The sequence below is a fragment of the Gorilla gorilla genome, chromosome 7, assembly GCF_029281585.2.
Source record: "Gorilla gorilla gorilla isolate KB3781 chromosome 7, NHGRI_mGorGor1-v2.1_pri, whole genome shotgun sequence".
Lineage (NCBI taxonomy): Eukaryota > Metazoa > Chordata > Mammalia > Primates > Hominidae > Gorilla > Gorilla gorilla.
This window is the reverse complement of record NC_073231.2, coordinates 58,380,426-58,524,604: the sequence shown is the minus strand read 5'-3', so window position 1 is coordinate 58,524,604 and position 144,179 is coordinate 58,380,426. Positions and strand designations below refer to the sequence as shown.

General features: G+C 37.2%; 1 long non-coding RNA gene across 1 annotated transcript; it reads left to right on the top strand.

The window, feature by feature from the left end:
• Positions 1–64,620: 64,620 nt before the first annotated feature.
• Positions 64,621–138,139, top strand: LOC134756402 (uncharacterized). The gene is made up of 7 exons (XR_008667785.2): positions 64,621–64,973; positions 68,382–68,440; positions 96,330–96,463; positions 96,598–96,670; positions 114,064–114,152; positions 135,744–135,894; positions 137,813–138,139. It is a non-coding gene; the product is annotated as an uncharacterized lncRNA (long non-coding RNA).
• Positions 138,140–144,179: the final 6,040 nt, after the last annotated feature.

Here is a 144,179-nt window from a genome sequence, read left to right as displayed (position 1 = left end):
AGAGATCTTGTCTGTCTTTTTCATTGCTGTGTCCCACTACCTAGAACAACCTAGGTGCTAAATCAAAATGTGGTCAGTGAATGAATGAAATTATAAATCTGTAGTTTCATAAAACAATAGCTTATTCATACACTAAAATAACTTTATTTTGTGGTTACTAATAACTTCGATAAATAAGATTCTCTAATTATCTGTGAGCTAGTGTTCTTATATTTAGAGTTTACTATATAATTATACAGGAAATAGTATGCAAATTCAAAGCCATTAATTCTATAAATATAAAACTCAATTTATCTGTAGGAAGGTATAGCAGTCTTCAAGATTATTTTACAATGTGGCATTTTAAAGGTTTTATACTGATTTTGAAGTTCAGGAGATTGGACAACTCACTAATTATCTTTTAATGCTTCCTATTGCCTGATAAATTTTAAGAGGTTAATTACTCATATGTTCCATTACTATTCTTAAGGATAAGACATGATGGACAGAAATTTCCATGCAATTATTCCATTCTGGTGAGATTAGAAGGTGCTAAGCAGATAAAGAAATCATCTTATCAAGAAGGAAAAGTACCATTTACTGAAGAAGTTCTGCTAAACTTTTATCATGACTGAAAATATAAAAGACACTTTAAATGGATAAATGCAGCTATTGCACACAATTGACATGGCTGTAGAGATGACAGAGTGAAGAGGTGTTTGATCAGTCATTTGTTATAAAAGCTCAGGGAAAACAAAAATTTCTACCTAAAAATTTTTCTTTATTGCTTTCTCATTTTCTTTGACTTCCTAAATTCACAGTTAAATCACATCCATATGTTCTCAGTTTTAACTGCTACCATATTTCTAACATCACCCTTTTCTCGGCTAGAAAAATGACTCCATGTCACTTCCAATGCCTCCTTTTATGTTCGTGTTTGACAGAGAGTGCACACATTTAGGGTCTGTGCAGTGGGGAAAGCTTAAAATGGCAAGGCACGTTTCACAGTTACTTTCCATTGGCAGATGGTAAAAGACGGAGCTATCAAACTCTAATCTCAGACAGACCTGAGCTTGATTTCTTACTGAGACAACACTAATTGTGTTCACTTAAACAATTTATTTAGACTCTGGTCTATAAATTAGGGGGTAACAATAGTACCAGTTTCATATGGCTGTAGTAGGGAGGATAGAAGACAACGCATAGAGGTGTAACACATGTGCTACGAAGTGTGCCAAGCATTCAGAATGTATTATCCCACTTACTGTTCACACCAGCCCTAGAAGGTCAGTACCATTACTACCACACAACTCAGAGGAAGATACTGAGGCACCGACTGAGACACAGTCAAATCTTGGTATACAAGGAGGATTTATATGTATTACTTGACTAAAAATATACTAATAATCAATTAGCATTACAATGACCCTGGAATTAGGTTGAACACATTACATGGGTTTCTAAATTAATCTTCACCTCATCCTTGTCGCTCCCAGTTTGTAAATCAGAAAATTGAGATTTAAAGGGATTAAGCTACATATCTGAAGTACTAGAGCTAGAAAGCACAAAAATCCAATCTACAAACCCAGGAGGTCTGATTTCAAGGACTGTGAAAGTAACCTGTAGTACTGTATACTAATTCTGGCCCCTTACTTTATATCCAAATGACTAAATTAGTAAAAGGGGATAGATTTGACAGAGAAGTAGGTAGTGGAATAAGAAAGCAAAGAGCATCCAGAGTGACTTTAACTCAACTGAATACACATATATTAATCTTCAAATAACACCACGCCATGCATTTAAGAAACACAAAGTAGTATTACATGTCGTCGACCAGGACACCTTCACTTTGTAACCTGGATGATTATTTTATTTACAACTAAGAAAGAGAGTACTTCATATAGGGGATGTGGCAGGAAACCCCACATTAAGCTGAGGCAACTACTACATACTTGGTGTAAGGGCAAACAAGAAATAAACCTGACAAGCAGAAAAGGACAAGAGAAGTCACCTGTCTCAATCTCAGCACTGGATGAGGGAGGGAAAATAAACCTCATCTAAAAATTTAAAGCTAGTACTAGCTTTACACTGTTACACTGTAAGTGTAACAGAACTTACAGTGTATGTTCTGAGTATACACTGTAAGTTTAAAGTGGTTTCAAATTGATAGTTTCTGACAGAAGCAACTCGTCTACTCTCTACAAGAACTCACTGCAATTTGAGCCTATAATAATTGTATACTGCCATTTACTGTAAAATGCATTCTGATTTCAGATTTGTTAAAATATGAAAAAAACACACAACAGAAGGGATGAAAGATGATATGAGATGCACTGCCTGCCCTAAAAGAGCTTAGAAGCATCTGAGGTCATGTGGTTGACAAGATAAAACACAAACAACACAAGTTATTATACAAAAGTGTAAAATTAGTTTTGAGATGTGTAGGAAAATGAGAATTCAAAATTGGTAAACTTCTGGGAAGAACAGTGAAGTGGGAAGTCTTCATGGGAAGGTGAGACTTGATCTGGGCCTTGATACCTGGATTGGGTTGCAACGGGGGAGGGAAAGAGGGGATACCTATACCATGTAAGGTGTGGAGTCTGATTTAATGACAATATTTTTAGATTGGAGAAAGTGAGGAGACCATTCCAGCTGAAACAAAGAGCTTGTATTGGGTAGCAATGGCAGGTAAATTTAGAAAATCCTACTGAGAAGACATAATAAAAGGCCCTTAAGGAAATGCCAAGCTAAGGAGTTAGGAATGGAAATGATGTTCATTCAATCATTCAGTTAGCTACCTGACCAATCAGCAGCCAACCACCAAACATTAAGCAGCTGTATATGCCAGATGTTGTGCTAAGAATTAAGTATAAGATGGTGAATAACACAGCATTTTGTCCTCTAAGTTACAGCATTTTAGTTGAATAGACAAAAAATTGGGACAATACCACGGTAAGATCTATTAATTTAGCTGCAATTTATTGAGCAGCTATTATTTTTCCAGGTACTATATAGGTAATTTATGTTATATATTACATTTCAAAACCAAAGCATATCTATTTTAGAGATGAGGAATCTGAGGATCAGAGGCACAGAGATTTTTCTGCACTTCTTAGTATCTCAGTAAAGATGGATTCTATCACTTACAATAGAGCCTTGATTACTCAAATTATGTGATGTCACAATTATAAAATATTCAAAATCCTGGAAAAAGACTTTGCAACTTTTTGAAAATAACCAAGAAACTTGTTGTATTTTGATATTAAGACAAATACATTGAATGATGAAGTTTTAAGTCAATTAATATCCTCAACTCTACGTAATCTCTGAGATAGAGTTTGCGCAGTTATTTTGGAAACTTAGCTGAGGCATGGCAAAGCATTGATGTAACATATTATCTGCAGCAAATCATTAGTATGTATCACCAGTGTCATTAATTTACAGCCACATAATTATAGATGGGGAGACAAATTTTACATTAATTTAGTGAAACTGTGGTGTGGATTCAAATTCCTCCCAGTACCATTCAAGGCAGAAATGTTCTTTCCCTCACTGCTGATGGCACAAGGACTAGCAGCTCTCAGATGCATCCCTCTCTCTGGGGCTGTCATCCAATGAAAAGAGCGGCCTTACCCAAGATTATGTCATTTTCCCAGGAGCAGCCCACACCTGGGACTAGTCCATGAGGGCTAAGAAGACCTGTTACCCTGGTCCCAATTCAGGATGGCTCTGAAGGGTCATCTTCTCTGCAGGATAACTGAATTTACTTCCAATTCTCTGTGGTAGGCAGAATGATGGCCACCTAAAGATATTCATGTCCTAACCTCTTGAATCTGTGAATATATGAAGTTAAATGGAAAAGGGGAGTTAAAGTTGCACATAGAATTAGGGCTGCTAATCAGCTGACTTCAAGATAGGGATATTATCCTAGATTATCTGTATAAACCCAATGTAATCTTAAAAGTGAGTTCTTAAAAGTGAAAGGGAATCAGAAGAGGAGATAAAATGATAAAACCTGAGAGAGACTCAACATGTCATCCCTGGATTTGAAGATGGAGGAAAGGCAGAGGAACCAAGGTGGGAAATCTCTAGAAGCTGGAAAATGCAAAGAAAGGGATTCTCCCCTAGTTTTCAGAAGGAAACTGATCCTGGAAGACATCTTGATTTCACTTCAGTTGAGACTCATGTTGGACTTCTAAACTACAGGTAAGGTTAGAAATGAGTGTTGTTTTAAGCTACAAAGTTTGTGGTAATCTGTTATGGCAGCAACAGAAAATTAAGATATTTTATGACTAATTTGGCTTCCTTCTTTCTCTTAGGAGCGTTGATTCTGAATGTATTTCCTAATCAACTTAGTGCAGTAAATCTCTGTCTCAAAGTCTTGTTCATGTGGTACATAACGTATAACAGAAATACATATTAAGCTCATATTTTTCTACTTAAATTATAGAGCTCATGTTAACCTAATAATTGATAACACTGCTCAGACAAAGGCACAGTTTAGTTGCAAATTTGCAGTCTGATCCCTCAGGCTATGAGATATCATAGTCAAGAATGTGACTGGCATATACTGCAAGTCAGGTGAATCAGAGTCTGCTATGGTTTGAATGTTTGTGTCTTCTTCAAAATGCACATTGAAGCTCAAGCCCCAATGTGATACTATTAAGAGGAGTGGCTTAAGGAGATGATTAAGTCACGAGGGTGGAGCCTTCATGAATGGGATTGGTGACTTATAAATGGGTTGGGAGGCACTGGCCAGGCCCCTTGTGCCCTTCTGTCTCTTCTGCCATGTGCCGGCATTCAAGGCACCATCTTGGAAGCAGAGACTGGTTCCTCATCAGACACCAAACCTGCTGACGCTTTGACCTTGGACTTCCCAGCCTCCAGGACTGTAAGAAATAAATTTCTTATATTCATATATTGGCTGGTCTAAGATATTTTGTTATAAGAGCACAGAAAGACTAAGACATTGACCTAGGTCAGCTATGTCAAGGAGGCACAGGCCAGCACCATAGGCCATGTCAGCTAGGGGTCATTTTGGGGAAAATCTCTAAGGCATATCTTAGGTCCCAGTTCAGGAGACTGTAAACAGAGGATTAAGAACCAAAGGACCTGGTCAGTATATTTCCTGTGTGAAGATACTGAAACTGGTGTATAAGAGGCAATTAGTAAATGTTAGCTCCCTATTTTTCCCCTCATGCAGATATCAGAGAGACTTCTCTACTGCTTGGGATGCTTGTTCAGAGTATAATTTCCGTAGCAGCAAGAAAAGAAATTTTTGTTTGTGGGTACTTTAAAGTAAATGAAGCTACTATAGAAGGCAAAAGAAAAAAATGTCAAACAATTTCTCTTTTCATTTAAAAACAAAAACAGAATAACAAGCCCCAGATGTATGTTTGAATGTAACTACCCAACAAATGTACTCAGCATTACACCTGCCAATGCAATGTATGGTGTGCAGTGGAAGTGGGGGATAAAAGCTCCCATTAGTGTCACTGAGTCTGCACCCTGGGACCTGTGAGATGTAGGAAATGCATTAGGCACAAAATGTGTTCTTTTGAGCATTTTTCTTGAAATGTCTTGAGGCTTTTTCACATTAGTCAGTGTACAAAGCACACAACCTTCTACAGTATCTTGAACAGAATCATCCCAATACCAAATGGACTATGGTGATGACCTAATGAACTTAATCCATGTTGTGAATTGATCTTATGTTCAAATTATCCCAGCCCCTGAGAGTGGGATAGTGGCTGTGACATTTGCTCAAAGAGGTTCAGAGAAAGTGATTTCTGATGCACACTGGGCTTTCCTTCTCTGTGCTCCCTAATTACAACATTTTTAACTCTTTGTTGTGTATTGTATTTGTGATGTATATATCCATTACCTAATAGACTTAAAGCACCTTACCATGAGGGTCTGACTCTGATGATTTTTCAACAAAGCAATTTCCTATGTCATCTTGCACAGCAAATGCCTATTGAGTGAAGAGGAAGAGCAATTTGGGTTGAAAATGGTCTAAGTAAAAAGCACAATTCTGATTGTGGTCTATAAATGATGCTAGGTATATTTGATGAAGCTGAGATGATATGATCACCTGCTCCCATGGGGAACTTCCTACAGGTCACCATCACCTCCTGTATCACCATTGCCTAGTGGTCCTGAAAGTGTACCTCACAGCTTTTTATGAGTGAGGGAGGGGAAACAATAGCTGTTGGCTCAGGTTCACATCTGTTCTAGCCCAGCAACCTTTCAGGATCTCTGACTTCAGTGTTTACCCACAGAGATGTTGTAGGCATCTGATCCACTACTGGTGGAAATGTTGTAAGCCTGGCTGCCTGCAGTTGATTTTTCCTAGTGCCTACCCAAACCAAGCTATAATGCTTTGGGAATTTTAAAAATAATTTGACTTTAGTATGATATAAAAAGTGATCACTAGAATAAAGGAGTCAACAAACATGTCAGAGTTATGGTGTACAATAAAATTTGACTTTATAGTCATTAATATCTGTATTAGTCGCTCAAGGTACTGTAACAAAACACTATAGATTACATGGTTTAAACGACAGAAATTTATTTTCTCACAATTCTGGAGGCTGGAAAGTCCAAGATCAATATTCTAGTAGGGTTCAGCTCTTCTTTCATGGGCACTTTTCTTTGCTTGAAGACTGCTTCCTGCCTGCTATATTCTCCCATGGCTGAAAGAAAGTGAGCTCCGAAGCAACTCTTTTTAGAAGGCCACTAATCCTGTGGAATAAGGGATGTCACTCTCATGACTCATTTAACCTTAATTACTTTCACAGAAGCCCTATCTCTAGCTACAGCAACAATGAGGGTTACAGTTTCAGCATATGCATTTTGAAGGGGCATAACATTCATTTCATAACAATATCCATTAGGTTAATTTGGAAATATTGATTTATTTATACATAAAAAGAATGTTGAATTGTGAAATATTTTATAATTTACAGAATTTCAGGAAGATTAGTAGTTATGACTAGTTGGCTATTGCTACAGATAGTTACAAAATCGTTTTACATTTTTACTGTGCTTTTCAGTTTACAACACTCTTCCTTATATATTGTTGAGTTTCATTTTTTTTATTTTCCTGTCTTAAGAATATGATATGTTTTGTTTTTCACTCTACACTATGTAACACAGAGACTTGCCCAATACAGACACAAAGGAAATATATACTATAATAAACTAACTTCTTTCAATAATAATCAACACAATTAAGAATTTTAGTTTTCTCCATCTATCAAGACTTTGGCACTGCAATAGTTTTAGAAATAATAGGAGAACAGAAAGCCCATCTTAATATGTTCTCCTAGTCAATACCTGTTGAAAAGGCATTGGTGTTGAATTCATAGCAATATGGTGTTGAATCCTATGTTTATTACTAATTAGATATTTGACCTTGAGCAAGTTGCATGACCTCTTTGAGCTTAAGTTTCCATTACTCTAACTTAAGAATCATACTATTTGCCTCACATATGTTTAAGTAAGATAATATAGGTCAAATGTCTGACACTTTGCCAGCTGTGGGCACTCAATCAATTAGTTATAAGTCTCTTAATGAATTAAGAAGAAAATGTTAGTAAGAAAGTCTGCTTACATGGTATATAAGAGAAAAAATGAGATTCTGCCCAACTAGTTTGGCTTTGATATATAATAGGCCAAAATATACAAATATATTTCAAATTGACAGAATTCCTGTGCCAAAGATTTGATTGAAGATATTTATTTAAAAAATGAGTTATTCAGAAAAGCAGAGATAGAGTCACTGTGGCACACTTGAGCAGTGCCTACCTGAACCTTGTTCTAGAAAGAAGGTGGCCAGACTTAGAAGATGCAGGAATTTTCCTCTGAAAGTTTGATGTCACTAAATATCTAAATCATAAAACTGATCATCCCATCCCAGTTCCACATGTACAAGGCAACATTTGGATAATAATTTTGCTGTGCTTATAGTTTGCTTATATGGGGAGAATGTGTTTAGAGGATGCAAGTATTTGGCCCTCTTGGCCAATAACCTTTCAATTTTTAAAAATCAATTGAATTTCTGAATAATACATTAATGTCATACCAACTCAGCATGAGTCAGCATTTCTTGCTTCATCCAATAGCTCTCGGGCACACAAGATCAAAGTTCTGTAAGGGAAAGAAACTAGAACAAGCAAGGTCAACTCCAGCTAATTTTGAAACATAATGCCTTAGTCTCAAGAGTATAACTCATTCTGCCTGACACTTTATGGCCATGAGTAGAGGATAAAAGATATTTATTTATAAATCAAGTTCTATAAAATGAAGTAGAGTTTAGAAGATATTCTACAAGTGTTATAATACTACTAAAAGAAGTGAAAAGAAAAGAAAAAAAGAATTTAAGAGAATATGTATTTTGGTTGAGCCCGCTACATATTTACCACACATATTCAACATTTCAAATTTTTGAAAATGAAGGCAGCATACTAAAACAGTTTATATAAAAATGAAAGTGTCAAAGAAAACATGATTATATTTCTTAGATGTTGCATGAACTCTTGTACTCTCTAACACCTGTCATACCACACTTTCGTTATTCACAAACTTAACTGTGAATATTCACTTTTTGAAGACTGGGCCGAATACACATTCCACTAGGATTTTGGTTACCACTTTTCCATAAGATTTAGAATCATGACTTAGTACCAGTTAGGGTTCTTTGCCACAAAAACCAGAAATGAACTCTGACTTGAGCAAGAGGGATTTGCTTGTGAGAAAGGATATTGGTATATGTTTGTAGGGGTGTGTGTGTGTGTGTGTGTGTGTGTGTGTGTGTGTGATCGCATATGTGGGGTCTCATAGAATTAACATGAAGTAACATACCAGGTTTGAATACAGGAAGAAGCCAATAGAGAAACAGAAGGAAACATACAAGCATATAACAGGAAACAGGAAACAGGAAGCACAATAACCGTCTCTAACCATTAACAGCCTGGGCAGGAATCCCCACTGTCTATGAGAATGATGAAATACCTTCAACCTCCCCCTCCCACCACCTAACTTGGTTAAGATGAAAATTCCCAGGAGGTAGGGATCATTTGGTCAAATAGTGGAAATGTGCAGGGAAAGAAAAGATCTGTTTTATTTGGCTTGTGCTTCTGCAGTGAAAAGCAGACACTTAGAGTTACTTTTCCCAAAGGAAATCAGGATAATATTAGAAAGAACCATGCGCTCTATCCAGACAAAATGGCACAACTGGCAACTACATTATCTGTAGTACAAGGATTCACAGTAATTTGTTGCTCTTCTTATAGACATATGTTGTTAAAGGAGTAAGCAACATGATTACTATCATTTTGTTTAAGCTGGTCAAAAGATTAAAATGTTTCTATAAATATACAACTGAAGTGTAAAATGCCACTACTCTTCTAGGCACAATTTTGGGAAAGAAATTTCTTAGAGATAATATTGATGATCATGCTGTGTAACTCTTTGGAATATAGTAGGAGGAAAAAGCTTGAGATTGCAAGCGTATGTGTCGTATTCTGCCACTCATACAGCCATCCTAAGAGCAAAAGATAGACTTCTTGAATCCACCCTTGACAAGATGGATGAAGTTAGTTTATTCATTAAAAATGCTTCTATTGGATATAGCACACTGAGAAAAAATGAGGCAGTGTATTTATTCCAAGTCTTCATAAGGCTAGTTTTCTAGTCAGCTATGGTGGTTTGTTCTTCCCATCTACAAAATATGGCATGATAAACTTGATTTCCAAGTGCCTTGCCTTTGCTATATTGATTGTTTGAAGTTAAGTGAAGAAAAAATATTTCATCCTTAGACTAAAAGCTCATGGACAAAAGCTTTGGGGTTTGCTTCAATGATAACTAAGAGGCACAAAAGAGATGATAGGTTGATAAAAGGGAAAATGCATCATTCTTTGACTATGAGTGCATATCCTTAACACCGCAAAGAATAGTCATAGAAGAGAGCAATCACACTTTTCTATAAAGCAGCCCTTTGTAAATATAATTCACTGGTGCAATATCTAAGTACTCAGTAGGTTCTGACAGTTTCATCCATCACAATACAGGCCTCACCATGTCACTGCCTCAGACTGATAAATGCAAAATGACAGTCATTCATCCGGTGGAATAGAATAAGCCACGGAAAATACAACGTGAAGTCACTTATGCCATTTGACATAGCTTTGCAATGCGTATCTTTTCTCTCCCCTATCTTTTGTTTTGTTTGTGTACATGCCAGCATGATTATACTCTTTGCAAAAATATATACAAGACAACACATTTCCCGAAAATAAAAAAGTATGAATTTAGAAAGATCATAGCTACATCGAAATGAATTCAGATTCTGCTATGACATAAATAGAATTAGTTAAAGATTAAGGTTAGAAAGTAAATGTCACTTCTTAACTTTTTCTCTTTCTTGCTATTGAGGAGCACAATCTAAAATTTGTAGGCAGATAGAGTATAAAAGTAATGTACAATTATGGCACTTATACTAATTTTTTCTTTTATACAACAATTCTACAAAAATAATGACTATATGTACACATTAAACGAAACTGTTTGTAGATTTACTGAAAAATAGGTATTAATAATATGGATATCAACAGCTGTGTACCTTTAATTTAAAAATTAAAAAAATAAAAATAACACAGTAAACTGAAAGTCTCCATTCTCTCATCTTCCTTTTCCTATGTTTATTTTTAAACAAATTATACTGCATATATCGATATCTATTAGGGTCATGTGTTGACTTAGCAATAAATTTAATTATTGGTTTAGATATCTTACAGATGTATGGAATCTCTAATATACACATTTTTGTTTAATATGTTACTGAGAAAGACAGCTCAAGTGATAGAAATAACACAGGACAGGAAGTAAGACAGTTCTCGTCTGAAGTTCTTCTCTGACAGCCCACAAACTAGTTAATATGTAAGTTTGAAAATATAATTTCTGTATTTTATTGCAAATTTCAAATAGATATTTATTTCCAGCTTTATTGAGGTATAATTGACAAATAAAATTATATAAATTTCAGTTGTACAACATGATGTTTTAGTATGTATATCATTGTGAAATGATTACAGAAATCAAAATAATAAATATATTCTTCAGCTCACATAGTTATAATTTCCTATTTGTGGTGAGAACATGTAAGATTTATTATATTAGCAAATTTCAAGAATGTAATACAATATTATTAACTATAGTCTTATTGATCTGGTAGATCAAGAACTTTGCACCTTTTAAGCCCCAGCTCCTGGTAATCACCATTTTAATGTCAACTTTTGTGAGTTTAACTTCTTAAGATGCCACATGTAAATGAGGTCATGAAGTTGAAGGAAATAAAAATATTTCATGCCAAAATATCCTTATTCAGCATTTTCTGAGATGGCTATTCAGAGGGCTTGCAAATGGAATTAGCCCTGAAATAAGTCTTTTGTGGGGCATACATTTTTTAGGAAGAAGTCCTCCCCTATGAAAATAAATTAAAAAATAGGGAAACTGACTATTACACCAGATGCACAGATATCAATGTATGGACACAGGAAGCATGAAAAACAAGAAAATATGACACCTCCAAAGGAATACAATAATTTTCCAGCAATAAATCTCAATCACAAAGAAATTTTCAAAATCCAAGATAAAGAATTCAAAATATTGATTTAAAAAAAGCTCAGTCAGGCATGGTGGCTCATTCCTGTAATCTCAGCACTTTGGGAGTCCGAGGTGGGCAGATCAGCTGAGGTCAGGAGCTTGAGACCAGCTGGGCCAACATGGTGAAACCCCGATTCTACTAATAATACAAAAAATAGCTGGGTGTTTGAGATTTTTTTAGCCATTATTTCTTTAAAAAAGATTTCTGCTCCTTTCTTGGAATTTCCAAATACATGCATTGGTTCATTTGATGGTATCCAACAAACCACATAGGGTTTTATTTCCACACTCTTCGATTTTTTTTTTTTTTCATCTGACTGGATGATTTCAAGTAACCTGTCTTTGAGTTCACAGATTTTTTCTTTTGCTTGATTGGGGAAAGAGCTACTATTGAGATGTTTGAAAGCTTCCTTTGAAGCTCTCTGCTCCATTTTGGATTCTATTCGTTGTAGTCGTCAGATCCAGAATTACTGTTCGTATCTTTTTTATTTGTATATATTAGTTGAATGTCTCATTTGTTCATGTATTGTTTTGGTGATAACATTGAGTTGTCTGTGTTCTCTTGGAGCTTGCTGAGCTTCGTTAAAGCCATTATTTTGAATTATTTGTCAGGTAATTTGTAGATGTATATTTCTTTGGGGTCAGTTATTAAAACATTATTGCATTTCTTTGGTGGTGTCATGTGAAATTTTGTTGTTGTTGTTTCTTGAAATCTTGAGTTGCCTTCTTTGCATTTCAAGAAACAATCACTTCATTCAGTTTTTACTGACTGGCTTTGAGAGTGAAAAATCTTCATCAGTCATCCCAGTTAGGCATTGTGGGGGTCTCTCAGATCTTTTCTGTGGATGCCCCACTCCATTTTTCTTTATCCCTTTTGGGGAGAAAGTATTGGTATCATATGCCTTATCTCCATTCTACAAAGCCATTTTTTTTTCCCCTAGGGAAGTGCCCTGAAGAGTTCAAAGTCAGATGCTTTTCCCGAATTTAGTAGAGTTTGATCTAGGTGTCTGTGTATTGTGTATGATTTTTGGAGACTCACATGTACTGTCTTCAGGGAGCACAGAAGGTGGTGCTTATGAAAAGAAGGGGCACGCAGACTGCTACGGACACGTGTGGACAACCTAGGGGTCTGCAGTTAACCTGCGTTATGAGGTTGGTGGTCTGGACTCTTGGTGGAGTTTGCGAAGTGGTTTGTAAAAATCACAACACTTTATTGAGTTCTGTGCTCCATTGCTCTGAGTGCCTATTCAGTTTTTCTTCTCCTAGCTGCCTGAAAACTATTGAGTAATCCCAATTCTCTCAGTTTTCTGGGTGGGATAAGACAGATGTTGGCCTCCTTGGTAGTGTCCCAAATGGGTAGGGAGACAGGGTGCTCATTACACTCTCACTTTCCCCTGTGAGATGAATTAAAGGCAAAGAGGGTCTCCTGGCACAGCACTGAGCTGTGCTGCTTTAGTGGAGGGGTGATGAGGATATAGTGAAACTGTTCTCTTACCCTCTTCAATGTGTCTATTCATAGATTAGAATAGACACCTATAGGGTGCTGGCATCTCTCTACTGGCCTCCTATTTTCCCTCAAAAGTACTCTCATCCTTGTATAGTTGTCGAAATTGATGTTTGTTGGGAAGATAAGAGCTGCAAACTTCTATTTTGCCATCTTGCCAGTTATTCCACTAGGTTTTTATTTTAGTAATTATTAAAATTTACACTATAAAGTACTTAAGGATATAATTTTGTTCATTCATTAATTATTTACTCAGGCTTGGCTGATTGCAAAATATTGGGAACATACCAAGGAAAAAGACAAACACCATGACCTCTGGAAGTTTAATTTCTAGTGAAGGAGACAAAACTGAACAAAAAAACGAGTGATATTATTTGTGATAGATACACTGTGATGAAAAAAAATAAAACAATGTAAGGGGAGGGAAACCCTTGTGTAATTCTTGTCAGGGGAGCCCTCCTTCAGGAAAGGAAATTTGCTAGAGAAAGACGGTAAGATAATGAGGGGGAAGAGTATTTCAGGCAAAGGGGAAAAATTCTGGAAGTCATTTCTATCTTGAAAGAACATAATAATTTAACATAACTCAGAAATGTCTGTGAACTACATAAATAAATGCCATTCAACCACAATAATTGTATCACCACCTCAACTTCCCCATAGACCAGCACCTTCTCTCATGCCATCGGCCATGAGAGGAAATGTGACTAAGAGGAAGTATGAATGCAATGAAACAGAGTTCTAAATCTAACATAGTTAAAATATTGGACTCTTAGAAATTTTACAAAAGCACATGGACCTTCCCGACACCTTGAAAAGGGCCTGTGCAGTGTGGCGACCTGAAGCTTAAGCTTCATTTATTTTATGGTGAATCCTCTTTTAATCAAAGGTCATAGTTTGTTCTTTTCACCTTTTTCCCAGGTAAGGAAAAAATCAGCATTTATGTAAATTAAAGGATTCTAATCCTAACAATGGGAATTCTGACCAAGAGTCTCCTAACACACCAAGAGAGGGCCAGTGGGAAAAAAATGACAAGTTCTATTTTGAACATGTTCATTTCCAGCTGTCTTATTAGATACCTAAATAAGGATGCCCAACTCTAGAGCTCAGGGAAGAGCTGAGCTTAGAGATGCATGCTTTGGAGTCAACAACCTATAGACAGCATTCAACACCAAATGCTGGATAAAATCACTTTTGGGCTTGAGTATAGTAAGAGAAGGGCACCCAGGACTGAATTCTGTGACACTCTGACATTAGTCGTTTATTTGTCTAAGATAGGAGCAACCGTGTTGCTTTTGTGTGCTCACAGAAATGCAATAAAAAGAAACAAAAAAAGATAATTTATGAAGACAGACCATGATCATAGAAGCAATGGGCTTGGACTCAGTAACAGAATGGAATACATTAGAAAAGTCAGGGAGCTGGCCTGAGACAAGGACAAAGGAAATTCATCCATTATAAAGGGAGGGAAAGTGGAGTGTGTAGGTATATAGTGTCTAATACAGTGTACATAGGGTATAGTGAAGTGAAGGGAAGTATCAAAATATCAGAAACTCATTCTATTTCTACTAATTGCAATTCCCTTTAGGCACATGCATGTTGCTCCACATAACTATTAAAATTGTGATACCTTTGTCTTTATCTATGGATCTATCAGTGTATCAGTCTATTTATTTCTGGTTTCCATAGTTGAATATAGAAATTCTTTGAAGGCAAGAGTTATCCATTACTGAGCATTCCTCCAAACATACAAACACATGTTTTTCAGTGCTTGGCACTTTTTACAGAAATGTAGGGGATAATAATTACCATTATTTGATCAATAAAAATAATGTTTTGTTATCTACTAGAAGACATGCTCTATGAAGGCAGGAGCTTTGAGTGCTCTGTTGACTGCTCTATCTCCAGCATGAAGAAGAGAGCCCAGCCCATTAAATATTAGCTGTGTGTGTATACTCTTCAATCAGAAGACTGGATATGTGGACTTTTAAGACTATTGTATACCAGGTCCACCTGAAGGGTAGAAGGAAACGATGACTCTTGTGAGGAAAGTAGTAAAGAAAAATAATTTTAAGGAGAAAGAGAATAAAAACAGTGGAAACAAGGATTATGTTACAACTAGTTTAGGAGTGGTTGGTATGTCTCAAAGAAATACTTATTTCAAAGAAATAGAGAAAAATGTTGTAAAAGTCAGCCGTGGCTAGGGAATGGGAAAGATGAAGTCTGCGAATGCTAAGAACATTGTGGGAAATTCTGAGAACCAAGGTACATTTTACCATCTCTCATTAGTTTTCTGGTAAGACTGAGGGCCAAGGTCATGATTTGCAGAAACCATAGTGAGTAAATATGGCAGCTCAGTATGTCTGGGCAAGGAGGGGACAGCGTAAGTGCTCTTCACCCAGTCTGGACTCTTGTGTAGCATAGAAAGGATCATCAGTTACTGCTTCCTGTGAGAGAAGGGATGGTTTAAGCACTGGGGAGCTTTTAGAGGGGCTCCTTTTGGCACAAGTACAGTGACCCTGAATAGAAGGTTTGATGGACAGGTCTCTTAAGGCTCACTCAATTACCTTGGTGGGGGAAATATAGTGATGAGAGTTGGAAAGAGGCCTACTCAGCCATGAAAGGTGCTGGCCTCCCAGGAACATGGCCTGGCTGAGCAAACACATCTGGAGCTACAAAAGCCAAGATCTGAGCAGGAGCACAGGCAGAATGCCTTAGTTAAGACTAGATAAACCAGGTTTTAGCATACATAGTCAGCAGACGGTAAGGATCAAAGACTTGATACAGAAGAGATGAGCCCAAGACCTCCTATGAGACCTAAGATCCCTTTCTTCATCCTGATATCAGGAGGGTCAGAAGCTTTTCCTACAGCTAACAGCCATCTGGGCAATCAAGAGGGTAGAAGTTGGGAGGAACAGGTCTGTTAGAGTGAGACTCCGCATCAGTAAACTATTTGAAATAACCTGGGAGACTGGTAAGTTTACGTCTCCCTCACCCTCTCGGTCTCAGCCTAGGGAAGTGGTGGCTGGTGAGGAGGAATTGCATCAGCTAGAGAAAATAGCTTTTGCTTTTGTGGGAGTTTTGATGTCTTCTGCATATCTGAAGAAGACATTGAATCTTTCAAATTCGTAAATGGGTTCTTTTGCTTGATAAGTTCTGCTCTTGATCCTCTCTATTGCATTTTAAAATTTCTGCAGTGGGATGAAATCTGAAGAATTCTATTTTAACATCTTGCTGATGTTTATCTGATCATCTTTTGTCATCAGATGTGCCTGTCACAGTCTCCACCAGGAGCTTTATCTTACTACAGAGTCCAGATGCATTAAGGCTGTGTTCGAGCCGTGATCTTCCTCTGAAGAAGAAATGAAGAAGAAATTTATATTATTTTTGGATATAGTGTTTTTAGTTGGCAGTTTAATTATTATTTTTACTTCATCACTTTGTATACATCATCACACTTTCTCCTGGCCTATAAGATCTCTTCTGAGAAATTTTACGTTCTACTTTACTGGAACTTCATTAAATATTATTTGCATCATTTTTCTCATTGCTTTCAGGATTTTCTGTTTGTCCTTGGTTTTTGATAGCTTGACTATAACATGTATTTGTATAGTCTTGTTTGGATTGAATTTGATTGGAGGACTTTGACCTTTCTATAACTGTACTATTTATATTCCTCTCCAAAATTTGGAAAGTTTTCTGCTCTTATTTCTTTAAAAAAGTTTTCTACATTGTCTTTCTTTTCTCTTTTACATATTCTTATTACTCTAACACTTGCTCTTTTGATGCTGTCCTATACATCCCATAAGCTTTCTTCACATTTTTTCATTCTTTTTTTTCTCCTCTAACTGTATATTTTCAATCAATCTTTCATGTTCCCAAATTCTTTCTTTTGCTTGATCAGTTGTGTTGTTGGTTCTCTCTATTGCATTTTAAAATTTCATTCATTGTATTTTTCAGCTTCAGAATTTCTGTATAATTTTTTAAAAAATAATTTCAATCTCTCTGTTAAATATCTTATTTTCATCATTTATTCTTTTTCTAATTTCAGTTAATTGTTTGATTTTTTTCAGGTTATTAAGCTTTCTTAAAACAATTATTTTTAGTTATCTATCAGGCCATTTGTTTATCTTCATTTCTTTTGGAGTCAATTATTGTGAGATTATTGTGTTCTTTTGGTGGTGTTATGTCTCCTTGGTTTTTCATATTTCTTGTTGCCTTATGTTGATGTCTGCACTTTTGGAAGAAGCAGGGACTTATTTCAGTGTTTGAAGAGTGGCTTTGTCTGGGAAAGCCCTTTACCAGTCAGCCTGTCCAGAGATTTTGAACAGGTTGTCTGGTATAGTCCAAAGGTGGGTTTACTGCTGGAGTCCTCAATCAGGCTGCCCTTGAGCCTGACTCAGCAGGTGGGTTGCCTGATGTCTGAGTCTGCAGAATTGAGGCTGAAGCCTGGATCCACTAAGGTGGACCTGTTAATTGAGTGTGTGGGGATGGCCTGGACCCTGGGTTCACAGGGAGTAAACTGGTGCAGGGATGGGCCTTAATTCTGAGTCTCCAGGGGCTGACCAAGATCTGGGATGGGCCTAGTGCCTGGGATCACTGGAATGGACCTGGGCCCTGAGTCCACATGTGCTGGCTTGGAGCCTGCTTTCACATGGGGTGGTCTTGGAGCCTCAGTCCATAGGGTCCAGCCTGGCACTGGATATATCGGGTGGGCTTGGGCCCTGGATCTCCTAGAGCAGGCCCGGCCTCTGAATCCTCTCAAGTCAGGGGCCAAAGGGACTGGCCTGGTGCTGGAGCTGGCATAGAATGTGGGTCCAAATGGGCTGGTCTCTAACCAAGGATTTTAGGTTCTTGTCTGGTGTCTGGAGTCACTGGGGTTGGCCTGTAGCATGGGGTTGTGGGAATTGACCTGGTGCTTGTGTCCATTAGTGCTGGCCTGGAGACCAGATCTGCAAATGCTGGCCTGCAGGCTAGGTCCTTAAGTGTTGGCCTGGGTCCTTGGGAACCAGTCTAGAACTTGGGTACACAGGGGCAGTCCTGCAGCCCGGGTCTGTGGCGATCAATCCAATCCTGGGGTCTGCTAAGACCATCCTGAACACTGGGTCTGCTGATGTGTGAGGCTGCAGGGGCCAATCTGGACAGTGGGGCTGTGAGGACTGGCCTGGCACTGGGCAGGCCTGGAAACTGTATCTGCAGGTGCCCACCTGGTATTAGAGGCCAGCAGTGTTGACTTGGTGCTAGTGTATGCCTGAATCCTGGTGGCACGGGGTCTGGTTTTGTGCTGAATGGGCCTATTTTCTGTTTCTGCAGGGTCTAGCCTGTTGGCTGGGTCCATAGGTGCCAGCCTGTTGACTAGGATTGTGGAGGCTGGGATCATGGGGACCAGCCCAGGGCTTGGAGTTTTCTGGAGCCCAGGGCTGCTGGGGCCAGCCTGGTATCACCTAGGCTGGGCCTAGAACCTTACTATGTGAGAGCTGGCCTAGGGTCAGCATTAAGGAGATGGAGACCGAGTCTGCTAGGCAGGCCTGAAGCTTGAGGCTGTGGGATCTGGCATAAGGCATAAGAGCAGGCTTGGATGCTCAGTCTATAGATACTGACCTAGAGCCTGGGGCTGTGGGCGCATGCCCAGTGCTGGGTTTTACTGGGGTGGATCCAGTGTTGTGGTCTGAAGCAAAGGTCAGTGCTAACTTCTCTCTCTTTCCTTCAAATATTGGGTATCTTTTGTCTCTTCTTTTTTTCATGCTATACCTAGGTGTGTAATCTCTCACCTCATTTCCCTAGATCTTGTGAAGGTATTTTTGTGCATGGATAGTGATTCAAACTGATGTTTCTGCAGTGGGATGAATTGTGGAGAATTCTATTCTAACATCTTGCTGATGTTTATCTGACCATCATTTGCCTTCAGATGTGCATGTTACAGTCTCCTCTAGGAGCTCATCTTATCTACAGAGTCCAGATGCATCAAGGCTGTGTTCAGGCCATGATCTTTATTTTCAATTTGTCAGCTCTACTAATATTACCAAGTAATTGGTCTTCATTTTCCTTAGAAAGATAAAAGTCTAATTTTTAATTGTATAATTCAGGTGTGGATACCTCTGCACTATTTATAGAGTTAATTATAGATTATAAAACTAATTATGCAGTCTGTGGTTTTTCCCTCTGAAGCTGCTCCAGATAGTCTACATTCACCTTCACTACATCTTTGTGATGTGGTCATCAGATCAATTATTTTTCTCTAATAAAAAGAAAAGGAGGGAAGTGGTTTGCCCAAGGTCACTGATCAAATTAGCACTGGAACTTGGCGGCTTGAAGCTCGAGTCCCATGATTCCTGCTCCTGTGCTCAACCCAGAAAGCCCTGCTGCCTCCCAGAGCATGATGCTGTCTCAGGAATGGCTCCATGTAAGCTAAACAGGGAGACCTCCCCCTTATGTTCAGCTACACAGAAAGGATGCAACCTACTGCATGGTCAAATCTGTTCTCACCCTTCAACAAAATAATAGCATATGCTAAAGAGATTACACAATGACCAAGAAGCAGCCCTCATCTTTATCCAGTGCAATGAACCCTGATGGAGCACCTCAGCCTTATAAACCCCTTGTTACAATGACAGAAAAAGCAGAGGTGTTATGTACCTGTCAGTCACATTAATCTTTTTTTTTTTTTAAAATATAAGAGAGTTTAATACATGGAAGGCCCTAAGGTATTTCTCATGGATTATCTCATTTAATCCTTATAAAATATAATGAGGTACATATAATCATGCTGACACAAAAGAGGTAAGTGCCAGAGCAAATATCTAAACCCAAGTCTGTGTAACTCCAGCCTCCCATTATTAGAACAGGAGGTGGCATGAAGGCAGAGCCTCACAAAACAGGTCACTGTCACTCATGGGGGTGGGAGAGACATTTAAGTAAATCAGTAGGGATGGAGAGGTTAAGTGGAATGAATGCCCCTCAAGGTTAACTCTTGGCTGTAGTACTAATTTAATTTTGTGATCTTGGCATAGTGAAGTCCATTGTCAAAGAGATTCCACACAGATCGAAATGATTTTTAAGCACAACAGATGTGAGGGGATGGAATAATGATGAATATCCTCACAGAGGAGGGAATACATGGAAATTTGTCTTTCAAATAGATTTGGATTCTGAATTTTTATCTGTCTATCAAGGCATTACTACTCTTTTTTTAAAGGCATTGAAGAACCACAGACAAGCTCCAGCAAAAATATGCAGTATATCCTGGCACTTAAAAATATGCCCATTGAAACTGGGGCAGGTTCAAATTAAAGTGTTGCCAGTAAGCATAAAGGAGAGGAGTGAGTGAGTAATGTGTTACTTTCTAAACTGTAGAATAAATGGTTCATAAGCCAATTGCTGTGTGGTGAGTTTATCAGTTAGCAATCAAGTAACAAATTACCACAAATCAGTCATGTATTTAGCTTATGGCCCACGAATCAGCAAATTGGTCTGGGCTCAGCTGGGTGGTTCTTTTGCTGGCTTTCTCTGAGATCTCTGATTTATGTATATATCTTCAGTAGCTGCCTGTCAGCTAGATGGTTCAGCTTCTAGGGCTTCCTGGGGCTGACGGTTCAGCTGGGGCAAAGGTGGTGATTGTACCACACATTTCTGATTAACCAGCAGTCTAGCTCAGATTTCTTCATACAGACTCAAAAGCAGCAAGAGAGGAATCCCCAATGCACATGCACTATTTCCATTATTTGCCTGCATAATATTTATTTCTATTCCATTAGCCAAAACAAGTTTCAAGACCAGACCAGACCCATGGAGGTAGAGGAAGATTCAACATTTGATGGCAGAGCTACAAAGCACTGTGGATATTTTTGCCATCTACCACAGTCTACTTTCTGGCCACAGTAACTTATATTACTCTCACTTGTAAGAAATGCTCCCTAATTTAGATCCCCCAAAAGTCCAGGGTCTCAGTATCCCCTCAGATATGCATCCTTTATATCCAGATACTAATGAATTAAGAGAAGGTATATGCTCCCTACCACACACACTCTCTGTATGCATATAGATACCCCATACAAATCACGCTGTGCCATACTCTACCATATAGTTATAACATTCCATAATAGACACTCTCAATCAAAACAGGCATTCACTGGTTCATAAGAATTTTGAAATCCTGCAAGATAAATATGCCAAATTCCTTGCTCTATTGGCAGCAGATGTTCCTTAATTAGAGCTTGGTTCTGCTCCCTGGGAATGGTCTTCCAATCTGTTGCTTCCTAATCTATTGCTAATTCAAGATTAATGGCTTCCTAATCTATTGCTAATTCATGGCTGTTGGCTCCATCTCTTGGGCTTATGGTACCTTTTGGGAAATGTCATTTTCTCCTTATTAAAAAAAAAGGCCCATTTTGCAGAAGAGCAGCTGTCTGAATCTGCTTTCTTCAAGTGGAATTTTGGGATCTCAGAGATCCTTTCTGAAATGTGAATAATTTCAGTCCCTTTAGGTCAAATGTAGTAGCTCTTTTGCTTCGATAAGTTTCTCAGAAGTCCTTTCATTTAGTTGAAAGGTATTTCTAGCACTACTCTAAATATTTTAGAGGTCTTACAATTGGCTTTTCAGTCACACTTTTATTTATATTTATTTATTTATTTGAGACAGAGTCTCACTCTGTCACCCAAGCTGGAGTGCAGTAGCATGATCTTGGCTCACTGCAACTTCCGCCTCATGAGTTCAAGTGATTCTTATACCTCAGCCTCCCGAGTGGCTGGGACTACAGGTGCCCGCCATCACACTCAGGTAATTTTTGTATTTTTGCCTGTAGTCCCAGCTACTCAGGAGGCTGAGGCAGGGGAATGGTGTGAACCTGGGAGGCGGAGCTTGCAGTGAGCCGAGATCGCACCACTGCACTCCAGCCTGGGAGACAAAGCGAGACTCTGTCTCAAAAAAAAAGAAGCCCTTTCACCAGGCTAGTCTTGAACTCCTGGCCTCAAGTAATCCGCCCCCATTGGCCTCCCAAAGTGCTGGGATTACAGTGAGCCACCACACCGGCCTGCAGACACACTTTTGATTTGATATTTACCATTAAGAATGTTTTACTAGCTGAAGAGGCAGAACATGAGATTTTATTTTCTAACCCAGTAAATGCTGAGCCTTCTATATTCTTTCTAAATTCTGCATATAAATGAAACAATTTTTTCTTTAACTCATCTCTTTCTTCCTGCCTCTTATCATAAGAGAATTGAAATAGCACTTTCAAGATTCTGGCTGGTGGTCTCCTTAGCAAATCTGAAAATGTATTGGGTGCTTGCACTTTTCAGAGTTGCTGCAGCTATAAGTTCTGCCAATTGTTTTGCTCCTGTAGAACTCCACTCACCATTTTCCAAACTTTAAAAATAACTTCTTCACTGCTTTTTCAGCTTCTGTCTGTTGCCTGGTCTCAAAGCCAGTGACATATATTTTAAGTTTTCTTTTGATAGCAGGCCACATTGGATTTCCAATTTTATTATCAGTTAGCTCTTCTAGCATAAAAGCTACTGCAAAACTTGGCTGCTTAAAACAACCATCACTATTACAATTTTGTGGGTCAGCAGTTTGAGCTGTGCTCAGCCAAGTGGTTTTTTGCTGGTCTTTTGTTGCATTCACTCGTGTGTCTGAGTGCATTTGAGCTAAAAACTTTGCTTTTGGAGTTAACTGGCTGGGCAGGTTAATTGGGGCCATCACTAGGCCATGTGTTTTTCATTACCTGGCAGTCAAGCTCAGACTTTTCTACACAGCGAGATGGCAGGGCTCTTATGAACAGTATGGAGGAAGCTCTAGCATGCAAACCCTTCAAAGCTTCCACTTGTGTTACTTTTGTCACCATTTCATTGTCCTAAGACAATCATAGCCAGTCCAGATTCAAGAGGGGTGGAGAAATATCTTCCTTTTGTTTTTTTTTTCTCTATATTCTGTTTTCTGTAGCCCATAAGTTTCTCCTTTTCTTTCCCTTTTCCATTTTACCTTTTTGTTGGACCACAGCCTTTTAAGAAATGGTGGGACTTTTGTTTATTTTTGTTTTTGTTTTACCACTCTCTTGCTTGAAAATGTCCTTATTCTGTTCTCATCTGATTCATAGTTTGCCTGGGTATGTAATCTGAGTAAGGGATATTTTGCCCGCCAAATTTTGAAAGTATCTTTCCACAACTATCTTTTACGTTAACTTTTGAAAAATCTGAAGATATTCTAAATTGTGATCCTTTGCATTTGACCTGAATTTCTTGTAATCAAACCGTGATTCAATTTTCATCTCTTAAAAAAAGGTACAATGGTCATCCCTCAATGTGCTAGGAAGAATAACATAAGAAAGTAATGTGTGTAAAGTGCTTAGTGGAGATGCAGCAAATAGGAATTGCTTCCCAAATGGTAGTGCCATTCTTCACATTCACTCACTTCTGTGGGTAACTCCACACAAGGAATAAGGGCTTGGCACACACTGAGCCACTGCTTATTCTTCCAAATAGCCCACATCTTTTAAATGTTCTCAGATATATTTTGCAAATAGATTGACCGAAAAGGAAAAAAGATGGTTTTAGAGCTTTATTTTTGTCCTAACATTTTTGGATGAGAAATTTTTCTTATCCTTTTAGAAAGCTTTTATCACACTTGGGCAGTAATGTTGGTTCTACATATGTCTGGCAGTGTCTTTGACAAAGTTACTGGATCAAAATTGAAAGGAGAGCTTTTGGATTACATGCTAGCCAAGCTAATGCTGACTTCTGTTCAGAGAAAATTTGGATATTTATTCTTAACACTGAAGATCCCAACTTCCATTACAAAGGTGATTCTATTTTAAAAAGAAAGAAAGAAAGAAAGGGATGAGATGACATTGTTGATCTAAGATGAAAATCTGAAAATTGTGATAAATACTCATTTCAAACCTTCAACAAGAAACACAGTTATGTGCCACTGCCAATTAGTGCTGAATATTAGAGGATTAGAGAAATTGATCCAATATGAGATTTTTAAAATCCTTTCTCTATATTATTCCTTATTCTCTTTCTTCAGCATTTCAGATGATGAACAGGTGTTTAAAAATGACATAGCATCTCTTTATCATGCAAATCTGAATATAAAATGTGAATAAAATTAAATCGTAAGCTGTAAGTTGAAGAAAAATAAAAACATTAAAGTTGCTCTAAAAACCCCACTTTCCCCCCAAGAAATTAACCTTGTAAATACATTTCCTTTTCCCTTCAGAAAAGAATTTATTTTTTTTGCAGGTGCAGATGGGAAATCAGAAAATATATTCAAAAGCATTTTAATTTTAAACATATGCACTTGATTGTTTACTATAGATATTCTCTGAGTTTGAAAAAGCATAAAGGCTCAGCCAAGATACTGCAAAAATACCAAGCAAAAAGGTACATGGTAAAGAAAAAATATTCACCAAAAGAATGTTTTAGTTATCACTGTTAGTTCTCATATCAATTCTATATCACATTATTATTGAATGTATTAAAAATATAGAAACAGGACTGATATTTTGGTCCATATTGACCAAGTCTGTAAATAATAAGTAAACCGATGCCATGTCTCAGACCACACTTCCAGTAGCTAACTTGGAAATCAATATCTACCTGCCATATGCCAGCATTTAAGGAAATCTCCACTTAATTGCCTTCTGGCCATATACATGAGTTGATGCTCATTGAATTATCCTGCAGCCTCCAAAAAATTTACTATGTTTTAAAGAAAACTGAGAAATAAATATAAAGACACAAATACCTATGCCATGATTTGAATGTATCCTCAAAAGTTCATGTGTGGAAAACTGATTAAGTTTTAATGCAATAGTGCAATGCAATAGTTTAATGCAAGGCAATACTGTTGAGAGTTGGGACCTTTAAAAGGTGCTTAGGTCATGAGGGCTCTGCCCTCTTCAATGGATTAATGCTGTTATCTTGGGATTGATTTTGTTATAGAGGGGTTTTGTTGTAAATGTGTTTGGCCCTTTCCTGCTTTTCCTCCCTCTCTTTGTGCCCTTCCACCATGGAATGTTGCAGCAAGAAAGCCCTTGCCAGATACTGGCCTCTCAACCTTGAACTCCTCAGCCCCCATAACTGTGAGCCAATAAATTTATGTTCATTATCAATTACTCAGTCTTAGGTATTCTCTTATAGCAGCACAAAATGATCTAAGATAGTCTACAAGTAATTGTAATAAAACACTGGGTATCATACATGCTATAACACAAGTAAAAACACTCTATAGGTATACGGTCAGTGCCTCTGCTTTAACAAGGCTCAGACATTTGATAAAATTATACAATTATTAGTCTACTAGTAATGTGTATAATGATGCATAAAAACAGATAGTGACTGGAGGCACTGGAGGCACAACGGCCAATTAGAACGTTGTTTCTTTATTCTAGGCCAGAGTTAATGAACACCTGAATCTGCGAATATGATTTGAATAGGAAAGAATGGGCAGATACAAGACATATTGTGAGGGGAATCTGAGGTTTGAGTAAAAGATTTCTTGCCATCCTAAAGGAAAAGAGTTGAGATGAAGGAATGAGTCATAAAATTAATATGAAGATTTTTACACCTACAGTCTTAAGAGTAATCGGATTTTGAAAATTTGACCAAAATATAAGCCTCTTCAGCCATCAGAAGGACACTGTCTTCTGTGGAAACTGTAGATCTAGCACCTTCTCTGGGCTGCTCCTTGCCTAGGTGGGTCAGGCATCTCAAATGAACCTTTCGTATTTAATAAAAGTTATCTATGCAACTGGTACAAAATTAGATACTTGAAAAAAACACAAATTTAGATCAAACCTATTCATTATGATTGAGTCCTTGCAACTTTTGAAAATTAATGGGCATCTGCTATGTTCTGGAGGTGCTTTGGCACCCAGGAAGAGGTAGCCCCAGCTGCCAGGTGAGATCCAGACCAAAAGGCTGAAAGGTAAGATGCAGTCTGTGCTGGTCATTTCTGCTTCTCTAATCATTGTCCTCCCCTCATAAGTAGATAAAACAACATTTTAAGGGTTGAAGAAAGAGGATAAAGCAGTAGTGAGAATCACCCCAACTTCTTTTTTTTTTTTTTTTTTGAGATGGAGTCTTGGTCTGTCATCCAGGCTGGAGTGCAGTGGTGCGATCTCAGCTCACTGCAACCTCTGCCTCCTGGGTTCAAGCAATTCTCCTGCCTCAGCCTCCCGAGTAACTGGGATTACAGGCACCCACCACCACGCCCGGGTAATGTTTGTATTTTTAGTAGAGACGGGGTTTCACCATGTTGGCCAGGCTGGTCTCGAGCTCCTGACCTCGTGATCTGCCACCTTTGGCCTCCCAAAGTGCTGGGATTACAGGTGTGAGCCACCTTGCCTGGCCAGAATCACCTCAACTTCTGCCAGTGCCACTCCACTGACACCATCCTCACTGAGGCCATGGCGTCTCTGTAAGTAAATCCAGTGGACACTTCTCTGCCTCTGTAGCAGTTGGGAGGAACAGAAATGGCAGAATAATATTAAAAAAAACCTCAAACTGGTGTAATCAAAGAAGGGACATTTATTTATTCATTGGTTTACAAAATTTGAAATTCCCAGACTTCCAGCTCTGTACCAGTTGTTCCAGCAAAATCCCTAGCATGGAGTCCCATTGGCCTCACTGACTCACAAGCCTGTACTGTGCTCAGTGTGTGTGGGGTGGCTGGGGGTTCACAGGTGGATTGCTTGTACCTGGGCCACCGTAAGACCCATTGGGTGGAGTTTGCTCAAACCAAACTGAATGAACTAAAAGTAGAGGAGCCATTATTCCCCCACAGGAAAGCTACATTCTCAGAAGCATGGGAATCTATACATATCTACTACAGTTTTTATTTTGTTTGACTTGACAGGAACAGTAGACATACTCTTTCATTGCTATCTGTGACATCATTTTGCTTTCTTCCACTTTTCTATCCTCCCAGTTTTCCTTACAGGATGTACTAGACCTGATTTCACTTTGCATTTTAAAAAATTCATTATGTAATTTTAGAAATTGATTCAGCCATTCACCTTGACTCCTAGCTAGAGAGGCCAGATGAAAGCTACATTATTTAATCATTTGCAAAACTCCAGGTCCTGTCACCAGGACTGCATCTCTCCCCACTGCCATCTCTCTCAGATTTCCCAGCATTTAAGTTTTGGAAAGCCTCAGCTGTGCCCACTGTGGAAGGAGTACTAGAAGTTCCTACCAAGATTAGTGCTAAATACTCCCACAGAAGCTTCTGCTTTCTTGATGGCTGCCTAGAAGGGCTGGTTAGCACAACCAAGAAATGCGGGAAAGCTAATGCACAGGGAGCTGGAGTGATCAGTGAAAGGCAGCAAATAAGAGAGAGCCAGAAGAGACACTGCACACTCTTCCTCTGCCCAAGAGACTATTTCCAAGGGCAGCGGTTACACAAAATCTCTTTGGAGATGTCTTGCATAACCAAAACACCACACTGTGTTTCTTTTGAGGCTGTGGCAAAGTATGTAGCACATCCCCATGTATTTGATTTCCTGCCTTTCCTATCTCACTTTTATTTTTCTCTTATTCTTACTGCCTGCTATGGCACACCCCTCAGCCCCACCACCACTCCGCATAGGAAATCTGGGCTTAGACACAGGACCATCTTTCTCTGATCATCACACATTTACAGTGCTCTGTAGGGTTATTCCAAGGTCAGCTATCTTCTCACAGCACACATTTTTCTTGGGAGCATCACTCATGCCTGAGATTTCAATCACCAGCCATAATCTGATGATGCCCACATCTTCATCTCCTTTGGGTTCTGCTCCTGAGCTCCAGATCCACAGATTCAGCTCTTTCCGGACATCAGTACTTAGAAGGCTCACAGGTATCTCCAATTCAACATGCACAAAGCTTATCCACATGCCAAACTCAAACTGCTCCTTCCTTGATGTTTTTTTTTCTTAGTGACCAGCACCACCATGCATCCAGCTGTCTAAATCAGACATCTGAGAATCGCCTTGATTCTTTACTCTTTCCTACTCCTCACTCTGCACAACCTGTCTCTCTTCAGGCCTTGACAATTCTACGTCTAAATCCACCCCAGGCTTATTAACTTCGTTCTATCTCCACCACCAAACCTCTGCAAGCCATCCACTTACCTCACCTGCATTCCTCCAGTCCATCATGCATATAGCAGTCTCTTTGAAATATCAATCCTAAAGGCTTTTTGTCCTCCTTAGGTGAATATTCTTTGATGTTATGTAGTCTGCTTTGTATGCTCCACCTGTAGTTTCCACCTATATATTTTCAGGTTCATTGCTTGCCTCTCAACAATCTAATGGGTGTAGGTTCCAGCCCTGTTGAACTTTGAGTTGTGGGGGCCAGGGGCCCTATGTTCTCTCTTACCTCTAAGTCTTCACATAAGCTATTTCCTCTGCTTGAAAGAGTCCTCCCTCTTCTCTTCGCCTTGTTAACTTACACTCATCTTTCAGGTATCAGCCTACATTCCCCTTCCTCCAGGAAGTCCTTCTGGATCCCAACCATTCCTCCAGTCCAGTTCAGGAGTTCTTGCCATGGTTCCCACTGCACCTGTATGTCTGCTGTCATTCATTACTTTACAGCACTTAATCAGAGGGGCCTTTCATTATCCTTTTCATTTCCGTATAAGGTCAGGCCTTTGCCTACTGTGTTCATGGTCACTTTTCTCAGAACCTGGCCTAGTGATTGGCTTAAAAATATATCTAATATATAAACACATTTATAAGTGTTCTTGTTTCTTGACATTTTGGCAAATCTAGAACATGCAGTTTTGTCTTGCAGGAAGTTCACAAATGCAGTATATGCTATCCTGCTTTTGCAGAGTCTTTTAACAGCTTTTCTTACAGAATTATATGAGATGGTATTATAATGACTTTTAAGACACTAAACTTTTAGCTAGGTGTCTTAAACTTCTAAGAAATATGAGCACAAGGATGTGAATGAAATCCCTATTACATATTTCAAAATCTGTTTCCTGCTTTGCATTCTACATTCTGGTTTTTCTGAAATATATGGCTTAAAACCTACAGTTTAAGAATCGATTTCACTGCAAGTGAGTTGACTAAACACTCATCTTTATTGCTTTCTGGGGACTATCACTTGTGCACAGGGAGCCTTGTATACACTTACAGTGCAGGCATTTTCAACCATGTCTCTCTTGGAGTTTATTTTATTTTTTTGTTTGTGTGATTAGCCTAATCTAATATAACTTTAAAGATTCATTCACGTAGCATTACATTTTTATCATGCTAAATAGTCTATGGTAGTTTAAATTTGTTGATTAAAAACAGCCAAAAGACACTTAAAACATTTCTAAAAAATACTTTTTCTCTTAAAATGAGCAAGTCTCCAGACTCTTTAAAAAATATTTGTGGTGCTATAAAATTACATATTAAAAAATTCCAACACGTAAACATTCACCATGTTGCATAACACACTGCTTAGCAGCAAGATAAATTTCTCTCTAAAAATGTATTAGGTTAATATAGACCATTAATTTGCAGGGTCTAGAAAAGTTATTTAAATTTTACTAACATAAACTGAATACCAGAGGTAAGAGAGTTGAAATACAGCATAATTCAACTCTAAAGCTGTTTTTAGATTTGGTTTCTCTAAGGAGAATTTGTAAAATTTCTTATACCAATCTGTGATAAATTTTTGTTTCAATTTTGATTTATAACTCTACTTTTAAAATCAATAGAGGCTATATTTTGCATAAATGAAACCACGACTTACCCTCTAGTTTCCTTAAGTGTATTTCTAAATACCTATATAAAGAAGTAGATAAATGAAGCAAATAAATTTTGGTTTTTAAAAGAAAAGGCAGGCAGGAGAAATCTCTATTTTTTAATGATTGTCTATCTAGAATCAGTTTAAAATGGTAGATTTTCAAGGTAGGACAAATGTTCTAAATTTTAGCAGGCATTTTTCTTAAGAGAGCTTTTTAGTTTCAATCTCACAGTGAAACCTAAAGTTCATTGTTAAAAAGTTGTCAGTAAGTTGGACAAATTCTAATCATACTAATATCACTAAAATTAATCTTGCGAAGGCAGTATTAAGAGTAGAAAATGGAAATTAATTATGAAGGCAGTAAAGGAGGACTGCAAACAAAAAGATTTAAGTTGTTAGAGAAATAGTCTAGTGAATCAGAAACCTAGATGAGGAAGAAAAGCTAGATCTATATTTTTACATTACCTATCTCTTTTGTTTGTTCTGAGCTGCAGCCAGCGATCACTGGTTGGTTCACAGGGATAAACAGGGTTAGTCTAAATTGCAGACAAAAACTCAAAAACAACTCACGAGACTAGAATCTAATAATAAATGTACCATAGTTTTTGAAACATAATTTTTCTCTCTCCAGTCCTCATTTTTATTAAAAACAAATAATGATGAGACTGATTTGTTTGCAAAATAAGCTTTAGTCTTATTTCCTCGGCCTGATTATTTGCATAAATAATCACACTGCACAACCTGTGACTGTGCAGCAAGAATAATTATTTGCCATATAGGCTCCTTTTTAAACTGGCATTGATAGAACTTTGTTCCATAAGGCATCTTAGATCAGACTTTCATAAAGCTTTAAAAAGAGGATAAATTCCTCTCCTCTTGGGGTCCCAAGATAATTTGGGGCTTCTGGGCCTGTCAGAAAGTGACATTCTTTACTTACCACAGGTCAAGGACCCTGTACAGGAACTGTGTAGACAAGGTATGAGGCTAGGTTTCCCAAGTGGCTTTTATTCACTCTGTAAGTCAAATTGGATTCCATAAAGGAAATCATACCATTCCAGTCAAAGCCTGGGTAAAATAACCAGTTTCTTGAATTGTGTCCTATTGCAAAAGGAAACAGATTGTTATTGCACTTATGCAAATAATTATATTGCCATAATTTAAGAATACTCACAAATAGTTTCCAAATTCTGGAGACATCAGGTAGAGAGAAACAAATATGCTTTAAATTTTGGGTATAGGAGTATACTTTACTGATTTGTTAAAAGCTGTAAATAGCTCAAAAGTGTTCTTGGCTCTGAAAAACACACAAAGGATCAGCAACATTTTAAACAAAAAGTCATACAATGATTATTTCAGTCTTTATTAGTTCAGTCCATGCCATTAACTCCTGTTCTGCTTGATATTCATGAGCATTTCAACTTTCCTCGAGAATCCAGAAAGTTTTTCTTCTATTCTAATGTCACAATCTCCAAAGTTATCAGAAACCTGAAGTTAACCCTATAGCTGATTATAAAATCACCTTTTAAAGAGGATTAAAACAAGACATTTGCATATGGATGACAAATATCTAAGGGCAGCCACAGTCAAAGACACAATTGACAAGGAAATGTTACCTCTCCAATACACAATAATTTAACATAACAATTGTAATTATTACTGATAATGTATACTGAGTCATATCAGAATTATAGAAGTTTTGCACAACTTTGGAACATATACCAATAATACATTTATACAAAAACAGTCTAAAGAAAGCCAGATTTGACCTTTGCATTAGTGTCCTATTGATGTCAAACTCAGTTCTTAATAAAACCTTATAGACAAATCTTCCAATCTTAATCAGTTTGACCATAAGGTAAGATTCTCTTAAGCCTTTTGTAACCCTTTACAATTTTCTGTTAAAGAGCAGACCAAGGCTAGGCATGGTGGCTCATGCCTTTGGGAGGCCAAGGTGGGAGGATCACTTGATTTCAGGAGTTCAAGACCAGCCTGGCCAACATGGCAAACTCCCGACTCTACTAAAAATACAAAAATTAGCCAGGCATGGTGGTGCATGCCTGTAATCCTAGCTACTCAGGAGGCTGAGGCAGGAGAATCACTTGAACCCAGTAGGCGGAGGTTGCAGTGAGCTGAGATCGTACCATTGCACTCCAGCCTGGGCAACAGAGCAAAACTCCATCTCCAAAAAAAAAAAACAAAAAACAAAAAAACCCAGCAGAACAGGGCTCTAAGAAAACGGTGCTGTGCTTTTATTCCAATGTTCAATTTATAGAAAAACTGAATAATACTCCTTTAACCTTAGCCAATATGTTTACATATGAATTTCTTTTACAAGATTAATCTTTTACAGACCTTCCACATCTTACTTAAATGTTCAGCTTTATCCTACCTAACTTAAAACAATCCTTTAAACCTGTAAACATGGCAAAAAATCCACATTCCCATGCTTTTTTAAAATCTTTTACCAAAGCACATTTTACTTACCTTACATGCATTGTATGTAAAACTGTTTTTCCAGTAGTCTCAAGTACATGTTGCACTGTTAACTCTTAGTGACTTTTACTTTTGATGAAAAACACGGTAAGTAAGCGACTCTATGTACTAGAAGTCGAGCTTAGGACACTAGACAAAAGTGCAGATGAGGTTTGACTCTGTCCAGCATAGCTCCATGAGATTTGGATTTTTCTTGTTTTCTTTATTAGGTTGCATAGGACAGTTAACTGATTCTTGAAAGTGATGAATTTTTTCATTGATAATATTAATTATTAGAAAACATCTGCATATTACAAAACAGGGGTTTGCTATGTTAGGAAAAGCAAAATCTTTTCTCAATCCCCAATCCTCTCCCCAAAGATAATAGAGAAAGAGAACAGTTTTATTATTGAGTAAGCATTAAACCAGAATTTGATGGGCATCACTGGCAATCCAGTAAGAGATTACAAAGACAGAAAGGAACCTCACTCTTTTACATAGCCTAAGAGATGCAACCCATAGCAGACAACTCTGTATGTCTCCAGGCCTTACCTATATAGGTAAGGATATAGGCCGGCCTCTATCCTTGTCTCCATGACCTTGTAGTGACTCTTGCTCAGAGCATTCTAGCAACAAAATGATTATCTCCTTTCTCAGATTCCCTTTTCCCACGTTCTTTCACTAGATGAGAAGCCTGTTTTTCAATTAGCTGTTGTAAGAGGGCTGAACTTCCCTCCATTTGAATAGGAGCTTGAAGGTCTTGATGCATATTGAGAAGGGCATGGAAGTGGTTAGGCAAATGGAGGATACAGGAGGAAGTGAGAGGAATACTCATGGAAAGCCTTCCTATGCTCACAAAAACAGCAGCCCTTGGATTCAAGAAGGCAATGTTTATTTGCCCTTTTCATCTAAAGTAGTAACCTCTAGAGGACTTAGAGCCTGGGTTAAGCACTCATAAATGGCAAAGGAAGAATTTTCCCTCCTCCCAAAGGGGTGGTAACTCAAAAAAAGCAAGTAGATAGGGTCCTTAAAGGGCCACAGAGTGAGGCCCTATTCAGGCAGACAATCTGCTTAAAAGCCACTGAAAAACTTAGCCCTGTGGCATATCAGGGACAAAAAGTGTATGGGAAGCCATTAGGAGCTGGCACAGCCAGGGGAAGCAGAGCCCCTGTGGCTGAGAGGAATCGATCCGAAGGCTGGTTAGTAAGCAGGAGAGCAGAAGTGGAGAAGGAAAACCACATACGGGGGTTGAACGCCTCCAGCCAAAGAAGGTGAGGCAGAGAAGTGTCTTACCCACTGTGGAATGTATCCAAATCATGTGGCACCAAAATATGTTAGCAACGGGACATACCTGAGTCACATGGTATCAAGGTATGTTAATGGTACCAAATCCATATCGGTCTGCCCCAACATCACTTTTTGCTTCCTCAGAAGAAAGAATTTGACTGAGACGCATAAGGCCGAATGAGAGACTGAAGCAAATTTAAAGCAGGAGTGAAAGTTCATTTAAAAGTTTTAGGGCAAGAATGAAAAGGAAGTACACATAGAAGAGGGTGAAGCAGGTAACGTGAGAGAGTCAAGTGCACGGTTTGACCTTTTGATTTGGGGTTTTATACGTGGGCACACTTCTGGGGTCTTGCGTTACTTCTCCCCTGATTTTTCCCTTGGGGTGGGCTGACCGCATGTGCAATGGCCTGCCAGCACTTGGGAGGGGCCGCATGCATAGTGTTTACAAAAATTGTGCACATGCTCACATGTTCCCTTACCTGTCGAGCGTACCTAGAGTAAGGTCATATACCAGTTAAATTCCGCCATTTTGCCTCTTAGTGCACATGCTTGAGCCTACTCACCCAACTCCTGAGATCTTACCGGAAAGCTGGTCACCAGTTTCAGGTTTTTCCATCTATTAGGAGACTGCCTTTCCCCGTGCCGCTATGACCAATTATTACTTTAGAGAGACAGTTCGCCTGACCATGAACTGATGATTATCTGACATTCTTGGTGTGTGGCGGGTGCCCTTTCCCGCCCTGCTCAGGTGGGCCTGACTACCTACTGCAACAATAGGCTCATGGAAATGAAAAATTATACTTAATTTATTATGAATAATACTCAATAAATATTACTCAAGTTGAAATAACCACTTGGGAAATTCAATGCTAAAGTCCAATTATCACATTTTAAAATATTAAATATATATATCACTAATTTACTTTGAATTTTATTACAGTATCTAGATGTCCTCAGTAACTCAAGGTATTTGACAGTAAATAATCAAACTCTGAGACAAAAACCTACTTTTTAATTTATGTACTTTTCACTAGAACATACAAGTCTATTGTTAATAGAAAATACAAGGCAGCAAAAGCCTTTTGTCTTGAGACCACACTAAAATTATGTATACAAGTGAGAAATATCTTCTATGTCCAAGAGATGATAAAAAAAAAATTACTATCAGGAAATTTGTTTTTTTGTGCTTCATGAGATTTGTAGCTTTTTTATTTGCTTTATTAGGTTGTATAGGAAAGTCAACTGATTCTTGAAAGTGATGAATTTTTTCATTGATAATATTAATTAGCAGAAAACGTGCATATTACAAAACAGGGTTTTGCTATGTGGGGGCAATATAACTAATTAAAAGAAAAATCTTTTCCCAATCCCCAAATCTTTTCCCTGATGGTAGTAGAGAAAGAAAACAGTTTTATTATTGAATAAGCATTAAATCAGAATGCGATGGGCATCACAGGCAATCTAGTAAGAGATTACAAAAACAGAAAGGAATCTCACTCTTTTATATAGCCTGTGAGATACAACCCATAACATACATATTTTCAAGATACACAATAACTAGTTCTCAAATAAGAGGACTTGACTAGCATTTATTAAATAGTTCATCATAAATTAACCTGGGAATTGGAGTAATCATCTGTGTTAGTTGGTTTTATACAAAGGAAAGTTCATTTTTCCTATCTTTATGAAAGGAGGTTGTTTTGCAACTGGGAGTGGGGTGCATACCTGATGTTAGGCTCCCATTCTTGCACAGAAACTGAGAAACAGAAATAAACATCTCCCTTGATGTTTACATTTTAAAGAGATGGCTGTTAGGTCCTTGAGAAAAACATTTCTGGGTCAAAAGCTGTTAAGAGGCTTATTTAGCTTCTTGAAAGATTTTCACACATTTCCAAGAAAAAGAAAAAATACTTAATATTACATGTTTTATAGGAAAAGAGAGAGTGAAGAAGTCTCTTCCTTTCTTATCAATAGATAAGCCTCTTAATTTTAATTTTAAATTGTTCTTACAGCTATCTCTGTTTAAATTTTTATCTAACAACTGTGGATATTTTTAGATGAAACTCATTTATATATTCTTTTAATGAATTAATATGTGTTTAGTGCTTTAAAACACCCTTCTTGCCCCAATGTGGAATTCCTAACTTTCAAGACATAGATTTTACTGATGCCCCTAGTATTAGTCATTCCAGAGTTAGTATTAACATACCAACTGAGAGCGTGGGGAAAAATGAGAAGTTAAATAATTTTGCCAAAATGAATGTTCCCTTACCCTTTAAGTAAAATTATCTCCAAAGTCTTTTACAGAGCTGGGTGCCTGCAGTCCTAGCTCCTTGGGAGGCTGAGATGGGAAAATCATTTGAGTCTGGGAGTTAGGAGTTAGAGGCTGTAGGGTCCTATGATCATGCTGCTGGCAGCAGAGCAAGACACCTTCTCTAAAAATAAAAAAATAAAAAACAAAAATATTTTACATTTAATACAGTGTGATCTTATACTGCATTGATTTGAAACATGCTTTACATCTTTGAAAAATTTCTAACCTAATGGTCAGTAATCCTCAATGTGGTTCAAGGATTCTTTGCATCAGAACTGCCCAGGGAAATGGCTCTCAAACCTTAGCAAGAATAAGCCTCACTTGGACTGCTTGTTAATACCCTGGTTTCGGCACCAGTCTCTAGAGCTTTTTTTAAGTCTGGCATGGAGTCTAAACAAATTAATCAGCCAGCAGTTATTACTGACCTATTCTGTACTTAGCAGTGTCCTAGGTGGTTTAAATGATGCAATATAAAGGCCTTCCAAATATACATTAATTGCTAAGTAACTATTTTGGGGAAAAACCATTAAATGTTATTTAAAATAAAAGGCAAATTGATATTTAAAAATGAATATGTAGCCATTATTTAGTATTCAGCCATAACCAAAAATATACACTCTATTGTTTTCCTTTTCACTGATTTTACTAGGTAAATATCTGATTTATTTAATGCTACAAAGAGTCCTAAATATCACAAACCTGACTCTTTAATAACTTTGGGGTATACATGGGTGATATTAGTTAGAAAGACAGATGAATAGTGATATATTCTTCTGGTTGTCTAAGAGTACCATTTTGAAGGATTTGGCTGTTTCAAATGCTTCCTTGAAAATAAAACAAACAAACAAACAAAAACCACGAAGAATAAACTAGCCCTACTCCTTAACCAGAATATAGTGATTTCAAATCTTTTTAAAATATTAACATATGAAAGTTTGACATTTGAATCAGTCAGGATCCCAAGAGGAAAGAGGTGGAATGATCAAATTAGCATACTTAAAGAAGGGTTTTATTTACAAAGGAAATACTTCCCAGGCTTAGGTTTGTGAAACCGCAGTGGATGGAGCAGGAATCCAGTAGCAGTTGAGATATTCCCACTCGCTGACCTGAAAGGTGATGTCTCAGATGTTAACAAAAAGACAATTGTGTAGACACACAAAGCAGAACACACATGTGGCAGTTAATTCTGCATTCTCATACAGGTACTTTAAACATTTTAAAGTCATTCTTCTTAATGCTTTTCCAGTAGGTGAGTTACGTCTGATGAGTTGAAAAAGGACAAAAAATAACCTTGATTTCTTCCAGCATTGCACCACTGCAACTGTTCTCTCAAGGCCATTAGTGCCCCAATGCTTAATCCACTGGACACTTTTCTGTCCTTATAGTTATCAGGAATCTCTCAGTTACAAGTGACAGAAATCCAGCTAAAACTGGCTTTGAGAAAAAAGGAACATTTACATCACACAATTGAAAAGTCTAGGCTTATAGCTTTTTCCCAATTGTTCTTACAAAAGTCACGAAGTTGTGCCTCATTGACCTGGCTTGGTACACGTCCCCCCTGTGACCACGAAGATGAATTTGTAATGGCTGTGTTGGGATCATCTTCCAATCCTGGGGCCACTAGATAGATTACACTCAATTCAGAGCACATGACCCAGAGTAAAAGAAGTGTAGTTTCCCACAGGAAATGTTAATTGCCTTGCCACAAGAAGGGACCATGCATTAAAATTAACTACAGGTTTTATCCTATTTGATTTATCAGAAATGTTTGACATAGATGACTCCTCCATGAGAAACTCTTTCTTTGCCTTCTTTGACATTACTTAATTTTTCATCCACCCTCCAGGCCAGACTTCCTTACAGGATATACGATTCACAGTTCTTACACTGGTACCCAGGTTTGTTTGGAAAAACCTTCGTCCTTAGTCTCAGCAATGTACACTGATCTTAGACTAAATAAGCCCAGTGGTGGCTTGCATCATGACAGCGATTATAAAGTCCTGGCTGCCCCTGCTATTGCTTCATCTCCTGTCACCTACTCTTGTTTTTGCCTCTTCTGGGGACAAGGACCTGATTTCAGCAAAGTCTGCCTGGGGCCTGCCATGGGGGAGTGGCAGCAGCTCCAGTGACCCATTTAACCCAGTGAACCCCTGGGAACTCGGGTTTTCCAAGCAGCTGCTTGAGAGAACAAGGTAACGGAATGCTTGGAACCTAGAAATATGCAGTGTTAACACACAGGGACCGAACTTTGATCAGCAAGAAACTGGAAACTGGAAAAAGTGAGCAGATAAATTGTTTGCCCTTTCTCACCCTGAAACAACAACAACAACAACAACAACAACAACGACAACGACAACAACAACAGAAACCACACACCCAAAACTGTTTCATGGGCTTTGTATGGCCTTTTTGGAGATGCCCTGTGTGAAGTAGCAGTTGGCCACTTTATCCTGTGGGGCTGTGTCTAGCATGGAGGTGCATCACCTTCCTTAACTTCTGTTTCACCCTCATTGAATTCTCCCAGGCTTCCACCAGAAATATGGTGTTAGGACACAGCTTTTCCTCAAGCTTTACTTGCTGGCAAACTTGTTATATGACACAAGACTTCTCTGCCCATCACTCGAATTTGGCATTTGCTGGGGTACTTTCCAGGTCCTCCTTTTTCCTCATGACCCATGTTCTGCGGGGGAGATCTCATTGACTCTCATGATTCCCTTTATTGAGGACTCCCAGATGTCCATCCTAGGCTTCTTTCCTGAGCTCCAGAACCAAGGATCCAGATCTTGGTGGACATCACTTCTTACATGCTTCACAGGTGTTCAATTGCAACATGTCTAACATTTAAGTCATGGACATTTCTACCCCAGCCTGCCCCAAATTGCTCATGTTTTGCCATTTCATATCTGTGAATGACATCATTGTGCACTAAGTTGCCTGAATCGGATATCTGAGAATCAAGCCTGACTCCTCACTCCTTCTTACTTCTCATTGTGCACATTCGATCTCTCACCAGGCCTGGCATGTCCATCTCGTAAGTCCACCTCAGCCTCACCATCTTTATTCCATCTCCATCACGACAACCTCTTTAAGCTGTTTTTCTGTCTCTCCTGCATTTTTCCAGTGTGTTCTTTAGAAAGCGATCCTTGTAAAACACACCTCTCAAAGATTTTCTCTTATTCTTAAATATTATTTAATGTATTTACTTTGGCATATCTTTCCAGCTATATTTCTTGTTTATGCATCTAGAATCCAGTCCTACTGAATTTTTATTTTTTCATGACCCCAGGATCTTTCTTACCTCTTAGTCTATTTTTCCTCTACTTGAAATAGTCTTCTCTCTCTTCTTCACCTTGCTAACTTATACTCGTTCTTCAGGCCTCAGCCTAAATGCCTCTTCCCCCAGAACGTCCTTTGGATCCCTATCTGTTTCTCAGTCCACGTCTAGGGTTCTTGCCATGGCTCCCACTCTACCTGTATGTCTGCTCTCACTGCAGTCTACCATTTAATCAGAAAGGCTATTTAATTGTCCTTTTCATTTTTGTATAAGGGCAGGCCTCTATCCACTATGCTTAAAATTGCCTTCCCCAGAACCTGACACAGTGAGTGGACTTACTTAAAACCCTTGTTTAAAATCTTATTTTTTTTTTCCTGGATAGCAAATTCTCTGAATTTCAAAAAACGAAGGTGAATAGTCTTGCTTTGTTTGTGTTATTAGCTCTCCTTAACAAAATTATAGGACATGGCATTTTAATGACTTTTTTTTGAGATGGACTCTCACTCTATTGCCAGGCTGGAGTGCAGTGGCACAATCTCGGCTCACTGCAGCCTCCACCTCCCGGGTGCAAGCGATTATCCTGCCTCGGCCTCCTGAGTAGCTGGGACTACAGGCGTGTGCCACCATGCCTGGCTAATTTTTTGTATTTTTAGTAGACATGGGGTTTCACCATGTTAGCCAGGATGATCTCGATCTCTTGACCTAGTGATCTGCCCACCTCGGCCTCCCAAAGTGCTGGAATTACAGGTGTGAGCCACTGCACTCAGCCTCATTTTAGTGACTTTTATGACATTGGCATCTAATGTAGAATATATTATCACCTTCTTTAAGAAATAAAACCACAAAGATATGAATGTAATTGCAATTACATTTTCAGAGATTTTCTGTTTTCTGCTTGCATGCTGGATATGACTAAATATAGAGTTTAAAACTCACAGTCTTGAAGTTTTAAAGACTTGATTTCACAGGAAGTGAGTGATGGAACATTTGGGATGGATTGCTGGCAGGGCGTGGTCTATCACTTGTGCAGATGTTGCCAGGAAATACATTGCATTCATACACATGTGAGTCTCTTAGTGTTAACAATCATTGCTGTGTTTGGTCACAGTGCTCTCTGGGTTTTATTTCATGATTGAAATTGGCAAGGTTTAATCTTCTGTTCTTTTTGAAAAGTTTTTGACTCATTATTCTTTATGATCCTTTTGGGTGCTTCTTTGTTACTTTATATAGGAACATGCATTGTTTCCATTTTATATGTTGCTATATGTATAATTTGTCATCTCTTCAACATAAATTGCTTATAGTGATTCATAGGACTATGAAATAGACTGAAGGCTTATACAAAATGAAAATTTAGAAAATTTAATAAATTTTCAAAGAAATCAAAATTAATAAATAAGTGCATTGGAAATGATAAATATAATGCTGTATAAGCATTATAGCCATAACTGTAAACTCTAAGCATTAGAAATACACGAATTAACTTTCAGCATGGTGTTCTGCAGGAGCTGGGTGGCACAAGGAGTGGTCTGCCCTTCAGGAACCTCCATGTGTCAGTTCTATGTCTAGAGCAAGCACTATGTACTCAGCAAAGATTTTTTGTTGTCTAAGCATATTATCTCCTAGAATTGCTTTCTCTTTAGTGTTTAAATGTCTCAGTTGGGAATTTTGGAAGGCAATGAAAAAAAAGAGGCCAAGGCACCAAAAGACAGACACAATTCCTTATTTTGTACACTGTTTTCCAGTTTTAAATGTAAATAAGTTTTTCATATATTATGCAAAGAGTTGGCTTAATTCCCTGAAAATCATCTTCTAAGCTTTATTTTATTTATACCTCTAAATTAATCTGGGCTTCAGAAATTAAACTGTCTAGGAGACATATAATCAAAAAACTCCTGTCAGCCAACAATTCCTATAACTACTTTCCCCAAAGTATAAGAAAAATGACTTTGAATTTTAGGCTTTTGCAACAATAAAAAGCTCTTTTGATAGAAGAGTAGATAAAAAATAACACAAATCAGTGTTTTCTTCAATCTCTAGACTTACCTGCCTCTTCTAGCTCAACAACAGGTCAACGGTTGTGCCTCTGATGAACTTGCCCCATCTCATCTCTCTAGGCAAATCTAGTTCCACAGATTTGCACCTATGGCTCTTGGAAATACCTCTGTGATCAGATTCACTCACTTCCCTCCCCCATTTGGACTGGGAGTACTTCAAGAGCAGGGGACTGCATGTTCTTTTTCTTGGTAGCCTTGGGTCTAGCACAATGCCAGTCATATTGTAGAAAATTAATGAATATATGCTGAGTGGTAGAGGACAATTAAAAAGGCCTCTCTGGAGATTACTGATTAGGAAACCAAAGACTGAGATTGGTAGGTTGCCATATTAATGTATATTTTTAAATATAAACTACTATTAAGCTATGGCTACATTATTTTGTTCTATTATGGTTAGTTTTAATTGTAAAAAATGTATTTAACAGATAAGATGTTTCATCCTGAAAAAATCTTTTAATTCATTCTAAAGTAATACTTTTCAAGAATTAATTATAAAACAAGAAAGAGCTTTGGAGAACACTAACATCTTGGGAAATGATCACGCTAATTTCTTGTGTACATGTAAATGGCTTTAGACTAGATGGAAAATGTGATTATTGAAAGTTGTTTTGGTCCAAGCCTTCACATTTAGAAATCTTAGTTACTGATGTTTTATATCACAAAATTGGTCTTATGGTCACAAAATAGAAGTATAGAGTGAAAATTCCAACAGAACTCTAATTGTCCAAACTAAACCAGAGATGACAGTAGTAATGCATTTTAAATTAGACCCTAGAATAGATCTACTAAAGAAAAGTAAATCTTTGAGCTTCAATATCAGCTTCATATTTAACAAATACTCAAATCAGTATATTCATTTATCTTTAATATGGAAAAATATTTGAAAAACTTGGATCTAAGTGTCTGTGTACGTGTGTATATGTGTACACATGAGTGTATTTGTGTGTGTGTGTGTGTAGGTAATATCCTTGCCTCTTCATTACTTTAAGTATAGTTATCCACATTCACATTTAAATAAGATGCCATTAAAAAAACAGGTTTTCTTTTTACTGCTACCACCTTCTTCTAAGAAAATATCCTGACTTCATTATATTTATCAAATGTAAATGAATAAACAGTGTCATTCACATATTACTTGGTAGAATTTAGCTGTTTCTCTCTCCCTTAAAAGGTGTTAGATATAAAGTAATAATTTTGGATAAACACAGGGACTTAGGTTGAGTTCCTGCTAAGTATGAAGCAAACAACATCCTCAAAAAATTGCATTGTCTGCTTTTCCAAGAAGTTATCCCTGGTCTTGTGATACTCAATGTTATGTTGCAAAATCATTAGGGGGTGAATTGCTTTTAGTAGTAGCTACCCAAGCTCTATTCCTATACAGAACAGCTTCCCCTTGTCCCACGACTTCTAATTATTATTGGGGACAATAAAATTCTGCTATGATTTGACTTATATGAGTATTTCACAATCAAAAGAATAAGGAGGACTCTTTCTATGAGTAGTACTTACCACATAATTATCCTTTGGATGTTATTTTAATCAATGTAGTGAGAAATATTTGAAAATACGATTTTTAAAAATGATAAAGCTATGAATAGCAGTCTTCATGTACAGCTACACAGCTATATGTAGACAACTGCACATATAATTATGGAAATAAATCATCTGCCTATGCCTAATACTGTGTTAGGTGCCATGGACAAGGCAGAATGAAGGCCTTTAAAATTTATATTGATTTCTGGGAAACTATTTTAAAATAAACGTCATAAAATCATTCAGAAAGTAAAAGGCAAGATCAATATTTAAAATCAATACATAGCCATTATTTTGCTTTTAGTAGTGACCGACATTTCTGTTTTATATTTGTTTTCTGTGATCCTCTGACTTTATTAGGTGAATGTGTGATTCACTTAATCTTTCAAAAGGCTCTATGAGCAGGAAACTCAAATGTTTAGTAAGTGGAACAGAGTCAGAGAGATGACAGAAGCTTGTTTGCGGATACCATTTTGAAGGAGTTAGCTGTTGACCCACCCACTTTCCAACCAAGGAAATAAACACAAAACATTTTTATTTCCTATCTGAAGACCAACAGGCCTCAGTTTTCCCTAGTAAAAACAATTATGTAAAACTTTGACATTTGTATCAGTCGAGATCCCAAGAGGAAACAGATGGCACATTGAAATTAGGATATGTTGAAGTAGTTTTCATGCACAAAGGAAATAATTAGAAAGTAGGGAGATGGTATAAAGAACCACACAGGTTAGTTCTGGGACATGAACAACAGCCAGCGGTTGTCATCGTTGGATCTGAAAGAGGGAGAGGTTAGTGACATGTGGAAGGAAACAGTCCCTTAGTGAAGGTGAGACTGAGAGGAGCAGTGACCTCTGGGGGACACTCAGCCATCAGGGTCATATTTTGGGTGATCTTTCTTATAATTTTTCTTGTTTCCTATGATTTCTCATTTTCTATAATTTCTTATAATCTTTTGTATAATTTTCAAAGTTTTCAAGATTTTGAGAGTACAATTGAATTACCCTTATTTTAAAAAGTTGTCCTCCTCACAGCACAGTGTGGTTGTAAGCCTATCATGACATTGCGCCCCCTATGAAACCTCCCACACATGATCATGAGACTTCTGGCCACCAACAGGGAGGGAGGGAAGGCCTGCTCTGTGGCTGCCAGGCATTTCCACATATGAGTTTAAAGACACTGAGGGGATTACATCAACCTTAGAATAACATGTCATATAATTAAGTGGAAAATAATTCTTTAAAGACTGAAGAAATGGGTCGGATTTGTAGCAAAGAGGAAAATCATATATAAAGGTTTCTAATTATTAGTCCCACTAAGTATTTTCAGGAAAATAACTCTTGTGATTTCCATGTTCAAAAGTGATCATGAATTTGTGCCTTAATCTATCCAAGAAAAGTTTTTCTGTGCCTAGGAGTATGGTACCAGAAATAGCCTTTATGTGACACAGATAAAATTTTCCTGAATGACAGCTGTCCTCAGACCAATTTATCACAAGCCTGCAGACATGGTACAAAATTTTATTAGATTACTGAACACATTTTCGTTATTGTGATTAGGTATTTCTTAGCTACAAAGATCCATCCATGTGGACAAATGCAGCTCCTTTCAATAGGGGTCAGTTGGCCTAACAATTACTTTTAAATTAAAACCTTCTTATATCTTAGGTCAGTATTTGCCTAGCAGAAATGCAATGGTACTATATGTTTCCACTTTATGAAGATTGATTTAAAAATCATTAAACATTTAAATATTTTTGTGGAAGCTTTAGTATAATTTTATAACTGTGTTTGGGGACTTTTTTCATCTTAGGAAGATGAAGCTGTTTTTTTCCATTTCTAAGGCAAAGTCTACCATATATGGCTTTTTCTACCATATTGTTGAGAGTTAGAAAAGAATTTGACATACTTTGATATAATGTTCCAAGGAAGTAAACTGGAAACTGACACCCATACAGGTGCTTCTTCATGCTGCAGAATTTCGACGAGCAAATAACATATCTAACTTGAACCTGTTCCAGGGGTCTCAGAAGGGATCCATTCGATTCCTTTGGTGACACAAGTGCCTCTGGCATAACCAAAACCCATGCTCTGTGTATGTGCACAAGAGACATGACAATGAATTTGTATAACCATTTTTGTTAACAAGGGACAGGACAAAGAGAAGTGCTAGATGCATTTCCTGAAGTATTTTATTCAGTTTATTCAATGTTAAATTTCACAAATGTTCATGAGAACAATATTAACTGGCCAGGACACTAAAATATGCCCTGGATATAATACTAAGAACTATCATCACCTTGACTTCAAGGAACTTGTAATCAATTTGTGAAGACTTGATTTACGCGTAGAAAATGGTTATTAATAAAGTTATTTAGAAGAAGATAAAGGTCAAATTAGAGACCAAATGTAGAGGCTGCATTATTTTTAAATCACAAATTTCTGCTGAGTTGCAAAATGTAGCCCGGCAATCCTATTAAGATTCTCTAGTAACTACAATGACGATTCCCTAGAACGACAACTTCTTTTCTCTGCTAAAAATCTCTAAATACCTGTCTCATTCTCATTTATTGACATCATCTCATTCATCCTTGAGAATATAAAAGCAACAAGAATAGAAACATCACTGCATCTTCCAATCACCAAATCTAATTCTGTACACCTCCTGCACACACATTCTCTTCTTTCACTTTGGTAAATGCTTCTGTGCCTGCCTAAGCTGAATCCCTCCACTTGTGCTTTAGATGGACCTATTTTAGTCTACTCGAGACCATACTCTGGAATTAGCTCCCCTCCCTTGAAAAAATCATTTTTCTCCCAAACTGATCATTTCCATTGACATACAAATGCATTTTAATTTTAATATTTTCTATATTTCAAACAACAGAAACAAAAATCCAATGCTCCCTTGATTCTTGGTCTTCCTTCAGTTACTACTTCATTTTCCTGTTTACCTTGGCAGCAAAATGGGAGCATTTGCCAGGCTCAGTCTCCAAGGCTTCCTGGTCCTTCTTTCTTCCACACAGTGTTAGGGAGCTTCTCTCCTGGCCTGTTCATTGCAGGGCTGTTATTAAAAACAATGGAGATTTCCATTCTGCCAGAACCAATGGTCAGTTCTCCCTCTTTATCTTATTTGAATTCTTAGTAGTATCTGGCCTGGCTTACAAGGCCCCTCCCTCTTGAAATGCTTTATTCTCTTCATGACACTGCCCTCCTGGCTTGTCTCAGGCTTCCCTGTCTCCAGGTCTCTTTCAGCTCCTTCATTGGTTTCCTTTCTCAGATCAGCTTTTATGTGTTAGAATTCCCAGGGCCCAAGCCTTAATTCTTTTTTTTTTTTTCTACTTTTAAGCCTCAGGTGATCTCATCTGGTCCCCTGATTTTAAATACCATCTTCATTAGGATTGTGTGAAAGTCTGACTGAGTCATTTTTCCTGCCTCTGGAGGTGACAGAATAGTGCAGAGATTTCAGCTAAGAGAGCACATTGCTGAGAACAAAGTCATTAACTTCTCCAGGGCCAATTTCTAAGCAAGCCCAGTTTTGGTACGAGAGTGCTATGTCACAGGGGGCAAGAGTGTTGGGATCACTCAACATCAAGATGGTTCAAAGGAGAACTAAGAATGAGAATAGAGTTGACTTTGGGGAAAATGCAGGGCACCCAAGTTCCTTCATATAAATTTACAGGAATCTGAACTATTCAGGCTGTACTATGTGGGGACTGATGATTGATTATCTCTATGTAAAAAGTGGTTCTACTTTTGGAAAAATGGCTAGATAGCATTTGATTGTGGAGTGAGGGTAGAATCAGAAGCATTTGACAAGCAGTCTGGTGTGGAACAATTAAAATTGGGCTGCCTTTTGTTGTGAGCATTAACTTGGGGCAGGTTTGAGAAAAAGAAGCTACCAGAAATATTCACAGGTGTTGCCATTTTTGGCAATCAGAGCTGTATTCACAGGCACTTAAAGCCTTGCTCCACTCATTCAATCTACTGCTCTGGGATTTCACCGGGCCCTCTCGCTTGCAGATCAGAGGGTCCTCTTGGGCAACTTAGAGGATGATGCTCTGCATCAAATAAATTCTAGGTGGGAATAATTAACCTATTATGACACATCTCGTAGCGGTCTCCATGTCTGCCCAATTCTATGTTTCTCTCATTTCCAGGTATCCTCCTCTCACCTTCAGTGCCTGGATGCAGGAGGTAACTCCCTGGTGAGGAAGACCTAAGTATATGGCCATAGATTCATAAGGAGAATGGAAGAGAAAAGTGCCTTTAAAAGTGATAAATTTGAGAAAATCTTTCAGATGAGATATTCTAAGTTTATTTGCTTGTGTTGTTTTTGTTTCTGTGTTTGGTAAAATGATTCCCCTCTCTGACCCATGATTACTTTATAAACCTTAATGTGCCAGCCAGGTATGGTGGTACATGGCTGTAATTCAGTTATTCCAGAGGCTGAGTCAGGAGGATGACTTGAGCCCAGCAGTTTGAGGGTGCAGTGAGCTATGATCACACCACTGCAGCCCTTAGCCCATGAAGCATTATAAACGCCATGCTAATGACCAGAAATGTACTTATGGCAGGTTTTATTCAGTCCAAAAGAACTGCCAAGTACATTTAACTGACTACTGATGATACTCTAATGTTTTTAACAGGTAAGATACTACACAGAATAGTAATAAATTCTGTCTTTTCAAAATCATGTAAAATCTCAGAAATAGGCTTTCCTCCAAATAAATCAGCCTTGAAAAGCTTCGAGTGATTGACCCATATTAAAAGGTGTTTAAAAAGCTCCCAAGCCCTTTATGTGCCCATGATACCTTTTGTTCTATTTTTTCTTTGTATTTTACTTAATTAATTAATTTATGTATTTTTGAGATGGAGTCTCGCTCTGTCGCCCAGGTTGGAGTGCTGTGGTATGATCTCGGCTCACTGCAACCTCCGTCTTCCAGGTTCAAGCGATTCTCATGCCTCAGCTTCCTGAGTAGCTGGGATTACAGGCACCCACCACCACGCCCAGCTAATTTATGTATTTTTAGTAGAGATGAGGTTTCACCATGTTGGCCAGGATGGTCTTGAACTCCTGACCTCAGGTGATCCTCCTGCTTTAGCCTCCCAAAGTGCTAGGATTACATGCATGAGCCACCACACCCAGCCTCATTCTATTTTAAATATTAAAAGTAACACAATATGCCATACCTTTTTGTACATGATTCAAGGTCTTAATAAGCTTTTAAAATATGTGTTTTTTTCTGAGGTTAATAACCAATTTAGAATTATCCAATAATTCTGGATAAATACCAGAATTAAAACAATGTCTGCGGAGTAGGACTGGGCAATTTTAACTCTTTGTTTTGTACCTTTTCCCTGTTTGAATGTCTATTTCTACATGTATAATAACAATAATAACTACCAAAAACACTTACCTTAATGTGGCCCTTTTCTTTCATGAGATTTTAGCTCCTTTTAGTATAAGTCAATCACTTGAAGCTTTTCTAGGCTCATTTATTTGGAGGAAAGCCTATTTCTGAGGTTTTACATAATTTCGAAAAGGCAGAACTTATTACTATTCTATGTGGTGTCTTACCTTTTAAAAATATTATAGTATTGTCAGTAGTTAGTGAAATGTACTTGGCAAATTTGAAATGTACTGTTATAAGTACATTTCTAGGTATACTGGGACAGCATTTATAATTTCTCATGGGCTGAGGGGCCAACACAATGCAGTTAGCATATTTTATCTTGTAGAAAACTAAACTTAGATTCTACTGTGCATTCTTGTTCCTTATGTCCCCTTTCTGGTTCTCACCATCTTGCCCAAGACAGAAGATTTTGGATCCCTTAAGTCCAGTGTGACTCCCCCAGTCCTTGAGATTCACCCTCTGGGAGGCCCCCTTCCATCCTACTCTTTGTACTGTCACAACACATCCTGACTTAGAGAATGGGTTCACCATGAACTCTTGGAGTTATATTCCCTTCATAGGACTAGGAAGACCTGGATGTCCATCCAGACTCAATTAATAAGAATTCAAAGGGCAAGAAAGGTGGACACAGAAATTTCCTTTTTCTGAAGCGCTAAATGGAGCCCTGAAGAACACTTTCTGTGGGATCTGCCAGTCGATTGAGCTCTTTATTTCCTTTCTAGGCAGGAAACTTCAGACTTCATTTTCATTGTCCAGCAGTGACCTTATTATATTCTTCCTATTGGAGCTCTCCTGTGTGGTGGGATATGGTGGGATGTGGGCAGGGATAACCCAGTCCAGAAAGGCTGGCTGAGACTGGAATCTCATTTGCATGTGTGTCCTACTGCACAGTGTACCAGGCATCTCTCTAAAGCTTGCTTGTGTCATATAACAGAGAGGTGACAATTGCTAGGAAGCCTTTGAACAGCCTCAGGGATGCTCTTCAAAGATATAGTCCATGAAAGTGGAAAATATTTGTTTTATGTCTGGCTTTAACTGCTATTAATTTTGTCATTAAGATATTCCTCACTAGAATAATAAACTTTAAACAATACTTTCTCAATAATATACTGAATTTTATTTAATTTTTTTAAAGAAACTGATTTTTGTTGGTGTGTATAAAAATAAAATTTCTAAAAATGAAGAGACTTCGTTGCAAATCAAATTTTCTTAAAAAAATAGAGTGTATAGTTCTGTGTTTCACTTACTCAAAATGCATCAGTGAGATTTGCTAACAATTGTGTAATTTACCAACAATGATAATGATTTACTGTCATTATACTATATGAATTTAAGATTAATTAAACATACTTAGTTCTGTCATGTAGTTCTTTGTAGCAGAATTTATGCCACAGCATGGTTTCCTCCTATTTAAAAAATCAATGCACTGGAAAACTTATAAATAATTTATTTCTCTAGGACTTGTCAACCACACTTTCATAAATGCATTCTAGTGTATGAGAAAGGGCCCAGAGGAAAAAAATGATTCAATCAGTGACAATGGAGTTACTGACGGATAGTAACTGAAATACTGTCACATAGGCAGCTACAATTTACATGTACTCAAATGTCTTATTAGTTTCAAAGAGAGGGTTTTATATTCAGGCTGACACATTTTTCTTAGAACTGCTAAGGATGTGACTTTTCTAAATTTCTGAGAAATTTATATTTTAAAAGCTGGTCTGTGCTACTACTGCACGTTTCATCTTTCGAAGATAGGAAGATATTTATTTACTCTGGCCCTACTTGAGCAGGGAATCGTAGTAGGCAATGCAGGTGGAGGTGGTACCTGTGTGTCAGGGTTTGTGTGGGGATGTTCTTGTGTCACCCTAGAGGCTAAATTATTTAAGGTCTTTGGAATTTTTGAAATACGTAAGTCCTGTATTTCTTTTTCTTGAGACTTTCTCAAGAAACTCGCATGATGATATATTGCTATAGAATATTTGGGGGATAGATATGTCACAATTGTGAAATGGGTACTGCGTATGTGTCGACTATTAATAGAATTGAAAACTTGGCATTCCCAACCACAATTCCTAACCTCCAACTTTTTGGTGCTTAAGAGGAAAACAAAGTAAAAAATAAAAACCAACATTTAAAAAGTTGCAATCTAAAAACCCTTTTACTCTGCATCACCTTATTGATTGGGTGGATTCTTAACTTGGTACAAGTAGTGGGTTGAATGGTGCTTCCCCTCCCCAAAGATTCTCCACTCAGAACCTGTAAATGGGACCATATTTGGAAAAAGGATCACTGCAGATGTTATTAGGTTAAGGGTCCTGAGATGAGATCATCCTGGAATATCCAGATGGGCCCCAAATCCAGTGACAAGTGCCCTTATGAGAGAAAGGCAGAAGACATTTGAGACATAAAGACACAGAGAGGAGACAGAGATTGACCAAGAAATGGCTGGAATTGCCAGAAGCTGGACGAGGCAAGGAATGGACTCTTTTTTAGAAACTTTGGAAGGAGTGTGGCCTTGCTGACAGCTTGATTTCAGACTTTTGGCCTCCAGAACTGTGAAAGAATAAATTTCCATTGTCTTAAGCCACCCAGTTTGTGGTGATTTGTAACAGTAGCCCTAGGGAATGAATACAGGGCATATGATACGTATAAGTAGGTCTATTTTACACTAACCTGAGGATAGGACTTTACTCACCTATTTCCTTTGGGGTGTACTTATGCACACTACCATGTGATTTCTGTAGCAATTTTATCTCCAATTCATATCACTAAAATATTAATATGTGCAAATACGATAAAATTATCCTAAGACAGCTCCCAAATCTAAGACTACCCTACCTTCTTTGGATAGAGGCAAGTTCCTGTGGTCACCACCTGGGAGTACCCTAATCTGTGACACTGGCCTCTACATGTCAAACTTTGTATTTTGGTATCCTCAAATTTTCTTCAAATGTGTAAATTTTTTTTTTTTTAAGAAAAACAATTTGTGCAAATCTTAGAAAAAAAGTTAATGTAGAATAAACTATATATAACTCTGATGACACAATCGCACAATTTCATGGTATATAACCTACCAGGCATATAAAGTGTTTAAATATCTTTGTAAGATAGTCTCATCTTTATGTTCTTCTTTCGTCTTCAGATCTAGGCCTATGGAGAAGAAGGATTATTTTTATCCTCCCAAGATTCCCACATTTTAGGCAGTACAAATTCTTCCCAAACTGAACTAGGGTTTCTCACCAGTTGTGTAATCTGTATCTGAATTCTGAGTTTTCTATCTTTTAGGGTCCCTGAGTCTCCAACAAAGAACAACACTGGGGATTCCCTCTTTCGTCCTTCCTTCCACATTCCCTCTTCTCCTTTCTCTACTTTTTCCTCCTCTGTCTCCTTCATCCTAACATATTCGTCATGCTGTCACAGGCCATTAGAGCAGCCCTTTGGTTCTTGCTTGTGTTTTCATTTTGCTCATCCTTTCATTTCTGTCTCTTTTTCACTCCCCCTGTAGGAAATTTGAAAGATGTTTGACAAAACTAAGATGTCCAGGTCTTGTTTCTTCCTACCTTTGTCCCTTCCCTCTCCACTGTCCCTGGCATGTCTCCCACCATGGGTCACCTCTTTTATTTTAGAGAGATGAAGGAAAGCACAGACAGGTAATTCCAAGTTCTTGACTTCAGTTATGTTGAACATGGGTGGCTTAATCCATCCTACATTTTTATTTTGAGAGAAGAGGGATGAGATTCCCAACTCCAAAAGTGAATACTAAGCCCTCCCGCCCCTCTTACTTGTATTAGTTGTGCTCTCTCAGATATAAAGGAATAGAGAAGAGTGGAGGTCACCAGGAATGACAGGCAGCTCCTAGAAGGATGCCTGTCCTCTCCATATTCTCAACCCCTACAAGAGCTAAGCGCAGGTCTGGTGGGCTTTCTCCCAGGTGGGGACCTGCCAGTATCCCTGTGTGGCTGCCTCTGGGCTAGGCACCGAAGCCTCCAAGCACGTGGCTGCCGTTGAAGGTGTCCATGGCAGAGAGCATGGCAGCTGTGCTCAAAGATGAGCTGAGCTTTTGGCAGCTTCGTTCCCAAGGGGCAATGGGCATGACTGTACCAGGCATTGCATGGACTGCCCTTTGGCTCAGTATTCCTCTCTGTTATCTGCAGTGTCCCTCTCTCCTGCAGCCACTGACGCCTACCCAGTGAGGCTCTTGTACAGATTAGAAATAATATATGCAAGGGCCTGGCAGGCAACTAGTGATAACGCTTATTACTTTGATTTCCCATCTCTTTCCACTGTAGGTAACCTTTCCAATCTGAAAAAAATTTTTCATTCTTCAATCATTCATTTACTTATATATTCAACAACTATTTATTGATCACCTACTATATATTACGCAGTGCTATGGTTTGGATATAATTTATTTGGCTCTGCCAAGTTCTGTGTTGAAATCTTGGCATCTACCCAAAGGAAAAGAAAAAAGTATGTCAAAAAGATCTGCACACACTGGCAACTCTTTGCCTTTCACCACTTGTGGAAGCAGTCTGAGGGCTTCATCAGATGCAGGCACCAGTGTCATACTTCTTGTACAGTCTGCAGAACTGTGAGCCAAATAAACCCCTTTTCTCTATAAATTACCCAGCTTCAGGTATTCCTTCAGAGCAGCGCAAATGGACTAAGACATACACTTTTCTCAGGCCCTAGAAATAAAGGTGAAAATGACAGGGTTTCTGTTCTCAAGGAATTCACAGCTTATTCAAACTGTCCAACAGCAGAGGGAAGAAGGTCCACAGCAAGGCTGGACATGATGTAAGTGTGCACTTCATTTTTGTTGATGACAAGCAGTTCAAACATTATTATTTTGTCCATTGCAAGAAATATGGTACTTTAGAGAAGAGTCAGAACCGACATAGATTTGACTTTTTGTATGTGAAATCTCCATCTGAAAATATGAGGTTCCCAATGAAGAAAGTCTAGCATTGATTAGGGAGTTCATTTCCCTGAAATAGTGAGAGGTGAAATTAGAAATAGAAACGCAGAAGAAATCATCAAAGAGATTGTCCATGGAGAGTAAGACGAGTAGGAATGTATATCCTCTGAAATGATTTTAGTATTCATTTATAAAATATTGACAGACAAGAACCGCAAAGGTTTAGTATGTAATGTACTTTATCTTTCAAATAATGAATTACACATTGAGGCTCAGAGGTGTTAGAAAACTTGCTCAGTCACCCGCTAGTAGGCAGTAGAGTGAGGACTTGGAGTCAGGAGACTCAGACGCCTAAGCTCCTGCTCTTCCCTGACTGTTGGTAGCCTTTATGCCTGTAATCTGAGAAACTGTTTGGGGCCTCTTCACTTATCTGGGGATATGATCCATCTTATACATTGTCCAGGGGAATGCAAACTTAGATGATTTGCTTTCAACAAACAAGAGTCACTCATTTCCAGCCCCACTGGAAACGAGAAAAAAAAAAAAGCGCCACTTATTGAAATAGAAAAAAAAATCCTTAAGTCAGGGCAACAGTCTAATAATAATTTCTATTCACAAACCACTTCAGTGTTGACTTCTACCATTTTACATTTTACCCTTGAAAATCTGAGATAAAAAATAAGAAAATAATTTATTAAAGTCTTCATTCTTCTCCCCTTTAAGAAAAAATATAGAGAAAAATGATGGAAACATATCAAACTGCATAAGACAGAAGAAGATGTTAGAATCACTCTTCAGATTTATTTTAGTGCCAAACAAAAAGGAAATGTTGTCTAGTTTCTCATATGGAAAACAAAGCTTCAACCTGTATTTTATGATGACGATTGGCATACGCAATCTCAGAGTACAAATTACAAGAAGAACCCTGGTTTACAAAGTTTGGACTCCCAGGAAAATGTTGACGGGTTTAATAAATTAATGTAAACACTAAGAATAAATTTAGAAATATACACTAAGTTTATCTTTTTTCTAAAGCACAGAGAAATTATCAACCACACACTACATACCATTGCATTTGAATTATGGAATCTTTGTCCCATAGATTCCCTTTGAGTAGCCACCATTTTTCAGGACATGCTGAAGTTTACAATTTTTACTGGAAATGTAGCTTTATGTAGTTTCCTCTAAAATTCAAGAGAAAAGAATTTGTTTCTAACTTCAATATCAATAAAAGACAGATTTAAATGGCTTATAATAAGAAAAAATAGTGGATAGAAGTTTAGTTTTCAATTGTATTAGTTTTCTAGTGTGACAAATTTACATCAAAGCAGCAGATAGGGCAGCTTAAAGCAACAGAAAACAATCTCACAATTATGGAGTCCAAAGTCTAAAGTCAAGGTTTTAGCAGAGTTGTGCTCCCTCTGAATTCTGCAAGAAAGCAACCTTTTTCTTCTCCCTCGCTTCTAGTGGAGGCTGGCAGTCCTTGGTGTTCTTGGCTTGCTGACGCAGCACTTCAGTCTTTGCCTCCCGTGTCGTGTGGTGTTCTTCCCTTGCATGCCTGTGTCTTCTCATGAAGACACCAGCCATATTGGATTAAGGCTTTACCCTACTCCAGTATGACCTCATCTTACTAATGAATTACATCTGCAAAGACACTATTTCCAAATAAATTTACATTCTGAGGTATTGGGGGTTAGGGCTCAACATGTCTTTTGGGGGAGACACAATTCAACCCATATCATCCATTGATCATTTTTTTCTTTAAATTAAAAAAAAACCTTTTGGTATTGAAACTGTTTAGATGTACACAGAAGTTACAAAGATAGTACAGAGCATTCTCATACATCCTTCACCCAGCTTCTAATGTTAGCAACTTTCATATCCATGCTATTAATTAAGCCAGAAACTTTATTTGTATTTCACTAATTTTTTCACTAACGCCTATTTTTGTTTTTGTTGTTGTTGTTCCAGAATTCAACCCAGAACACCAAGTTTCACTTAGTCAACTTTGTCGCACCTCCAATCTGTGACAATCTTTTGTGTTTCCCTGGTTTTCATGAACTTGCCATAGAGACTTTGAAGAATACTAGACAGATACTTTGTAGAATGTTTTCATTTCGATTTTTTTCTGATTTTTTCCTTAGATTAGACTGAGATTATGAATTTTGGGAAAGATATTTTAGAGGGGAAATCCTCTACCCATCACATTATATTGGGGGGTACATGATATCAACGTGGCTTATTCTAGATGATGCTAATCTTGATCCCCTCGATGAAGTGCCATATGTCAGGTTTCTTTATGGGAAAGTTACCATTTTCCCTTTACATGCTCTATTCTTTGGAAGCAAGTCAATAAATCCAGCAACATGGAGAGTAAGTAGAATTAAGTTTCACCTTCTGGAAGAAGGGAATATCAAATAATCTGGGGACATGTGTTAAAACCATTAGAGTAATTAATAAATATCTTGAGGAAGATACTTTGAGGCTATACAGATAACCTGTTTCTCCTTAAAGACTGACCCATTAATTTTAGCACTCATCAGTGGATCTTGCCTGCAGCAATTATTACTGCGCTATTCAGTGGTGATGTTCCACTTTGCTTATACCATATTCTTTATAAGAGCAACTAAAAAATAGGAATCCTGATGCAAGATTAAAGTAACTATATCTACTGGGATCGTTTGGGACTATTAAAATGCATTCATAGTGCTTTCGTTCTAATAATATCAGCCCTAAGAAATAAAAGCCCCTGGGCATGCTTTCTTATGGATGCCAAGTGCATTTGAGCAGTGAATGATGCAAAGGTAGGTACTTAATGGTCCCAGGAGAAGGTGTGTCACCCTTCTGTGACAGGGCTCATTTGCATACACATGGTTAGCCCCAGCAGGGGTGTGCATTCAGGGGTCTCCCAGAGCAGAAACATAGACATTTTCAGCAAAAAGCAGCTCTTTGTAAACTTTATAACCTCAATCCAAACTCCAGGTGTCAGTTTACAGCTTTTTAGATTGACATCTTAAATCAAGAAAATGTCACATGTGTACAGTAACTGGCCTAATCTTTTCTATAAATTGCTGCCTGCAGTTTTCAAAAACATAGTAAATTGCTGGCAATTGACAATGTGTCTCTTTGCATGGCTAACTTCACTTCTGCACGGTTAACAAATCAGTCTTTAATTATTCATGCACATCACACTATGTCTAGGCCTTGATTGACAGCTATTGATTTTAGGGAACTGTAATTCTCTCTTTTATAGGGAAGAAAAATATGTCACCTGATTGTTTCCATTTTATTCAGATGTAAAATTAAAACTGTAAGCAGGAAAAATAACTATACCCTCTGTCTCAGTATTTCAGTTAAAGGTGAACACAGTTCACTACACTATACTAACTGTCGTATGCTTCTGTAAAGTAGGACTAATAGCTTTAATGTCCTTTAGTATTTTAAATACACAGAGGAAATTTTATTTCCATTAATTCTATAATTACAGGAGACTAAAAAAGGATTAATTATAGGTACAAACTAAAACATCAGTTGGCCCATTATGAAATGGTACTATTACCCCATTGCACATTATTCTAGACATAGAGATGAGATCATATCTTAAAACAACCAAAGAGAATTTTTATTCCTAAAATAAGCTTTGGGATATGGTATTTGTTCTAAAAAAGATTTCGTAATGCCATTTTCTTTTCTAGAAGCATACTCTTTAAAGGGGAATTTTCTGGAAGCATATTTATCCTTCCTTGAAGCACTTTTTGAATCATCACTGGCTCTAAACTAATATACTTGTGCCATATAGGAGTCTTGTATTTGAAAAGTACATCTCTCCATATGTGCTTAGGAAGAATGATTTCCGGGCATCTCAAAAGGCACCCCAGGAGGAAAGCATGTTACTGCTGTTCTTGTGTATAACATCAAAACTCAGTAGTTTTGTTTAGAGTGTGTTTCTGGAGGACTACCTTCTAAGGACAGTAATCTATGATAGTGTGTAATCACAAATATAAACTGCACGTAGTGGCCGGGCGCGGTGGCTCACGCCTGTAATCCCAGCACTTTGGGAGGCTGAGGCGGGCAGATAACGAGGTCAGGAGATCAAGACCATCCTGGTTAACACGGTGAAACCCCGTTTCTACTAAAAATACAAAAATTAGCCGGGCGTGGTGGCGGGCCCCTGTAGCCCCAGTTACTGTGGAGGCTGAGGCAGGAGAATGGTGTGAACCCGGGAGGCGGAGCTTGCAGTGAGCCGAGATGGCGCCACTGCATTACACTGGGCGACAGAGAGAGATTCTGTCTCAAAAAATAAATTAAAATAAAATAAAAATATAAATAAAAATAAACTGCATGTAGAAAAAGAGTCTGGAGAAGGAGTGTTTGATGGTGATTGACAGATGAACACAATTCATCACAAGAGATAGAAAAACAAACTGCTTTTCTCACACGTTATTGGTCATGAACATTGTCCGAATACGTGAATATCAGCATTAAATATTAAACATTAAGGCTGTATTGTCTTAAACACAGTAATGCATAAACCCATCACGTTTTCCTCAGGGAGACCTTTGCTCATCTTGATGTATTTAACACTCCTGCCCTATGTGCTCAAAGTTCTAAGGGAAGTCCTTGATCATAACATTTTTATATTCTATTATTATTATTATTACTTAAATTTATTATTACTTATGTTTCCCATTGTGTAGAAAATTTCATGAGAACAGAGCTATCTGGTATATTCTTATGTTCCAATTGCTATGCTCGTAAGTTCTAAACTAAAATTTGTGTGTCAGTTTGCATTAGGCTGGGTTATATATCACAGAAAAGCCCCAAAACAATGGCTTAAAAGATATTCTATCATATGAAATAAATTCAATATTAGGCAGACTAGAGATAATGTAATATCTCCACAAAGACATAAGGTCTCAGGCTCTCCCATCTTTCTTCTCTATTATCCTAATCAATTACTTATCTGCTCAAGTTTATCTTTTGGCCCAAGTGTGATGTGCTGGCCTCAACCAATCTTTTTTTCCATCTTTCCTTGTATAATTGCTTTGCTTTCCCCCATAATCCTGCTTAACTCGAAGTCTCAGACTTATCCTTTTTGGGTGAGGGATCTAGAATGCTTGTGCTAACCTTAAGGGCACTTTGTGGCACCCTGTCATGGTCATCTCAGTCAAATCATAAATCAAATGCATGACCATTATAGTGCCTCTCATGTTCAAGGTCACTCCAAAGCATTTAACCCGTAATTTCTCATGACATCAACAATAAACTTTCTCTGTGCAAAGAGAAAAGTTTTTAGATATACCTACAAGTTATATCTAGTTTTTAAAAAAGGAGTTACAGAGGTAAATTTTTGTAGTAATTTAGTGTTTTTTTTTTCCTTTACAACATCGCAGAATGTAGTGTTACATAATTGTATCTTAAGCTCCTCTGTTCCTGCAAGGCACTTCAACAAAATGTTCATTCAGATCATTTAATTGTGTAGTAGTATTCTGTTTTATTGCGTAAAACTACACAGAGGCATACATTGCTATTCAGTTACAAAAAAGATGACATGCAAATAAATCTGTTTATCAGGCTTTCTTTTATCATCTGTGAACCATTGCAAATCTCACCTAAAATTCTTCATCATTCAGATTTTACTCTTAATTGAAGTTTCTCAACCATGAGATTGTATCCATGAAATGCACTAACATCACAGCAAGAGAATTCATGATCTTAATGGCATTTACTGGTGTTCTATTTGTTCTACATATTGTTCTAGAATGACCTTATATTCAGATTGCTCCATCAAGAATTACACTCATATATTTGAAATTCCTTCTAAAAAGCACAGCAACACTTTTCATTAGAAGCTATTCAAGCTGTTTTCTCTGGAGCACAAAACTACTTTCATTGAAGTTTGGCAGCCATGACCTACCTTTAATGGTTTAATGTTCGCAATCTGTGGCCCAACTAACTCTCACTTATTAGAATAGGTATAGCTTCATTGAGAAAGAAATGTTTCTATAGAAGCACGTACAAGAACTGGGCAAATTTGGAGACCATTGTATCAGCAGGGCTCCCAGGGGCACTGGAGAAGTTGAATGAGTACAGGGTCACCTCCCAGCCTCCTCCCGGCTTTTTCTGGCAGGGTGAGATGACCACCACAGCCCATATCTTCCCACACTCAGGCAGTAAAGTCTGGAAGTCAATGCCTGGGAAAGATAGAAAACCTTCAAGCCACAAGTCACAAGTGTGGTTTTCTTTGGCTAGAGATGGAGACATGAGAACAAGTTTTAAGAACTCAGTTCAAACAGTTAAAGTAGTACAGAATTATGTGGTGTTAAAGAGTTAGAAAAGGGGATTCAACACAGAAGAGTTGGGGAGTGAGTTGTGGAGAAACTAAGATCATTTCATATTTATACTTCGAATTGAAACTATGAAATGAATGACACAGGTAAAACACTTACTTTTCTTTAAAAATTGTTTTCTCATATTTGATTGGAGGGATAATACGATATAGAAGAAAAATAACAGAAACCATGTATTTCTGCATAGCTATTCACTTATTTTTGCACAAACCTTGCTCAGTACAGTGACTCTAAACAAACAGCAACTGCTTTTTGAAAACCCAATTGCTTTTGAAAAAAGACAAAAATAAAACCTATTTGCAACCTATTTGTCTGCAAAGAGAGACATATTGCTGTTACACAAATTTCTGATTAACAGCTATTAATAAAACATCAGCCACATTGATTACTTAAAATTTAGATGGTTTCTATTTGTCACTAGATTGTATAACCCCACAGTAAATTAAATTTTCTGAGAAAAGATTCCCAAATCTTTGTATTTTCTTTAAGCATCATGATAAATACAATACAGGCTTCAAATTTCATAGATTTCCTTCATTGTGGAAAACATGCAGAAGGAAAAATTAGGTCACCATATCAGTGAGAGAATATTGGAGCTTAATTTTTCAGGAATTATATTCACTTCAAACGTTAAGGTCCTTGGAATAAGAAATATCTCTAAGATGACTTGTTCCATTTTCTGAAATGTAATCGCATCCCTTGGAAAAGTTTTGTGAAGCAACAAAACATAGCATCTACTGTCCATAGGACTTTAGATTTTTTACAATCAAGACCCAAAGTCGAATTTAATTATAGAGCTCTTCCAAATCTAGACAAACGTCTGTCCCCATCACCTCCCTTCTTTCACTCTGCTCTGCAAACAATGTTTAAGAATAAAAACAGAAAAGTAGAATACATACAGAGCTTCATTTTCCCCTACTGATGTAAAAGCGTTTATGCATTTAAAAAAATGCCCAATTGTACTATTTGTTGAGTATTGACAATATGGTTAACAAACAAGTAGAAGTATTGCCTAGAGGCTTATAAACCTAAATAACCTAAGTAAATTCCCCTCATCCTCCAAAAAGTGCCTAATTGACAATGATACTAGATTATTAAAGAAGATGCCATTCTTGTAGCTCCTAAATAAGGCATAGCCTTTGCTGTGTTTTTAGAATGCTATTTCGGTAAAGGCGTCCAGATTATTTCCTTGAGACATTATTCTTGAATATAGGTATCAGCAGCCTCCAGAACTCCAAAAATAAAAAAGTTCAAGATTTCTTTCAGTAGTTGCTCACGTAGGAAGAAAATATACACAAGAAAAGATAAAAGTAAATTATAAAAAATAAAACTAATTACTAGATTTAAGTAAGTTGTATATGTTTAAATAATAATAAAAATAGACAAAACAGGGTTGCCTAAGTTTCACCATCTGAAAATAAGAAACCTGTGAGGTAAAAAAAATTATTAAATAGTTTATTAAATGTAATAGATGGATTGTAGCCACCTGGAGGAAACTGGGATTTGGGGTTTCCTACATTCCTGGCACAAAAAAGATTGAAGATTAGGAAAAAAAAAAAAAAGGTAAATATTGAGCTAGACAAAATGTTTTCCCAGCAATGCTCTGAGGAAGAATTTAAAGTAGGTATAAGAATTACCTGACAAAGAAGAATTATTTCACTGACCCTGCCTGACTCCTCAGGTGAAATACACAGGTGAAATATTTCATGGGAGAAATGAGCTCTCATGGGTAGTGATGTCAAGTCAAAATAGCTAAATAAGGTTCTATTGCTGGTACTTTGAAAAAATGCTTAACTTTCTTAAAGAATTGTAAACTGAAAACAAAATTCTAAGCCCCCAACCAACTGAATGGACAACTCCTCTTGGCCAAGGGCTTTCCAAAGTTAACTCAAAACGTGATTTCAGGTTACGATGGGAAGGGGGGTTGGACATACCTTATCATACCCTTCTTCCTTTGGAATTCAGGCACAACTGATCAGCATTAACATTAAAACAGAGATCTTAAGAGGGACAAACCTGACTCTTTGTAGCAATAAGATACGCAATGACAGATAGCAGGCCCTGAGAGAAATAAAAAGCAAATATATTTCTTCAGCATATTTTGAAATGGCCCTGCAAAGCTGTCTCTTATGGGGGAAATACATTCTATAGAGAATCTCCTTTCCTTTCTAGATCTTTTTCCTTACCCAGGAGAGGATTAACTAAGAGTCTGGCACATTTTTAAGTCTGATAAGAAACATTTACAATCTATTCTCTCTGAAGCTTGCTACCTGGAGGCTTTGCCTGCATAAGAAGAACCTTGGTCTCCACAAACTCTTATTTCAACCTAAACATTTCAATTCCAGGTCTGTAGATAAACTCTTTCACCAATTGCCATCAGAATATCTTTGAATCCACCTATGACCTGGAAGCCTCCACTTCGAGTTGTCCTGCCTTTCCAGACCGAACCAATGTGCATTTTACATGTATTGATTGATGTCTTATGCCTCCCTAAAATCTATAAAATCAGGCTGTAACCTGACCATCTTGGGCACATATTCTCAGGATTTCCAGAGGCTGTGTCATGGGCATGTCCCTAACCTTGGAAAAATAAACTTCTAAACTGATTGAGATTTGTCTCAGATACTTTTTGGTTTATGGATTCAAAACAATAACAAATCAGGCCACTATAGAAAAAGATCACAAAATATTGTACATAACAGAAAAAAAGAAAAATACATACTTGAAAACCCATATTTGATAATATAGATGATTTGTGGACTAAGCTATGTGATGGATCAGGCAAAAATCTTATAGTCAAGACCTGGGAATTGTAAACTAGAAATGAAATTCTAAACCCCCCAACTGACTGAATGAACCATCTCTTAGGCAAGAAGACCCCAGAATAACCCTGAAAACGGAATTCTTGGCCATTATGGGATGAGGGAGTCAGACTACCTCCTTTGCTAACCATAATTAGACTTTCTTCCCTAAGGGCCTAATGGAAACCAGCTTTTCTGAAAAACTCCACCACTGATATCAACCAACCACCTGATGCTACCCATCCTTTTTTGCCTGATAAGTGACCACTGACCACTACTGTCTGGCCAGTCTACAGAGAACTCACTGTGAGGGTTTTCATGTCTTCTGCTTTATCTTTTCATATCAGAAGGCCAAAAATGCCCTCAGATCACCACCGTTTTTTGAACGGAGAGACACAGGGAGCTCCATTGTGCATGTACATGTTTCTCCTTTCATAAATATTCATGACTCCTTCTGTAGCTTACTGAAGATGTATATTTGGTCACCCCACTTAACATATTCCTGTTGCCTTTGCCCCTGCCTTGAAGTATCTGTTTTGAGCTTCTGGTCAGAGTCTATGCTTCCCAGCCTATCAGAATGGCTGTAGGCTGCAACTCTTTATGATAAATAAAGTCTCCTCTTCTAAATTTGTAAATTGTATTATCTTAAGTTGACAGAAATAAAGTCTCCTCTTCTAAATTCATAAATTGTGTTTTTTTAAGTTGACAGGATAAAGTCTATTTCCTCTATTCACTAAATATGTCCTCTTAGCACATTACTTAGACTCTTTGAACTATAGTTCTTCATAGAATAAGGAAAATAATATTCACCTCAAAGGGTTGCTGTAAGAATAGAACAAAAAATATAAATGTAAAGAACGTGTACACAGTAGGCAATCAGTACCTATATGTGATGTGATAGGAAAACCCTCTTTTTCTATCATTACTTTTAGAAGGTTGCTAATTTAAGTTCATGATTAATGTGAGATAAATCTACAGATTTCTTCACATTTACCTGCCCTATTTCTATGCCTAAGTTTGTTTATGTATAATTGTACATATGTTGAGTACTTGGAGATTTTGAAACATTGAAAACCCTCTGGGATCAGAGGAAAAGTTCCACTTCTCTCGAGAAAAGTAAATAATAAAGAAAATTAGCCTATAATGTTAGTCATCACCAAAATAACAGAATAATGTCACACTCATTCCTTAGGAAAACAAAAGTATGATTTGGATTTTCAATATATTTCTTGGTGTCTTAAATGTTCCAGATGAAAGAAGCTTTCGTATTTATGTGCTGCATGTATTATTCAGAAGGAAGATGATTCCAAGTCATGTTATTTCCAAGGAAGCAACAATAACTTCACTGGACCCCTGCTGATCTTAAAGTGCAGCATGAAAAACAGTCTTGGAGACTTCTAGAGATGTCCGAAGTATGCCTACGGGGAGCAATAGGGATACCAGGAGAATCTGATGGTAGACGTATATTAAAAAAGCTATTTACATGTTAAAGGATAGAATGTAATTAATAGTGGTACAGCTGTGTTGAAGTTAATGTACAGATCTGAGATTCTATCAAAAGGGACCATTATATATATTTAATGTGTCACTTAGTCCTCCATTTTCCCCTTTTACTTTAATGCATCACAATTAATATATACCCCAAAGTATTTGCTGGGTGTTGTGATGACTGTTAATAATAACAGCAATAATGACCATGATGATAACTGTCATTTATTAAAGCCTCACAATATGCTGGGTCCTTTACTAAGTACTTTTTATGCATTATCTTATCTTCTCAGCAACTCAACTAAATGGATACTATTATTTTCTCTATCTTGTAGAAAAGAAACTAAGGATTTAGAAGACTGAGTAATTTGCTATGGAGGGTGCTTTTGTTTAAATACCCAATTGCCACTCCTTACTGTTCCCCTATAAACTTGCAAAGAATATACATTTCTTTCAAGCACGAGAACATGTAGAGAGTCTCAGTGCTTGTCCAGTCCCAGGGTCTGACTTTGAGCAATGTCACTCTGGCACAGTCCTTCTGTACCCCTTGTGATTGATTGAGAGGTGAGACTGGACACATATCTCTGAAGGAACAGTTAGGGATATTTTTGCTGCATTACTTATGGGAAAATAGTCTACCTTTTTAAAAGAAACAAAAAAATCTGTGCTCTGTCTTCAAGACTTTGGATGTTGTGTGGATGTAAGACCGACATCTGTTATTAGCATCTTGTGAAGATGATTGAACCTCAAGATGAAGCCCTCAAGCCACCCCCCAACTTCCAATTCTCTGTTCTATTTTTCCCCATAAAACTCATTGCTTTTTAGTGTACCATATGATTTCCTTTTATTATATTTATTATTTATTATACATTATCATCTATTTATTATTTATATATTTTATAATCTATTATACTCCTTTATAGCTTTCCCCTCTGGCAACAGTGCAAATTCCACAAAAGCAGGGCTTCTGTGTCTGTTTTACTAATATTTCTTGAGCACCTAGAACTATGCCTGCCAAAGGAGAGGCTCTGCTGAATATGGAAGGGTGCAAACAGTAGAACGAACCTGGACCACTGAACCCCTGAATTATCCAACCATCTTACTTCTGGACTTCTTATTTTGTGACTAAAAAATTCCTTTTGAAATGAGAGTTATTTGTGATTGAGATCTGGTTTACTTAAGAGCCAAAAAACAGTAAGTAACACTCTTATCAAATTGCTAAGCTAGAAAATATCAGATAAGAGATTCAAATGCATGCCTGACTCAAGACCATATTCATTAACCAGCATGCTATACTGCATTATGGACATATTGCTGGGAGATGCTATGAGATCACCTTGGAGTTGGAGAAGGAGGTAGTGATAATCATTCCACAAATTGTTGACTGCTATGTGTTAAGCATTGGGATGAACAGTAGAAATGTAAGAGTACATAGAACTTGCTCTTCATCCTAATAATATACAGGGTGGTAAATAATTGACTAGGAGGAAATATGAAGAAGTAACTCACCTCTATCAATTAGGTTGCTTTCAGCAGTAAACAACAGAAAATCCCAGTAAAATTCATCTTCTCAAATAATGTGGAATTTATGGTGTCATTTGATAAAAAATCTGGAGGTAAGTGACATGGGTTTGTTCAATTCTATGGTTCAATACGCACTGTTACATTAAGGATGCCTTAATATAATGCCTTCTGTTTTTCTGTTCTGTTACCCCCAATTGAGTGATCTTCTCAATATCTCAAAGTGGATCCAGCCATCATATCCTCATTCACATCAGTGTCTAGTAGCAGGAAAAAAAATAATGAGATAACACTTCCTTTTATCTATTTTTATTAGCTAAGAAAATATCCCTAAAAACTTCCCTAGGCAAACTTGACATTATGTGTCATTGGCCAGATTTGGATCATATAACCATTTCTAAGCAGGGAAAGGGAATATGATGACCATAATTAATTGAGCAAAGACAGATTCATTCCCTGAATCTGCAGTGGTTCACCAGGGATGAGCATTTTATGCAGAACAAGGTGACATAGAAAAGCTCCAATATCTGAAAATATCAGAGTTCTCTTAACGAGGAAGAAAAGGAGAATGGCTATTGGGCAGATGTCAATCGTGTCTGTGACTGGTTTAGTTCTCACCTTATATGATATCCCATGGGCATTCAACACAGTTGCTCTAATGCTTTTTCTGGAATTCTATGAAACAACTTTCTGTCAATTTTTCCTAATTATTGCAAAAGTAAGTATAATAAACACCAAACAAAATACAAGTTGGATGCTTTGGGTACCATGGTTACATAAAAATACACCCCAAAACTTAGTTGTTTAGAATAAGAACAATATTTATTTTTCTCTCAATCTGCAATCTGGGCAAGGCTCTCTGGGTATAGCTTGTCTCTGCTCCATTTCAGTATCACGTAGGGAGGCATGAGAATTGGGGGCTGGGATTATTTTTTGTTTATATACCTGGTACTTAGGTTGAAAAGACCCAAACAGCAGGGCGTCTTTCTCATCTTTTATGTCTCTCCATGTGATCTCTTAAGCTGTGGACTCAGGGATTCCAAGATACGTATGTTGAAAAAAGAAAGGAGAGAGAGAGAGAGAAAGAGAGGAAATACCAGGAAGAAGCTTGATTGGCTTTTAAACCTAAACTCAGAAGCCATATATCACTTCCACCATAGCCACAGTCCCCCACGCCCAGATACAAGAGGAGGGAGCATAAAATCCAATTCTCTATGGAGGACTGTCAACATCACATGGAAAGGAGAGAATGTGGAATGGGATGTATGAAAGCATAGATATTTATATGTGCTTTTAGAACATTGGCAATATTACCCTAAAGATTGTATGGAAAAGCAAATAGAAAACACAACAGTAAGTTTAGTGAAAGAAATATATAGACAGATAAACCTTATCATGTATTAAAACATCATTTACAAAATTAAAATAATTATAAATAATACTGTTGACATAATCATTAAAAAAATCAATGAAATCAAATGGGTACCTTAGAAAAAGGCCTTATAAAACTTAGTATATCATTTAAAATGCATGACAAATCAATGGAAATATTGCTAAGTAAATATTGTTCATATGATTGCCTATTAGCAGCATCTATTTTAATCTTCATCTTACAACATGTTGTGAAATTAAACTGCCAAGAAATCAAGCAAAACCAAACAAAATACTACATTACCAAAGGAAAAATGTTAAAAATACACAAACACTTAGCAAATATAAAAACAAAATGAGCTGTTTATTAAGTATACAGGAAGATATTCAACTATAGACATAATCATAGAAGTACCCAGTCTTGAAAATAAAGATTTTTTTAACTACCAAAATATCAAAAGTAAGAAATGACATCAGTGTTAATGACAGTGTGACAATTTATATATTGCTATGATGCCATTTATATTGATTACCTATTGCTGCCTCACAAATTATCCCAAAAGTTAGTGACTTCAAATATCAATTAAAATTTACTACCTCAGCATTTTCTATGGGTCAGGACACTGGGAGCAGTTTAGTTGGTTTGGGATCGCTCATCAATTTGTAATCAGGATTTTGTTGAGGGTGAAAGCCTACTAGAGTTGGAGGGCCTTCTGAGATGGTTTACACACATGGCTAGTTCAGTTTCTTACCATGTGGGCTTCTTCATCGGGCTACTTGAGGTTCCTCACTATCTTGTGTCTCACCTCCCCCTGGGCCAGTAATCTGAGAGAATAGAGTGGAACCTGTAATGCCTTTTATGAGCTAAATTTGAAAGTCACACACAGTCACTTCCATAATATGCTATTTATTAGAAACATGTTACTAAGTGTAGTCAACATTCAAAGGAAAGTGTCAGGGACTTTGTCCATGTATTTTTAAACCATCACAATTTTTTTATTTGAAAAAAATTAGTAAAAATGCATTATGAGCCTTTTAAATGTACATATTTTTAAGTCCATAATTTCAATTCTGGAATTGTAATAGGTAAAACAAATTTAAACAAAAAAACTAATGATTTTCATTATCTCATTAATTATTACAGTGACTTTGGAGGGAACATAATTGACAAAAAAGAGAATTATGTATCATATCTACATGATGACAATGTTTTAACAACTTAAAATAAAAGACTGACACTTCTGACCATGGCATAGTAAACTGCTACTGGAATTGTCCTTTTGATGAAAATAACAGTAAAATAACAAAATATATAAAGTAACTTTTCAGGCATTAAACATCAGGCAGATCAGCAATCTGATCCTTGAAAGCATGAAAATATAAAATGTGATACACAAAATAGATCATTCTAGCTTTTTGACCAGAGACACTTTCTTGCTATGGACCAGTGTTACTTATTGGAGGAAGATGGTTGGGTTTTTGAGTGCCATGGTGTTAATGTGTTCTCTAAAATGTATGTGTTGGAAACTTAATCCCCATTGCCAGAGTGTTGGGAGGCGAGGTCAAATGGCATGTGTTTAGATCATGAGGGATCCACCTTCCTAAATGGATTAACACAAATTATAAAAGGATTTAAGGCTGCAGGTTTGATCTGTTGCTCTCTCTCACCTTGACTTTTCCCTTCCACTCTTCCACCGTGGGTTGACACAGCAGGAAGGCCCTTGCCGGATGCCAGCAACTTGATATTAGATTTCCCAGCCTACAAAACTGTGAGTCAATACATTTCTATTCATTTTAAATCACCCAATCTGCAGTATTTTATTATAGCAACACAAAATGGACTAAGACATTGGGTTTTTGACATAGTGAAAATTTACGTGACAGAGACTGAAAATAAGGGAGGGAAGGAATAAGTAAGACAGGGCAGAAGTTTTCATGAAGATTCATAAAATTTTAGTGGCCAAGCATTACAATGCACATGCACATGCACAAGATGGCTTTCTATGAAGTGTAGCAAAGATAACCTTCTCTGGGGCTGAGAGACAAAGTGTTACTAGAGATCTAGACTGGGAGATTTAGCATTCTGGTTTATCCAGAGTTGAAAGACTTTACTGAATACCTTGGACATTCATTTGAGACTCCAGAAAGGACGTGTCTTAGAAGTAGGAAGCATGCTCTCAAGGAATAGCCATGTTGCAGGACTAAGTTGAAGGCTGAAATAGATCTCTTCTAGCCAAGAGTAAAACCAAGACTTACAGAACAAAGGATTTTCCAATAGTTAACCGCCTGCCAAAACACAACTCAGCACCCCTGTAAAGCAGGGCAACATATCTAAACTCCCTATAATATATCATCAACACTGTTCTGCATGCAATGAAAAGTTAAAAAAATACACGAATAAGTGAGAAAATATGGCCTACTATGGAAAAAGTAAAATACCTCAAGATGACTCAGATGCTAACATTAATAGGCTAGCACTTGATTTATTATACTTTTTTAAGCTGGTCATCTGTTGGTATTGTCTTTTTAAGAATTTTATTTTAAATTGACAAATAATAATTGTATATATTTATGGAAAGCAATACAATATTTTGATATATGCATATACATTATGAAATCATTTAAATCAGGCTAGTTAACAAATTCATCACCTTACATATTAATTTTTTTGTGGTGCAAACATTTCAGACCAGGATTTTAAAATGCTATATTATGAATATGTTCAAGGACTGAAAGAATAATAAAATAATGAATGAAGAGATAGAGAATGTCACGAGAAAAATGGGAAACATAAAAATTAGAAATTGTAACAGAAAAGTGCAATATGTGAAATGATACATTAATTGGATAGGCTGAGGAAAAGATTGAAGACTACAGAAACAAGCAATGCTGACCTTGAAGACAAACTAGTAGACATTATCCAGTCTAAAGAACCTAGAGACAAAAAGATGGGGAGGGGACAGAGGGAGAGGCTAGTGCCTCAAATTCTGACATATATGCAATTAGAATCCCAGAGAGAGATTTTTTTCATATTAAACTAATAATAGCAAAAAATTCTTAAAGTTAGTAAAATGCTCCAGTTTACAGATAGAGAAGTCAAACAAACTTCCAAGCAAGATAAACATACAGTAAACACACTTAGCTATATTATAAACTGCTGCAAAAGGAAGATAAAGGAAACTTACCTTAATAAAATGCTCAGAGAAAAAGAATGCATTACATACAGTTAAACTGTTAATAAGAGCAGTTGTCATGTTATCAGAAACAGTGAAGGCAAGAACACAATGGAGCAACATCTTTGAAATGCTAAAAGAAAATTCTGCCATCTCAGAATTCTGTATTTTGTGAAATTTTCTTCAGAAATAAGGAGAAATTAAAACATTTTTAGATAAATGAAAGTGAAAAAATTTGTTGCTAGTAGATATATACTAAAATAAATACAAGATTTTTTAAAAAAGAGAAGAAAATCAGATTGAAATTTGGATCCACAAGAAAGTCATTTGGAAATTTCAAACAGGAGGCTAAATGTGAAAAAGTAAAAAATAAAAAGGGTATCAAAACCAGAGAAATGAAATAAAATGTTTCAAAATATTAATAGCAGTTCTCTTTGGATAGTTTTATCCAAATCATCAATGGAATTCAAATCACCTATGGAAGCATCTTGCATATCTGACCCCCTTAATTAGAGAGGTCTTCTGAATGCAAAAAAGGTCATCAAGAACAATACTTCAAAACTTACTCAAATATAGTAGGAGGGATAAATATATGAGTAAAATCTCTATGCAGCTGCTTCTGCCTACTGGAGATGTGGCATAACACATCTGTAGAGTAGAATGTTCTGTTTTTATATGTCTTTGGTTAAGGGCAAGACCAAGAGAGATGAAGAACTGTTTTATTCCAATATATAGGGGCAGAAATTTTGTTTTCCACAGTCCGGATAAGAAGAAGAAAAAAACTCGGAAATCAGGTATGTATGGAGAAATGAGGAAAGAGACCTCTGAAATAGTGGCACATGGAAATATTTGAGGAAAAAAATGGCAAATGAGAAATTCCCTGTGGAGGAGATGGTCCAGGATCACTGATGTCTAATGCTCAAGTCAGGTTCGATTCATAATGTGCTGTGGTCATCCTTTTTAATCACCAAGTCTTCAGTTAGGGTCTTCTATAGACAAAGGCCCTGTGTTTATGTGATTTTCAAGCACTGAGGAAGTGAGCTGGAAGAGGGAGAGCCTCCCGGGAAGCTGAGAGTGACAATGGAAAACCTAATTGCAGCAGAAAACAGGTTAACAGGGTATTTATTCTACAGGGAATGCCATCTCTAGTCGAATCGATGATTGATTTCACATCACATTAAATGGAAGCAAATAAAGTAAATTCAAATTACAGCCCACAAAATGAGTTGAAGGACAACATAAAACAATGTTTATAATTATTTTATTTATAAAATCTGAAGTTATTTTATAACTTGCATGTGATAGAAGATAGTTGGGCAATTATTGAAATACTAGCACACTATTAAAGAGAAATATTAGTTTATAGGTATAGAACTTAGTGTGGGAAATTTCATGTCTGGTTCTCTCACAAATTAATTGATGTGAGAAACAGTAACAGATTCTGACTATAAAGTGATTATAAGGTAGAATAAATAGAAACCACCTCCGGAGGTGCGAGAGGAAATCCTTGGGGATTTCTTACTCTTTGAATCAAATGTCCTTTGCCATACATTAGGCCTCTCTGGAGTCTTTGTTAGACAAATTCCTCAAAAATCTTAGACAGCCAGGCAGATTTTCTAAGATCTAAACCACAAGGGCAAGTAGAGGTCCTTTGTGGTACTCAGAGAGCTTTGAGAGTGACTTAAACATCAGCATACATTTGAAAACTATAATTGCAAATGAGAAGTTTAAAAAACAGATGTGGCTTTTTATTTAATCATACTGTTTTAAATTCTTCTTTACAATAACAAATTATGCTGTATACAAGAAAATATTTAAATCACTTAAATAAAAATTCAACACAAGTTGCTCTTCTATTTGGATGGCAATCAAAAAATGTTTCTGCAGGAATTATAATAACAATTCTGTGCTCTTCTGACATTTGTTCTAGATAGACTGATATAACCCTTGTCTAAGAGTTCACCCTGACAATGCTATGCCATCTAATCAGGAATTAGAAAGATGAGTCACCACACTAAAACATTTAGTTGGTCGTAAATAAGTGTTCCACTTCAATATGTACATATGCCATTCTTTGTTATAATTCATTTTCCAGAATTGCTATATGATCTGTGATACCAATTTGCTATGTGTATTGTTGCATTAAAATTCTTAGTCAATTCCTTTTCTTGTTTTAATAACAAGCATGTTTAAAATAATTTTTTTTTAGTCATTTGGAGCTGTGGTATGCTGATGTTGTTCTTTTATAAGTGTAGAGATTAGAAACCGACTCCCACTTCAGCATAAAAAATCAAAACATAAGGCTATTGTCTTGAAGCTTTATTATATTTACATATTTCCAAACTCATTATTTAGCATTTAAATGGGCATTTCTTTTATTGTATTATTTTGATTATTATATAAACAATAATGTGTAAGCATAATAATTTATAAACATATTTCTACTTAGCAACAGTATAATAAATAGCATGATAAACTACCCATAGAAATGTTACCTACTTCCAGATCAAAATAGATAATAAAAACATTCCAGGTGATGCAAAGGGCAGTCCACATTGTACATAAGAAAAAAATAAAATAAAAAGACAGGAGAAAAATGTGGTGATTAAAGGCATTTATTGGAAACAAGTCAATAATAAAAATGTCAATAAGTTTAAATCTAGAAAAAAAGAGACAGGGCACCTAGAAAAGTGTGAGCTTTACAGTGTCTGCTAGGATCTTTAAAATTTCAAAGACCAATAGTTTCTGCCACTTGTAGCACATGCCAATAAAATTCGATTTATTTTTAAAGTGTTTTATTGGCCTGAAGATATAACTTTATTTTAAATGCTGAATTGACTACTGTTTTCTGAGTATTCTCATTTTGTTACAAATAACATTATACAAATTTTCTATCGTGCCACCCATAAAATCAAAATAAATTATGCTAGTAAACTGTCAGGACTAGAGATAGTAAATGACAACACTCCCACAGCCCTAATAGTAGGCTAGTTCTAAAAACAGAGATGTGGTCTTAAGTGAGTATAGTGTACTTTCTTGGTTCATCTGATAAAAATAGAAAGTGTGCTTTCTGTGAATCATAATATTAACTGAGGCCAAAAATATTAACTAAAAAAGCTATGACAATTTAATGAATAAAATTAGGATGAATAAATTAACAGCAGATTTCCATAATGATGGAAACCCTTCTAATCAAACTCAGCAACTTATGAATCTGTTGACACCACAGATGAAATGGTTTTTATTAATGGCTCCTTTGTATTAGAAAATGCTATAATTACTAATTTGGTGGTTTTGTTAAGGAAATCACCTTTTTATTTAAAATATTTAATTGACAAAAATGACTGCATATATTCAAAGCATACAGTGTGATGACTTGATATTTGTATAAATTGTGTAATGATTATGAAAATAAAATTAGTTAATATACCCATCACCTCTCATACTGTATATCAGATCCCTAAAACTTATTCATCATTGTATTCTTTGACCCACATCTCCCCATTTCCCCACCCCCAGCCCAGCGCAATTGGTTAGCTTTAACTTCACTGGTTAGCCCCAGATGGAGATCTTAGAGCTCATCTAATCCAGTCACTTTTAGATTTAGATAAATTGTGCCACAGAGAACTTAACTATAGAGAAGCTTGAATTACTGAGAATGATAACTTCCTTGGGAGAACGTCACCACAATTAAATACAATAGCTGCTATTTACTTTACTATAAAAGTTCACAAATTCTTAATTTCCTTAATATTCATTATATAGGCACACTAGTTATATTATGGCTTTCTATCAGTGATAAGAAATGAGTTTTAAGTGAAATAAAAGTATAAAGATATTATATTGATTAAATGTATTTCTTTAAGTAATTTTATAATCTACCCAATGATAGAATTATGCAATGTGGGTGATATTTATGAATGGTTACAGTAATCATAAGTCACTCAGCAGCTCATGATAGTCACACAAGTTCATTTACATTCCCTCTGTTTCGTCATTCATGATTTTTTCTGAAAGTGTAGTCCCAGAGTTGATTGCATTTGATGTCATACTTCTCATTTTGACTTTGAAGTGGAAGTTTTCCTGGTATAACTTATTTTTAAAGGACCATAAAACTGCAAAAATGACCCAGAGCTCCTTACTCTGGAGATATAGAAAAGTTGGCTAATATAAGTAGAAATTTAAAAATAGGTTGAGGAGGCTTCTAGCTTCAGCTCCCACCTATAAAGAAATTGGAAATCATCACTCCCATTGTTATAAAAGGAAAAGCTTTACAAACTGAAAATCAATAACTTTTACTGAACCAATCAGAAAATGGAGATTCCAGGACAAACTGCCACCCTTACATTTGGAGGGGCAGGCATATCCTGAGAGATAGAGCTGAAATCTGTTTACCTGGAGCAGAAGCTGCTGGAGCCATAAACTAGTAGGACATTTAATGTTGATTCTGATGAATTGCTGGATGCTGAATGTGAAATAACCTGAGAGAGAGAAGCTGCATAGGTCCACAGTCTTGAGGGCTCCCATGCTTCCGTGGGCTTTTCCTACAGGAACCCCATCAGGTTCTTATGTAAGAATCTGAGAAAGATCCCTTTATGGCTCTCTTGAAGGGTGGGGAGTGGGAAGGAGTAACCACTGTGAAATATACCCATAGCCTTCTCCATAGCAAAGCCTTCTATGGAGGGAAGAATTTTGCCAGAGCATTATCTCATCTGGGACAAGAGGATTCCTCTCCACTCCAACCTTCTCCAGACTTCTAGGGTCTAGTAAGGTGAAAAAACACATCCACCAAAGTTCTGTTCTCCAAGAAAATGGATTAGAAACACTGCAGCCCAGGAAAAGAACTAGGCAATATAAATGAAGGGATGGGAGGAGCGGGGGTTAATACAACTGGAGAAACACTTGTGAAAGCCTGAGACACAGGCTTACTAAAAGACAGATTTAGTTGGAAGATTGTAAGACACTCACCCTCCCTCATGCCTTGTCACCACACCAATGGCTCTCCAGTGGCAGACTTATCATCTAAAACATGTAAACAAGAGTCGAATAAAACATTTAAGATGTTAAAGAAAAAAACACGAACCTTAGTTCTATATCCAGTAAAATTGTCTTTGAAAAATGATGAAGAAAAGGTTTCTCAGATTAGGAAAAAAAAAAAACTGAAGGAAATTAATGAAAACAGACTTTCCGGGCAAGAAATGTTAAAAATGTTTCTCAGACAGGAGGAAAATATCAGAAACTTGGTCTACATAAAGAAAGGAGGGCCAGGCGTGGTGGCTCACGCCCATAATCCACTTTGGGAGGCCAATGTGGGTGGATCACCTGAGGCCAGGGGTTCGAGACAAGCCTGAGCAACATGGTGAAACCCTGTCTCTACTAGAAATACAAAAATTAGCTGGGTGTGGTGGCAGGCCCTTGTAATCCCAGCTACTCAGGAGGCTGAGGCAGGAGAATTGCTTGAACCCAGGAGGTTGAGGTTGCAGCGAGCCAAGATCGCGTCACTCCATTTTAGCTTGGGAGACAGAGTGAGACTCCATCTCAAAAAAAGAAGAAAGAAAGATCTACACAAAGAGAAAGAATAAGTGATGGTAAAATCATATAGAAAATCTAGAAGAACATAATTTACATACTACTATCCTTGATAAAATGATTGGCTTATGATATTTGAATAATAACTTCAGGCTAGCAATAATATATTTAGTACTACATGAAGAAAAAGTCACATTATTGTCTTGCTGTGAGTAAATACACATGGTTTTAATTGTTTTCCCGAGAATGGCAATTTTGATGAGTACTAACCATGTATTCAAAGCAAAGTTTTCTATTACTTGCTATGGCCTAAGGGTCCTAATGCAAAATTGGTGGAAAGCCTTTCCTTTGAACCCCATTTTGTTGAGAACTAACGCTTACAGGAAAATTTCTCTTAGAGGAAGTAAAATTCTTTTCAAATATTAAAGTGAAAATCACAGAGCCATAAGAGTTTTCAGTAAGCTTGTTTTCATTGTATATGCAACACTGTTGAACAATTGAGAAATATGCTAAAGTATGCATTTATATATATCGTGTATGATGATGCAACTGAATTACATCAAATTCAGTGACGATCAACAAGATTATAATCACGTAAAAAAGACCATTTTAATTATATATATATAATTTTTATAATCCCATCTGCTGTAGTAGGACTACATGTCATATTTCAGGCATTTCCCCTCCTCATCAGATTTACATTGATGAAGTAATATTCCAACAAAATGAACCAATGATTAGCTCTATTGATAGCAGTATGAGCCACAGATTAGAAGTGAAAATGACACTCAAAGTATTTTGCTAGATATGCGCGGCAGGTGTTTGGCTTGAATAGCTTTAATCTCCTTTGACAAAAAAGAAATGCCCTTCATCCAGCAAGCTGAATTTACCTTGGTTAAGATTCTCCTTCAGTAAGCTGCAGAGAAGAGAACAGAGAAAAATGCCTGAAGACAACCACACCAGAAGCACATTCATTTCATGGGTGCCTCCTAATTATTGACTCGTCACCATCTCCTGCATCCACAGATTGAAAGATGTGTAGAAATGATAACAAAGCAAAATGATCAGAGTAATGTAAGTGAAAGGGCAGTCTTGCAGTTCTCTGTTTCTCTCTGCTTATGATTGTAATTAGTTCCCAGGAATGCTACACTAAAAATACAACCATTTGCTTCTCCATCTGTGTGTGGCACAAGGGTACAAACACAAGTGCTCTGCTCAGAGAAAAAGATCCCTGAAGAGCAGCTGCAGGCAACACATTCTGAAAAGAAACAATATTTTAAAGCTATCATGTAGGACAAAATGTTTAAGGTAAAGTTTTCAAACAGATAATAACACAATGACCTGTTCTGTCAGAAAATGCATGAGTAACATTTCATTTTATGGTGTTAAACAAAAAGTATATAATGAAACAGACTACAAATTAATGATGCTTATTAGGAGATCTGTATTCTTTACTAAGGAAGATTATCTATCTATCTATCTATCTATGAATCATCTATCTATCATCCATTTATCTATTCTATGAATACCCTGATATACATTTTAGGTGGCTTGAAATAAGAACTCCTAAAATAATTAACACATAAAAAGAAACCAAATGATAGAAATTGAAGGGAGCGAATTATGTCAAGAAGCAGACTAGCCAAAGAAAACCTATAATAATGGCTGCTATAAAATCTATTGAATGTATATTTGAGTGCTGCACTTTAAGAAGCAAACTATACACAACAAAAAGGAAACAAACAAAAAACTTCTAAAATCTTTCAGACCACTTATTCATTCAGATTCCCAGCAAAAGTATCTCTATACTTTATAACCTGTGTGATGACATTATTTTATTACATTGGAATTAAAATATATACCTATAGCTCTCTTAGATCAGAAGGAGTTTGAAATATATATTGCAAATAGTTCTGTAAAAATGGTTATAATACAAAGTAGAGTTAATCAGCATGCTTAATTTACTGTCAAAAGGACAGTAAATTTATCAACTGATTACATATCAACAATGAACAAATATTGATTTCTTGTTCTATACATTTTCTGACAAGCAAATATTTCTAATAAACATATATTTCAAGCTCTGACACAGTATCATTCAAATAATCTAGAATACAACAAGGTCATGGACTGACACAAAATTTAAAAATCTATATCCATCTCTCACTCTCTCTGTATATAAATATAGCCTGTGTATATGTATATATATAGATAGAAACAGTCTATCTATCTAATCTATCTATCTTGTATTAAATCCTATAATCACCATCTAAGGGAAGATAAACTTCAATACTATTGGGACAAAAGTACCTGAAATACAAATATTCTCCTAACTTTCAAATACATGTATTTCTTGGGTCTTAAATTTTCTTGCGCTGGAAAGGAAAGCAAATAGTTTAAACCGTAGAAAAATAATTCTGAAAATAGTAGAAATTTAGATAAGTTTTTTTGTGCCCATAAATGCTAGAAGAATTATGAAACATTCATGCTATTACAGATAAACTCATTTCCCAAAATCATGAGTATATTTATGCCATGAATAGGTTGCAAAATTGCTTTTTCTGAAATTCAACTTCGTAAGACTTAAAAGCTAACAGTAACACCAAGGCTGTTATAAGTGTATTGCTACTTGCTCAAGAAAAATATAATTCCCAGATTCTATCATATAAATGGAGGACTATTGATTAAAAACTTCCAGATGTTTTCTTTTCTTGAACCTCTGATGTACTATTGAGAATCTATTTGGATCCACAGGAGAGGAGTGAAAGTTTGTGTTTAATATTTGAGGTATGCTGATTCTGGACCCTCATTTCTGTAGGATATTTATGCAAAATTAACAGATTACAGAACCAGTTCAGAATGAGCTTAATGATTTTCTGGTTTTAGGTTAGATGATAGTTTGGAGGACAAAATGGATTTTGTCATTTACAGGCTATTACTGAGATACAACTATTTTACCCATGATATTGGCCAATGATTCCATATATCTCATAAATTGAAAGGCATAGAAAACCGGCATTTTAATACACTGATCACGAGAGAATAAACTATAAAGACCTTCCTCAATCTTAAAAATGTGAATCAGGGTTTCTAGATTCATATTGAAGTTGATAATTTATGTTTGTAACCTTTCCTTCCATGGCCCTCTCCAAAAACTAATGTAGGAATTGAAAAGCTATACTATGATAACAGTGAAGAGAATGACAGGGGTGCCCATATGTACATGAGAAATTTTGTCAAATAACTTGAAAACAGAGCAGATAGAAGTGGGCTGACAGATGATTAAACCTGACCAGCGGAACCCTTAAGAGTCAGAGATTCTAAACAGGAAGGACCACAGAAGCTGGCCATGAAAAACCTGGCTGGAGACAGGAGACTCAGTTAATGCTCTGCACATAAAAAGTCTCTCCACACCTCACCTGCATGCAGAATCCCACAGATCTCCTTTTACTACTTCTCCCACTGCTCTCTGTCTCTGTCTCTGTCTCTCTCTCTCTCTCTGTCACACACAGACACACACACTCTTCTGTGCACAAACAGAATGGACTGCATGATAGGAACTATAATGGGCAGTATGTCTGGTGTATGAATAGGCATCCTGGAGATAAACTTCAGTTGTTCAAATATTTAGCTCCCTCCATAGTAATAACCAGATTCTTGCACACTCAGTCACCTATGTTGCCAGGTGTGCCAGACAACACAGCCTGCCCGTGTAAGCTGACTTCCCATTCTATTTGGCAACTGCCCTATTGTGTGGTGATGAACAAACACTCAAGGCTTACCAGTCAATGGAGGACAGTCTAGAGCATAGCAGAAGAAAAGAGGGATATAAGAGCAAGACCAAGTGCACAGAGACACACATAGTTCTGGGGGAAGCAGAGAGGTCATGCAAAGTCACTTTTTACAGAGTGTCTGGTATCTTCAGAGAGTGCCACAAAGCTATTTTAGCCTTATTAGAATAAAAGGGTAGTGTACAAAATGGAGAGTTGGAGAATGCAAAAGGACTGTTAGGCACTAGAAATATGCTGAAATAAACAATTCAGATATTTGGAAGTTAATATTATAAAAATCATCCTCAACACAGTAAGGGATCAAAATTTTAAGATAATTGATGAGAAACACAAAGCAATAATCAAGTACATTTTCTGCTAATAGAAATCCCCAAAATAAAAGGGAAACATAAGAAGAAATGGCCAAATAATTAAAACAGATTTTCTAGGAAAGAAAGGGGCATTAACTTTAGATTTAAATGTTTTACTGAGTGAAGAACAGTCTGAATGAAAATGACCCATATGTAGACACATCCTTATATTATTCCACAATTCCTGTAGTAAGAAGAATGCTCTAAAATTTTCCCAGACGAAAAAGTAAAACAGAAATAAAGGACTAACACTTAGACCAACATCAGACTTCTCTTCAGCAAGATTGTCAGAGTGCTTCGACACTGACTCCGCAATGTGGTCAGAGTTCTGAGGGAAAACTATATTCAACGTGAAATTCGGTATTTAGATAAACTGCCAATCAAGAGATGAATGCAAAATAAAGATATTCCAGACTAAGGAATCAGAAAAATCACAAGTGCACTTTTATTGGTTAATTACCTGATGACATAACAATTAAGGAGTAAGTCAGGAGAAATGAAAATACAGGCTCCACAAAATAGTGGCTCTAACTCAGGAGAGTAGTCAATATCAACCAGTGGTTAACAGTAATTAAGCCAAGTAGGAAATAACCACTCTAGAGAGAGCAGAAGAAAAGAGGGATCTGAGAGGAATGACACCACAGATTCCATGCAAATGAAAGAATAGTGTACCCCAGAGGTTTTCAAACCATGGCCCATTGGCCAAATTTGTCTCATCTCTTGTTTTTGTAAATCAAGTTTTATTAGAATACAGCCACACTCAATCATTGACATATGGTCTATGGCTACTTTTGTAACACAGCAACAGGGTTGAGTAGTAGCAACAGAGAGTGAATGTCTTGCAATGGCTAAAGTTATTTGCCATCTGCCTTAATACAGGAAAAGTTTGCCAATTCCTGATGTTGGCAGCTGAAGAATTGGAGGGTACAATAAAGTCACAGAGGTCAATAAAAAGAGGGCAGTTAGACACTCCAGGAAATTTTTTAAAAAGCTGAATGTGTAGCAATCAGTCAACTTGTCTGAACAGGTGGCAGGACCTTAAAGAAGAACAATGGAATGATCCTATTTGATAGGTAGGATGCATAGTAACCCGAAGTTATTAGGGATATAATGAAGAATATATATGTCTCATTTTTTCAAGATAAAAAGATGAAATGAAATTAATATTATTGAAAAGTAAAAGAGGAAGAAAAGAATAAAGGAAATCAAGGCAAATGTTACTTGAAAGATGTGGTTCACATAAAAAGCATACTAACATTGTCCTAATTTAGAGTGTATGAATGTACAGTACATGGACACATGGGTCTTGATGTTGGTACCATGGAGGGGGAACGTGACCTTATTACCTGCTTCTGCATTGAGTATATTATGTCATTACAAAATTAATGCCATTATTGGTTTGTAACATTGAGAATCAACCTGAAGAAAAAACATTAAAAACTTCATTATAGTGAGGGAAAAGAATGGAAGTGTATACACATTCAACAACATAAAAGCCTGTCAAACAAGGGGTATGAGGTGCTGACAGTTCTATGCTGTATCATGCATGTGAGCACAAGTGGAAGGCGTTTTTAACTCTTTTCACAATGTCAGGCATTTCCTCATCTAGCACAAAGGAGCAAATGACTTTCCTCATTGAACACCAATGTATTTGCCTTGATATAAATCAGTAAATTTTTCTAATTCCTCAGAAGATGGACTTACTGTGCCATGTTATATGCAAGTTAAACACACACACACACACTTACACACACTCACTCTTCAAAGTAGTCTTTTTATTAATCTTTGCCTCACCTAAATGCCTAATATAGTACTTTGCATTGTGTTTTGTTTATATTGATGAAATTCAATTTTTACTTAAATAGCTTTTAAAACTCCCCCAAACAGCATATATTTCTGGATACTCACCTAGGCTGAATTCGTAGAATGAGCTTCGTCCAAACTGAAACAGTAAGAAAGTTTTTTCTTAAGAATCCAGTAACCTATTCTTGGAAACTAAATTTTCTTGTAAATAAAGTGAGCTGCCTTTTATTCTTATTCTTCCTGCTGTCTAGAGGCAGAAACAATAAAATGATTGCAACCTGAGAATCAACACAAGGCCATTCACAGCTGTGTTGACAGCCAAGAAGCACATGCTTCATTGTGAATAGACAGATCTACAGAGGCTGAGGAGTTGAAAGACTGTATGTGAAGGGCGTGTACCACACATGCACTCAGAAAGGTTCTTTCAAGTGTACTGTGCACTGACTTAGCAATCCACTGGCAGAGTGATAATGAAAACATAGGAAACATGTGATGACTATTTCATCAACTTCTCAATATGTCAGGGAATAAACCCAAGTGTTAAAGAAATGCTCCAAGGCGATAGTATGGATAAGAAGTAATTTACCACTTTAATTTTTCCACATCTGTTAATCTCATATGATTCTAATAAAAGTATGAAATATGTTATTATCCTACTGGGTATATGAGAAAAAATAACAGTCACTAATTGGAGACAGAGCGAAGAATAGAAATGTAATGTCTTGATCCTATTTCATTTCCATCATACCACACTGAAATCCTGCAGCAAAAAGCTCTTTATTTAGTAAGATTGAATTCCAAAATAAACTGCATTATCAGAGGTAGAAATAACATAGGAAGCAATTAGAAATGATAGAGCTTTGCCCCATTTGATCTCTTTACTTCCTCAGCTTAATCCTAATCGCCAAGGTGGGCAAAGCAAATCTCCCTATCCTTCAGTAGAGTAACATGGCACTTTTTAGAAATTTATCTCCTGTGTGACAACCATCAAGTAACAACCTCTCAGCTTTAGTTTGTCTGTCAAATATGTATAACAGTAATCCTTGCCTTGCAGGTAATCATTAGCAATCGAATATCTATAAAACACACAGAGGACAATCAATCTAGATGGCAAAACGCCACACCAACCCGCTCAAAATCGATACCCACACTTCTCCTCTCTCAACCCTAAAATTATTTGTCTGAGTTAACATCATCCTTTCCAGATTCCATTGTCATCAATCCAGTATTATGTAGACCAACAGTTCACAAAAACTTACCTGCACCAAAGACATTCTTGTTAAAATGAATCATTGTTTCTTGAAAATTTCATTGATACAGCAGTTTCATGTAAAATTTATAATACAGCAACATTAGCATTTGACACAAATAAATGCAGGTCTGACTCCACAAGATATAAAGTTCCAAGATCAGGGTGTAAATGAAAGGAAAGATAAGTGTTTCCAGCTTACCATGTCTCCTAGTAATATGCTTTTTAAAATGTCAATATTATGAATAAGTCCTTACCCTTTGCCTAGAGAAAATGACTTTCATGCCAGTAATGAAGAGAATCACTTGTGCTATGTTGAGTGATTCTTAATGATCAATAACAATACTTAGCACTTATGTAGCAGTTTTCATCTTCAAATCACTTTACTGGCATTGAACAAATTCAAGATGCTATCATTTTCTCTCAAGAAAATCCATGGGATGGGAAGTTGTAGTTTACTTTGCCATCCAATATTCCAGGATGTGAATTGCGGAAGCAAGTATTTTGCACAAATCATGGGGTGCCAGACCTTTTTAGGCATCTAGAGATATATCAATAGTTAATTTTATTGTTTATAAAAGTAATAGATCTCTACTGTGCTGTCAAAAATGTGAGAATATGCCAAAATATGAAGAAGAAAAATTACATATGGACATATATGTCCTTTAAGTGAGGCATTAAAAGAGGAAACAAGAGGCCCAGTAAGGATCTACTCCAGGAGGAATAGAGGAAAAACTTGTCCTTCTCTGGAAGAGAGACAGGGAGGCTCCTTAGATCCAGCTTCCAGTACAGTTTATAAGGCAGAGATCTGATACCTTTGGGTGGAGGCAGGAAATTCTCAAGACTCATCATAGGGTTTGCCATCCCATGAAAGTAGGAGAAGGGATGCTGAGAAAGCCATACCCATAAGGCCCAGGCTCACAGGGCTTAACTAGGTCTGGGACTTAACCATGAGACCAAAGAATCCCCACCTCCCTCTTACCACTATTCTAGCACCAACTGATAAGCAACAGCTGACTGGTTGTAAAGAAGATGCAAAGGCATCTGGAGTGCCCCTTCTGTGGCACAGTCATTCAAGCCACACTGAAAACCAAAACTAAGAAATACTTTCAAGCATCTCAGGCCCTGCATGAAGCCCAAGGTCACAACAATCCATCATCAGAATGTTAAGTTTTTGACACAGTGAAGATAATAATGGCAATAAAACACCCCAAACACCCCAAAACACAGCTCAACTTCTAGATTGATTCGGCTCCTCACACCAGGGACCTGGAAGAAAAGTAGGCATGCCCAATTTCAGATATTCACATTATTCAGCTTTCCTACCTCTCTTTTCACATGATGTCTGACATTCAATAAAAATTATGAAATATTAATACATTAAAAAGGAAAATAACCTGCTGTCAAGTGATAAATCAATAAAGAGAAACTGACTCAGAAATACACTGAATGCTATAATTGATCAGATAGGGACTTTAAAATAAATATAGTCAGTATGTTTAAGGACCTAGTAAATCTAGTGCCAGAGAATTTGTAGAAATGGAAAGGCTGGAAACAAGTTAAGTAAGTTGTTCCAACTACGTGGTTTCATAGCTCTGCACTTTCCCTGATATGACACTTATTACAACATGCAGTTTTTACTCGTTAAATTATCTGTCTATGTTGGATGAGAAAAGGAACGTTTTCACTTATCTTTGTATTCCTGTGTATTTGTATAGTTCCTAATATGAATCTTGGTCCATAGTAACTAATTTGTAAATATTTGCAGGAACATGAGACTGAATATAAAAGTGATAAATATAATATTACTTCTTTTATATTATATTTTATTAATTTAGTTTAGATGCAATTATGTACTCTATAAAAATTGGGCTTATAGTTATAATAAATTTAACTTCAAAATATATGTAAGTGCAAAAGACAACTGTTTAAATTTGTCTTTAGTATGATATGCAGTATAAAGAAAAAATTACAAGACACTACAAAATTATGAGATTATAACACAAGGTCCTATAATACATATGACTTAATAGTTTAATTTAAAGTATCACTTCAAAAAATAGTTCCAGGCTTTACAGCATCCAGAAACTATAATAATCTTTCTGAGACAATGACACAATTATCTGTGTATCTGCAGAACTGGTTCCAAACACTTGAAACACAGTCATATGCACAAAAGCTAGAAGGCAGCCACATCAAATGCCTAGGCTGACATATTCATACTGCTTTTCCACTAATGAGTTTGTCTTTAAAACTAGAAAAGTGATTCTCAGCTTAAGAGATCAAGGGGAGATCTCTCAGTAATTGATATAGGACAGGGATGTATTATTCTCCTGGACCACTGGTTCCAAATAGCTTCACTTCTCTAATTGTGGGTTGTAGCCCAGCACCATAGCATTACCAGGGAATATTACCAGAGAAGTGCAGAATGTTGAATTTACCTCAGACCCAGTTAATGAGAATCTGCATTTAACAGGATGTCAGGTGATTACACACACGCAATGTGTGTGTGTGTGTGTATATATATATATAATGTGTATAATATACAAATTTGAAAACTGCCATCTCAGAAGACCTCTTCATTTCCCTTCCATGCCAATTGTACAGCAATCAATAGAGTGACTCCTGACCTACCCCACAGACTGAAGCCAAGCAGAGCTTATGCCCACACAAGATTCTGCTTGCTGTAATTGGAGTACCAATTTTACTCTTTTAGATCATCATTGAGCTAGTACTCAGGAACTCTTCAACTAATTTAAAACAGCATCAAACATTAGAGCTTTTCTGGGCACTAGGGTCAGTCAAGGAATATAGACTTGTGTTTCTCCTTATGACTAGAGTACCACTCCCTGAGTTCTCCTTCTTGGCTGTAGAGAGCACACCTGCTTGACCAGGAATCAGTGACCAGGTAGGGCAAGAAGGCCCTGGACATCTGCTGAAGCCACCCAAAGTTGAAACCTTATTTTTACTAAATGTCAGTGAAATTTGTTTCTTAACAAATAATCTTTTAATGAAGTTGGAATTGCTATTTTGCTTTTGGGAAATTCATAAAGTAGAAACACATACGTACAAGTGTTTTTGTATGTGTATGTGTGTATACATGTATGCATATATATATATATATATATATATATATACACACATTTTATATTGTGATTTTTTTTTTGAGACAGAGTCCCACTCTGTCACCCGGGCTGGAGTACAGTGGCACAATCTTGTTCACTGCAACCTCCGCCTCCCAGGTTCAAGGGATTCTCCTGCCTCAGTTTCCCAAGTAGCTGGGATTACAGGCACTCACCACTATGCCCAGCTAATCTTTGTATTTTTTTGGTAAAGACCGGGTTTCACCATGTTGGTCAGGCTGGTCTCAAACTCCTGACCTCAAGTGATCCACCTACCTTGGCCTCCCAAAGTGCTGGGATTACAGATGTGAGATACTGTGTCCAGTCTGTGATGGTTAATTTTAATGTGTCAGCTTGACTGGGCCATGGGATGCCGAGACAGCTGGTTAAATGTTAATTCCAGGTTTGCCTGTGAGATTTCCTGAAGACATGAGCATTTGAATTAGTGGACTGAGTATAGCAGATGGCCCCCTGAGTGCGGGTGAGCATCCTCCAATCCCTTGAGGGCCTGAATAGAACACAAAGGTAGAGGAATTTTGGATCCACACTCCCTCCACCTAAATGATTGGGCTAACACATCATCAGTCTTCTCCTGCCATTGGCACTCTGCCTCTCAAGCCTTCAAACCACACCACTGGCTTTCCTGGGTCTCCTGCTTGCAGGTGGCAATTCATGGGGCTTCTCAACTTTCATAATAGTGTGAGCCAATATCTTGTAATAAATATATTACACTATACGTCCAAGACCCAGGCACTGGCATCTGGTGAGGGCCTTTTTTGCTATGTCCTTACATGGCAGAAGGTGGAAGGGCAAGAGAGAAGAACTACCTCCATGAAGCCATTTATAAAGGTCACTAACCCCATGCAACAGGGAGGAGCCCTCATGACTTAATCACCTCTTAAAGACCCCACCTCTTAATGCTATCACATTGGAAACACCTGAGTTATAGAACTGACACATTCAAACCATAGCATTCATTCTTCCTTGTCTGTCTTCTTCAAGTGAGTCCTTGAATCCATCTTTAGACCATAGACATCAATGATGAAAAGAGTAGTCTATGACATCAGCTGAGCTACACCAGGCCTCTGCAAACTCATTTCCTCCCTGGCACCACACACTAGGAAATACAATATTTATTGTTTGTATAAAACAATATACTGCATTGGCGTAAATCTCATTTTCAATATTTAAAGCTATTCTGGCTCTTGTGACACCCCGTGTCAGAATCCTGGGCATGGAATGCTAAGTGTGCACCAAGCCCTAAAGATCAGAAATGGTATTTTCCTCTTTTAATATTTTCCCACACACTTAAAGTTTATACTTAAATGAAAAGAAAATGACAAATATTCCATCTCAAAAAAATAACGCAGAGAATTCTAGTTTACAATGTCCTCTCTCAAAATTCTGTAATTTGTTTTATTATTATTATTTTTTTGAGATGGGGTCTTGCTCTGTGGCCCAGGCCACAAAGCAAGAGGGCAGTGGCACTATCAAGACTCACTGCAGCCTCAAACTCTTGGGCTGAAGCGATCCTTCCACGTCAGCTCCCTGAGTAGCTAAGACTACAGTTGCCTGCCATCATGTCTGGCTAATTTTTACAGAGACAGATACCTTGCTATGTTGTCCAAGCTGGTCTTGAACTCCTGGTCACAAGCAATCCTCCCACTTTCGCCTCTCAAAGTGTTGGGATTACAGGTGTGAGCTACTACATCTGGCCTGAAATTCTGTAATTAAAAACACAATTGGTGGTGTACATGAACTTGTTGCTTAGAAAACAACCAAATATGAAAGTTTGAAAGTAGTTTACAGAGAGCTCATCCTCAATACTGCTTTAGCTGCTGTTCCTGAGTTACGCATTAGTTCAAGTGTACAACTGACTTTGGCTTTTGGAGGCAGTCCATGTGCTGTATCAGCCTCTTCAAGTCTGCCTCCATTCAGATTGCAATGCCCAGAAAAAGTTGGGATTGACAGTGGACTGTGGAAATCTCTCGAATCTTTGTTTGTAAGTTATAGAGTCTCACAATAATATTATTAGCGGGGGTATAACATAGACAAGTCCTGGAAGCAATGCATATTGGGGGACATATTTCATGTACTATTCACAATGTGAGATAACCAGCCCCTGATTTATATTAGAGGTCAGAAAAAGATAACTAGTGGGCCAAATGTAGTTCCCTGTCTGTTTTTGTAAATAATGTCTTATTAAAGCACACCCATGCCCATTCATTTATACATTGCCTATGGCTGCTTTGTGCTATAACACAGAGTTGAGTAGTTGCAAGACACATGGATGTGTATGCAAATAAAACACTGTAAAACAGCTTCCAGTTAAAGATATTTATAAGTACATGAGTTTATCTAAATTCCTGGTTGAAACTCCACTAAAATAAAAAAAATTGAAAGATCAATAAAGGCATAAATCCACAAAGATAAAATATAAGTGAAGATGATAGCAACCAAATTTGGTAAGCTGGAAAGAGGGGGACAAACAGGAACTGATATGATGGATCAGAGAAAACTGGAATCAAAGCAGCCATTGTAGAAAGAAGTAACTCAACCCGCATCACAGAACCTCAAAAAAGCTCAGGAATTGGCATTCTCAGATATCTCTTGGGGAGATGGGCATGTGGTGAAGTAGAAGAATTGACATAAGCAATTTTGGAAAAGACATCTGACAACACCAAACATTTTCAAGATTTAAAACGAAGGATCAAAAGAACATTATTTATTGTTAATGTCTTATTATACTTTTATTTACAGGCATAGTCTTATGGATGTATAGCAAAGGAAAATGTCTTTTTTTAAAATTATACTTTAAGTTCTAGGGTACATGTGCACAACGTGCAGTTTTGTTACGTATGTATACATGTGCCATGTTGGTTTGCTGCACCCATCAACTCGTCATTTACATTAGGTATTTCTCCTAATGCTATCCCTCCCCCACCCCCTACCCCCTGACAGACCCCGGTGTGTGATGTTCACCACCCTGTATCCAAGTGTTCTCATTGTTCAGTTCCCACCTAGGAGTGCGAACATGTGGTGTTTGGTTTTCTGTCCACGTGATAGTTTGCTGAGAATAATAGTTTCCAGCTTTATCCATGTCCCTGCAGAGGACATGGACTCATCCTTTTTTTATGGCTGCATAGTATTGCATGGTGTATATGTGCCACATTTTCTTAATCCAGTCTATCATTGATGGACATTTGGGTTGGTTCCAAGTCTTTGCTATTGTGAATAGTGCCGCAAAAACATACGTGTGCATGTGTCTTTATAGCAGCATGATTTATAATCCTTTGGGTATATATCCAGTAATGGGATTGCTGGGTCAAACGATATTTCTAGTTCTAGATCCTTGAGGAATCGCTACACTGTCTTCCACAATGGTTGAACTAACTAATTTACACTCCCACCAACAGTGTAAAGGTGTTCCTATTTCTCCACATCCTCATGAGCATCTGTAGTTTCCCGACTTTTTAATGATCACCATTCTAACTGGCATGAGATGGTATCTCATTTTGGTTTTGATTTGCATTTCTCTGATGACCAGTGATGATGAGTGTTTTTTCATGTGTCTGTTGGCTGCATAAATGTCTTCTTTTGAAAAGTGTCTGTCCATATCCTTTGCCCACTTTTTGATGTTTTTTTCCTCTTTTCTTGTAAATTTGTTTGAGTTCTTTGTAGATTCTGGATATTAGTTCTTTGTCAGATAGGTATATTGAAAAAATTTCTCCCATTCTATAGGTTGCCTTTCACTCTGATGGTAGTTTCTTTTGCTGTGCAGCAGCTCTTTGCTTTCATTAGATCCCATTTGTCTATTTTGACTTTTGTTTCCATTGCTTTTGGTGTTTTAGTCATGAAGTCCTTGCCTATGCCTATGACCTGAATGGTATTGCCTAGGTTTTCTTCTAGGGTTTTTATGGTTTTAGGTCTAACATTTAAGTCTTTAATCCATCTTGAATTAATTTTTGTATGAGGTGTAAGGAATGGATCCAGTTTCAGCTTTCTACATATGGCTAGCCAGTTTTCCCAGCACCATTTATTAAACAGGGAATCCTTTCCCCATTGCTTGTTTTTGTCAGGTTTGTCAAAGATCATATAGTTGTACATGTGTGGTGTTATTTCTGAGGCCTGTGTTCTGTTCCATTGGTCTATATCTCTGTTTTGGTACCAGTACCATGCTGTTTTGGTTACTGTAGCCTTGTAGTATAGTTTGAAGTCAGGTAGCATGATGCCTCCAGCTTTGTTCTTTTTGCTTAGGATTGTCTTAGCAATGCAGGCTGTTTTTGATTCCATATGAAATTTAAAGTAGTTTCTTTCCAAGTCTTTGAAGAAAGTCATTGGTAGCTTGATGGGGATGGCATGGAATCTATAAATTACCTTGGGCAGTGTGGCCATTTTCACTATATTGATTCTTCCTATCCATGAGCATGGAATGTTCTTCCATTTGTTTGTGTCCTCTTTTATTTTGCTGAGCAGTGGTTTCTAGTTCTCCTTGAGGAAGTCCTTCACATCTCTTGTAATTTGGGTTCCTAGGTATTTTATTCTCTTTGTAGTAATTGTGAATGGGAATTCACTCATGATTTGGCTCTCTGTTTGTCTGTTTTTGGTGTACAGTAATGCTTGTGATTTTTGCACATTGATTTTGTATCCTGAGACTTTGCTGAAGTTGCTTATCAACTTAGGGAGATTTTGGGCTGAGATGATGGGGTTTTCTAAATATACAATCATGTCATCTGCAAGCAGGGACAATTTGACTTCCTCTTTTCCTAATTGAATACCCTTTACTTCTTTCTCCTGCCTGATTGCCCTGGCCAGAATTTCCAACACTATATTGAATAGGAGTGGTGAGAGAGGGCATCCCTGTCTTGTGCCAGTTTTCAAAAGGAATGCTTCCAGTTTTTGCCCATTCAGTATGATATTGGCTGTGGGTTTGTCATAAATAGCTCTTATTATTTTGAGATACATTCCATCAGTACCTAGTTTATTGAGAGTTTTTAGCATGAAGGGTTGTTGAAATTTGATGAAGGCCTTTTCTGCATCTATTGAGATAATCATGTGGTGTTTGTCATTGGTTCTGTTTATGTGATTTATTATGTTTATTGATTTGTGTATGTTGAACCAGCCTTGCATCCCAGGGATGAAGCCAACTTGATTGTGGTGGATAAGCTTTTTGGTGTGCTGCTGGATTCGATTTGCCAGTATTTTACTGAGGATTTTTGCATTGATGTTCATCAGGGATATTTGTCTAAAATTCTCTTTTTTTGTTGTTGTGTCTGCCAGGTTTTGGTATCAGGATAATACTGGCCTCATAAAATGAGTTAGGGAGGATTCCCTCTTTTTCTATTGATTGGAATAGTTTCAGAAGGAATGGTACCAGTTTCTCTTTGTACCTCTGGTAGAATTCGGCTGTGAATCCATCTGGTCCTGGACTTTTTCTGGTTGGTAGGCTATTAATTATTGCCTCATTTTCAGAGCCTGTTATTGGTCTATTCAGAGATTCAACGTCTTCCTGGTTTAGTCTTGGGAGGGTGTATGTGTCCAGGAACGTATCCATTTCTTCTAGATTTTTAAGTTTATTTGCATAGAGGTGTTTATAGTATTCTCTGATGATAGTTTGTATTTCTGTGGGATCAGTGTTGATATCCCCTTTATCATTTTTTATTGCATCTATTTGATTCTTCTCTCTTTTCTTCTTTATTAGTCTTGCTAGCAGTCTGTTTATTTTGTTGATCTTTTCAAAAAACCAGCTCCTGGATTCATTGATTTTTTGAAGGGTTTTTTTTGTGTGTCTCTATCTCTTTCAGTTCTGCTCTGATCTTAGTTATCTCTTGCCTTCTGCTAGCCTTTGAATTTGTTTGCTCTTGCTTCTCCAGTTCTTTTAATTGTGATGTTAAGGTGTTGATTTTAGAACTTTCCTGCTTTCTCTTGTGGGCATTTAGTGCTATAAATTTCCCTCTACACACTGCTTTAAATGTGTCCCAAAAAATTCTGGCACTTTATTTCCTTGTTCTCATCAGTTTCAAAGAACATCTTTATTTCTGCCTTCATTTTGTTATTTACCCAGTAGTCATTCAGGAGCAGGTTTTTCAGTTTCCATGTAGTTGTGTGGTTTTGAGTGAGTTTCTTATTCCTGAGTTCTAATTTGATTGCCCTGTGGTCTGAGAGACAGTTTATTGTGATTTCTCTTTTACATTTGCCGAGGAGTGCTTTACTTCCAATTATGTGGTCAATTTTAGAATAAGTGTGATGTGGTGCTGAGAAGAATGTGTATTCTGTTGATTTGGCATAGAGAGTTCTGTAGATGTCTATTAGGTCTGCTTGGTGCAGAGCTGAGTTCAAGTCCTGGATATCCTTCTTAACCTTCTGTCTCCTTGATCTGTCTAATAATGACAGTGAGGTGTTAAAGTCTCCCATTACTATTGTGTGGAAGTCTAAGTCTCTTTGTAGGTCTCTAAGGACTTGCTTCATGAATCTGGGTGCTCCTGTATTGGGTGCATATATATTTAGGATTGTTACCACTTCTTGTTGAATGATCCCTTTACCATTATGTAATGGCCTTCTATGTCTCTTTTGATCATTGTTCGTTTAAAGTCTGTTTTATTAGAGACTAGAATTGCAACCCCTGCTTTTTTTTGCTTTCCACTTGCTTGGTAGATCTTCCTCCATCCCTTTATTTTGAGCCTATGTGTGTCTCTGTATGTGAGATGGGTCTCCTGAATACAGCACACTATTGGGTCTTCACTCTATCCAATTTGCCAGTCCGTGTCTTTTAATTGGAGCATTTAGCCCATTTACATTTAAGGTTAATATTGTTATGTGTGAATTTGATCCTGTCATTATGATGTTAGCTGGTTATTTTGCCTGTTAATTGATGCAGCTTCTTCATAGCATTGATGGTCTTTACAATTTGGCCCAGAGGGGCACGCGCCTATATGAAGTGTCTGTCGGCCCCTACTGGGAAGTTTCTCCCAGTTATGCTACACAGGGCTCAGGGACCCACTTGAGGAAGCAGTCTGTCTCTTCTCAGAGCTCAAACACTGTACTGGGAGAACCACTGCTCTCTTCAGAGCTGTCAGACAGGGACGTTTAAGTCTGCAGAAGTTGTCTGCTGCCTCTTTTTCAGCTATGTCCTGCCCACAGAGGTGGAGTCCATATATGCAGTAGGCCTTGCTGAGCTGCGATGGGCTCCACCCAGTTCGAGCTTCCCATCCACTTTGTTTACCAACTCAAGCCTCAGCAATGGCAGATGCCCCTCCCCTAGTCAGGCTGTCACCTTGCAGGTTGACCTCAGACTGCTGTGCTAGCAGTGAGCAAGGCTCTGTGGGCATGGAACCTGCCAAGGCAGGCATGGGAGAGAATCTCCTTGTCTGCCAGTTGCTAAGTCCTTGGGAAAAGCACAGTATTTGGGTGGGAGTGTCCCGTTTTTCCAGGTACAGTCTGTCACAGCTTCCCTTGGCTGGGAAAGGGAAATCCCTCAACTCCTTGTGCTTCCTGGGTGAGGTGACGCCCTGCCCTGCTTCAGCTCGCCCTCTGTGGGCTGCACCCACTGTCCAACCAGTCCCAGTGAGATGAACCAGGTACCTTAGTTGGAAATGCAGAAATGACTCATCTTCTGCGTCGATCACGCTGAGAGCTGCAGACTGGAGCTGTTCCTACTCGGCCATCTTGGAACGGACCACCAGAAAATTTCTGTACTGCCACTGGGAAAGTACATTGATAAAACTCCTTTGGAAATGACTCGTCCACATTGAGTAAAGGTGAACATGCATACACCTTGTGATCCAGAAATTCCACTTCTAAATATATAGCCTGGGAAAATTATAAAATATATACACCTGAATGCATGAATAAAACTGTAGCAGTGCTGTTTGTAAAGAAACAAATAATAAATATAACCCAAATGTCTATCAATAGCAAAATGGATACATATATGATATACTAAAGTCTACAATGATGAACAAGATTTATACATACAAATTTTTCTTAAAAACAATGTTGAATAAACAGTTCCATGTTTAAATAACAAGCAGACATTTTCTATGACTTGGCCATACACACAGTAAAAGTATTAAATTTAGTCGTTTGAAATGGCCATTTTATAGGTAAAAATGGTTAAGTAGAAATTTCATAAATGGTTTCTTTTGGAGAGCAGGAATTAGGAACAAATGTGGGTAAGGAGCTGACATTATTTCTTCCAAGCATTGTTGAAGCGGTTGATTTTTAAATTACATAAATATATTTGATAAGAAGTTTAAAAATCAGTTAAATATTATAAACTACTCATGAGCACATCGTTCATTACTACTCACATGTTAAAGTTGATTCAATATTTATAAACAGAAAATGAAGCAAGTTATAGATCATTGGTTGCCTTTATTTTGAATGTGGTTGACTGGTAAACAATACACATTGGAATGTTTCTTCCTGAGAGAAGTAGAGTGTCAGTTTGCTACAGAGTGTCAGTTTGCCCAGATATATTCACGTGATTCAGTCAGAAATCATCCTTTAGGCTTTTAATCATCTGTGCAACATGTTTCTCAGATCTTGGTGATTTTTAGTGAGAGTCTATGACAGATAGCCAATTTCATGTTGTAGGGGACCTGAAATAAATCACTACCCTTGTTTCTGCCAGTTTTACAGTTCAACCTTTCAGATGTTGGAATTAAATCTATTTCAATACAAAATTTTAACTTCCCGGCTTTGATTCTCAGTCAAATATCTAATATTTACATTTTATAGTTCCTGTAAATTTCCTCATGATGATTCAATTATTCAAACAAGAAATTAATCCTCACAGTGCCATATTTCCTTATTGTGTGGCTAATTTTTACTCCTACATAAAAAGAAGTGATGATCAGTTGGGATGGTTTAAAAACCGTTGTGAAAATGACACATACATTTGATGGCAAAGACTAAAAGTAGTGTGTAGAGTGTATCAGGCTTAAAAGCCAGGAGAACTGGAAAGCCTACTGTTTCACCCATTCCTTCAACAAACATCTGTTGAAATCCTTCTCTGTGCCTAGTATTGCTGTAGCTGCTAAGGGAGGGGAATAAAATTTCAATTTTCATGGACCTTATAGTAAGTGTGTAGCATGTCACATGGAATAAAGTGTGGTATGACAAAGGCAGATGTTGTCTTACATTTTATTGACTTCTTAAGTGCATTTGAGTAAGTCCTATTCCCTCTCCTTTCCCTTCTCCTTTTCTTCTTCCTTCTTCTTAGTCTTTTATTTCTTATTATTGGTTCAAATTATAAAAGCTGGATAATACAGAATTTCACTAGGCAACAAGGTATTACAAAGAGTTTGTAGAAAAGAATATTAATGACAAAAGACAGAGAAATCATCATTAATTTTAACTCTCCATGGTTGAAACCATGTATAGTGCTATAAATTATTTGAAATTAGCAGTAGAGAAACTTCCTTATAACTCCACACTGCAGAAATCCAAAAGGAATCACTTTTGTTGCTGTAACTAACTAATGTGAACTTTATGACAATAACATTCATTCTGAAACTGCTTCTCTCCTGATATCCACTCTAAATCTATTTTGGAGAAAGCAACATAAGCAAGGAAAGAGAAAAATATACAACCTATTCTGCAATAAGGACTATTCTTGGAAAGTACTTGTTTACAGATCAAGCCAGACCTATAATTTTTCCAAGCTTCCTTGGGGCTCTGTTTTCCTGCCCCTTTCCCTGTTCTTGGCACCTGCTTTCTGTCAAGGGAAGCAGCTCCTGGCAGAGACCCTGGACTCCAGGGAGTTTGTGCAGTAATCACAGTTGCCATCACTGTGAGGCCAGGCACAAAAAAAGACACAGCTCCATCCCCGATCTTGACTTCTCATAAGTTGTGCCAGGAAATGTAGAACATTCAGTATCTTGCATAAGGTTCTGTAAATTCCAGTTCAGCAGGGCATTTTTAAGAAAGAAATCTGACCAAAGTTGTTCAGGAAAAAGTAAGTCAACTTTAACAGCCACCAGTTCCATTTGTACTTGATAAAGCTCTTGTATTTCTTCACCATAGTTTCCCTATATTCCTGAAGAATTTATAACAGCCTCTGTGGAACTGCCCATTACATATATTATATATGATATATAAAGCACTGTTGTATTAAAGATATAAAAGGAGACAAAGGATCAGAACATTACTAAGTGTAATGAGATTCAGTTAGGTAGAAGGGCCAAGAATGAAGAAGTTAAAGTAAGACAAGATGTCCTGAGAAGTAAAACTGGGGAATAATTTGGTTTTGATTGGAAACATTCTTTTATTTGGGGTATTAAAAATTGTTGAACAAAAGCCTGAGACTCAGTTTGTATCTCCTTATTCATAATAGCAACACCAAGGGGTGGATTTGGGGAATTCTTTATACCCTCAGTAATTTCCATCAATATCCCCAGCTGCCTCACACAGAAAGAAAAAAATTTATAGATATATATATGATTTTATATACCTTAATATTATTTATATGTTTATATTATATAAATTATAAGTGTATAATATAGGTCTTATTCTATAAATTATACATGAAGCAGTTTTAGGGAACCTTATTAATATATCTCAAATAAAAACTGCACATGTATTTCAGAGGTCACTTAGCATCTTCTTCCAAGCAGATTGTTTTGTGTTTAACTTTTACAGAAATTCTGGAATATCTCTTGATTCAATGACAAAAGTTACAAAAAGAGTTCTTTCTAATTGCTAGGATGTATTTGCATTTTGCCATCATTGGAAATATGCCCTTACCCAGAATTCATTCCAAAGTAAAGTCAGAGGTAAAAGCCTTTGTTCGTTGTTTTTCTTCTGAGCTATCAGAGTACTTACCATAAAAATCTCATACTAAATGATGTAGTGCCATGTCTATTAGTAATCATGTGCCTGTCTTTTGCTTCCCTCCCTCTGAGTGTAGCATAAGGAAAATAGAAGTTCTCGGTGATGCTGGCAGAGTGAATAGATTACATCCATGTTGTTATGAGAGTCTGGTAGGTATCAGAGTTTAGGCTGAGATGTTTTTGTTTGCAATGGAGGTAACGAATACTCCAACTGGGTTCTAATGCCATTGTGGCTAACATCAAATTAAAGAAAAGCTAGGCAAGTTGCCTAATTGAAATGTAACTGCCTCCTGGGCAAAATGAATGCCAAAAATAAAAGGGAAGAAATGAAGAAATGGCAAATGCTACAAGAGTGCTAAATACATTGTTCTGGGGAAATCTATGGCCACAGAAGCTTTTCCTTGATACACGTTTTCCAAGGCTTTCTTAGGTTTGCGTCCAGAGTTCCTTGTAAGCCAGATGAGGAGGGAGAACATTCAGGGCAAATGTCTCCTACTGTTTTACTATTCCCATATCTAATTTTTACAAAAAATGTAGCCAAAGCCTATATTATCCTGTAAATCTCTTTATTAGGTTCTATCACCTGCAATATGGAGATAGCTCTTTGGGAGAAGGGACTATATATAAATAACAATTTTGCATCAGCCTAGAGGGTACCTTGCATCGTGCACATAGTGTTTAATAAATGGTGTTGGATGTTTATGCCACTGATATATTTTTCTAAAACCAAGAGTAAAAGCAATAAGGATATGCCACATCTCTGTACTTAGGCTAATAGTCTATCATGAAAAGAGCTTGTCAAGCCTAACTTTTAAAGGCAATAAAACCAAAATTGTAATTTTAAATGAGTTTTAATTTATAAATTACTAAAAAATTACTTAAGGTCACTTTTTAAAAATTCTGCCAAAAGGTCTCTGAAACATTTAATACTGGTATAAGGAAACTTAAATGTCAAAAGAAAAAAAAGTAGAGATGCCACATGTACTACAAAGAATTTACAGATTCCACTGAGTGCTTATTTGTTGGTTCTACCAATTCTGAATAGAGAAATCACATAGTGAATCTCTGAGTGGTGGAAATGACTCTGTGAAGGGAGCCTTATCCTTATTTTACAAGTGATGCTACTCAGAAGTAAAGAGTGCACACAAGTGAAGTTAAAATCTTATATACATACACACACATATATGCTTATGGGTAGAGTTGTTTCACTTACCTTGTTTGCCTAAGGAACTGTTTATGCACTCTCCCTTGGAACCATCTATGTGACATTTAGATAACTAGGCTATCCATGAAGAGAGAAAAACAATTTGGATGTTAATAAAACTCTTCCATGAAGAACAAACCCTTTACCAGACAGGGGATGGCAGAGTCCTCCATCTAGAAACTTAAATACATCAGTAAAAGGGCTCAGCTCTTTGATATCAAGCGTAAGGAAAGGGTGTTATGTTTTACAGTTCACCGGAGGATTTAGCCTACCTCGATGAGAAGCTGAATAATCTCATATTTAACTGTGATCAAAATTATAAAAATGGAAAGGGATGGATAGTCATGGTCTCATTATTCTAGAACACAGCTAGACAGAATTGTGGGAGAAACATTAAGAATAGCAGAAAAGCTATGCTGTCTATTAGCATTCATCATATGGTATTTCCTTCTGACATTTCTAGTCTATGTTTCAAAGACATCGGTTCAGTCCTGCCCACATTGTGCTTGGGCTTTAACCCAGAGCCAGCTTCTGGTGCTTGCTCTTATTGGTGCTAAATTGACTCTGATCTACTCTCTCATTAAGCCAGCCCTTATTTCATGACCATGATCATTGGCCAAGAGAAATAGGGGGAAATATGACGTGTTTAGGGATTACACCAGATCTGTGTATCAGTCTTCACAAATACCAGTAGTCCACTGAAACTCAGCCTACTCTTCTGATTTTCATGAAGTTGCCCTGGTGATAATGCATCTGAAGTCAGGGAGGATCAGAGTCCGGGGACTTGCAGTGCCCTCTGCAAGCTGCATGCTCTTTATTGTGTGCTAGTTCTCAATTCCAGTCTGATGCCTGTTTTTTTCCATGTCTAACAACTTGCAAGTCTGGATGATATTGAAGAATAACTATTATCACAACTTTGTTTTCTGTAATTCCGTGGTGGTGGAGTTTCATTTACTCTGAGTCCAGAGGGAAAAGACTTAAATAAATCCACATATAGTTCACATTTCTATGAAGAAAATATACTTTATCCCCAGTACCTTTCTAGTTTTATCTAACGAATGATAAAGATTTTTCAAGAAAAAGTGAGGTCAATTTTAGAAATTAGAATTAAGCCACCATCCCACCTACAAAGGACAATAATATTAATAGGCTTAAAAGGGAAAGCTATTAAAACCCAACATGGAGGGAATTCTGCCTTCCACCTGTAATATGTGCCTGCCAAATAATAATCCCCTCATCCGGGCACCAGGAAACTCTGGTTTGGAAGATAGGAGGATGGGAGTTAAATTTTTCTTAGTTAAAACTATGAAACAGTTTGTCTAAATTTCACGGCTACACTTAGAATCTCTAAGCCCAACTGGATCCTTTATCTTATTCTATCTCACTGGAGCCTTGCTTTCCAAGAAAGGGTTAAAACCTTCAAATATATGTTATTCATAATTAAAATACATTTAGTTTTTTTGGCTTGAGATAATTAGGTGTTTTTAACTGACTAATCATTCAATTGTCTCAGTCACATTGGAACTTTTCCTGACCAAACAATTGAAGATAAAGCCAAGCCACTATTTCAAACTCTCTCTTTCTTCTAATCCTGTTCCCTGCTATTTTTGATAATACTGTGCAAGATCATTAGATTTTATGCATTTACTTGATACTATCTGCCTTTCTTCAAAAGAATGCACGCTCCAGGAAGGAGTGTTTTTTTTTTCTTTTGTGACCTATTGTATCCACAGGATTTTGAAAAATGTCTATCAAATTGAGCCGCTCATACATCTCTGTGGAATGAGTGAATGAATAAATGAACCAGAAGGTAAAATCATTTAGATTACAAATATTCACTCAGTAATGCCAGGATGTCAAGACCATACCTAGCAATAATATTGGGTGAACTGTTAAGTTTGTCCTACTTAGTCCCTGAAAACAACCACCTCAGCCAGGTAGTTAACTTCACCTAGAATGGGGAGGAAGACAGAGATGTTGGTGGGGAAGATTCCCATAAATTTTGGCTACATTTTGAAACTTACATAGGGTGGAATTACATGGCAGAGCTGGACCACAGAACTATGGTTTTATTTTTATTTTTTCTTCTATTTCAATATAGATAACAATAAGGTAATCAGACAAAGTACAGTGTACTGTTAAACAGTATATTGCCAAATATGCTGTACAGTATATTGCTGTATATGCTGATAGGAAGAAATCCAATGCGAAACTGTATCATTACTAAACAAATGCAAAATCCTGAGCCTGCTTGACAGGGACACTAATTCTTTTTTAAAAGATTAAGATCTATGGAAACATAGATAATTAGAGCATCAAATTTATAAAGCAAACATTCATTATGTTGTAGTTTTCCCCGAGTCTTTAGTCTAAATATAGATGTCGTCTTTTGGGCTGAATCACGAATTACAAAGCTTTAGCCCAGGGAAGACAGCAGAGGCTGAGTGAAAGCACATCACAGCCTTGACATAGATGGAGCACTCTGCCTCTCTGGGCCAAGCCTTTGTCTTTTTACTTATCTTACCTGGTACTATGCAGTCATCCTTCTTCTTCAAGTAACCAGCCACAATCAGTGTGACCACATATGGTATGTTAAACAATTGACTTATTTTACATGGACACTGAATACATACTAGCTTACCAGAGCCTCATGCCATTCCTAATCCAAGAATGTAGATGACAAAGTTTGTCTGTTGGGGCGTATACGGTGGTTTTTAATGACAATATAATTACCCAGACATGTCAAGTTTTGATACATTAATCCCCAGCTTCCTCACTGTCATCTGAGAGAACTAGGCAGTCATGATAGAATTTAGCAAGGACCTACATGCGTGGAGTTTTGTGCACCTACACACGGCGTTCATACTACAGCAATGGGTGCTGTTGGTGATGCAGAAGAGTACAGAGGTCTGGTTATTTTAGCTAAACTTTCTTCCCCATCTCCAACTAGACATCAGAACCAGGCTTCATCATTGCAATGTCCTGGGAAAACTAACCATGAGATGACTGTTGGTCATTCACTTCAGTCCATCTCTGGGTTCTTTACATTGTGAAGTACATGATGAATAGAATCATCACTTTCTTTCTTTATTCAACACACATCTATCACCCATCAATTGAATAGATACTATGCTTAAGATACAAATACAGGAAATATCCTGATCTCTACCCATAAGTAGCTGACTAATGAATTGGGAGAAAAGATGTATAAATATATCCCTTAATTTTAAGGAAGAAAGGGGGGAAAAAGACAAACATATGCTTGCAATACAAAAGATTACGAGGTAACAGATAATTAAATATATCCTTATAGGGCGAGGCAATATGAGCAAGACAAGTGTTCTGGGTTAATGAGAGGGAACAACAAAGGGAATCTCATTCTCAAGGGAGAAATCAGTAATATTTTTAAAAGGATTTGCTGTTAAACTACCTATAAGGATAAATGGTATCTTCATAGGCAGATTAGAGAGTAATACATTTCAAACTGCAAAACACGCACAAAAGCACAATCAGGTAAAAGTTTGGCATGTTTGTGGGGGGTGGTTATTAGGTAAGGATGAGGCGAATGTCAGGAACTGAAGTTGGTCTATCATAGCAATAGACCACACATGAAAAGAGTTATCAGTTTTTCAAAAATGTTTAATGAGCACATACTCTACACCAGGCAGGGGATTTGTGCTTATCTGGTGCCCCACTATGTTTCACTTCTCTGTGGTAGACCTAGCTTATGATACAATTATCATTTAAAAAGAAAAGATTAGCACAAAATAAAGGTACCAGTGATCACTATTTTCATTTAATGACATTTGGAAAGTTTGGGCCAGTACAATCAGGGGAGGAAAAAAAGCGGGAAATGTGAGATAAACAATAGGGAGGAAAATATATTAGTCTGCACTTCATTGTTCTAAAATAAGATGTCAGTTCTCATCTCCAGAGCAACTACAAATGAAATGATGTGAACATAGAGTAAAATAAATAACAAAGGAATTAAAGTAGTTCACTAGAAAATATCTATTTAACCAAAAGAAGAGAAAAATGGAAAAACCGAGGAGAAAAGAAGATAAGACATATAGAAAAATGTATAGCAAAAGGCAGAAAGTTCTTTATTAGTAATTACATTAGATATATATCAATTAATATTAGACTCTTTAATAGGCAGAGATTGGCAGAATGAATTACAAAGCAATACCCAACTATACGCTGTCTGTAAGAGTCTAATTTTAGTTCAAAAACACAAAGAGATTGAAAGTCAAAGGATGGAAAAGGGTATTTCACGCAAACAGTAACCAAAAAAAAAAAAAAAAAAAAAAAAAGAGATAGAGTTGCCAGGTGCAGTGGCTCATGCCTGTAATCCCAGCACTTTGGGAGGCCAAAGCAGGCAGATCACCTGAGGTCAGGAGTTTGAGACCAGCCTGGCCAACATGGTGAAACCCTGTCTCTACTAAAGATACAAAAATCAGCTGGGCATGGTGGTGGGTGCCTGTAATCCCAGTTACTTGGGAGGCTGAGGCAGGAGAGTCGCTTCAAACTGGGAGGTGAAAGTTGAAGTTGCAGTGAGCCGAGACCATGCCATTGCACTCCAGCCTGGGCAACAACAGCTAAACTCCATCTAAAAAAAAAAAAAGGAAAGAAAGAAAGAAAAGAAATTGAGTGACTATACCAATGTCAGAAAAAGTAGACTTTAAGACAAAAATTGTTATGAGAGACAAAGTGACATTATATAATGATAAAAGGATAATCCATCAAGAAGATGTCACAAATATAAACATCTGCACTGAACATCAGAACCTCAAAATACGTGAAGCAAAACTGACAGAATTGAAGAGATAAATGACAGTTCCAATGAGAGTTGGAAACTTTTGTACCCCATTTTCATTAATGTAAAGAACAACTAGACATAAGATCAACAAGAAAATAGGTTACTTGAATAGTATTGTGTATCTACTAGACCTAAACACATCTACAGATCACTTCAGAAAGGACAGCAGAATGTGTGTTCTAATAATATGCACATGAAACATTTTCTAGCATAGACCATATGTTCGGCCACAAAACAAATTAGGATAAACCTAAATAGATTGAAATCATTCAGAGTACGCTCTCCAGTCACAAAGAACCTAAATTAAAAGGCAATAACAGAATGAAATTTGAAAAATTCACAAATATGCGAACATTACACCAAACTCCTAGATAACCAGTGGGGCAAAGAAGAAATCACAAGGGAAATTAGAACATATTTTGAGATAAATGAAAATGACAACATAACATACCAAAACTTATGGAACACAGCAAAAGCAATGCTCAGCTGGACATTAAGAATTTTAAAAGCCTACCTTAAAAAATAAAAAAAATCTCAAACAACAACCTGTCTACCTTAAAACTAGAAAAAGAGCAAACTAAATTCAAAGCAACGAGATAGAAGAAAAATTAGCTCAAGATGACATCATCAAGAAACAGAATAGATAACAGAAAATCAGAGAGAATAAAAAAAACCAAAAGTGGTTATCTGAGAAAGAAAAAGGGGGCCCCCCAAATGGTAGTCATGTCCCCTGTTTCACTCCTGATTGTAGTAATTTGAGATTTATTTATTTATTTATTTTTGTCAGTGTAGTTAATTGTTTGTCAGCTTTGTCCTTGGGTTGAGATCTAGGTATTTTGGTACCAGAGGAAATAATTGTTTTCCTCTCAAATAAAACCTGATTCAGAAGCCTTGGTAAATATGCTTGGCACAGTGTTTCTTAAACGGTGCTAGTTTTTAAATAAAGGACTAGTTTTAAGAAAATTTTGCCAAATATGTTGTGGATCAGTACTTCTGTAAAGTAAAATAAAAGTAAATGAGTAGACAAATGAAATGGAAAGCATTGGAAATACCACCAAGTCTTTCATTATTATATCCAACAGACATAGAACTACTCTGTGAAATTGTTGTAAAATTTTCTAAACATTTACTCTCAATTTTTTTTTAACCTCATTGTGGACTAGTGCACACACAGGCCAGAAGCCAGCACTTAGAGTTGCACTGGTCTGGTAGCATTGCCATTTTTTTCTTTACAAATTCATAATTTTTCAATTATGTAATCAGAGCATAGATGAAATTGCCCTTTAGACTAATGCAGAACACAAATTTTAAGAGAACTATCCTTTATCCCTTCTCTGGAGCAAGGGAAGAGTTGAAGCCTTTGTTTCCAAAGCTGAATATAAGACAATAATTAGAAAAAGAACTCATTAAAAATAAAAAGTAGAGTTGGTGGCATTGTCAGTCTCATGAAAATAGTTTCAAATGTTTTACACTGAGCATATAATTAAAAGTTTATTGCCAATGATATTTTCTAATCACCTTACACTATGGTTGACTTAAAGTCTTTTCTATAAATCCAGTGCTTGGACTTCGTCAAAAAATAGCTTCTCTCCATTTCTTTCTTTTTTTCTCCCCTGTGAATGGCCTGTATTTTCCTATTTCTACACCTTGCATTTTTTTGTTGTTGTTGTTGAAAACTAGACATGTTGAATACCATGAGGTAACTCCGTAAATTAGATTTTCCCTTCCTTCAGATTTGCTGTTGTTGATTGAGGGCTGAAGTCATCTATTTGTTTAGTGACTTTTGCAAACTATTTTTGCAAAAGCTGTATTCTTTGTCATGCGCAGCCACTGAAGCCTCTGTTCTGTGACCTCAGATGTCAGCCGGTAACCCAACAGCTGACAGAGATTTTCTTAAGTGCCTGGAGGAAAACAAAACCAACCAACCAATCAGCCAGCCAACCAAAAGAAATCTGTCTCCCTGTCTGCAGATTGCTTCTGACCTGTGGCACTTCTTCAACCCTAATCCAGGCTACATACACCTCTGCTTTATGCTTCACCTCCTGCTTGCATGGAACTCACAGACTAGCCAGAGGTGCAAGCTGATGCTCTTCTCAGGTATTTTCTGAGCATACATCTGGCCCTATGTGCATTGCATTCTGGCCTCCCTGGTGTACATAGTAACCCTTCAAATGCCTTATTCCCCCAAGAATTTTCCTCCTCAACCTCCTTCCCAGCCTGTTGAGTCTGTCTGATACTTGCCCAATCTGCCATTGTTTGCCCCAGGCAACTGTGGATGTTGCCATGTTTGGAAAGCTGCTCCAGCTGCTCCAGAGGATAAACTTTCCTTTGTCCCATTCAGGCTGTGCTAATCCTTCAGGGAATATCCAGAAAGGTCAAAATTTACAACCAAAACTTTTGGAAAATAAGATCTACGTTGCTCCCCTTCACCCTAGCAACTTTCACCAGTGATGTCAGCTGCTGTCCATCCAGCCACTCCAGAACTGGAGAATGAGGGATGGTAGACAAGTAAGCAGAAATGCCACAGTGACACTCAGCAGTCTTTTTCTTTTTTTTTTTTTTGTCTTTATTAAAAACTCACCTGTAAGTTTTTGTTTAGATTTAAGAGTTCGAGAAAAGTTGATTCTGTAAGATTTTCCAGCTTAATGGTTGGTTCAGTTAACGCCCTGATTCTTCTAGTTTCCAACTCCACCATTTTCTATGACATCACCATTCAATTCAACAAAGGGAGAATAGATGTTTCAATAAGTGATGCTGGGGCATCTGGATATCCACACGCAAAAAATGTGAAGCTGAACCTTATTTTATGCAAAATACAAAAATTGGCTCAAACTTGAAGGCCTCATGTAAGAACTAAAACTATACAATTCTTAGAAGGAAACATAGGAGTAAATCTTTGGGACCATAAATTTGGCATTGAGTTTTTAGCTTTGACACAGTAAGCACAAACAACAAAAGAAAAAGTATATAAATTGGGGCTTAAAAATATGAAACACTTTTGTGTTTAAATGGGTGCTATCAGAAAAAAGAAAGACAACTCACAGAATGGGAGAAGATCTTTTCAAATCAAGCATCTTATGAGGGACTTGTAAGTAGAATATATAAAAACTCTTAGAAATCAGTAATAAAGACAAGTAACTATTAAAAATTGAGCTAATGATCTATATAGATAGTCTTCAAGGAAAATATACAAATGGCCAATAAGATATAAATGATGCGTGAAAGATGCTCAATGCTTTTAGTCATTAGGAAAATGCAAATAAAAACCACAAGATACCGTATTTTAATTTCCATTATAATTATAAGATGAGTATAATAATGACTATAATAAAAAGGCCCGAAATAGAAAATGTTGGTGAGAATGTGGAGAAATTGTAATTCTCAGACATTGCTTGTGGAATATAAAATGATGGAGCCACTTTGAAAAGCAGTCTGGCAGGTCCTCAGAAAGTTAGACGTACAGTTACCATTTTACACACCAATACCACTCATAGGCATATACCCAAGAGAATTGGAAGCATATGCCCACACAAAAGCTTAGATGCAAATGTTTTTAGCAGCATTATTCATAGTAGCCAAAAGGTGAAACAACCTGAATTTCCATCAAGTAATTAAAAGATAAACAAAATGTGATTTTCTATACAATGAAATATCATTTGAACATAAATAAGAGTGATAAAGTTGAAATTGGCCCAATTTTCCCATAGAACTGAGACTTGAGAAATACACATTTGTTTTATGTAAGTTCCTTTCTCAAGAAACCGACCATCAGGGCTCCCAGACAGTAGCAAGGAATTGAGCCTTCCCGGGTCACAACACCCGGACAATGAAATGCACCTGCTGCCTACTGACCAACTCCTCTTCTTACCTCTTCCTAATTCTTTGCTATATAAACCACTAACTTAAGTCAGTTTTGGAGATGTGTTTGAGACTGGTCTCCAGTCTCCCAGCTGACATCACCCGCATTAAAGCCTTTCTTCCTTGCCAATACTCATTGTCTCAGTGATTGGCTTTCTGTGAGGCGAGCAGCTGGACATAGGCCAAACCCCTGGCATTTGGCAACACAGTGATACGTGCTACAATACAGATGAACCTTGAAAACATAATGCTAAGTGAAAGAAGCCAGTCACAAAGACTTCATATTATATGACTTCATGTATATAAAACGTCTGGAAAAGGCAAATCTCTAAAGACAAAGTCAATCAGTGTTTGCCAAGCCTCGATGAGAAGAGGGAATGTGGTACAGTGCAAGCTAAAGTGGTACAGGACTTTGTTTTATGACCAGGAAAATATTCAGATGGCTGCACAATTCTATGAATACACTAAAAACCATTGAATTGTATACTTTAAGTGGGTGAATTGTACACTATATGAATTATATCTCAATAAATCTGTTACAAAAATATACTATAAGCCATTCAGTAAATTAGAAAACCATGAATTCATATTGATAGAAATGAAGGAATGGATCAATTCACAGTTTGATGAGGAACAGAACATTTCATAACCTCAAAGTACCTTCACAGAACCAATTTAGAAAACTCATCTCAAAGATTCTGTTCCTTGTAAATCACTTCCAGTATCCAAATCTCTACCAGTCAGATCAGGGTACTCCAAAGAAACAGAACTAAAGGAATAGATATATAATTAATTGTTACTAATATATTATACACATATATTAAGAGATTTATTTCAAGGAACTGGATCATTAGATTGTGTGGGCTGGGAAGTACAGAACACACAGGGAAGGTCAGTGGGATGGAAATTCAGGGAGGAGTCGATAAGTCCTGAGGCTGAATTTCTTCTTCCTCAGTTTTGCTCTAAAAGGCTTTCTCCTGATTGAATGAGTCCCACCCACACTAGTGAGGTAATCTCCTTAAAGTCAACTGATTTTAGATGTTAACCACATCTACGAAATTCCTTCACAGCAACACCTAGATTAGTATTTGATTAAATACCTGGGTACTATAGCCTAGCCTCATTGACACATGAAACTAACCTACTACAAAATGCTTATTGATTATAGAGAAAGGAAGCTACTTTACAGTGGACCCTGGCAGATCTCACACCATCAGTAAAGGTGCACATAAAAAAAAACGTGTACCACCTGATAGAATACCATAACAAACATACTTAACATCATTTCTCTGATATCCCTGCCCAATATGAATAAACTAAAAATAATTAGATAAAGCATCAGTAAAACTCCTGTTGAAACAAATTCCACAAATAAACAGCTTTAAGCTTCAAAAGTGCCAAGGTCATGAAAGTGAAGTAATATGCCCAACTTTCCAATGTGACTTGGCAAGTCTATGTTTACAGTCTTGACAAATAGAGGAGGCATCATTGTGATTATGTAAGTAGACTCTAAGGAATCATATTCTTTCAGGACAACTGTTCAGATTTCTATATACAAAGAAGAGACAGATGATTGGCACTTGCAATTGGACTCTTTGAAGGTAGAGAATTCCTTCACCAAATGTCATTACGTAGGGTGGGCTGTGGGTCCCTACCAGATGCTCTTTGAAGTGTCTTTCCATTCGTATGTAGCACAAATGCTACTCATTCATGGCTCCATAATTATTGACTTCATATCTTGTTCTATTACTTGTGACATGCTCATAAGATGTATTTCCTAAATATTAAAGATTTAAGTTGTGCAAGTTTGAAACTTTAGTAGAACAAATTCAAAATTGTACCTATGAAGCAACTGTGCTTCTATGTCTTCTCCGGATTTACAAAGGACATGATGTTGACATGCCAGGGGTGACTGCAGGTGTGGGAACCCAAATGTTGAATTGAGTTACATGTGAAGATCATCTTCCATGTGTATTGCTATAAGGACCTATACATGTTGATAACTTACCTAACAAAAGATAAATTTACCTAAAATATCTTGAAATTGGCTACTCACTCAGGTTAAATTGAATGGTTAACAGATTACATTATTAGTAGACAAATTATGGGCTGAACAAATAAATAAGAACAAATGCTTTTGTAATGACTTACATGCCACAAGACTATGGGAACACTGTAAGTTAAAAAGCTTCTGATGTAAATAACTCAGGCTAGTTCCAGTGCCTATTATATTCTCAAAAAGAGCAAGAAACTGATGTGCAAAACAGAACATAAAGAGATGCTCGCCCCGTGGCATGCCTTCACAGGTTTACCAGGATTCTTCTGATATTACCTTCTCCTCCAGTTATGAAACTGCCTCTTCGTCTGCTTCATCCTCCTCCACCTTCTCCCATTCCTCAAACTGTTTTGTAATTTCAGTTTCTGAAAGGTTACAATTCACTATCAAGTAAGCATGCTTCCCTGAGTAAGCATTTGAAAAAATGTAATCAGCCCTAATTAGGAGGTTCTAAGTCAGGATTCTTGGTACACAACTCCCCATTAAAGCTAATCTGAGTAGTTGATGGCTCACAGAAGGGATTCTAAAGTTGTTGCTGATTTTAAAAATGCCTAAGTTTATTTATTCCTTATCAGTTGATCCATTCCATCCAACCTCCCAAGAGGAGCCTCTGCAAAGGATAAGGTGTCAGAGTAATAAATGATAATGTGCGAGCTCTTTTTCATAGACCCTTCAGTCACATTTAACACTGAAGTGCAATTAATACATCTTTAATATGACTATATATATCACTAAATGAGAGCAGCTGTTAGATATGAGTAAATCGCATTCTCTTGAGGCTTGTATTCATTCTCAAAATGTCAAGATGTACTCAGCAGTGAGCAGAGTAACTAAGCTTCAAATAAGTTGGACAGAGTGCTCTTAAGAATAAAGAGTTTAAATATAAAAGAGTTGAAATGTCACCATTGTTTTGATTAAAACCTTTGCAAAGACGGGAAAACAAACTTGAAAATACTGGATAACCATATAAAGCATGGAAATGGTATTAATTAAAGAATGCCTTGAGAATTTATTAATATTAGTGGGATAAAGTTAAAGATGAATTGAAGGTGAGCAATATTTTCTTCTCAGTCCTGTTTTGTGACTATTAATATAGAATTCATTATCACTAATAATTTCTCTTCATAAATGTTCATTTTTGACAAATTAATGTCTAAATTAATCTAATACTTAATTTATAACTAGACCAAATAGCAGGATGAATCTTCACAGTGGAAAACCTTGGAGATAATACTGAAAATATTGTCAAATTAAGAATATAGCATATTTCTGTTTCATAATCAAAAATGTTATATACTTAATGTATTTTCAATCTTAATAGCCCTTAAGTTATTCTATGGGGAGAGTAAATTAACTAGAATTTTATTTGGAGGGATGTAGTCTGATAAATTTAATTATTCTTTTAACAAATTCTTTTTGTTTTATATATGCATACACAAATCTATTCTTATATATTGCTAACTTTTAGAATATTGATAATTAAAAATATCTTGTCTTTATCTGGCTATGTTATATAGCCAGATAAAGGTGGGATACTGACCAAAAAATCCATAAATTTCAAAAATTAAAATAGTCCCTTAAAACTGTTTCATCACTTTTAATCAAAGTCACATATAAAAATTCCCTGCTTTTATTGTAATATTTCCTGCGTAATAAAATAAGCCAGATTTCTACTTGATCTTCTAGTCTATAGAGCTAGATATAGTCTCAGCCTTTAGTTTAGAGATATTGGCATTCAATTCAAAAGTCTGTAGCTTGTTTGTGTTCTACTTCACCCTTGTGGGTGTAGCTAAACATGCACAATCCTGCTATTGGTACACAACCCGTTCCCCTCTTCTAACATGTAGAGTCCTAATGTCCTTAGGCCTATCCGGTGTTGTGCCAACCTACAAAATCAGGATGTATTCTCAACCAAAACTTGGTTTGGCTGTGAAAATGGGAGATGCCACATAAACACCAAGAGGGTATAAAAACATTTATTAACGAAGAGTTTTGTGGGGAAAAAGCAAGGCAGTCTTCCTAAGCGGGTCTGAAAGCGGCTTAAGAGAGGAGGGTTTTTATTGTGGAAGGTAGGAAGGGCTGGTGTGAGAGTTCCTGCACATGGGTGGACACGGGGTTGTAAAGTTTGTCTCTCACAGGTGCTAATGGAGGGGGCGCCCAGGCTTTCTTATCAACTTTCCAAGATGTGGTACAGAAGATGAAAGAAGAGGGGTGAGGCTTAAAAGCAATTAGCAGTCAAACACAAAAATAAGGAGTCAGCCTTATTTCTATCACCTATAGAAGTGGCGACATCCCTTCAGTGGTGTCTTGGGGACTCCAGGGTGTCCAATGTTGCACACTCCACAGGTGTGAAAATTTGTATTTATTTTCTCTACACAAACAAACCTTTCCCCATGCAGATCCTCTGTGTAACAGTGGATAGTAGTGGGCCTGTTAACTCTTCTCCATGAGGAAGCTATATAGTTGTTCCCTTCTCACTGAACAATATTACACTGGTTTATGAATTTAGTTGAATCAATAAGGGATACTGTGAACGAAGATATATTGAAGAATTGTATAAGACCAGCAAAGAACCAGTTTTGGCTCAAGCCTTAGCAGTGCCCCCCATTCCCACTATGTACAATAATTTAATAAATACTATTTCAGATATGCATATGATGAGCTTGAATGCTACTATCTTAACTCCTTGTAACCATCACATAACTTTCAAATTGCTTCCCTTTTTCGCCTAGCTTTGCCTCCATTAATAGAATGGCATAAGTTTCAATTGTGGACTTGACTGCTATTGATACCACTGTTTCCTAACATGTGGCTTGTCCAGGGACTCCACGTCTAACCTAAACCACTACAGTAAGGTCTTCTTGCTCCATATTTCCTAAATTTTAAAGCAATCACAATTTATCAGAGTTGAAGTCTCTTTGATATTATAAATAAAATGAATTAGGCAAAACATTATCTGTAGTCGTAGTCTATAATAAAAATGTAAATTATATTAATCAGAGACATTTGCTCAATTCTAGAATTGCTCTTTCTATAATTCTTCTCCCCTAAGTACTTTCCATTAATGCATCTCCTTATGTAAATTGAAAATTATGGAGTAAATAATGAGATACTACAACCCAGGTACAAACTTAAGATGATCCTTTTTGTGCATAATTCAGCCATGCTATAGATTATTTGCAATCATTTGCAAAGGATAATTATTCGTAAATGTGGTCCATGGGCACCCCCCTCTGCAATTAATTTAACATGAGTGTGTCCCTGGCCTCAGAAGCTGTCTGCTGGTCATTTAAATGGGGTGTTTGTATACCCCTCAAAGATAGACGTATAATTTAATGTGTATTAAATATGATTACAATTGTTTCTACGAAAAGAATTTCCCTACTAGCTGAGTTTTCCCATTTTTACAGTGAAGATACTACTCAGGTTATCAGCACATTTTCAAGCAAAAAAAATCAACAAATTCTATAACATTAGTCATGTAATCACACAAACTATTTGCTTTCCTAACAATATTTTAAAACAGCTGGTAGTGTGGCCTCTCTACCCATGGGTTATCCTAGAATCATAGAGCAGGAAGAGACCCTGAGAGAAGATTGGTGCAATCCCCCATCCCTCAGGAAGGGCTGCAACTAAATCATCCCAGACAGAAGCACATTTCCTCTAATTTTGATGAGCTCCAGAGACAGAGCTCTTGAGACTTCCTATTCTGAATAGAGAGAAATCCTTTCTTACAGCTAAACAATCCCTCTCATTAGAGCCAAACTCCATTTATCTGCGTCTGGCTATTGTTTGCATTGGAGAAGGGCTCCTCCAACCATGTTTATGTCATGTACTCTTTCCACATGAACTTACGTATTTTTTAATTAAGTATTTTAAGAGACAGGATGTTGCTATCTTGACCAGGCTGTTCCTGAACTTTTGGCTTCAAACTCTCTGCCCACCTCAGTGTCCCGAGTAGCTGGGATTATAGGTGGCTGGTTCTACAAGAATTTGAATCAATTTTGTCCTCATGGATGTTGTTTCCAAAACTTTAAAAACACCTTTAAACGCTTTTAAACCTCTGTGATGACCCTCTCATCTTTCTAGAATGTATCTCCACTCCTCTTCAGTTCCGTAATCTAGAAATATATATCATTTTCCAGTAGCGCTCTAACCAGTGATGGGGAGGGTGAAGATCTACATCTTAGATGACATTTTTTTCTCCATGTACGCATTTTTTGTTTTCATATGGGTTGGTCATATATAGAATATTTGAAAGGTGTGTTCTTGAAACTTTGTAATACAAATTCTTGAGATTTAAGACATATCTATGCTCATTTTCTACCTTCTTAGCACATTAGCAATGTATGAGCCCCGTGTGTACATTTTCACTACTGATTATATTACCTGATGAACATTTTTTATTATGTAAGTGATAAAAACATTTCTACATATAAACTTGGCAGTGTAAAGATGCCACGCAATGAAAATTACCCAAACATCAGCAGCACCCAAAGCTGCTGATGTGTGTAAAAAGCACACATCAGCAGCTTTTTACAAATATAAGGTAGTGGGACAGCTAATGTATATGAATAAGCTAATTTAAATTTCTTCCCTTTTGTTGTGATAAAATGTATGTAACATAAAATTTATTACTCTAATCATTCAAGTTTATAGTTCAGTGGCATTAATTACATTCACATTGTTGTGCAACCATCTCCACAATCTATATTTGGAACTTTTTCATCATCCCACACTGAAACTCTGAACCCATTAAACAATAACTCCTCATTTCCTCTCTCCTAGTTTCTGATAACCACTATTCTACTTTTTGTTTCTATGGATTTCACTATTCTAGGTACCTCATCTAAACAGAATCATATATTATTTGTTCTCTTTGGTCTGTCTTATTTCACTCAGCATAATGTCTTCAAGGTTTCTCCTTTATCTTTTGTTCCAGATTTGAAAATGATACACCAGGAGATGCAGTGTGAATAAAAGAATAGTGAAAAAGGAATTTTTGAATTCCTTAGGATATATAGCTAGTCTGGGAAGGTTTCCAGAATTAGGCCTATCTGCAGAGAGCTATGCTAATTATGACGTAAAAGAACAGGTCTGTGGCTTGTGTCTTGAGATTCAAAGGCTAAATTCATATCAAGTTTCTGACTAATTGAAAGCTCAGACAGTAATTTTGGAAACAGCTGCCTGGAAATGAAAACATTAAATTCAGAATAATCTTGAAAAGTTTTTTTTTTTAAGTTACAGATCGTGTGTTAGACCTGAAAATAGGCCCATTATCAGAATCCCACGCAGGAAGGTGGAAGCTTATCAGTCAGAGATACCCACAGCAATGTGGAGTTTTTCATGCCTTCCATGAAGACATTCACTTCCATCACCAAGTGTAGAAGATTTCTGTTTGTCTCCTTGGACATCTCCTTGAGAGTGTCTTTTCATGACACCAGGCACATGCTAGATGGCTCCCTCTAGGGTGACATGCATGAATCATAGGTGTGTTCGCATAGATTCTAATCTGCAGAGAAAATAAAATGTGGAGTGACAGGTGGCTCCTTGTTGATGTGAATATTTTTGTTTTGTTTTGTTTTTCATGATGACACCTTTCTAAGAATCTGAACATTGAATCTGACCCTTCTGAGAGGACACCACACCACTAAAGGAATCAAACAGAAGATACAAAATTTCTGCTCTCAGTTCTGTAAGTGAATCATCTAGAGAACTTCAGCAAGTCAGCTTACCTCTTTGTCTCTTCCTAGACATTTTGTAATGCTAGCGATGTTTTACTTTTTCTGTCTGTAATGTGTTAACACTGCAGCAGCCTTAACTACAAGGGTATTGGAACCTCTTTAAGGGAAGAAATGTTGAACTCAACTTATTTTTTTCATGCAAAAATCCTAGTGTGTATATGATCTATTCAGGAATGAAGGTCTATGTGAAGTATTATGACTGAGACTCTAAGAGGAACACTTTCCACATGATACTTTGAGGTTGAAATTAAGTATTAGTATTGGAAACTGTAAATAATGCTAGAGCTGACCTACTTAAATCTCAGGAGAGCTGTGGTCCAAGCATGTTAGGCTGTTTCCAAATCCCAAAGCTAGTAAGCATTGAGATTAAGAATATCAGTTCCTGACTGCTAGAAAAGTTAAAAGGCAATTTTTAAAGTTAGTCTGCCTATGAATATAGTAGTAGCTTGTGCTATTAATATAAGTAGCTAGTGCTACTAAAAATAATGTATTTAAAGTGGTAACTCACGGAATAGAGCTGAGAATAAGCCAATAATCAGAATTAAACACAGGTTAGGGAAACATTACCTGAGGTTATATAGGTGAAGTTTCACGAATAACTCAAAAGCATGGCTAAAACTGTTTAATGTTTAATTTTCTCTTTCTGCTTTTTTTTTCTTCTTCTTCTTTTTAGACAGAGTCTCTCTCTGTCACCAGGCTGGAGTGCAATGGTGCAACCTCAGCTCACTGCAACCTCCTCCTCCTGGGTTCAAGCTATTCTCCTGCCTCAGCCTCCCGAGTAACTGGGATTACAGGCACGTGCCACCATGCCTGGCTAATTTTTTTTGTATTTTTAGTGAAGACGGGGTTTCACTGTGTCAGCCAGGATGGTCTCGATCTCCTGACCTCGTGAGCCACCCACTTCATCCTCCCAAAGTGCTGGGATTACAGGCATGAGCCACCGCACCCGGTCCTCTCTTTCTGCTTTTAATTGTGAACATTGTATAGTGACTTTTAAAAAGTAGATTAAATTCATGTGTACTGAAATGTACAGATTTTTAGCATACAATTTGATGTTTTGATGAATTCACACACCAGGGTAACCACTATTCCTGTGAGGATGGAATATTTTCATCACCTCAGAATGTTCCTTCATGCTGTCTTCCCATTAAGTCCCTATTCCCTTTAGGCAAAAACTTCTAATTTTCATCTTCATAAGTTAATTCATTTTACCTGTTCTTGAGTTATACATAAATGGAATCACACAGTATGAATTTTATATCTGTTTGTTTCATACAACATAATATTTTGGGGGTTTATACTGTTGCAACATTGCTATGGCTTGAATGGGTCCCCTCCAAAATGCAAGTGTTGAAACAATGGTTGTTGTGATAGTATTAAGAGATGGGGCCTTTAGGAGGTAATTCGGTCATGAGGTTAATTCCTTATAAGGACTATAAGGGTCCTTATAAAAAAGGCTTCACACAGTATTTCTTTGGTGCTCTTATCCTTTTGCCTTTCATCACGTGAGTACACGGTGTTCTTTCCTCCAACTGTGAAGCAGAGAGCAGCCCGTGCCAGAAAACTAAAGCTGCCAGTGCCTTGTCCTTGGATGCCCAGCCTCCAGAACAGTGAGAGATACATTTCTGTTCTTTATAAATTACCTGGTGTCAGGTATTTTGTTATAGCAGCCTGAGTGGACTAAGACAAATGCATATTATATAGTTCATTATTTCTTACTGAATAGATTTCAGTGTGTGAATTTGTCTTCTCCATTCTCAAGATAATTGACTTTTGCTTCCTATATAAGTCTAGGATCTACATCAGACTTTAAAAACTTTGATATGATTTTAAATGTATAGAAAACTGGAATATAGCACAAAGAAATCTCATATTTTTAAATCAAATTCAGCAATTGTAGAGAAAAGGGAACTCTTGCACACTCTTGGTGGGAAGGTAAAAACTAGCACAGTCATTATGGAAAACAGTATGGCGGTTCCTCAAAATACGAAAAATAGAACTATCATATGATCCAGAAATCCCATTAATGAGTGCATCTGTAAAGGAAATGAAATTAGTATGTTGGAGAGATATCTGCTCTCCCATGTTCATTGCAGCACTCTTCACAGTAACCAGAATATGGAATCAACCTCAATGTTCATCAGTGGATGAAAGGATAAAGAAAATGTGTTATATATACACAGAGGAATACTAATCAGCCTTTAAAAAAAGGCTTGTCATTTGAGACAAGATGGATGAACCTGGAGGACATCATGTTAATGAAATAAGCCAGGCATACAAAGATCTCACTTAAATGTAGAATCTAACAAAGTTGATCTCATAGAAGCAGAGAGTACAAAGATGGTGATCAGGGGTTGGGAGTGGGGAAGTTGGGGAGACGTTGGTCAAAGGGTATGAAATTCCAGTTAGATGGGAGGAATAAGGTCAAGAGATTATTGTACAACACGGTGACTATAGCTAATAACAACATATTGTATTCTTGAAAATCTCTAAGAGAGTAGATTTTAAGTATTGTCCCCTCAAAAAATGGTAACTATGTGAAGTAATACGCATGTTAATTTGCTTGATTTAGCCATTCTATGATTTATACATATTTCAAAATATGCTGTACACAATAAATACATACAATTTTTGTCAATTAAAAATAATCAATTTAGGAAATTCAACAATTGTTTGTATTTTGTTTTATTTGTTTTAATATTTTCTGTCTTCTCTGCATATATACATGTACATATGTATGTGTGTATCAAGGATAGAAACTGTTTGTACATACATTTATACAAATATAGTATTTGTGTACCAATACACGTATAAACATATGTACATACATATATAAACACATATGTATAGGCTTAAAGATTTTTAAAAATCTATAAGTTTGTAATCTTAAAGTCTTTAAGCCTATATGTCTGTGGATATGTATGTGCACACAAAAATAGGATGAAATGTATGTATGCACATATATGCATATGTTTATACATATCTTATGATTTTTAAGAGAAACAGAACCAATAGAATATATATAGATATACAAGAGAAGTTTAATTATGAGAATTGGCCCATGCAATTATAGAGGCCAAGAAGTCTTACATGATAAATTGTATTTCATAATTTAAAGCTTTTTCTCATTAAAGGCACTATTAATAAAAGGAAATAAAAGCCACAAATGGGAGAAAATATTTGCAAAAGAGTATAGGTGATAATAAACTTGTATCTACAATAAACAAAGAACACGAAATTCTTGCAAATCAATAACAGAAGACAAAACACACAATTAAAAAAATAGGTTAAAGGTTTGGACAGACACTTCACCAAAAAGGATGCAGGAATGGCAAATAAGTGAATAAAAAGTTTGCTCAGTATTTTCAGTCATTAGGAAAATCATTATTATTCCTATGCCAGCTTTAGTAAGATAAACTTCATGTGCTATAAAATTCACCTAAAGTGTACAGTTTAGTGGTTTTTAGTATACTCACTGGGTTGTGCAACTATCACCACAGTCTATTTGGCAACATTTTTACCACCTCAAAAAGCAAGCCAGCACTGTTTAGCTACTATTTCTATTCTCCCAACCTCTCCAGACAGAAGTAATCATTCATCTATTTTCTGTCTCTATTGATTTGCCTATTCTAAATATGTCATATAGTAAATCATATAATATGTGGTCTTTCATTAGTGGCTTATTTCACTTGGCATGATGTTTCCAGGGTTCATCCATGTTGTAGCAAATTACCCCCATTGTATAGATATGCCACCTTTTATTGATCAATTAATCAGTTGGTGAACATTTGGGTTGTTTCCACCATTTGGCTATTATGAATAATGTGGTTATGAACAGCTGTGTACAAGTGTTTGCGTAGACATATATTATTTTCTCTTGAATATACACATAAAAGTAGGAATGCTTGGTCATAGGGTAATTCTATGTTTACTGTTTGAGAAATTACCAGAGTATTTTTCTAAGTGTGTACATCATTTTACATTCAGGCCCACAAAGTAAAACACTTCCGATATTCCACATACTCAACATTTGTAATCATCTGTCTTTTTTTGTGCAGAACGTGCAGGTTTGTTACATAGGTATACACATGTCATGGTGGTTTGCTGCACCCATCAACCTGTCATCCACATTAGGTATTTCTTCTAATGCTATCCTTCCTCTAGCCCTCCACTCCCTGACAGGCCCTGGTGTGTGATATTCCTCTCCCTGTGTCCATGTGTTCTCATTGTTCAACTCCCACTTATGAGTGAGAACATGTGGTGTTTTCCTGTGTTAGTTTGCTGAGAATGATGGTTTCCAGCTTCATCCATATCCCTGCAAAGGACATGCACTCATCCTTTTTCATGGCTGCATACTATTCCATGGTGTATATGTGCCACATTTTCTTTATCCAGTCTATCATTGATGGACATTCAGGTTGGTTCCAAGTCTTTGCTATTGTGAATAGTGCTGGAATAAACATACATGTGCATGTGTCTTTATAGTAGAATGATTTATAATCCTTCGGGTATATACCCAGTTATGGGATTCCGGGACCAGACAGATTCATAGACGAATCCTACCAGAGGTACAAAGAGGAGCTGGTACCATTTCTTCTGAAACTATTCCAAACAATAGAAAAACAGGAAATCCTTCCTAACTCATTTTATGAGGATGGCATCATCCTGATACCAAAACCTGGCAGAAACACAACAAAAAAGAAAATTTCAGGCCAATATCCCTGATGAACATCAATGTGAAAATCCTCAATAAAATACTGGCAAACCAAATCCAGCAGCACATCAAAATCCTTATCGACCACGATCAAGTTGGCTTCATACCTGGGATGCAAAGCTGGTTCAACAGACACATATCAATAAACATAATCCATCACATAAACAGAACCAATGACAAACACCACATGATTATCTCAACAGACACAGAAAAGCCTTCGATAAAATTCAACACCCTTTCATGCTAAAAAACTCTCAATGAACTAGGTATTGATGGAATGCATCTCAAAACATTAAGAGCTATTTATGAAAAACCCACAGCCAATATCATACTAAATGGGCAAAAGCTGGAAGCATTCCCTTTGAAAACCGGCACAAGACAAGGATGCCCTCTCTCACCACTCCTATTCAACATAGTATTGGAAGTTCTAGTTAGGGCAATCAGGGAAGAGGAAGAAATAAAGGGTATTCAAATAGGAAGAGAGGAAGTCAAATTGTCTCTGTTTGCAGATGACATGATTGGATATTTAGAAAACTCCATTGTCTCAGCCCAAAATCTTCTTAAGCTGGTAAGAAATTTCAGCAAAGTCTCAGGATACAAAATCAAAGTGCAAAAATCACAAGCATTTTTATACACCAATAATAGACAAACAGACAGCCAAACCATGAATGAACTCCCATTCACAATTGCTACCAAGAATAAAATACCTAAAAATACAACTTACAAGGGATGTGAAGGACCTCTTCAAGGAGAACTACAAACCACTGCTCAATGAAATAAGAGAGGATACAAATGGAAAAACAATCCACGTTCATGGATAGGAAGAATCAATATCATGAAAATGGACAAAGTAATTTATAGATTCAATGGCATTCCCATCAAGCTACCATTGACTTTCTTCACAGAACTAGAAGAAACTACTTTAAATTTCATATGGAATCAAAAAGAGCTCACATAGCCAAGATAACCCTAAGCAAAAAGAACAAAGCTGGAGGCATCATTCCATGTGACTTCAAACTATACTACAAGGCTACAGTAATCAAAAGAGCATGGTATTGATACCAAAACAGATATATAGATGAGTGGAACAGAACAGTGCCTCATAAATAATACCATACATGTACAACCATCTGATCTTTGACAAACCTGACAAAAACAAGCAATGAGGAAAGGATTCCCTATTTAATAAATGGTGTTGGGAAAACTGGCTAGCCATATGCAGGAAACAGAAACTGGACCCCTTCCTTACACCTTACACAAAAATTCTCAAGATGAATTAAAGACTTAAATGTAAGACCTAAAACAGTAAAAACCCTGGAAGAAAACCTACGCAATACCATTCAGGACATAGGCATGGGCAAAGACTTCATGACTGAAACACCAAAAGCAAGGGCAACAAAAGCCAAAATTGACAAATGGGTTCTAATTAAACTAAAGAGCTTCTGCATAGCAAAAGAAACTATCATCAGAGTGAACAGGCAACCTACAGAATGAGAGAAAATGTTTGCAATCTATCTATCTGACAAGGTCTAATATTCAGAATCTACGAGGAACATAAACAAATTTACAAGAAACAAACAAACAACCCCATCAAAAAATGGGTGAAGGATATGAACAGACACTTCTCAAAAGAAGATATTTATGAAGCCAACAAACATATGAAAAAAGCTCATCATCACTGGTTATTAGAGAAATGCAAATCAAAACCATGATGAGATGCCATCTCACACCAGTTAGAATGGCAATCAGTAAAAAGTCAGGAAACAACAGATGCTGGCAAGGATGTGGAAAAATCGGAATGCTTTTACACTGTTGGTGGGAGTGTAAATTAGTTCAACCATAGTGGAAGACAGTGTGGCGATTCCCCAAGGATCTAGAACCAGAAATATCACATCTTTTTGATTGTCATCATCCTAGTGCTTCTGAATTGGTGTTTCATTGATGTCTTGATTTGCATTTGCATTCATAAGAATTCTTTATATATCCGAGATACAAGTCCCCCATCAGATATATGATTTACAAATATTTTCTCCTATATTGTCGGTTATGTTTTCAAGTTTTTGATAGTATCACTTGAAGAAAAAAAGTTTTAGGGGAGGAGCCACGATAGCCGAATAGGAACAGCTCCAGTCTACAGCTCCCAGTGTGAGCAATGCAGAAGACGGGTGATTTCTGCATTTCCAACTGAGGTACCGGGTTCATCTCACTAGGGAGTGCCAGACAGTGGGCTCAGGTCAGTGGGTGTGCGCACCGTGCGTGAGCCGAAGCAGGGTGAGGTATTGCCTCACTCGGGAAGCGCAAGGGGTCAGGGAGTTCCCTTTCCTAGCCAAAGAAAGGGGTGACAGACGGCACCTGGAAAATCGGGTCACTCCCACCCGAATACTGCGTTTTTCCGACGGGCTTAAAAAATGGTGTACCATGAGATTATATCCCGCACCTGTCTCGGAGGGTCCTACGCCCACGGAGTCCCGCTGATTGCTAGCACAGCAGTCTGTGATCAAACTGAAAGGCGGCAGCGAGGCTGGGGGAGGGGCGCCCGCCATTGCCCAGGCTTGCTTAGGTAAACAAAGCAGCTGGGAAGCTCTAACTGGGTGGAGCCCACCACAGCTCAAGGAGGCCTGCCTGCCTCTGTAGGCTCCACCTCTGAGGGCAGGGCACAGACAAACAAAAAGACAGCAGTAACCTCTGCAGACTTACATGTCCCTGTCTGACAGCTTTGAAGAGAGCAGTGGTTCTCCCAGTAGGCAGCTGGAGATCTGAGAAGGGGCAGACTGCCTCCTCAAGTGGGTGCCTGACCCCTGATCCCTGAGCAGCATAACTGGGAGGCACCCCCGCAACAGGGGCACACTGACACCTCACACGGCAGGGTACTCCAACAGACCTGCAGCTGAGGGTCCTCTCTGTTAGAAGGAAAACTAACAAACAGAAAGGACATCCACACCAAAAACCCATCTGTACATCACCATCATCAAAGACCAAAAGTAGATAAAACCACAAAGATGGGGAAAAAACAGAACAGAAAAACTGGAAACTCTAAAAAGCAGAGTGCCTCTCCTCCTCCAAAGGAACGCAGTTCCTCACCAGCAACAGAACAAAGCTGGATGGAGAATGACTTTGACGAGCTGAGAGAAGAAGGCTTCAGACGATCAAATTACTCTGAGCTACAGGAGGACATTCAAACCAAAGGCAAAGAAGTCGAAAACTTTGAAAAAAATTTAGAAGAATGTATAACTAGAATAACCAATACAGAGAAGTGCTTAAAGGAGCTGATGGAGATGAAAACCAAGGCTCGAGAACTAAGTAAAGAATGCAGAGGCCTCAGGAGATGATGCGATCAACTGGAAGAAAGGGTATCAGTGATGGAAGATGAAATGAATGAAATGAAGCGAGAAGGGAATTGTAGAGAAAAAAGAATAAAAAGAAATGAGCAAAGCCTCCAAGAAATATGGGACTATGTGAAAAGACCAAATCTACGTCTGATTGGTGTACCTGAAAGTGATGGGGAGAATGGAACCAAGTTGGAAAACACTCTGCAGGATATTATCCAGGAGAACTTCCCCAATCTAGCAAGGCAGGCCAACATTCAGATTCAGGAAATACAGAGAACGCCACAAAGATACTCCTCGAGAAGAGCAACTCCAAGACACATAATTATCAGATTCACCAAAGTTGAAATGAAGGAAAAAATGTTAAGGGCAGCCAGAGAGAAAGGTCGGGTTACCCTAAAAAGGAAGCCCATCAGACTAACAGCGGATCTCTCGGCAGAAACCCTACAAGCCAGAAGAGAGTGGGGGCCAATATTCAACATTCTTAAGGAAAAGAATTTTCAACCCAGAATTTCATATCCAGCCAAACTAAGCTTCATAAGTGAAGGAGAAATAAAATACTTTACAGACAAGCAAATGCTGAAAGATTTTGTCACCACCAGGCCTGCCCTAAAAGAGCTCCTGAAGGAAGCGCTAAACATGGAAAGGAACAACCGGTACCAGCCACTGCAAAATCATGCCAAAATGTAAAGACCATCGAGACTAGGAAGAAACTGCATCAACTAACGAGCAAAATAACCAGCTAACATCATAATGACAGGATCAAATTCACACATAACAATATTAACTTTAAATGTAAATGGACTAAATGCTCCAATTAAAAGACACAGACTGGCGAATCGGATAAAGAGTCAAGACCCATCAGTGTGCTGTATTCAGGAAACCCATCTCACGTGCAGAGACACACATAGGCTCAAAATAAAAGGATGGAGGAAAATCTACCAAGCAAATGGAAAACAAAAAAAGGCAGGGGTTGCAATCCTAGTCTCTGATAAAACAGACTTTAAACCAACAAAGATCAAAAGAGACAAAGAAGGCCATTACATAATGGTAAAGGGATCAATTCAACAAGAAGAGCTAACTATCCTAAAATATATGCACCCAACACAGGAGCACCCAGATTCATAAAGCAAGTCCTGAGTGACCTACAAAGAGACTTAGACTCCCACACATTAATAATGGGAGACTTTAACACCCCACTGTCAACATTAGACAGATCAACGAGACAGAAAGTCAACAAGGATACCCAGGAATTGAACTCAGCTCTGCACCAAGTGGGCCTAATAGACATCTACAGAACTCTCCACCCCAAATCAACAGAATATACATTTTTTTCAGCACCACACCACACCTATTCCAAAATTGACCACATACTGGGAAGTAAAGCTCTCCTCAGCAAATGTAAAAGAACAGAAATTATAACAAACTATCTCTCAGACCACAGTGCAATCAAACTAGAACTCAGGATTAAGAATCTCACTCAAAACCACTCAACTACATGGAAACTGAACAACCTGCTCCTGAATGACTACTGGGTACATAACGAAATGAAGGCAGAAATAAAGATATTCTTTGAAACCAATGAGAACAAAGACACAACATACCAGAATCTCTGGGACGCATTCAAAGCAGTGTGTAGAGGGAAATTTATAGCACTAAATGCCCACAAGAGAAAGCAGGAAAGATCCAAAATTGACACCCTAACATCACAATTAAAAGAACTAGAAAAGCAAGAGCAAACACATTCAAAAGCTAGCAGAAGGCAAGAAATAACTAAAATCAGAGAAGAACTGAAGGAAATAGAGACACAAAAAACCTTTCAAAAAATTAATGAATCCAGGAGCTGGTTTTTTGAAAGGATCAACAAAATAGATAGACCGGTAGCAAGACTAATAAAGAAAAAAAGAAGAATCAAATAGACGCAATAAAAAATGATAAAGGGGATATCACCACTGATCCCACAGAAATACAAACTACCATCAGAGGATACTACAAACACCTCTACGCAAATAAACTAGAAAATCTAGAAGAAATGGATGCATTCCTCGACACATACACTCTCCCAAGACTAAACCAGGAAGAAGTTGAATCTCTGAATAGACCAATAACAGGATCTGAAATTGTGGCAATAATCAATAGCTTACCAACCAAAAAGAGTCCAGGACCAGATGGATTCACAGCCGAATTCTACCAGAGGTACAAGGAGGAGCTGGTACCATTCCTTCTGAAACTATTCCAATCAATAGAAAAAGAGGGAATCCTCCCTAACTCATTTTATGAGGCCAGCATCATCCTGATACCAAAGCCAGGCAGAGACACAACCAAAAAAGAGAATTTTAGACCAATATCCTTGATGAACATTGATGCAAAAATCCTCAATAAAATACTGGCAAACGGAATCCAGCAGCACATCAAAAAGCTTATCCACCATGATCAAGTGGACTTCATCCTTGGGATGCAAGTCTGGTTCAATATACGCAAATCAATAAGTGTAATCCAGCATATAAACAGAAACAAAGACAAAAACCACATGATTATCTCAATAGATGCAGAAAAGGCCTTTGACAAAATTCAACAACCCTTCATGCTAAAAACTCTCAATAAATTAGGTATTGATGGGACATATTTCAAAATAACAAGAGCTATCTATGACAAACCCACAGCCAATATCATACTGAAGGGGCAAAAACTGGAAGCATTCCCTTTGAAAACGGGCACAAGACAGGAATGCCCTCTCTCACCACTCCTATTCAACATAGTGTTGGAAGTTCTGGCCAGGGCAATTAGGCAGGAGAAGGAAATAAAGGGTATTCAATTAGGAAAAGAGGAAGTCAATTTGTCCCTGTTTGCAGACAACATGATTGTATATCTAGAAAACCCCACTGTCTCAGCCCAAAATCTCCCTAAGCTGATAAGCAACTTCAGCAAAGTCTCAGGATACAAAATCAATGTACAAAAATCACAAGCATTCTTAAACACCAACAACAGACAAACAGAGAGCCAAATCATGAGTGAACTCCCATTCACAATTGCTTCAAAGAGAATAAAATACCTAGGAATCCAAATTACAAGGGATGTGAAGGACCTCTTCAAGGAGAACTACAAACCACTGCTCAAGGAAATAAAAGAGGATACAAACAAATGGAAGAACATTCCATACTCATGGGTAGGAAGAATCAATATTGTGAAAATGGCCATACTGCCCAAGGTAATTTACAGATTCAATGCCATCCCCATCAAGCTACAAATGCCTTTCTTCAGAGAATTGGAAAAAACTACTTTAAAGTTCATATGGAACCAAAAAAGAGCCCGCATCGCCAAGTCAATCCTAAGCCAAAAGAACAAAGCTGGAGGCATCACACTACCTGACTTCAAACTATTCTACAAGGCTACAGTAACCAAAACAGCATGGTACTGGTACCAAAACGGAGATATAGATCAATGGAACAGAACAGAGCCCTCAGAAATAACGCCGCATATCTACAACTATGTGATCTTTGACAAACCTGAGAAAAACAAGCAATGGGGAAAGGATTCCCTATTTAATAAATGGTGCTGGGAAAATTGGCTAGCCATATGTAGAAAGCTGAAACTGGATCCCTTCCTTACACCTTATACAAAAATCAATTCAAGATGGATTAAAGACTTAAACGTTAGACCTAAAACCATAAAAACCCTAGAAGAAAACCTAGGCATTACCATTCAGGACATACACATGGGCAAGGACTTCATGTCTAAAACACCAAAAGCAATGGCAACAAAAGACAAAATTGACAAATGGGATCTAACTAAACTAAAGAGCTTCTGCACAGCAAAAGAAACTACCATCAGAGTGAACAGGCAACCTACAAAATGGGAGAAAATTTTCTCAACCTACTCATCTGACAAAGGGCTAATATCCAGAATCTACAATGAACTCAAACAAATTTACAAGAAAAAAACAAACAACCCCATCAAAAAGTGGGCGAAGGACATGAACAGACACTTCTCAAAAGAAGACATTTATGCAGCCAAAAAACACATGAAAAAATGCTCATCATCACTGGCCATCAGAGGAATGCAAATCAAAACCACAATGAGATACCATCTCACACCAGTTAGAATGGCGATCATTAAAAAGTCAGGAAACAATAGGTGCTGGAGAGGATGTGGAGAAATAGGAACACTCTGACACTGTTGGTGGGACTGTAACCTAGTTCAACCATTTTGGAAGTCAGTGTGGCGATTCCTCAGGGATCTAGAACCAGAAATACCATTTGACCCAGCCATCCCATTACTGGGTATATACCCAAAGGACTATAAATCATGCTGCTATAAAGACACATGCACACGTATGTTTATTGCGGCATTATTCACAATAGCAAAGACTTGGAACCAACCCAAATGTCCAACAATGATAGACTGGATTAAGAAAATGTGGCACATATACACCATGGAATACTATGCAGCCATAAAAATGATGAGTTCATGTCCTTTGTAGGGACATGGATGAAATTGGAAGTCATCATTCTCAGTAAACTATCGCAAGGACAAAAAACCAAACACCGCATATTCTCACTCATAGGTGGGAATTGAACAATGAGATCACATGGACACAGGAAGGGGAACATCACACTCTGGGGACTGTTGTGGGGTGGGGGGATGGGGGAGGGATAGCATTGGGAGATATACCTAATGCTAGATGGCGAGTTAGTGGGTGCAGCGCACCGGCATGGCACATGTATACATATGTAACTAACCTGCACAATGTACACATGTACCCTAAAACTTAAAGTATAATAATAAAAGAAAAAAAAACTTAAAAAAAAGAAAAGAAAAAAGTTTTAATTTCTTATGGTTATTTATCTGTTTTGTAATTGCTGTCGTTTATACATTGATGTCATGTCTAAAAATACATTTCCAAATTTGAAGTCATGCAGATTTAACCCTATGCTTTCTTCTAAGAGTATTATCTCTTACATTTAAGCTTTTATTCAATTTTTAGCTGAGTTTTATATATTGCATAAAGTAAGGGTCCAAGTTCATTCTTTTGCATGTGGATATCCAGTTGTCCTAGTACCATTTGTTGAAAAAGTCACAAATTATTAACACACATAATAATAGTAGATGTGATTTGCTAACATTTTCTTATGAATTTTTTGCATATACAACCTTGAAAGATACTGTCCATAATTTTCTTTTCTTAGAATATCTCCTCAATGTTTTGATATCACAGCAATACTGACCTCTTAAAATGAGTTGAAACATGTTTCTCTATGTTTTTAAAATATTTTGTGAAGAATTGGTATTATTTATTTCTTCCCAGGAATATTCAACAAGAAACCTCTCTGGTCCTGAAAATTTCAGAATGAGAATGTTTATCATTATGAATTCAATTGTTTAATAGATATTTAGCTATTCATATTTCTCTATTCATTAGTGAGTCTGAAAAATTTGTATCTATCTAGAATTTGCCTGTTTTATTTAAGCTGTTGAACTAAATGGAATAAAGTTGTTCACAATATGTCTTTATTGTCTTTTTGATGTTCAGGATCCATAGCAATGTTTGAGCTTTCATTCTTTTTTAAAAAAAATTTACTTTAAATTCTGGGATACATGTGCAGAACGTGCAGGTTTTTTACATAGGTATACATGTGCCCTGGTGGTTTGCTGTACCCATCAACCCATCATCTAGGTTTTAAGCCCTGTAGGCACTAGGTATTTGTCCTAATGCTCTCCCTCTCCTTCCCCTTCACTCCCTGACAGGCCCCTGTGTGTGATGTTCCCCTCTCTGTGTACATGTGTTCTCATTTTCAACTCCCACTTATGAGTGAGAACATGTGGTGTTTGGATTTCTGTTCCTGTGTTAGTTTGCTGAGAATGATGGTTTCCAGCTTCATCCAGGTCCCTGCAAAGGACATGAACTCATTTTTTTATGGCTGCATAGTATTCCATGGTGTATATGTGCCACATTTTCTTTATGCGGTCTATCATTGATGGGCATTTGGGTTGGTTCCAAGTCTTTGCTATTGTGAACAGTGCTGCAACAAACATACATGTGCATGTTTCTTTATAGTACAGTGATTTATAATCCTTTGGGTATATCTAATGGGATTGCTGGGTCAAATGGTATTTCTGGTTCTAGATCCTTGAGGAATCACCACACTGTCTTCCACAATGGTTGAACTAACTTACACTCCCACCAAGAGTATGAAAGCATTCCTATTTCTCCACATCCTCTCCAGCATCTGTTGTTCCCTGACATACAGAAAGGCATATTATAAATGCCAGTCCTGCTTTGAGATATTCCCTTCTCTACCCAGTCCAAAGGATCTCTCTCTCCCCTGAATACTCTTTTGTGTAATTCCTCTTTGGATACTTAAAACAAAGGCATTTATGTAAATATTCTGACTAACATTATTAGACGGTAGACAAATAAGGGCAGAATCCGTGTATAAGTTATATCCAATACTTAACATGATGCTTTGCCCATAGCAATTCCTCCATAAAAAATACTGATTCTATTAGTGAAATGCCCAAATGGTATGTCTAGAGATGTCTCTATATGAATAAGACTGGTAAAAGAGGAAAAATAGATAATATTATACTTAGGAAAATTACGGCAAGGAATAAATTTCTCTCAAAAGAAACAAAATTAGAAGAACCAGATAAAGCTACCTAAGAATTTTGCGATTATGGTTCCAGGTCTCATGGAAACCTGGTAATTATATTAGCCTCTATTCCTTGGATGCTTAATGTACTTAAATATGAAACTGCAATCACTGCTGAATTTCACTAATACGCCATAAATCAAAAATACCAAATATCAGACGATTTTTGTCCCATCAGGGACACACAGTATAGACAATAAAGGAAGGGTGCATAGAAGCACAGTCATAAATGAAAGTGGTAGATAAAGGATGTGATGAACAAGAGCCACAAATCTCACCAGATAAGACCTTTCCCAGGACAGATGGTATAGTGGATACTCAAGCTCACTCTGATGAAGTGAGGCAGAGCCTGGGGCATGAGCTACAAACTGATATGTAAACTTAAAAGGAGATGTCTTATTAAATGCCTTTCTGCTCCTAATTTTAATATTGTGGCAAAACTTCCTTAAATTTTCTCATTCTATTCTTTCCTTTATTGTCTTTGATAAATATTTCACCCCGTACATATAAAGTTTATCATGTGCACTATCACTTTGTACACGTATAGTTATTTGCCACTATTATATTTTACTTGTTTCCTTTACTTTTCTGTCCCTGTTTGTTGGCATCATTGCCCTCAATAAGATTACAAAAAATCCAGGGGTAGGAACTATTGCCTGATAATGGTGTAGAAAGCACCCCCACCCCCGCCACCCTAAACCTAGTGTAGAACTCTGCATACTATGAGTGAACAATACATGGGCCTTCAGTGAAAAACTAAATTATGAAGAGATTCTTTCTGAAAAACTAATTTGATTAGTATGATATAATGAGATGGCATAGACTCATTTCTCCCTGCACATGCTTGGTAAATACAACTATAAACACTGGAAATAATGTAAGAGAAAACCAAAGGAGAGCTCTGAAGGGTGGAGAGAGAAAGCGTGCTTTGGAAACAAGACTGAAGGAAGAACACCTGTCAGAAAAAGGGAAAAAGATGATCTGGCTTGGCACTTCCCCACCACAACCTTGCAACAGCAGGCAGCCTAAGTAGACTCATTATATCTCAGGTTGAATGGAAGTCCCTCCTACAACAGTGGGGGAGCCCTGCACCACCAGAACGGGTGATTATCAGAGCCCCACTAACAGTTAACAGCAGGGGAATCTCTTTTCTCCTCTCCCCAGTGGAAGATATGGGGGTGGAACAGGCAACAGTGGCAGGACAGACTTCACCCCAACAACCAATCAGACCAGGGAAGCTTCCTGGTGTTTATGGACCAGGCCTGAGACTCCTCTTCCCCACTGAGAGATATCAGGCTGCCTGACCCAGGGAAACCCTTTTTGTCCCTTCAGGCAGTACTAACAAGAACGACTAGAGGGAGCCCCAGCGACAGCAGATTATCCAAGCAGACCAAAATGACACCACAAAGGTTCTGAAAATTTAAAAGTAGCTCTAGACCCACATAATACATCTAAACAGGGTGACTCTTACTAAAATAAGAGATTTAAATCAGACTCAGAGTCTCCTAATGTAATAGACAAAATGAGCAGGATACAATACCCATCATATCAAGAATCAGGAAAATCAAACTTGAAAGAGAAATACAATCAATTCACGCCAAGATGAATCGTGTATTGGAATTATCTAATGAGAATTTTAAAGCAAACATAAAAATGCTTCAACACTGACTTATAAATTCTCTTGAAGCAAAAAGATAGAAAATCCCAAAAAAGAAATGTTATAAAAAAGACCTAAATAAGAATTATGGAACAAAAAACAAAATAATTAAAATTTAAAAAAAAAACCTCACTGGGAGCTCAATAGTACAGTGGAAATTATAGAGGATAGAATCAGTGAACTTGAGGTCAAATTGTGTCCAGAGTTGGTTCCTTCCGGTGGGTTCATGGTCTCGCTGACTTCAAGAATGAAGCCGCAGACCTTCACGGTGAGTGTTACAGCTCTTAAAGGTGGTACAGACCCAGAGTGAGCAGCAGCAAGATTTATTGTGAAGAGCGAAAGAACAAAGCTTCCACAGCATGGAAGGGGGCCAGAGCAGGTTGCTGCTGCCGGCTGGGGTGGCCAGCTTTCATTCCCTTGTTTGTCCGTGCTCATGTCCTGCTGATTGGTCCATTTTACAGAGTGCTGATTGGTCCATTTTACAGGGTGCTGATTGGTCCATTGTATAAACCTCTAGTTAGCTACAGAGTACCAATTAGTGCATTTTTACAGAGCACTGATTGGTGCATTTTACAAACCTCTTGTAAGACAGAATAGTTCTCCAAGTCCACGCTTGACCCAGGAAGTCCACCTGGCTTCACTTCTCAAAATCAATAACATTTACCCAATCTGAAAAACAGAAATAAACTGTTTTACCCCTCAAAATGAGTAAGAGTCTCAGAGCTCTATAGAACAATAACAAAAGACCTAACCTTTGTATCATTAGCATCTAATATGGTTTGGCTGTGTCCTCATCCAGATCTCAACTTAATTTGTATCTCCCAGAATTGCACATGTTGTGGGAAGGATCCAGGGGGAGGTAACTGAATCTTGGGGGCCAGTCTTTCCCATGATATTCTCATGATAGTGAATAAGTCTCTTGAGATCTGATGGGTTTATCAGGGGTTTCTGCTTTTGCTTCTTCCTCATTTCTCTCTTGCTGCCACGGCCACCAAGTAAGAAGTGCCTTTTACCCTCCACCATGATTATGAGATCTCCCTAGCCATGCGGAGCTCTAAGTCAAATTAAACCTCTTTTTCTTCCCAGTCTCAGATATATCTTTATCAGCAGTGTAAAAACGGACTAATACAGCATCTTAGAAAAAAGGAAAAACAGAGTGTTTGGGGCTGAAAGAGTATTTAAGAAAAAAGCTCCATACTTTCCAAACTTGACAAAAGGCACAAGCCTCCAGATTCAAGGTGGGCAAATCTGGGAAAGAATAAACCCAAAATATTCATGCCAAGACACATTATAATTAAACTTTTAAAAACAAAAGACAAAGAAAAATCACGAATGCAGCCAAGAAGAAATGACTCATTACTCATGGGGTTACACTAATTTAAGTGATAGCAGATTTCTCTTCTGAAACCATTAAGGCCAGATGGAAGTGACACATTTTTCAAGTGCTAAGATAAGAACTGTCAACTGTGAACTATATATGTGGCAAAACTATTCCCAAGGAGTAAAGGGGAAATAAAGGCATTCTCTGATAAAGAATAACTAAAAGAATTTGTCAAATCTACCCTCAAAAACTGGCCAAAGGAATGTCTTCAGAGAGAATCTTTAAAAGTAAAGATTCTGGGAGCACAAGGAAGGAAGAAGGAGCACAAGTGGGTTCATACAGTAGACTATAATTTCTCTCATGAGTTTTATTAATTGATTACCTAACTGAATCAAAATTATCACACCATCTGATACTCAAGAAAATGGTATTTAACTGGAAGCATAGCAAAGGAACCTAAAAGAAAGTTAGATTTCCACTCTCTATATGAAGTGAAAAAATGTTGATTCCTAGTAGAATGTGATGCCACATATGTATATTGTTATACCCTGTGAAACAACTATAAAAGTGACACAAACAGATGCATTCAAAATATAAATTAATCAAAATGGAATTCTAAGTAATTTCTAAATAACTCTTGGGAAGATAAGAAAAGGAAAACAGAGTAATAAAAACCAGAGAGAAATAACATAAAATACAAAATTAAATGGCAGACTTAAGCTCTAGCATATGAATAATTACCGTAAACATAAATAATCTAAATTTACCTGTAAAAAGACAGAGATTTGCAAAGTGGATGAAAAAACATGAACTAACTATATACTGTTTACAAGAAGGTCACCTCAAATTCAACAACATAGGTAGCTTGAAATGAAATGATGAAAATGGTATGCCATGCAAACATTATATATTAATAATATAGATTGTACATGTGTGCGTGTGTGTGTGTGTGTGTGTGTATGTGTGTTTGTTAAAAACCTAGTAAAGGTCTGAATGAGAGAAGATGAGGAAGCCAAATCAGTGTACATCACTGAATCTGGGTAGGAAGGTTACCGCTAATGTTATGGAATTTAACAAGCATATGTAACCACATTGTCTCATTGGGTTCTCCAAATACATCTGTGGAACTGGCATGTCTAACTGGCCTTCTTTAGCAGACAAGGTGCTTAGGGAATTGTCTCAGGCTGGTGTTCCAGGTGCTGTGGTCACTTTGGGAGTGACTGGGATTCAACATGTGGAGCAAAGGGAAACTTCGCTTCTCATGAAAATCAGACCCTGAAAGGTTGGAAGAAAGAGGTGAGCAATAGGAAAAATGACTCCCAAGGCAAACTGGCAACAGGGAAGAGGTTAAATTGAGCAAACATGTTGCAGAATGCCTGACCTTACATTGTTCTGAAAGACTATTCAGAGCAAAAAGCTAAGACCCATTTGTGAGATGATGGAAGGGACACCCAAGGGCAGGAAGAAAGCTACTGAGTTAAGTTGGCAGGGCTGAGAGTATTCCCATTTTGTGAAAAATGAAATGAACTGACATGTTGAAAGTCACATCATAACTGATAGCACCAAAATCTCAGAACGCACTGCTAAATAACTTTTCTAATCACCACCCATTCCCCAATAACTATTGAAATAAAAAAGTCAGCTGATGATTAACCAAAATAACACTAATAATTGGTAGAGTTGGGATTGAATTCTAGGGCATGTTCTTCAATATCATGTGATTTATTTGAATTTGAAGAGAGGCCTCTTAGGGAACAGGATATATGAAAGATTGTTCTCTGGAAGTAATAAGTATCACATTCCTTTAGATAACCCAATTAATGAAGTTGTAACAGAGATGTTTGTCTCAGTGGAGCCTGTCTTGTACACATCAGAATGTTTTTTTTAACACTGTTACGCCGTTGAGCTGAAACCTAGCATTTTTTGACACCAGCATATGAGGTGAAGGGATCTCTTCACTCTCATCACCACTCTGCCCTCCCATTTCTTTGCATGAGTCTCTCTGCAAGTTATTCCCTTTCTGACAGTTGGTATGGACAGTCTAGTGCAGACATCATGACTTTGGAAAATTACATCAAGTTTTTAATCTGTTGAGTAATTTGTGTCAATTATATACGTGTAAATAAGAATATTGTAAAGGAAGAAAGAATGCTATTAATACTGTCTTTCATCTAATTAGTAGCCAATCCCTGTCCCAACCAAAAGAAAAAAGAAATCCAGTATCAGGCTTATGGTTCTAACGTGGTGGGGTATAATTTTAACGTTATCGAGGAGGGTGATAACACTAACAGCATTCAGAAAAGAGTCTAGTATTCTGTACTCTATAGAGCAATAAATGGTGTCTTTGTGTGGGTATGAGCTCCAGAATGGCATGAACAACAGGAATAATAAGCATTAATCTAATTGAGAATGCCAATTATCTCTACCTGTTTACCATATCTGTCACTTGGCAAGAGTATAAAGATGACTAGTGAAAAGGAGAGTAGAAAATACTTCTATTATTTAGATATTAAGCATCTACTGAGTCCCTGCTATGTGCACAAAACTAGACAGTTGCAGAGGCAGTGACTCAATGAGTTTTTAATATGTCTCAGTAAGTATTTCATAATCCAGAAAAATATTTTATGCTTTGTTCACATTCAAGTCTCAAGTCAAAAAATCTTCATCTAACTGGATTTTTATCCACAATATTTAAGTTTGTTAAAATTTTCTGAAGTGAAGCCAGTAGACTCAAAATAGAAATGTTTACTAACCATTTATATTCTTTAATTACGTTTATTCAGCAGATCACATAAACAGCATGTTCACAACTAAAAACATTTTACCACAAGAATAAAGTCACTTGTTTATCTAAGAGCTAACCACTGTTGATAGATATTAGTATTATTGTTTCACTTTGCTTTCGGCAAAGAAATGGAATAGATGCTTGCAACCTATTATACCTTACACATCAGATGAGGAAAGGCAGAAAAATGAAAAGAGATAGCTCAGAAGGAAATGAATACAATAATAACTAAAAGGAAAACAGAATCTTGACAGACAGGCAGAACACACCAGTTGCTCTCTTCTGATTCCAAAGATTGACATCAAAAGTCAAGAAAAATAATGCTTGTGTCCTAAATTAAAGATACACATGTATTTATATGATTACCTATGAATTTAAGGAAGAATAAGACTCTTTGTTCCAAGAACTGGGTGCGGATTTATTTCATAGAGTTTGCTCATTTGAATTTTTAATTAGGAATTACAGTCACAATCCACACAATAAATTGGGACATGCCAGTGATAGGAGTTGACAGTTGAGAATCACTTAGTACTAATTATTAAGAAAATGTATAGAACAAATTTGAGTAATGTTTCAAAGCTACTGTTGTCAATGGGTTTGGCTATACTTGATTATGATGCTGATGAACAAAGACACCATTGCTGTTGCGTGTTACTTGTAATGTAGTGAGGTAAACTGCTTTTTGATTCTCTGTGGAGCTTTGCATCTATATTTTTGTGAGAAAATTGTTGAGACTCATGCCCATCACTTTATTCGATTCTTCATAAGGTCCCAATAAACTTTTCTTAAACATTAGTAGTGAGAGAAATTTTTCTTTTTTGAAGAATAATCTGTATCTTCCTCTTGAAAAAATTTGAAGTACATAACTTGCCACCTTAAGTTCCCTATGAACTTGACATTTGTGTCTCAAGGATCTAACATAGTACAGGACTTAAGGAAGGAAGGCATTTGTGAAATGGATGAAAAAATGAATAATTAAATTTTGTTTACTAAGAAATAATGGCAATGATCACAATCATATTGGGCCATAATGTTGGCATATTTATTTTCCTCAATCCTAATTTTCCATTTTTATTTCTATTTTACTAGCTTCGTTGTATAGTCATTGCTGCTTCCGGTGAGCTTCAACTGTGGTGAAGAAAGACACCCACATACCTAACAACAACATAAGAGAGAAAGAAAAAAATACATTTAGCAAAGGTACAAGCAACATGTTACATGATCACTGAGGAAGAAGCAGGTGAGTCTAGCTGGAATTTGTTAAGGAAATAGAGACATTGAGAAGGGAAGATGCATCTTGAGCATTCATGGCATGTTAATTATCGAGCAGAGATTTTATAAGGAGAAAAAGTAGGAGATAAAACTAAAAAGGCAACTACAAATCAGACTGAGAAGGATGGTGAATGGTACCTTAAGACAGTGGTCCCCAACTTTTTTAGCACCAGGGAGTGGTTTCATGGAAGACAATTTTTCCAGGGATTGAGGTGGGGTGTTGGTTTTGGGATGGAACTGTTCCACCTCAGATCACCAGTCGTTAAGATTCCTCTAAGGAGCACGCAACCTAGATCCCTCACATTTGCAGTTTACAATAGGGGTCAGGCTCCTATGAGAAACTAATGCTGCCGCTGATCTGACAGGAGGTGGAGCTCAGGCAGTCATGCTGGCTGGTTCGCCACTCACCTCCTGTGGTGCAGCCTGGTTCCTAACAGGCCATGGAGCAGTACCAGTCTGTGGCTCAGGGATTGGGAACCCCTGGCTTAAGAGTTTGATCATTAAATTGCACAGTTAGGAGCCACTGAAGCTAGATGAGGAAATATCTAAAGGCATTGTTGTTATTCCTTAGGAAGATAACTTACATGGCAGTATGATGGATGATTTGGAGAAATAAGAGACTTAAAGCAGAAGAAACAATTGGAAGGTTTAGATAATAAGATACAGAGAATACAGATATGGATTCAAAGAAAAAATAAAAATCAAGATGACTAGGCCACTAAGGGGATATGAATATAAACAGTGAAAAGAATTCATGATGGGACAGCAATGATACTATTTAAGGACAGAGGGATCCAACAAGTGAAAAGCCATTGAAAGGAGACAATAACACAGAATAACACAGACTATCACGCAGGTGTTACTGTGCAGACTGCTTGACATCAACTAGACCAAAATCCTGTGACCATTGCAGGTAGTCTTCTTAGGGTCTTTTATTCCTTTTTGACTGCTAGATAGTTATTTTATCAAACTTACTGCCTGAAATATAATGGCACTCATATTTCAGGTAGTATGTTAGGTATTTAATCTTCCCTGTAACACTGTAAGGCAGGGTACTTTCCTCTAAATTATAGCTGCATATACTATTTGAGTGTCTTTTCCATAAATACACAGTGGACAAGTGGCCAAGGAAAAATTGTAACCCTCAGGTTTGTCAGAGTCCAAAGGCCATGCTCTGTGCACAGTTCCTCACTGTCCACTTTTGTTTTGAATATGCCGAGTCAAGTATAAGAGGACCATTCCCATCCAGAATATGCAGATGCAGGTTGCAAATGCGGATGTGGTGCCCAGGAGAAGAGCTAGGCTGGGAGAACAGAATTTGAACCATCTGAAGGGAGGTGAAAGTTGAAAGCATATTGAGGGCTGAAATCACTAAGGGGAGCATGTGTGGGAAAACCAAGAATTTAACCTTGAGAAAGTTACACCTATAAGGCAGGTGGAGAAAAAGAGGCCATAGAGAAGGCTGTTCAACAAGGAAATTAGAATGAGGAGGTTAAAATTAAGTAGTAGGTCAAAAGGGAATGGGTGATCAGCAGTGTCAATACTGCAGAAAGTCACATGAGCATGAGATTCAGGAAAAGGCACCTAATGCTGGGAGGAGAAATCAATCAGGGCCTCTGAACAGCAGCATTTAGGTATTAGAGACTATAAAACTCAGAAGCAGCTCTTCTGAGAATGGAGGGATGAAGATGCAGGAAAAAACTAAAGGCTTTTTATTTGTGATATTTGGCAGTGATAAAAAACAGAGGTGGAAAAGAAGCTGGGGATAGGGCACATTGTGATGAGGTTTTATGTTAATTGTTTTGATATTTGTTTTCCTTTTTTATTGACTATAGTGAAGTTATTGAAATTATTTTGATTTTTGTTTTTCTTTGGCTATAACGAAGATGTGTTAAAGTGTAAAAAGGAAGCTGTGAAAGAGATATCAAAAATAGGAGGAAGAGAGAGAGAGAAAAAATGAAAGAAGATGTGTAATCCTGGGCTGTAGCTACATGGCCTCGGATGTGGTGAACTGCAGACAGAGCAGTGTGGCAGCTGAATGACAAACACAGCAAATTGGAACAACATAAACCCTCCGTAACTTTAACATCATAGCTGATTAAGTTTTCTGGCATGTACAATGCATCCACTGTGAGAAATTCTGTATCTCAGACATGACTCACTGTTTAGCATGTTTATACCATTAGGAAATACTAAAGATGTTTCCTCAAGCGTATGATTGTATTATAAGAGCACATGTAAGAGCACTTATTTTGATAGTAAAGAGTTGCTACCAGTAGCTTGGGTTTGCCACAAGAATCTCTATATTCAATCTTTAAAATAAGTGATTATAAAATAAATATCTAGCAGTGAAAAAAGAATTAACTACCCTAAGAAGACTATCTGTAAGGGTCACAGGCTCTTGGTCTAGTTGATGTCAAGCAGTACACACAAGAGCAAGACTATGCATTTTGCATAATCACTAGACATAACAGAGTGAGTAGAATATATGATAATTTGGCTCTAAAAGAAGAGATTTATCAACATTTTTGGAATCAGCAACTTTGAAATTATGGGAAATGAGGAGAATATAAAAAGACATGAGTAAACAGAATGCCTAGTAATTTGAGAAGAAATTGAAAGAGCAAATTAGAATATTGCAAAACAAACACAGCAGCCCTAAAGGGAAGTCCCCAAAACAAAAACTTTGTTCCATCCTAGATAAAGATAGCAAAGGATTTCTAGGAATGGGATTGCCATGTCTTAGAATGTGTGCTTCACTTCATAAGAAACTGATGGACTTGTACCTGTAATCTCATCACTTTGGGAGGCTAAGGCAGGGGAATTGCTTCAGCCCAGGAGTTCAAGACCAGCCTAGGCAACATTGTGAAATCCTATCTACACACACACACACACACACACACACACAGACAATTAGCCAGGCATGGTTGCACACACCTATAGTCCCAGCTACTCCGGCAGAACGCTAAGGTGGGAGGATCACCTGAGCCAGGGAGGTCGAGGTTGCAGTGAGCAGTGATTGTGCCACAACACTCCAGCCTGGGTGACAGAGGAAGACCCTATCTCAAAAACAAAACAGAATGAAACAAAAAACTGAAACTGTTTTCTAAAGTGGCTGAACCATTCTGTACCCCTACTAGCAATGTATGAGAGCTCTGTTCATTCTGTATCTTCACAGTGCTTGGTATTTTTAAGATTTTAAAAATTTATCCATTCTAACATGTGTGAAGTATATTTAATATTTTGAATATTATATTTATAACATAAATCTGGGCTATTTGGGAAATAATACAAGATAAAGTCAAAATGGTTTCTTCTTTACAATCTCACAATTACAGTCTTGTTGGAAATAGAAAATCCATGGCATTTGTTCAGTGGTATTCATTGGCAACATAAAGGAACTCTCATTTTTACCCAGAAGGTTATTGATACATTTGTTCTTCATTTTCTCAAAATTAAGAGAAATGTTAATCTCTCCTTTTATCTTAAGTTTAGGCAAAGCAAATCACAATTCTTCCCACATGATGCTAAATAAGTCATATGCAGGAGGAACTTTCTGCTCTAGCCACATTCCCTGGACACATTTTTATTTATAGTTGCAATTTTAAGTCCTAGTAGATAGAGATGGCAGCAAATGTCTGTTGCGTATGTTAAGGGGCACATATCATCTCATCACTTGTGGTAGACTGAGTTATTGGACACAATCCTTCATGCCTCCCTTTATCTACATCCTTTACCTTATACTTTCTGCCCATAAAAGGACAAGTGTACTCTCCCATCTTTTGAATTTGACTTATCTACGTAACTTTCTTTGGCCAATATGTTATTTCTAGTTGTGATGCAAGTGGAGGCTTGATACGAGCTTGCACAGTGGGTCTTGCTCTCTTGTACTTTTTCCATTTTCATGAGAAGAATATCCCACTTATCCTGATGGTCCCAGAGTCAAGATAGAAATGACCCACTCCCATGACTGCAGCCTGAAGCCCAGCTTCCTTGTCCACCTAGTACATTAGTAGGGAAAAATCAATGCTCATCATCATATGCCACTGAGATTTTGAGGTTGTTTGTTATGCAGCACTAACTGACAGGTAACAGATTCCACATCTGTATATGATATAAAAGATAGATTGACTATGAAAACTGATGAGGCATTTAGAAACAACATGATGAAATAGAACTATGATTGTATTTCTGTGTGTGTGTGTGTGTGTGTGTGTGTGTGTGCTGGAGAGTTCAGAATGGGTCCAGGGCAGAGCAATTGAGAGATTGTCTTGGAGACCAAGTTGAACAATTTGTATTTCAATGGGGAATTTGTGGATTAAAATGAATGAAATGATAGAAACACTGCGTTTAAAATGGAGTAAAATAAGGTCAGAAACTAGAGGCTGCAGCAGTAAACTATTTTTTCATAAAATTCTGCAATGCTTATGAAAAAAGAGTCTTGATTCACTGTCTTTCTATCCCCTTACTTTGGCAAAACCCATAGATCTCCATTATGGCACATATAACAATTATTATTTAAATTTGATCTTGGCTAAATGTTATTCACATTCAATTTAATCAAAAAGCCTAGTGACTGCCCAACATCACTTAATAGTGATAGCTAGCAACACATATTTATTAAAAAGCACGCTGAGTGTCTGGCGCCATTCTACAAACCAAATAAAAGTAACCAAGCAACAATAGAGAATTTAACTTCACTGTGCCAAGTAAAAGGCATTAGCCACTTATCATGTTAATCACACAACCACTTCAAGCAGTGCATGCCAAAAGAGTTACCAAGGTTAATATAAAGGATTTATAGACAATAAGCCTAGGCTGGCTGAATACCTGGACATAACTGAAGTGTCAGAGTAAAGTCGTCAGTCCATGGTGGAGGACAGTTAGACTTTAGCTCAAGTTCAAATTGATGTCTCAGAGTATTCTAATCAGAAATGATATTTGGTCTGTATTTGATATTTAGAATCCTCTACAAACTGGAAGAGGTCTCTTAACAATACAAAGACAATTCCTGATGACAGGAGTCTCCATTGAAGCCATCTGGAACCCACCAGGGTCTTAGAGGAAGTGAATTTAGGATCAGCAGATAGGATTTTTCCTGTAATGAGCATCTATTCCAATCAGGCTGCTTGATGAACTGCAGGCACAACTTTGCAATTCCTGTTAGATGAGTGAGAAAGAAATTCAGAGTATACTTATGGTAGCTACCCAAGTACCACACATTGTATTGAGTATAACTTTGAAAGGATTGCTTCAATTCTATTACTGAAACAGAAAAGAAATATAATCAACCCTTTCACTATTACTAATCCTTCTAGTTGACACTAAAAACAGAATTTATATGTGTATTAGTTCATTCTTTAAAACTTGTCACTTTTTTCTTCCTTAAATAATGTTTTACTAATAATTTTAAAATGATTATATATTAAAGTACATCTATACCTACTATAATATATAATATATATCATAGTCAATATAAATATAGATGATCTGCCATATATATGATATAGTAGATTTAGATATGTTCTGAATCTATATTATGTATATTATGCTATACTATATTTAATATTTCATATACACATTCACAAACACACATACATAGTAGTTTTCAGTGATAGTAGTCCAACAGTATTTCACATATTTGAATTATGTCAAGACCAGGTAGAAATAAGAATAAATTAATGACTTTGAGTCTTAAATCAGAAAAAAAGACTACTTGGATTACTAACTCAAATAAAAACGTTATGATTAGGAAAATGTCTTTTTGATAAGAGCTTGAACTTCAGTACCTTCTTAACTGTGAAATTTGTTAGGTGTTCAGAAATGACATTATTCTCTAAAGCTCATATCCATTAAGCAGGGTGTAGCCATCCCATTGTACTTATTAAGATACCAGGAATTGCTGTCCTGGAAAAGAGGCCAGAAACTGAGATCACTGAACAAAAGTAAAACATTTCTGGCTAGGACACTAATTACATAAAAATACAGAAATATGAAACTTCTACCTTTAGAAAGAACAAAAACGAAAGTGAGTCTTATCTTCTCTAATTATGTTCCCAACACATTTTAACTTTGCTTCTTGGAAAGGGGATCCCTAGTTGTCTCTCAGAACTCTTTCCATATTTTCTGCCACAATTGCAAGTTACCAACCATATGATCTCAATCATGATGAGGGTGAATAAATGCATGCATGAATTAATCAATGACTAGTCCTAGCTTTGAACACGGAATGCCAGAGGTGCTTTCTGCTGAACTCATTGCACTGCACTGACAGAGCCAGTGGGTGAAATGACAATGAATGGCATTCTTTCCCATACAGTTTTAGTGACTTTGGAGGAGCCCTGTCAGTCTCTAATGACCTCATATGACACTCTGGCCATGTCTCAATACTCTGCACTTTCAACAACATTGAGATAGAAATAGAAATTGGCATCATTAGAATGAGTAATCTCAATCTCCCTCACCTGCCCCCTCCCAGCCTGGTTATGCTGTATTAGGAATTTTGGCAGCTTTTCATGCTGACTTGAATGCACTTACTGCTCTAGCTTAAGATGACCTATTTCATTAGGTGTATCTTCATAACTTTTGTCTTTCCATTTGTGTTTACATTTGTAAGCAGTAAGCACAGTATTAAAAGCTGTTGAATTAATAGTGCATGATACGTTTAATAAAACCACATAACCATATAAAACAATGTACACATAAAGGCCACCTAAACCTCTCTGCCTAGTTACTGGGCTCCAGATTCCCAATTTAGGCTGTTTTCAGAGGCTCAGGCACTGGTTATCAGTACTGTAGAGTGAGTATTAGGCTGGGAGTCAACAGAGCTGGGCCCCATTGCTGATAAGCAGCATGGCTATGTGACCTTGGAGAAGTTAATTAATCTTGCTGAATTTCAGTTGCCCGATCCATAAATTGGGACTGTTGTTTCTAAACGTTGTTGAGAGTATTAAATAAGATAATGTGTGTATAATGTGAGTAAATGACTTAAGGCAATACATCGCAAGTGATTAATGGATGGTATTAAAAATACTATGGTCTAACAGAGTGAGAAAAATATTTGCAAACTATATACAAACAGCCAACAAACACATGAAAAAATGTTCAACATCATTAATCATCAGGGAAATACAAATTAAAACCACAATGAGATACCATCTTACTCCTGCAAGAACGACTATAATCAAAAAGTCAAAAAATAATAGATGTTGGTGTGAATGTGGTAAAAAGGGAACACTTTTACACTGTTGGTAAGAATGTAAATTAGTACAACCACTATGGAAAACAGTATGGATATTCTTTAAATAACTAAAAGTAGAACTACCATTTGATCCGACAATCCCACCACTAGGTATCTACTCAAAGGAAAAGAAGTCATTATATGAAAAAGACACATGCACACATATGTCTATAGCAGCAAAATTCACAACTGCAAAGATATGGGACCAAGCTAAGTGCCCATCAACCAACAAGTGGATAAAGAAAATGTGTGGAGTATTACTCAGCCATAAAAAAGAATTAAATAGTGTCTTTTGCAGCAATGTGGATGGAGCAATTGGGTTCAGAGGTTTAGGTGAGCATTATTCTAAGTGAAGTAACTCAGGAATGGAAAACTGAATATCATATGTTCTCACTTACAAGTGGAAGCTCAGCTATGAGACACAAAGGCATAAGATTTATATAATGGACTTTGGAGACTCGTGGGGGAAGGTTGGGAGGGGTGGTGAAGGACAAAAGACTACATATTGGGTATAGTGTACACTGCTCAGATGACAGGTACACTAAAATCTCAGAAATCACCACTTATTCATGTACCCAAAAACTATTGAAATAAAAATAAAAATTAAAAAAATATATACATACATATATAATGGGCTTGTTGAACCTCTTTATACTCCAGTCTTTTTATTTATAAAATGAACAAGTTAGATTAAAAAACAATTTTGGGTCTTTCTGATTGTAAGTCTGTACACTTGATAGGCTTCTTACTAGATTGTATACCAAAAACAGAGACGATTTCTTATTTATTCTTCCCAGAGATAGTGTTGACTGAGTAAATTTTATAATAAAGAAAAAATACCAGAAACATCAATTGTTTATGGTCAAGAATGTGTGCCTGAGAGATTCCCACAACTCTCAGAGCCAAATCTTATGGATCTCAAGACAGTCGTATTTTTAACACGCACCTCATATTCTGCCATCTCTCACTGTTATAATCTGAGCTATATATTCCCTTTTCTTTTGCTGGAGTCA